Below are 144,179 nucleotides of genomic sequence, written 5' to 3'. Positions count from 1 at the left end.
GAAGAGTTCCCTTTAACAACCTAATTTGAAAATGGAATGGGCTGCCTTAAACAATGAGAACAAAAATGAGATATTTTCAGTAAGGACAAACTGGCTATTCATCATGCATTGTGAAGAAAAATATTTAATTAATTTCTGTTGTTTTCTTATTACAGGTCACAAAACCAACATTTTTGCAATACTGAAATATTATTGTCTGAAGATATAATGCCTTAGCACGTAAAAAAAAAATCTCACTGAGCCAAACACCTATTATAAATCACAAGACAGCAAGGAATATTTGAAACAACCCATCACACTGAGGTATTACTTAAACTATTGTTAAACCACGCAAATCAATTGGGGATGCCTTTAGCATATCAATATCAATAGTAGCTTGTGCAATAAAATATGCTTTTTTTACTTTTTAGCAAGCTGTTAGTTTAATTCCTTGAGGTCCCTTTTTTTTTCATCAAAAACATGTTATCAATAAAAAAAACCTCAACTCAAAACTTTTCTTTTCTTTTCTTTTCTTTTGTCATACAACAAAAACACAATTTTAATGTTCAAAATATAGTGTTACTAAACCCAGGACCCTGAATTCACTAAACCTGGTTTCCCACAGTACACACAACATGGAAATGCAATTATTTTAGTAAATATAAACTGCTAAATACCTTTTCTCACCAGCAGTTAGAGCAGTCAAGTGACTTCAGCAGAGTACTGGTTAAAGCTTGTAGGAGGAGTTTTCTTTCTGCTCTAGGAGGATGTGAAACCTCTGACCCTCTGTCTAAACAGTGCTGATTGGCCCTGTGCTGATCACATGCACCCTCCCAAGAAAAAAAAACACCTCTCTAGCAATACACACCAAACTGAGCATGTGCATTTGACCACGGGTTCAGTCTGTATTAGGTAGTCATTTCAACAAAAAGAGGGGCAGAGAAGAAGGGATCAAACAGCCTTTTTACATAATGTAGAGGATTAACCCCTTAGGTTCCACAGTGAGTATAACAAGCATGCTTTACTGCATATACACACTGATGTTACTGTTGTGGGTTTAGTAACACTTTAATGAAGCCTGTGCCAACACACAAATTAGCTTTCTTTTTGTATTCCAAAAATATGTATACCAACACAAGGACTTGCTTATAAAAATCAAATAAACCATGTATGCATTTTTTGTTTGTTGAGACTGTATTTTCAGATATGTATGTCAGCTTCCAAGCTCTATTACAGAAGCTGTCTGCTATGTCATGATCATTCAGGAAAAGTATAGAAGAAAATAACAATGGTATTGGTCATATATACTGAGAAACAGTGTACTGCACACTTGCTTGCTTATTACGCATTTGTAGCTAGTAAAACAAAGAAAACTGTTTTAAAGTAATTTTATAATGCAAACTCATAGATCTTTATAGTATCCATTTACCATCCTCTAGTGACCAAAAGTAATTTTATTATGTCCATGTTGCTTAAATAAATGCATGCCAAAAAACTTTTAATTTTTATAGCAACGCCAGTTTTATTTGTAGTTTTCCCTTGGCAGATGTTTATTTTTAAACATTTTATTTAGATAAAATATGCTTTCTCTCCTAATAGATATCAACAGCAGTTATATTGGCGGCATTTACATTTTGTAACTTAATTTAATATTATAAACTTGGAGCAAGAAATAACTGAGCAAATGCATTTTCAGCTTTAAAATGATGCCTGGAAATCAGACTCCCTTGAGACAGGCTGTATAAACAGGCCTTGTTGTTTAATAAGTATGTGTTTAATAAGTGTGATTTATCAGCAGCTATCATTGATGCTTTTATTGTAGACAATGCAGCGCAGTATTTTTTTCATTATTTTAATTGTTTGAGCTTGGAAATTTCCTTTAAATGTCTCGGCATACATAAATTATATATAATATATATACACATACATACACACACATATACAGTATATATATATATATATATATATATGCAGTATCTCATGGAAGTGTGTACACCCCTCACATTTTTGTAAATATTTAATTCTATCTTTTCATGTGAAAACACTGAAGAAATTATACTTTGCTACAATGTAATTTGCTGTCCCCTCAAAATAACTCAACACACAGCCATTAATGTCTAAACCGCTGACAACAACAGTGAGTACACCCCTAAGTGAAAATGTCCAAGTTGGGCCCAATTAGCCATTTTCCCTCCCCGGTGTCATGTGACTCATTTGTGTTACAAGGTCTCAGGTAAGAATGGGGAGCAGTTGTGTTAAATTTGGTGTTATCACTCTCACTCTGTCATACTGGTCACTGGAAGTTCAACATGGCACCTCATGGCAAAGAACTCTCTGAGGATCTGAAAAAAAGAATTGTTGCTCTACATAAAAATGGCCTAGGCTATAGGAAGATTGCCAAGACCCTGAAACTGAGCTGCAGTACGGTGGTCAAGACCATACAGCAGTGTAACAGGCAGGTTCCACTCAGAATAGGCCTCAACCAAAGAAGTTGCGTGCACGTGCTCACCGACATATCCAGAGGTTGTCTTTGGGAAAAAAATGTATGAGTGCTGCCAGCATTGTTGCAGAGGTTGAAGGGGTGGGGGGGTCAACCTGTCAGTACTCAGACCATACACCGCACACTGCATCAAATTGGTGTGCAAGGCTGTCGTCTCAGAAGGAAGCCTCTTCTAAAGATGATGCACAAGAAAGCCCACAAACAGTTTGCTAAAGACAAGCAGACTAAGGACATGGATTACTGGAACCATGTCCTGTGGTCTGATGAGACCAAGATAAACTTATTTGATTCAGATGGTGTCAAGCGTGGGTGGCGGCAACCAGGTGAGGAGTACAAAGACAAGTGTGTCTTGCCTACAGTCAAGCATGGTGGTGGGAGTGTCATGGTCTGCGGCTGCATGAGTGCTGCCGGCACTGGGGAGCTGCAGTTCATTGAGGGAACCATGAATGCCAACATGTACTGTGACATACTGAAGCAGAGCATGATCCCCTCCCTTCAGAGACTGGGGCACAGGGCAGTATTCCAACACGATAACGACCCCAAACACACCTCCAAGACGTCCACTGACTTGCTAAAGAAGCTGAGGGTACAGGTCATGGACTGGCTAAGCATGTCTCCAGACCTAAACCCTATTGAGCATCCTCAAACGGAAGGTGGAGGACCTCAAGGTCTCTAACATCTACCAGCTCCGTGATGTCGTCATGGAGGAATGGAAGAGGACTCCAGTGGCAACCTGTGAAGCTCCGGTGAACTCCATGCCCAAAAGGGTTAAGGCAGTGCTGGAAAATAATGGTGGCCACACAAAATATTGACACTTTGGGCCCAATTTGGACATTGTCACTTAGGGGTGTCCTCACTTTTGTTGCCAGCGGTTTAGACATTAATGGCTGTGTGTTGAGTTATTTTGAGTGGACAGCAAATCTACACTGTTATACAAGCTGTACACTCACTGCTTTACATTGTGGCAAAATGTAATTTCTTCAATGTTGTCACATGGAAATATTTACAAAAATGTGAGGGGTGTACTCACTTCTGTGAGATATATACTGTATATATATATATATATATATATATATATTATTTGTACAGTTTATATTTGCAGCTGTTCAGTGGACAGCAAAAATTAGGGGGAAAGAAACTAGTATAGCAAAATTGTTATCCTTACTGCTAAATCCAAGCTTGTAGCAGTTCTTGTAGGCAAGACTGCAACTTCTTGTCACATCTGGCTTAAAAAATCTTCCTCTCTCAGAAAAACAGGGACTGGTGCTGAAGCCTGGGAACACGTTTATCTGTATTTTCATAAGCTCAAATTTAGAACAAATAAATAGAATGTGGTATAGTGGCTGTGTACATATACAGTTGCAAGAAAAAGTATGTGAACCCCTTGGGATTACGTGGAGTTTTGCATGAATTGGGCATAAAATGTGCTCTGAACGTCATCTAAGTCACAACAATAGAAGAACACAGTCTGCTGAACATAATACTACACAAACATTAGATGTTGCCATGGTTTAATTGCACATGACATGTAAACATTCACAGTGCAGGGAGGAAAAAGTATGTGAGGCCCTAGCTTAATGACTTCTGCCAGAGCTAATTGGAGCCAGGAGTGAGCCAACCTTGACTCCAATCAGTGTGATGATATTGGATGTGTTGCTGACAGCTGTCCTGCCCTTAAAAAACACACATGTGTTTTGGGTTTACTGGTTTCAAGAAGCACTGTCTGATGTGAACCATGCCTCGCAGAAAAGAGGTCTCAGAAGACCTACGATCAAGAATTGTTGACTTGCATGAAGCTGGAAAGGGTTACAAAAGTATCTCCAAAAGCTTTGATGTTCATGTGTCCACGGTAAGACAGACTGTCTACAAATGGAGAAAGTTTAGCACTGTTGCTATTCTCCCTAGGCGTGGTCATCCTGTAAAAATGACTGCAAGAGCACAGCGCAGAATGCTGCATGAGGTAAAGAAGAATCCCAGAGTGTCAGCTAAAGACCTACAGAAATCTCTGGCACATGCTAACATTTTTGTTGACACATCTACAATAAGGAAAACATTAAACAAGAATGGAGTACATGGGAGGACACCACGGAGGAAGCCATTGCTGTCCAAAAAGAATATTGCAGCACGTTTGAAGTTTGCAAAAGAGCACCTGGATGTTCCACAGCACTACTGGCAAAATATACTGTGGACAGATGAAACCAAGATTGAGTTGTTTGGGAAGAACACACAACACTATGTGTGGAGAAAAAAAGGCACAGCACACCAACATCAAAACCTCATCCCCACTGTAAAACATGGCGGAGGGAGCATCATGGTTTGGGGCTGCTTTGCTGCCTCAGGGCCTGGACGGATTGTTGTCATTGATGGGAAAATGAATTCCAGAGTTTATCAAGACATTTTGCAGGAAAACGTACGACCACCCGTCCACCAACTGAAGCTCCTCAGAGGATGGGTGATGCAACAGGACAATGACCCAAAGCATACAAGTAATTCAACAAAACAATGGCTGCAACAGCACAGAATACGCCTTCTGGAGTGGCCCAGTCAGAGTCCTGACCTCAACCCAATTGAAATGCTGTGGCATGACCTTAAGACAGCGATTCACACCAGACATCCCAACAATATTGCTACACTGAAACAGTTTTGTGAAGAGGAGTGGTCCAAAATTACTCCAGATCGTTGTGCAGGTGTGATCTGCAACTACAGGAAACGTTTGGTTGAGGTTATTGCTGCCAAAGGAGGGTCAACCAGTTATTAAGTCCAAAGGTTCACATACTTTTTCCTCCCTGCACTGTGAATGTTTACATGTTATGTGCAATTAAACCATGGCAACATCTAATGTTTGTGTAGTATTATGTTCAGCAGACTGTGTTCTTCTATTGTTGTGACTTAGATGACGTTCAGAGCACATTTTATGCCCAATTCATGCAAAACTCCACGTAATCCCAAGGGGTTCACATACTTTTTCTTGCAACTGTATTTTGTACTCTCTACTCAAACAAAATAAAACTAAAAAAAGAAAAAAGGGAATAATATGTAGTCTCTTATTCAGCCAACAGGTGGAGCTCTGGACTCCTTTGCATGTTTTCATTTGTCCCTCCTAGAAAGCCTGCTGTTTACGGAAATCAAGGAGTTACTCTGTAGCTTTTTTTGCTATACAGTCTTTTTAGTGTACATCAGGCCATTTTCCAGTTATTACATATGAGGAAACAGTTGGTATATTTGGGTTACTTCTATATATATGCTTTCTCAGCACTGGCCTTGTTATCCAAAGATCCTCCAATCTGATTATCACCACTCTATGCACAGCACATAGCACCACTACAACAAAATGGTTCATATCACGTGACAGTATTTTCCATATATCTAGCCATAGTAGTATAATACATTACTAGGAGACACAAAAGGTTGTCCACACATTTTTTCAAATAACACTAGGACCTGCAGTATTCCCTCCTCTAACTTGGCCAGTGCCTAGATGCAGCACATATGCAGGGATGTCTAATTTTGTGTATTTAAAGGTTAAAATTAACATTATGTCATAGGGACTGATAATGAGTTAACTCCAAAAAACTCCAAAAAGAGTTTATCAGCTGATGCAGCCTGGCATGTCCATACACTACAATAACTGGGCAAAAAATCCAGAAGTGGTCTCTCTCTGTCCTTGATAAGCTCTTTTTTGGAGTTTTTTGGAGTTAAGTCATTATCAGTCCCCTTTTTTACCCACACCACCTTATCAGTATCGTGCAGACCAACACTCGGTTCGCTACTGGTATGGTTGGACGGGGCCCCTCCAGGAGACGTTTGAGCGGCAGCTATTATTTTCTAACTTTTCTTCTCTGCGTTTTCTGATCATCATTGCTGTTAGAGGCTTATGAAATCCTTGGCTGCATCCATGGAAAGTAATGTTTTTTAATTCCCTGGTGGTTCATTTCCATTTCCCCTGCCCCCACATGGGGCCATGTGTCATACCTTTTGAGCACCTCTGAGAAAGAGACGACGATTGGTCTCAAAACATGTCAGTGCAACACATGTATGATTGATCTTCGTATTATCAATATTGAGTCACCAGCTCTTGACAATAGTGCCACATTTTGTATTGCAACTTTTTATGTCTTTTTTAAGATTGTATAAAATAAAAATTGATTGTTATATTTTTTTTTTTAACTATTGACTTTTTATTGATCATTTGAAAGTTTACACCAATAACAATGTTGTTGTCATAGTATATTACAGATTTGTAAAATATACAGGTAATAAAGAATAAGTATGTTCAACATCTTACAAACAAGTGAAAATTGTTGATATTGTTTTGTTTTTCAATATTCGTTATTATTGTCAATACAGTTGTTTAATAGTTATGTATCATTTATTTGAATTTTTCAGAAGATCAGTAATTTAAAGAAGAAAGAAAGATTGTAGTAAATAGAGAGGTTTGAGGAGTAGAAGGAGTAGTATATACTAGTTTATTACGATAATAAAGTTATAGTAGAAAAAAATGCAAATTGGTGTCATTCGTGGTGTTTGAGTGGTACATCTTGAGGTGTTTTATATGACAGTACACTGACGATCCTTGAGCCATATGTTCCAATTTTTTGGGAATTTAGCAAGTGAATTGTGTATTTTGGCAAAGGTTTTTTCAAAGGCCATGTTCGTGTTTAGAATTTCAGTCATTGTATGAATCGATGGTGTCGTATGCTGTTTCCAAAGCCTGGCAATACTTCGCCTTGCGGTGATCAAAACGTGTATTAGTACAGTTCTGGATTGTGGGGAGCAGAAGTCTATTCCTATGCCCAGGAGTGCGAAGGTTGGGTCAGGAGTTTGAGATGATCCTGTAACGGTTGTTATGAAGTTGAAGATATCCAATCAAAAGAGGGTGATTTGTGGACATTCCCACCATATATGGTATAGAGATCCGAGTTGATTGCAGTTCCTCCAGCAGACTGATGAATAATTAATATTATTATTATTATTACTATTATACAGGATTTATATAGCGCCAACTGTTTGCTCAGCACTTTACATTATAGTTGGAGACAATACAGTAACAACACAGTTCAATACAAGAGAGATTTGAGGGCCCTGCTCCTTGGAGCTTACAATCTAGGAGGGAGGGGTGAATGTTACAATAGGTAATAACTGTGGGGGATGGAGTGGTTGGAAGAATAGAGGATTCCAGTATAGGCTTCCCTGAAGAGATAGGTTTTCAGTGATCGCCTAAAAGTAAGTAGAGTAGGCGATAGTCTGATAGATTGGGGTAGGGAGTTCCATAGGATGGGTGATGCCCTGGAGAAGTCTTGGAGATGAGCATGGGAGGAGGGGATAAGGGAGCTAGAGAGAAGGAGGTCTTGCGAGTAGCGGAGAGTACGGTTTGGGTGATATTTAGAGACAAGATCGGTTATGTAAATTGGGGCAGTGTTGTGGACGGCTTTATATGTCATTGTTAGTGTTTTGAATTTTATCCGTTGGGCAACTGGGAGCCAGTGGAGGTATTGGCAGAGAGGGGTGGCAGATACAGAACGGTTAGTAAGGTGGATGAGTCTGGCAGCAGCGTTCATGATAGACTGGAGTGGGGATAAACTGCGAAGAGGTAGGCCAATGAGGAGGGAGTTACAATAGTCGAGGCGTGATGACAAGGGAGTGAATACGTTGCTTAGTGGTTTCCGGGGTTAGGAACGGTCGTATCTTGGAGATGTTGCGGAGGTGACGTAAGCATGATTTTGTCAGCGATTGGATCTGGGGCTGGAAGGACAGATGGGAATCTAGGATTACACCTAGTACCCTGGCATGAGGGGATGGACTGATGATTGTGATATCGATATTTATGGTGAAGTCAGTGGAGGTGGCACAAGCTGGGGGGAATACTAAGAGCTCACTTTTGGAAAGGTTGAGTTTGAGGGAGTGGAGTGACATCCAAGCCGATATGTCACTTAGTAGGCTAGCGATGCGAGTGAAGACTGAAGGGGTGAGTTGAGGGGTAGACAGATAGATTTGCGTGTCATCAGCATAGAGATGGTAATTGAAGCCGTGGGAATTTATCAAGTGACCGACGGAGGAGGTGTAGATGGAGAAGAGAAGGGGTCCATGGACAGAACCTTGAGGGACCCCTACAGAGAGAGGGAGTGAAGAGGAGGTGGCAGCATTATAGGTAACACTGAAGGAGCGCTGTGATAGATAGGAGGAGAACCAGGAGAGAGCGGAGTCTCTGAGGCCAAGAGAGTGTAGTTTTTTGAGTGGGAGGGGGTGGTCAACCATGTCAAAAGCCGTGGAGAGGTCGAGCAGTAGGAGTATTGAATAGTGGCCATTGGTTTTAGCAGTTAGTAGATCATTAGAGACTTTTAGTAGGGCAGTTTCAGTGGAGTTAATTCAAAAAACCTGCTGCGCTCACATGGACTCCTACCCTAAAACCACAAGCTGCTGACACTAAACTTATACCCAAAATAAGTGAATGAACAGTAAAATAAAATAAAAAGTGCAGCGCTAATTAATAATCAAAATAAATATCTGATAAATACGTGATACAATAAAAACTCAATACACCCCTCCAAAAAATCCAAAGTACTCAATAAATATAAAGTGTCATGCGTGTATTCCCTCATGGGGAATATCTGGTGCCAAAAGTGACAAATATATCATATATAATAATAATAAAGTGGCAACACACATATAGTGCACAAAAAAGATGAACAAAAACTCAAATACGAGAAAAGTCCAAAATAAGTAATAATACTGATGATGCACTGCTTAATGATGAACTTAACACTCCACTCTTCATGCAAAAGTAATGTGCAGTGTGCGTGATTCACACGTGACAATCCTTAACGGCCAAAATTCCCCCTCACCTCCTTCCTTAGACCCCAAGGGGCCAGCACGCTTTCAGGATCACACGATCCTACCAGTATGGATCCCTCTCTAGGTATCGCCTTCCACCTCCAGCATCCACCAGTTTAGCAGCCAGCTCCTCCCAGGGTCATAGTGAGACACAAGCAGAGACCCTCCATAGTGCAACCAGTAATTTTATTCGGTAATAGGTATATAAAATAGATTTCCACTCACATAAAAAAAACGAATATTCCAGCCTCCTACCACATGCTATGGGTGTACTGCATGGGTAATTCACAGGGTGATCCAATATGGCCCCCAAGCCGGAAATGACGTCACCGCGTTTGCCGGAAGCTCCTCCCCACGTACCGACGTGTTGCGTCACGTCCAACACGTGACTTTATCAGGGTCTGATGAAGTCACGTGTTGGACGTGACGCAACACGTCGGTACGTGGGAAGGAGCTTCCGGCAAACGCGGTGACGTCGTTTCCGGCGTGGGGGCCATATTGGATCACCCTGTGTATTACCCATGCAGTACACCCATAGCATGTGGTAGAAGGCTGGAATATTCGTTTTTTATGTGAGTGGAAATCTATTTTATATACCTATTACCGAATAAAATTACTGGTTGCACTATGGAGGGTCTCTGCTTGTGTCTCACTATGACCCTGGGAGGAGCTGGCTGCTAAACTGGTGGATGCTGGAGGTGGAAGGCGATACCTAGAGAGGGATCCATACTGGTAGGATCGTGTGATCCTGAAAGCGTGCTGGCCCCTTGGGGTCTAAGGAAGGAGGTGAGGGGGAATTTTGGCCGTTAAGGATTGTCACGTGTGAATCACGCACACTGCACATTACTTTTGCATGAAGAGTGGAGTGTGAAGTTCATCATTAAGCATTGCATCATCAGTATTATTACTTATTTTGGACTTTTCTCGTATTTGAGTTTTTGTTCAACTTTTTTGTGCACTATATGTGTGTTGCCACTTTATTATTATTATATATGATATATTTGTCACTTTTGGCACCAGATATTCCCCATGAGGGAATACACGCATGACACTTTATATTTATTGAGTACTTTGGATTTTTTGGAGGGGTGTATTGAGTTTTTATTGTATCACGTATTTATCAGATATTTATTTTGATTATTAATTAGCTCTGCACTTTTTATTTTGTTTAAGTTTCAGTGGAGTGTAGAGGGCGAAAGCCAGACTGTAAAGGGTCAAGAAGGTTGTTGTCGGTGAGGTGGGAGCTCAGACGATTGTAGACTAAGCGTTCTAGGAGTTTAGAGGTAAATGGCAGCAGGGAGATGGGTCTTAAGTTGTTCATGTTGGTGGGGTCCAGGGAGGGTTTTTTAAGTATGGGAGTGATGTGCACGTGCTTTAGAGGGGAGGGGAAGGCACCTGTAGAGAGGGAAAGATTGAAGATGTGAGTGAGGGAGCATTTTTAGGTTTGGTGCTCCCATACCCAGATCAGATTGAGAAGAGTACAGTGCTAGTTTGTTGATATGTGCTCTTTTTTTATCCCAGATGTAGTTATTCAGCAATGATTGTAGTTTTTGTATAGATGAAGTTAGTAGGTGTATAGGGATAGCCCGGAAGAAGTATAAAATGTGTGGTAAAATGAACATTTTTACAATAGCAATCCCTCCTGCCCAGGAGATAGTAGCGCAGGAGAACTCTTTACATAGTTCTGTTATTTTAATGAGTAGATTGGAAAAGTTGATCTTGATTATGTTTGAATGAGGAGATGTTAACTTCATTCCTAGGTATGTAATTTGTGAAGATGTAGCCCATGAAAAGGGAGAAATCATTGATATTTGTTTAAGTAGGTTAGGTGAGATTGCTATAGGTAACATAAAGGATTTGGTCTCATTTACTTTGTATAAGGATAATGAGCTAAATTGCAAAATAATTTATTGCAATGCTGTTATCAATATGAGGGGAGTATAATCCTATTTTATGTGTAACATGTCCTATCTTGACACACCCTATGTCTGGTTGTATATGGATTGCTTCTGCAAGTGGTTCTATGCATAAGGCAAAAATCATGGGTGATAAGGGACATCCCTGTCTTGTGCCATTCGATATCTGAAAGGAGTCAGAGAGGATGACCATACTCTGGCACTGGGGCATGTATATAAAGCCATAATTGCTTTCCCAAAAGTTCCCAATATGCCAAATTTTTCCAAAATCAATTGCAAGTATGGTCAATAAATCCTGTCAAATGCCTTCTTGGCATCTAATGAGATGAGTAGAGATGGTGTTTGTGAGTGGTTTGCCCATTGAGCTAGATTTATAAATCTGCGGGTACCATCAGGTGCTTGACGCCCATTGATAAAACCAACTTGATCTGGATTAATTAATTTTGGCATTAGTGGCTGAAGTCGGTTGGCTAGCAATTTGGCATAGATCTTTGTGTTAGTATTGAGAAGCAATATAGGTCTAAAATTAGCTGGTGATGTGGGAGATTTACCAGGTTTTGGTAATGTGATAATGAGAGCTTCTAGTGTTTCTTTTGGAATATTTTCAGATGTAAGTTTATTAATAAATCTATATAGATATTGGGTAAGGGTTGGAGTTAATGTTTTATAGTACTCGTTGGTAGGGAGAAGGGAGGTTATAATTTACTTTATTAATTTCAGAGATGGTGAAGGGTTGCGATAGTGAATCTTTTTGTTCCGTTGGGATCCTAGGGAGTTGTAGTCCAGAAATGTATTGATTTGAGTGTTCGTAGGGGGAATAAATTCTTGGGAGTTTTTTATGTTATATAATGTTGCATAATATCTACTAAATGCATTAGCTATGTCTAGCGGATTTATAAGTATCCCCTTAGAGGGGTCGGTTAGGTATGCAATTTTAGATTTGGATTGATATAATTTAAATTGTTTTGCTAAGTATGGGCCTGTTCTGTTTGCCTGCGTGTAAGATATAAATTTCAGTTTTTTTATCATAAAATCATATTGTTCCATAAGTAGAAGCCTCAGTTTCTCTCGTAGGGAGTGTAGTTGTGATAATGTTGTTTGTTCTGGGTTTTGTTTGTGTTGTAATTCCATGAGTTTAATTTGTGATAATATATCTGTGATTCTTCTGGCCTTCCTTTTTTTTTCGTAGACACCTAGTTTGATGAGTAATATTATTATTATTATACAGGATTTATATAGCGCCAACAGTTTGCTCAGCACTTTACAATATAATGTGTATATAATGAGAGTATTCCTCTTATGTATGCTTTGTGTGCATTCCATAAGACAAAATCATCCGCTTCTTTATTATCATTGATTTGGAAGTAGGACAGTAGTTCTTTGTCTATTTGGGATTTATAATCTGGGTTTGTAAGTAAGGCTGAATTTAGTCTCCATACAGAAAGGTTATTGGAACATGGTATTGCGAAAATTTCTGAGGTCAGAGGGGCATGGTCTGACCATGTGATGGAGACAATTTCAATTCTGGATATTTGTTGCAGAGATCTTTTGTCTGTCACAAGTAGATCAATCCGTGAATATAAGTTTTGGGAACGAGAGAAGTATGTATAGTCTTTTTCTCTGCCATGGAGACATCTCCATGCATCATATAGATCTTCCAATTCAAGGAACGAAGATAGAGTTTGGGATTGTCTGTGTAATTTATTCGTGGAGTCCAGTTGTGTATCAATTATCTCATTAAAATCTCCACAAATGATTAAGGCACGTTGTCTGTGTAGTTTAATTTTGTTCGATGGGTTTTTAAAGAATGTTTTCTGCCCTTTATTTGGTGCATATACATTTACTAATGTCATTAAAATGTCGTCGATTTTTGAAACTAAGATAATATATCTACCTTGTGGGTCTGAAAAAATGGAATGAGTTTGTATGGCTACTGTGTCTTTTATTGCAATCATTACTCCTTTGTGTGTTTTTTTAGCATTTGCGAAAAAATATTGAGTGAACTTCCAGTGTTTGCATGTAGGTGGGTTGTCTTTATTAAAGTGTGTTTCCTGTACGAACAGGATATCATATCTAGTACTTAAGGATTTTCTCCATAGAAATGTACGTTTGTAAGGGCTATTGAGACCTTTAACATTAAAGGATGTTATGATAACCATTTTGGGTATTATATATTTGCTTTGAGGTGGCTAAGGATGTATCTATGTATTGTACATACCAAACACAGCACTGATCATCCCCCCCCCCACTTCCGAGAGGGCATCTGGTTCCTGAGATGTATCCATCAGTATAGGGATCAATTGCATATCAAGAGAAGGAAAATGTAATAAGCATGGTAGTAATTCGAAAGAATAACAAGTAAAACGACATCAGCAAGAAAGCAAAAACGCAGACTCATTAGTCGGTGGAGTGTGTATAATACCTGAGATGTAGGGGCCATCTCTTCCCTGCTACAGAAGGAGCAAGGCAGTAATAAAAAAGAAAAAACATTTAACAAAGGGACCAGTATTCAAGTAGGTGGAATTGTGTCCCATTCTGAGGAAATTTTGGTATGTTTTTCTTTACGTGTATGTTGTGTTTCTGCTGGTACAGAGATGTTCCATGATGTCAGGACTTTTAGCCCATCACTGGGAGTCAGAATTGGTATTAATTTTCCTTGATAATCGGCTAAGATTTTTGTGGGGTATCCCCATTGGTATCTTATTTTGTGGATTAGCAAGGCTGTTGTAAAGTGTTTAAATTCTATGCGTTTTTCTGCAGTATAGGCTGATATATCTGAAATATCGCAGATTTTTCATATGGAGCCGGAAAGGTTTTAAGTTTCCTCATAGCTATCATGAGCGCTTCCTTGGTGTGGAAAAAATTAATTCTGGCGATAACATCTCCTGGGATGGTATCTGGCAGATGTTTAGGTTTCAGCAGTCTGTGTGCTCTATCTATAATGAGCTCAGATTGTGACATAGTTGGTAGAAGTGCCTTCAGTAGTCTCTCTAATTATGTGGATAATTCAGGTGGGGTGACTGATTCAGGAATCCCCCTAAATTCTACATTATTTCTCCTTGCACGGTCTTCCATGTCAGCCATTTTTTCTTTAATTTTTATGATTTCTTGTGATTGTGACACATATGCATCTATTAAAGAATTGTGTGCTACTACACATTCCTGAATTTTCCTTTCTGTTGCATCAGTACATTCTGCAAGATGAGTAACCTGAGTTTGAATAAAGTATACAGAATTTTGAAGATCAGTTTGTATATGAAGGGATAGTAGCATCTGTTTCATTGTGATAGCTGTGATAAGGGTGTCTGAGGTTGGCGACTCCGCCATTAAATGTATTGGTTCAGTCAAGTCTGTTATCTCAGCAGAAATATGTGTTGCATTTTTTTTTACTTACTGGAGCCTTCGTGCAAGGTGAGAGTAAAGGTGAGGAAGCCGGTCTTTTACCCATTTCTTTCACTGGTGAAATAGGGTCAGCAATGTCTGTGTCAGAGGCTGATGGGGACAGTGATGTGTCCTCCTGCTGCAGCTCTGACGGCTCCTGTGCTACGGAGTCGGCGCCATCTTGGCTGTCTGATGGGAAGGGCTGAGAGAAAAACTCTGTGAGTTTTTTCGGTCCCTTGGGGATTTTTTTCCCCTTCGTCGTCACAGGAGAGGAACGGTACAGAGCCGGTATCAGTTGTGGTATGTGACACGGCTGTCACTGATGCCTGTGTCGCTGTGGGTTGCTGGATTAGCAGGGTGTGAGAGGAGCTCCCGTCTCAAGTGGTCATCTTCCCGTGCAGCTGGACATTATTGTTATTATTATTATACAGTATTTATAAAGCGCCAATAGTTCACTCAGCGCTGTACATTACAAATGGGGACAGAACATGTGACAGAACAATACCAATACAATGCAAAACATGAGGGGATTGAGGGCCCTGCTCTTTCGAGCTTACAATCTAGGAGGGAGGGGATGGTGGCACAGGAGGAGATAACTGTGGGGGATGGAGTGGTAGGAAGAGTGGAGGAGGTCGGCAAGTTAGGTGGGGGTGGGGTAGGCTTCCCTGAAGAGATGGGTTTTCAGGGTGCGCCTAAAGGAGAGGAGAGTAGGTGATAATCTGATGGGTTGGGGCAGGGAGTTCCAGAGGATGGGTGACACCCTGTAGAAGTCCTGGAGGCGTGCATGGGAGGAGGAGACCAGGGAACTAGAGAGAAGGAGGTCTTGTGAGGAGCGGAGTGTGCGTCCTGGGCGGTACTTGGATATTAGGTCAGTGATGTAGTTCGGGGCAGTATGGTGGACGGCTTTGTACGTCAGTGTTAGGATTTTGAATTTGATCCGTTGCGCAATCGGAAGCCAGTGGAGGGATTGGCAGAGGGGGGTGGCGGAGACAGAGCGGTTGGAAAGGTGAATGAGTCTGGCAGCCGTATTCAGGATCGACTGAAGCGGGGATAGCCAGCGGCGAGGCAGGCCAGTGAGGAGGGAGTTGCAGTAGTCGAGTCGTGATATGATGAGAGAGTGGATGAGCTGTTTAGTGGTTTCTGGGGTTAGGAACGTGCGGATTTTGGCGATGTTGCGGAGGTGGAGTCTGCACAAGTTTGTTAAAGATTGGACTTGGGGTTGAAAGGATAGGTTGGAGTCCAGAATTACACCAAGTACTCTGGCCTGCAGGGTGGGTTTGATGGTAGCGTTGTTGGATGTGACGGAGAAATCAATGGGGGGTGGTGTCCGGGCTGGGGGAAGACAAGAAACTCGGTTTTGGAGAGGTTCAATTTAAGGAAGTGGAGTGACATCCAGTCTGATATGTCGCTCAGTAGGTGTGTGATTCGGGCTGAGACCAAGGGGGTGAGGTGGGGGGTTGAGAGATAGATTTGTGTGTCTTCGGCATAGAGGCGGTAGTTGAAGCTGTGAGAGTGTATGAGTTGGCCAAGGGAGGAGGTATAGATGGAGAAGAGAAGGGGCCCGAGGACAGAGCCTTGAGGGACCCCAACAGAGAGGGGGAGTGAGGGGGAAGTGGTAGCATTATAGGTAACGCTGAAGGAGCGTTGTGACAGGTAGGATGAGAGCCAGGAGAGAGCAGAATCTCTGAGGCCGAGGGAGTGTAGTTTTTTGAGGAGGAGGGGGTGGTCGACTGTGTCGAAGGCCGCAGAGAGGTCAAGGAGTAGGAGCACTGAATAGTGGCCATTAGCTTTGGCGGTTAGCAGGTCGTTGGAGAGTTTGAGTAAGGCAGTTTCGGTGGAGTGTAGGGGACGGAAGCCGGACTGTAGGGGATCAAGGAGGTTGTTGTCGTTGAGGTGAGAGCATAGGCGGGTGTAGACTAGGCGCTCAAGGAGTTTAGATGTAAATGGGAGCAGGGAGATGGGTCTGAGGTTGTTCGGGTCATTGGGGTCCAGGGAGAGCTTTTTAAGTATGGGGGTGATGTGTGCATGTTTCAGAGGGGAGGGGAAAGTGCCGGAGGAGAGGGAGAGATTGAAGATGTGGGTGAGGGAGCGTAGGATGGAGGGGGAAGGAGGTCGTAGGAGTTGTGAGGGGATAGGGTCGAGGGGGCAGGTGGTGAGGCGGGCATCAGAGAGGATCTTGGAGACTTCCTCGATGGTAGTAAGGTGAAAGGTGCACAGTGTTGGGGGAGCTTCAGTATGAGGAATGTAGGGTGGGGTGGAAGAGGAGGTCAGAGCAGTGGTGGGGCCGTGGGAGAGGGGTGATGAGGGGGTAGCTGAGTGAGGGTGAAGGGGGTTGGAGAGAGTTTGAGCAGCGACGAAGTCCCTGCGGGTTATGTCGAGGGGGAGGGGGGATAAGGGGGTAGCTGTGTGAGAGGGGACGGGTTGAGAGGGTGTGTGGGTTGCGGCAATGTCCTTGCGAATTGTGTCAATCTTGTTTTTGAAGTGATTGGCAATCTCCAGGGCAGTGAGTGAGGTGCTGGGTGGAGGTGGGGGTGGAGAGAGTAGAGAGTTGAAGGCGGAGAAGAGTCGGCGAGGATTGGAGGAGAGGGCCTTGATGAGGGTCAGGAAGTAGGCTTGTTTGGCAGCATGGAGGGAGGAGGTGTAGGTGTGGAAGGCAGATTTGTAGCGGGTGAAGGCTTGTTGGGATTTTGTTTTGCGCCATAGTCGCTCCAGGGCACGACTGTGTCGTTTGAGGGTTTTGGTGTGATCAGTCTGCCAGGGCTGGGGTTGTCGGGGTCTGATGTTGCGTGTAGTTAAAGGCGCTAGTGAGTCAAGGGCTGTTGAGAGCGCGTTGTTGTAGGCAGTCATAGCCAAGTCAGAGCAGGACAGGGGGAGGATGCGGTCGTGGAGTTGATCAGCTGCAGAGTGGAGGGAGGCATGGTTAAGGTTGCGGAGGTTGTGGCTGGTAGTAGTGTGACATTTGGAGGGGTAGGCGTTGGAGGACGAGGAGATAGAGAAGGTGATCAGGTTGTGGTCAGAGAGAGGGAAGGAGTTGTTAGTGAGGTTGTGGGGAGTGCAGCGGTTGGAGAAGACAAGATCAAGGATATTACCGTCAGAGTGGGTGGTGGATTGTATGCACTGTGCAAGTGCAAAGGAGGAGGTTAAGTGGAGGAGACGGGCTGTGTCCGGGTTGTCGAGGTTGACAGGGATGTTGAAATCCCCAAGGATGATGGTGGGTAGCTCAGAGGAGAGGAAGAAGGGTAGCCAGGAGGAGAAGTCATCCAGGAAGCGGGGTATGGATCCAGGAGGCCGGTATATCACAGCAATCTTCAGGGGAGTTGGGGAGAATAGTCGGACGCAGTGGGCCTCGAAGGAGGAGAAGGATAGGGAGGGGGGGTTTGGGAGGACTCGGAAGGTGCTCTGCAGTGACAGGAGCAGACCAACCCCACCACCTTTACGACCGTTGGGCCTGGGTGAGTGGGTCCAGGTGAGACCTCCGTAGGAGAGTGCAGCAGGGGAGGTAGAGTCAGTGGCCTGGATCCAGGTTTCCGTGATCGCTAGGAGGTTGAGGGAGCGGGAAACAAAGAGGTCGTGGATGGCGGTAAGCTTGTTGCACACCGATTGGGCGTTCAGGAGTGCACATGAAAACGGGGGGGAGATTTTAGGGAGCAGGGGGACAGATACTAAGTTGCAGGGGTTGCGGCGGGACGTGGAGGCGGGAGGGTGTTGTGCGGTTGAGGGAGGTGGTGGAGGGCCAGGATTCGGGGAGATGCCCCCCGCGGTTATGAGGAGAAGGGTGAGAAAGGTGGCATGGGAGCGGGATGTGCAGGAGCGTGAGAAACTACTAGTGGAGGTGTTCGGGTCAGTGGGAGAGTGGAGTAATAGGAGGAGGTGGTGGGTGCCGTAGAGGGGCGAAGGAAGCAGTGAGGACACAATATACAATTGTTTGGGAGGAGCACAGGGATATAGTGAATGGATTTTGGGAACGGAGGAGAGGAAAATGAGAAGGAGGAGTGGAAGAGGCATTTTGGAGAGGTGAAGAGAGCAATAGTAGGGAGATGATAGCAATGAGGGGGAGATGTACAAGTTTTGGGGTGGAGCAGAGGGGTAAAGAACTGAGATTTGGGAGCAGAGGATAGTAATATGGAAAGGAGAAGAGGGGATGTATTATATAAAAGGTACACGGAGTGGGACTCAGGTATGTAAGAGATGTTTCCCAGGGTGTTTGCTTGCAGTCTGTCCAGCGTGCAGTAGAGTTTCTTGCTGTTGTTGTGTCTTCCTGCTGCTTAAGTTCTCCTGCTTTAGTTCAACTGCTGTGTTTAACTGCTTCGCACTCATTCTAAACCGCACTCAATCTGAAGCAGCACCCCCATCAGAGACTGTGCCCCCCATCAGAGATCTCCCCCCATGAGCTGATCTAAATTTATAGGGAGATGCTCAAATGAGCATTCAACTCCGCCCCAATTAGACATGCCCCCCTTGATTGTTATATTTTAACCGTTGACCTATTAGTTCCTTAGTTGATAAACCTGTGCCTTTAAAGTCCCACCAACAAGAGGACTTTTCTATTGTATACCCGCAATACAAAATACATTAAATCTGAGCTGAAAGAATAAGACCCTATCATATTTTTTTATAAGGGGTTGAACTGGGGATTGGGGGCAGAGATTCTGCCATGGTAAGAAAGAAACCGTGGTTAGTTAACGCAGCATTATTAAAAAAAAAAAAGTTGGAGTGTTAGTCAGGCAAGCACGTGCCCTATGAAATAAATATTTTAAAGCTGAAGTAGCTCTAGTTTACTTTAAAAAATTTTAAAATACAGACTATTATTTGTTTTGGTTAGCAAATTCATGACCATTTCTCATTAATTCTATATATTTTTGTGCATACAGCATTTTTGCCTGTACCCATACTGAAAAATATTATGTGTATAGAAAGACAGACAAATTTATAGTGTTAAAAGACAAGGTGAAAACTTGAGGTACTATAGTGTTATGAAACTATAATTTATCCTTGTGGGACTTGTGGTATAGCAAAAAAAGTGCAATTCAATTACTAATTAAGCCATTTTGGTGACAGTATGTCTCAATGATAAATTTTATATCCTTTTCTAAGTTTCCTTGGGCTGAGACTCTATTCCCATTCCTTACATTTTATGGATTACCAGTCAAATTTGATCACATTTAATTATTGGATTGTTCAACCATTTTCCAACCACTGCACAGCAATGTACCTTGATTCCAGGTTTAATTATTTATTTTAGTATAATGTTATATTGCAGTTAAATTTAAAAGACTACTTTACTTAAAGTGCATGTTTCACCAACATTTCATATTTCTGATATGTGTCTGTTATATCATGTATTTATATTAAAAGTATCCTATTCTCATTGCATTGTTTCCTTTGTGTAAAATACCAGGTGCTCCTGCCAGTCCCCCTGCTTTCCTATTTCAAACTGATTATGCCAAACATGGAAGCACATCCATCCCATGGTCAGTTGTCTTTTTTACATTCTACTTGGGAGCACAGCCTGATGGTACTCCAGTAGACAGACGACTTGTGACACACCACTCTGCACAGCTAATCACTGGGAAGAAGGGGAAGTACCACTTTCATTGCCCGTAGGTGCAAATAGCAGGACTATGTATACAAAGATCTAAAGAAGGTATTTAATAAATTTGCCTATTCTTTGTCCCCAGTAACTAACTCAAAATTACCTTTTAAAGGGCCTACATGGCATGGCAAATTTTGAGGTTTGTCCTACTCTCTCCCTGTCTTTCATTTTTACATAGTCTGTTATACGTGGTGTGTCTAAAAAGTTTGGTGAATGATCCAATATCTCAACGGCAACATGGGCCAGGTTCGTGTGTATGCACATGGCTATCCAAAGGCTCCTTTTTTCATTTCCCTCTTGTGGCCACCTCTGGACATTTGTGACTGAATATAGCAAGAACATTATAAATAGAAAGAAGTGCAGGGGATGGTGAGAAGAGTCAGAAGACTCACTACAGTTTCAAAAACATGAAACCCTCTCTCCTTTTTTTGTTTGGTAATGTATAGATAAAGTGTAGTTTTACATATAAAATAGACATGGAGTTTCTACAAAAAGGCATCATCATTCATGTTTATTTCAGGCAGCATGTTTAAAAGCGGCACTGATTAGAATGTCACTTGTCACCAAGAGGCTACCAAGAATTAGAATTAACCCTATTAATTGGGATTGCCGTCTGTTCAGTTTTGAACCAAACAATCAGGTTATTAAAACTAGGGAAGATGACGAAAGGTTTAGAGTTGTCATTGCCCCAAAGAAATATTGGTGAAAACTGACAGATTCTAGCAAAAGTTTGCCATTTTAGCAAATCAATATGGAAGGCAAAGTTAAGATGTTTTGAGGGTTGTCCACCTCTCTTGTATGGATGGGGAATCCATTTTTACATACAGTCTGGCACCCTAGAAGCATAGTCTTATCAATAAAAGGCTGTTAAACAAATGTGTAAACCTGTTAGGCAGGGAGCATCATTTGGTGAGGTGCAAAATGTAAACCAAGACATATGATGCCATTTGACAAATGTGCCAGCGCTTTGGTAATGTTTGTTTCCTCTGGGTACTCTGGTTTCCATCTCACACTCCAAAGACATGCTGGTAGGTTCATTGGATCCTTTCTAAATTGTCCATAGTATGTATATGTATGAATGCGAGTTAGGGAACTTAGATTGTAAGCTCTTTGAGGTCAGGGACTCATGTGAATGTACAATATATGTATAAATCACTGTAAATTGTTGGCACTGTATAAGTACCTGTAATAAATAAATAAACATGAATGCACCCTGGTATCATAGAAACATGACATTTATTTGAGCTTTCTGGCTAGGGAGGAACCAAACACACCTGGGTTCAGGTGGGTTCGACAAACTTTACTGAAACTGGGGTGGTGAATCCAATACCAACTGAGGTCAATGGGAGCTGAACATTGAAAAACAATAATGGCCATTTAAGCTTATAGGCAAGGGATTGTCAAACAAATGGCATGGGGGATGGGATCTATCCTAGGAAAATAGCAAAGCAAAGAAAAAAAATGTTTAACAAGAAACAGCAATTTTAAATAACAATAAGTGTTCTTGCAAGAACACTTAATAATACTTTAGGTGAAACATTAAAAATGCAAAATAGATGAGGTGGAAAGCAAACCACCCACTATCATCAGTGTACTAGAGTGTCCGAGATAAATAAAAGTAATAGTTTTACCTAACACAGCAGCATCCTCACATGGAAAACATTTAAGTTAATGTAAGTTTATATTATATTTTTACAAATTGTCAAAATATTATTTTTCCAGTGCTCAGCTTTAAATGTACCTGCTCCCCAGGCTTTTTTTTTGAGGGAATAGGTGCAGGAACTCTCCCTTTCTGAGTTACCCCGTGACTCCATCCCATACCGTCCCTGTGTTCCACCCCTTACCTACCTCCAAGTACTGCCCTTTTAGAGAATACAAAACCAAGTATCAATTTGTATGAAATTTGTAATAATTAACAGGAAAAGCAGTAAAATGATCCCCTTCAGCCAGCCACAATAGATCCCCCCAGCAACAATGGACCACCTGCAACAAAATACCCCCCCAGCAGCAATAGTCCCCTGGCAGTATCAACAGATCTCTACACAGCCAGCATCAATAGACCCTCCAGCAGCTAGCAACGATAGTCACCTCCCTCAACAGTAGATCCCTCCCAGCAACAATTGACCCCACAGCAAAATAAGACTCCCTAGCAACAGCCATAGACATTCCCAGCATCAATAGACACCCCCCTCAGAAAAAAATAGATCTTCTCCAGCAAAATAAATACGGAGTCATGTCAGAGCATACTGAGCTTCAAAGAGGGAAATTGTTGGTGCCAGCTTTGCTGGTGCCTCTGTGAATGAAGTTGCCAATTTATTTGCCGTACAGTATCAGAGATGATGATGGCATATCAGTTTATGGGAAAATGTTGTCTGATAAACATAAGCACAGTCGACATGGTCAACTGACTGAAAAAGACAAAAAGACATTGAGCAGGATTGTGACCCGGAATAAGAAAACAACTTTTGCAAGAGTGACTGTAGAGCTCAATCTCAGTCTTCAAGGGTCTGAGATTGAGCTCTGCAGTCACTTTTGCAGCAATTGTTTTCTTATTCCGGGTCACAATCCTGCGCAATGTCCTTTTATATCTTTCAGTCAGTTGGCCATGTTGACCGTGCTTATGCTTATCAGACTACATTTTTCCAGAAACTGTATATGCCGTCATAACCTTTGATACTGTACGTTGCTATGTGGTGAATAAATTGTCAACTTCAATAACAGAGGCACCAGCTAAGCGTGCACCAACAATTTGCCCTCTTTGAAGCTCAGTAAGCTCTCACATGACTCCGTATCCCTAGATGTTAGCTAGATGTCTCATCACACAGTGGAAACAAAAGAATGTTACATCACTTCCACTTTCAACCTGAAACATGCAGTAAGTTTAACACCTGCAAATCATGTAGTGTTACCTTTTTTTCTCTATGAATCTGTAGTTCTTCTTTTGTGATTGACCGGATCTAGAATGATGAAGACAAAAAACATGGAATCATAAAGTCAAATATATTCTCTTTTTATTTAATACCATAGTGCAAAGGGTTAAACTATGCAGTAACCTGTGTCTCTCATTTAGGAATAAAATTTAATTTGTTAACCCATGTACTAAAAACCTACTGCTTCACATTGATTTATGATTAATGCCTATTGTTCTACTGAACATAACTGTCCTTTAGTTTATTAACCACTTGCCTACTAGCCGCAGTGTATATACTGCGGCAGGGCGGCACCATTGTGCTAAACCACGTTATAAAATGTAATTTAGCAAAACAGGTAGGGGCCGCGCACCGCGCCGCCGATCGCGGTAGCGGGTGTCCATCACCGGATCCCAGCAGGTCATTACCCGCCGGCTCCCAGCGATTAGCGGCAATCACTGACAGAGAGCATGGCTGCAGTGTTTACATTGCACCTCTGCTCCCTGTCAGCTCCTAACACACTGTCCCGGAAAGCTAATCTCTGCTCTCCGTGACAGTGTGTTCCCGTGAAGTACACCCCCCCGCCCACTAGTAAAACACTCCCCTCACACAGTTAACCCTTTCATTGAATAAAAAAGTTAACCCCTTCCTCCCCAGTGCCATTAGTACAGTGTCAGTGTTTTTTTTTATCACTGTATTGGTGTCACTGGGGATGTCAGTGACCCCAAGTCAGTTCCCCCCCAGTGTCAAAATGTCCGCCGCAGTCCCGCCATAAGTTGCTAATCACTGTCATAAATCGCTGATCGCCGCCATAAGTCGCTGATTGCCGCAATTATTATTATTTAAAAAACAAATCCCAGTATCTTTCCTGCCATTTGTAAACACTGTAAATTTCACGTAACCCAATTAATTTACACGTATTGGGATTTTTTTAGCAAAGACATGTCGCAGAATATATTTTGGCCGAAATTTATGACAAAATTTGATTTTTACATTTTCTTACTGGACTTGTTTTATAGCAAAAAGTCCAAAATATTGTTTTTTTTTCTCAAAATTGTCAGCCTTTTTTTATAGCGCAAAAAATTAAAAATGCACAGGCGATCAAATACCACCAAAAGAAAGCTCAATTTGTGGGAAAAAAAGGACATAAATTTAATTTGGGTGCAGTGTTGCATGACCGTGCAATTGTCAGTTAAAGTAACGCAGCGACGTAACACAAACCACTTCTGTAACGGCTTCCTGACCGACCTATAGCAGAAATACTGCTACAGGGCGGCACAGTAAATCAGTCATCACATTTAGCCCCTTGATTGCCAGCAACACGCTCATACACAATAAACCTCCATTGCTAGTATAGTGTCTGAACGGATCAATATCTTTGATCAGGTCAGCACTATACCAGCGTTGACATTAGTATAGCGTCCTCAAAAATGCAGCCTTAGCGGGATCAGCCCGACACATGCCAGCACCTGCCTTTAGCCCCTACACTTACCCCCCCCCCCTTCTCCCCCAGCAAGTGCAGTGTCAGTATGTCCCTATCTGTCAGGGATCCCGGCCGCTCAGCGTCGCGCGCATGCGCAGATCGCCGACTCTTCCTGGCCGGCGAATACAGAGATCGCGGCGGCGGCCGCGCATGCGCAGTAGCGATCGCGGCCGCACCAATGGAAACTCAGGGCGCCCTATTTAAATCTGCCCTGTGCATTTCCAAAGTGCCGCAAGGTCTTGTTCCTGTTCCTGTGTTCCTGCTAGTACGTTTCCTTGTTGCCAAACTCTGCCTGTTCTGATTACGCTGACCCTCTCCTGCTCTGACCCCGGCTCGTTCCTGACCATCCCTCTGACTGACTCTCTGTACCACGCTGCCCGCTACCTGCTGAACCTGGCTTGTGACCCCGACCATCCTCCGCTTGCTCCCTCTGTACCACGCTGCCCGCACGATACCGACCCGGCTAGTCTGACCTCGTTCACTCCTAGCAGTCGTCCATCCATCCCGCTCGGATCGGGATCTGTCATCCCATTCATCCCGCTCGGATCAGGGTCTGTCATCCCCTTCACAGCAGACTCATCCCGGGCACATACCCTCAGCGGGACCCCTCTGCCACCGCCGGGGGTGCCCAGGGACGCGACCTGGTTCCAGTCTTGCACCAAGTCCATCCCCACCATCAGGGGCTCTGGTGAAAAGGCAGACTGGGACTTAGACTCCGCGTCCTGGGAAACCCCGTGCCGTGGACCACTAGAGATCCCGCTGGGCGGAGCCTGACAGTACCTTGCGGCTATGACTGAGTCTGGAAGGGGAACCTTCCCCCTGGACGATCTGTGCCAACACATTGCCACCCTCACAGAGGGGGTTAGGCTCCTCCAGGAGGGCTATACAGAATTAGGTGACCGTTTGCAGACCTTAGCCACCCCTACCGGGCAGGTTAATGAGCGCCCTGGGGAAACACTAGTTCTGACATCTGCACCGGAGCCCCGAGTTCCCTTACCGGAACATTTTTTCGGGGATCGAGGTAGATTCAGGAGGTTTCGTATTTCCTGCCAGTTATACTTCGACCTCCAGCCTCGAACGTTCTCATCAGAAACCATAAGGGTCGGGTTCATTATTTCTTTATTACAAGAGGAACCCCAAGCCTGGGCCCACCGACTACTAGAAAACCGAGACCCTCAGTTGGGTTCAGTAACAGCATTTTTTAAAGCGATGGCGCTCTTATATGACGACCCAGATACGGCCACGACGGCCGAAATGTCCCTACGTACCCTAAGGCAAGGTAATCGGGCAGTGGAGGAATACGCCGCCGAATTCAGGCGTTGGGGTGGTGACACCAAATGGAATGAGGCGGCCCTGTCTCACCAATTTCGCATGGGGTTAACCGAACCACTGAAGGACGAGCTGGCCCGAGTTGACATGCCTGAAACTCTTGAGGGCCTAATAACCTTATCTATCCAGATTGACCGCCGGTTGCGGGAACGTAGGAGGGAAAGGTCCAGCCAAGAGCAGAGATCAGCCAGGCGACTTCCAGTCCAGACCAAGTCTCCACGGGTCAACCGGAACCAGGAATTCACGAATACGTCAAATCTCAGGTCAGCAGGAGGGGTTCGGTCTCCACTAACGTCTGAGGAGCGCCAGAGGCGTCAGGTAAACCGGCTTTGTTTTTATTGTGGGGAGGCGGGCCATATAGTACATACCTGCCCTGCCAAGAGGAGGAGGTTTCCTGCGATATTTTCCACGGTTACTCCTAAGGTTAAGAACGACACCAGTTATCTAGCAGTATCTATCTCCTTGCAGCTGCCAGGGAGAACTGTGGTAACTACCGCAATTATAGACTCTGGAGCATGTAGTTGCTTCATAGATCTGGATTTCGCAGCTCAGCAGCAGATTCCTTTACAGTCAAAGGAGACAGGGTTAAATATCTTCTTAGCTGACGGGTCCCAAATTAGGTCAGGGGTAGTGGACCGTGAAACTCCACCTATTTTTACTACAGTGGCCAACCATCACCAGGAGCTTCTCCGCCTGGATGCCATCGCATCCCCCCTGTTTCCGGTGATCTTGGGCCTCCCTTGGTTACAAGCCCATGACCCGCAGATTAATTGGAAGTCTGGATCAGTTCACTTCACGTCATCCTATTGCCAGCAGCATTGCCTCCCTAGTGCGTCTCCGGCACCGCAGGCTTTGCTCTGTCTGGATATGGAGGCAGAATTGGCTCAAGCCATTCCTTTAGCCTACCATAGTTATTTAGATGTATTCAGTAAGCGGGGGGCAGAGGTCCTGCCCCCGCACCGAACATATGACTGCCCGATTGATTTGCTCCCAGGCTCGGAGATACCTTTTGGGCGAATATTTCCGTTAACTGAACGGGAATTAGGGGTTCTAAAGGAGTATATTGACGAAAGTCTCCGCAAGGGGTTTATTCGGCCCTCCACTTCACCAGCTGGGGCTGGTATCTTTTTTGTGGAAAAAAAAGACAAATCCCTACGACCCTGTGTAGACTACCGAGACCTGAACAAAGTAACTGTCAAGAATCGTTACCCGCTACCTCTAGTCCCTGAGCTCTTTCAGAGATTAAAGTCAGCTTCTATCTTTACTAAACTGGACCTGAAGGGAGCATACAATCTAGTCCGCATCAGAGAGGGGGATGAGTGGAAAACAGCATTCCGCACTAGATTCGGGCATTTTGAATACTTGGTCATGCCCTTCGGCCTATGCAACGCGCCCGCCACTTTCCAACACTTCATTAATGATGTATTTAGGGACTATCTGGACATCTTTGTTGTCGTATACCTAGACGACATCTTGATCTTTTCCCCATCCTTAGAGGTCCATAGGGGGCATGTGAGGTACGTTTTGGAACGACTCCGCCAACACGGTCTATATGCTAAGGCAGACAAGTGCTGCTTTGAGCAGCATAGCATTTCCTTTTTGGGTCTGACCATTTCCACTACAGGTATAGCCATGGATCCCCAAAAGGTGTCAGCTATCTTAGATTGGCCTATACCCACTGACAAGAAGGCGGTCCAACGGTTCATAGGCTTCGCAAACTTCTATAGAAAGTTCATTAAGAACTTTTCAGGTTTAGTTTCCCCGATTACTCAGTTAACCAGACAGGGGGTCTGTTTCCAGTGGACACCAGAAGCGCAGGAAGCGTTTACCACTTTAAAGAGGTTATTCACTGAGGCCCCTATCCTGAGCCATCCTGACTCATCTATGCCCTATATCCTGGAGGTGGATGCGTCTGAAAACGCAGTGGGGGCGATTTTGTCGCAGAGGAAGGGCGTTAAAGAGCTCATGCACCCAGTGGCCTTTTTCTCTAGAAAACTGACTTCCGCAGAAAGGAATTACGATATTGGGGACCGGGAGCTTCTAGCAATCAAGGTGGCACTAGAGGAATGGAGGTATTTATTAGAAGGGGCAGTACACCCAATATTGATATTCACAGATCACAAAAACCTGGAATATTTGAGGACAGCAAAGCGCTTGAGACCACGTCAGGCTAGGTGGGCACTTTTTTTTTCGCGATTTGCTTTTCACATTACCTATAGACCAGGATCAAAGAATACTAAGCCCAACGCGCTTTCCCGTATGTTCGGGGACCCTGAAGAGACGCCCCGACCCGACACAATCTTGTCCTCAGGGAACTTTTTGATCCTACAATCTGAGCTCCGCTCCAGACTGCAGACCGCTTCCATAGGCATGCCAGGCACACCCGGTATTTCCTTAGTGAATCGGGAGGGGCTTCTTTGGAAAGAAGGCCAGATTGTAGTTCCCGAGGAGACCCGTACCTTGGTACTTGGATACTGCCACGACCACCCGTTAGCGGGACATTTTGGAATACGCAAGACCCTGGAACTATTGCAACGCACCTTTTGGTGGCCCACTATGGCCAGGGATTGCGAGAAATATGTTAAGACTTGCACCGTGTGCCAGAGGAATAAAACTACCAGAAACAAGGCCTGGGGCCTATTACGCCCACTACCAATACCTGACAGACCTTGGAGCATGATCTCCGTTGACTTTATTGTAGAGCTTCCCCCCTCCCAGGAACACACAGCAATCTTTGTGATTGTAGACCGGTTGTCCAAGATGGCTCATTTTGTACCCTTAAAGGACACACCGACAGCCCATGAGACCGCACAGGTTTTTATCAGGGGGGTGGTAAGACTCCACGGAATCCCCAAGGATATTGTGTCAGATAGGGGGGTTCAGTTTACGTCTAGATTTTGGAAAGCTCTATGTGAGACGCTTGGGATTAAACTGTCATTGTCCTCTGCATATCACCCACAAACAAACGGCCAGACAGAACGAACGAATCAGACACTTGAACAGTACCTCAGATGCTACACTACCTTCCTCCAAGACGACTGGTTGACCCTCCTGCCGCTAGCGGAGTTCGCCTATAATAACGCGAGTCATTCTGCTACAGGCCAGGCTCCTTTTTTCGCAAATTATGGGTTCCACCCCACTTTTTTGCCGGATTTGATTCCGGAAGTCACGGTTCCGGCCACGCAGGACATGCTGAGCTTTTTATCCTCTAATAGCAAATTGCTCCAAGAGGCGATGGCAAAGGCCCAGGAGAGCAATAAGAGGGCTTTTGATAAAAAGAGAAGAGGGGAGTTGAGTTTGCGGCCGGAGGACCAGGTTTGGTTGTCCACCACAAATTTAAAGATGTCCTGCCCATCGAAGAAATTGGCTCCCAAATTCCTGAGTCCATTTCGGGTCAAACGCAGGATCAATGAGGTAGCATACGAGCTCGCTCTGCCTGAATCTATGAAGATTCATCCGGTCTTCCACGTATCCCTACTGAAACCAGCAACTCCAGACCCCTTCCCGGACCGAAGGTCTAAACCACCGGAGGCAGTAAACGTGGATGGGGAGGAGGAATTTGAAGTTGAGGCTATCCTGGATTGTAGGAAAAGGGGAGGCCAGACTCAGTTTCTGGTGAAATGGAAAGGGTATGGGGCGGAAGAAAATTCGTGGGAGCCGGCCCAAAATGTGCACGCCCCAAGACTTGTGCAGAGATTTTTTCGGAACCAGGCATTAGGGAGGGGTCGGTTGGGCATCCGGAGGCTGCCCGTAGGAGGGGGGCAATGTCAGGGATCCCGGCCGCTCAGCGTCGCGCGCATGCGCAGATCGCCGACTCTTCCTGGCCGGCGAATACAGAGATCGCGGCGGCGGCCGCGCATGCGCTGTAGCGATCGCGGCCGCACCAATGGAAACTCAGGGCGCCCTCTTTAAATCTGCCCTGTGCATTTCCAAAGTGCCGCAAGGTCTTGTTCCTGTTCCTTTGTTCCTGCTAGTACGTTTCCTTGTTGCCAAATTCTGCCTGTTCTGATTACGCTGACCCTCTCCTGCTCTGACCCCGGCTCGTTCCTGACCATCCCTCTGACTGACTCTCTGTACCACGCTGCCCGCTACCTGCTGAACCTGGCTTGTGACCCCGACCATCCTCCGCTTGCTCCCTCTGTACCACGCTGCCCGCACGATACCGACCCGGCTAGTCTGACCTCGTTCACTCCTAGCAGTCGTCCATCCATCCCGCTCGGATCGGGATCTGTCATCCCATCCATCCCGCTCGGATCAGGGTCTGTCATCCCCTTCACAGCAGACTCATCCCGGGCACATACCCTCAGCGGGACCCCTCTGCCACCGCCGGGGGTGCCCAGGGACGCGACCTGGTTCCAGTCTTGCACCAAGTCCATCCCCACCATCAGGGGCTCTGGTGAAAAGGCAGACTGGGACTTAGACTCCGCGTCCTGGGAAACCCCGTGCCGTGGACCACTAGAGATCCCGCTGGGCGGAGCCTGACACTATCACTTGATATATTACACACAAAACCGCAGTGTTCGCAGAATCAGGCCTGATCTCTGTTAGCACTTGCCGGTAAATTTTGATGACTCTCATATGCAGCCTCTTAGATTGTAAGCTCCCAGGATCAGGCCCTCCTAACCGTCTTGTATTGAACTGTATTGTTGCTGTATTGTCTCCCGTTATATTGTAGCGCTGAGCAAACTGTTGGCGCTACATAAATCCTGTATAATAATAATAATAATACCAGCACTTCAGAATGACTTGGTGATGTGGCGAGTCCTATAAGTGCAGTACAAGCTGGTGCGGTGGCGAGCATAAGTATTGTCCCACAGCCACTAAGAATTCGCACACAGGCCCATAGAGCCCCTAATATCCTTCCGGATATGCTTGCAAATCCCGATTGGCAGTCCACAAATTTTGCAGCACTTGTATTTCCCCCATTCACTGCTCAACCCAGAATTCAGGTGGAAATAGAAAATTTAACTACTCCCCTTGATTTTTGGAGTTGTTTTTCACGGAATATCTGTATGCGTTGATTGTGGATCAAAGCACTTTATATGCATAACAAGTTATCGCCGCCAACCCAAATTCAAACCTTGCCAGACCATTCGCATGGAAACCCATTTCGGTTTCTGAATTTACTTTTTTGGGGGGCCTAACCCTCAACATGGGCATTACTAAAAGAAATGAATTCCAGTTGTATTGGTCCGCAGATCTGATTCATCCTATACCATGTTCTCTGCTGCCATGGCCACGCATAGATATGAGAGTATAATGTGTTTTATGCATTTCAACGACAATACACTCTGTCATCCTCGGGGTGACCCTGAATTTGACCGGCTCCACAAAATTCAGCCCCTCGCAAATCACCTTAATCAAAAATTTGCAGATGTCTATACTCCCCAGCAAAAAAACTGCGTTGATGAGTCCCTAATTAATTTTTCTGGCCGCCTTGCATTCAAACAATTTCTCCCCAGCAAGCTTGCCAGATATGGGGTCAAGATGTAGAAGAAATGTGAGAGGGCAACAGGCTATACTTATACGTTTCGGTTTTACGAGGGAAAAGATAGTCATGTGGAGCCCCTTGGATGCCCAGACTACATGGGGAGCACTGGCAAGATAGTTTGGGATTTGGTGTCATCCTTTTTCCATATGGGGTACCACTTATACGTGGACAATTTTTATTCAAGCGTGCCACTATTTAGACATTTGTACAATCTTGGAACTGGCGCTTGTGGCAAAGTGTGTTCTAATGTGTGCCCACCATTAGAAGTGGGTGAATTCTAATGGTGGGCATACCACACACTTTTTTTTTTGGCAGAGATTTCTTCTCTTCTTTTCATTCAGTCCACAGGCTGCATAAAAAAAAAACCCAAAAGAACATAGCATCCCAACAAGGACCAGCGACGTACTGGTACATCATTGAACTTTGAGTGGTTATACCAGGATAGTGCCTACAGCTGCAGGATTGCTTTTACAAGCAGCGGGAGACAATACCCCCCCCCTCCCCCACTGCCTTCCACCGCCTTCTCGGGCAGTCCCGAGCCATAGGGGGAACCTGAGAATGCAGGCGGTGTTTCTGCCAGCTAACCATAGAGCTGATTGGAGACCAGAATGGTGCCAATCATCTCTATAGCCTAAGAATTTGGAAGCTAGGAGCATTTCATCACTTCAGTTTCGCAGGATATAAACAGCACCATTTGTAAATTGTGAAAGCATTTGATCACACCGATTTTGGTTTGATTAGATAATGTAAGGGCAGAGGAGATATCAAGAGTCTGATAGACCTCAGGTTTCTTAAAAAAGAATATATGACAATGCCCATTGAAGTTATAGGGGATATTTGCATTCCCTGTGATAGCATTAAAAGTGATAAAAAAAAAATTAAAAGGACAGTGTAAAAATAATTTAAAAAATCAAAATAACTTTAAAAAAAAGTACCCTCGCCCCCTCGCGCATGCGCGCACCTGCGTTTATGAGCGTTGACCCTGTGCCAGTATGGAAACAGCGGTTGCACCATGCATGTGAGGTGTCGCCACGAAGTTCAGATCAATGGCAATAATTCTAACACTAGACCTCCTCTGTAAATCTAAAATGGTAGCTTGTAAAGGCTTTTAAACATTGCCTATGGATATTAAAAACGTATGCAGTGTGTCGCCATTGCACGGGGCCATGCGCAGTTTTAAAGCATGTCATGTTTGGTATCTATTTACTTGGCATACCATCATCTTTTATATGTTACCAAATAATTGGCCAATATATTGTGTTTTTGTGCACTAAAAGTAAAAAAAATGTATATTTTAAAAAAAAATTGCGCTTGAAAAATTGCTGCGCAAGTACTATGTGCCATAAAAAAATTGTAGTACCCACCATTTTATTCACTAGGGTGTCTGCTTTAAAAAAATATATATAATGTTTGGGCTCTAAATTAATTTCCTAGCAAAAAAGACTGATTTTTTTCATGTGAACAAAAAGTGTCAGAAAAGGCTTGGTCTTCAGGTGGTTAGAAGAGTGAATGATGTGTGACATAAACTTGTAATGCTGGGCATAAAACACCCCCACCCCCCAAAACGACCCCTTTTTGGAAAGTAGACACCCCAAACTATTTGCTGAGAGGCATGTTGAATTAATAGAATAATTTATTTTTTTCACAAGTTTTTGGAAAATGAGAAACAAAAAATTTTTTTTTTTTTTTTTACACAAAATTGTCACTTAAATGATTTACTGTTCACACATGCCATGGGTATATGTGGAATTACTCCCCAAAAGGCATTCTGCTACTTCTCCCGAGTATGGGGGTACCACATGTGAGAGACTTTTTGGCAGTCTAGCCAAGTACAGGACCCCAAACTCCAATAAGCATCTTCAGGCTTTTAAAGGGCTTTATTTCCTCATTACACTTCCAGACTACCTATCACAGTTTTGGAGGCCCTGAAATGTCAGGATAGCACCAAACCCCCCGCCAAATGACCCCTTTTTGGAAAGTAGACACTCCAAGGAATTTGATAAGAAGCATGGTAAGTATTTTGCAGATCTCATTTGTTGCAACAAGTTTTTGGAATATGAAGAAAAAAAACAAAAACATTTTTTCTATTCTTATTTTATGTTTCAAAACCTTGTGAGAAAAAATGAGATCTGCAAAATACTCACCATGCCTCTTTTTAAATTCCTTGGGTTGTCTACTTTCCATAAAGGGGTCTTTGGGGGGATTTGGGGCTATCCTGGCATGTTTGGGTCTTCGAAACTGTGATAGGTATTGAGGAAGTGAAATGAGGAAGTTATGCACCTTCAGGCTTTCAAAGTGGTCATTGGATTTCAGGCTCCTGTATGTGGCTAGGCTCTCCAAAAAGTCTCACACGTGTGGTATCCTCATACTCGGTAGAAGTAGCAGAATGTATTTTGGGGTGTAATTCCACAGATACCCATGGCTTATGTGAGAAATAAATCATTTAAATGACAACTTTGTGTAAAAAAAATGTTTTTGTCATTTTCCAGAAACTTATGGAAAAAATAAATCTTCCATGGACACAATATGCCTTTCAGCAGATAGCTTAGGGTGTCTACTTTATGAAAAGGGGTCATTTGAGGGTGTTTGTACTATCCATGGGCAGTCAGAAAGTAAACGCTGTGTAAATTCCATTATCTATACCATAGCTTGTAGACGCTATAATTTTCACACAAAGCAATAAATGTACACTTACTGGGATTTTTTTAACCAATAACATGTAGCAGAATACATTTTGGCCTAAATTTATGATGAAATTTTAGTTTTTTGGATATTTTTTATGACCAAAATACGAAAATATTGTTTTTTTCAAAAAAAAAATTTTTTCTTCAAAAATGTTTTTGTTTATAGCGCCAAAAATAAAAAATGCACAGGTCATCAAATACCACCTAAAGAAAGCTCTATTTGTGTGAAAAAGGACGTAAATTTCATTTATGTACCGTATTGCATGACCACGCAATTGTCCATTAAACTAGCGCAGCGCTGTATAGCAAAAAAATGGCGTAAGTTGCAGTATCTATACCATAGTTTGTAGACGTTATAACTTTCACACAAAGCAATCAATATACACTTATTGGGATTTTTTTTACCAAAAACATGTAGCAGAATACATTTTAGCCTAAATTTATAACCAACTTTGAGTTTACTATATATTTTTTAAAGCTGAAAGTAAAAAATATCGTTTTTCTTCAAAATCTTTGGTCTTTTTTTGTTTATAGCATGAAAAATAAAAAGCGCACAGGTGATCAAATACCACTGAAAGAAAGCTCTATTTGTGTGAAAAAAAGGACATAAATTTCGTTTGGGTGCAGCATTGCATGACAGCACAATTGTCAGTTGAATTAGTGCAACGTCAAGTAGCAAAAAGAGGCCTGGTAAGAAAGGGGGGTAAATCCTCTGGATGGCAAGTGGTTAAATAAAGCCCATGATCAGGAAAACTAAGAAAACATTTGTGTGCAAATCAGTTGGAAAAAAATGATTCCTTTGCTCAGCAAAAGTGCTTTAAAGTTCTTCATGTTTTACTAGTATAGAAATGACCTTATTTATAACAACATCCTTTACATTTATTCCTTCTCTAAAAATACATTACCTGTACTAAGGTCTAAGGAATAGCATTCTATCTTTGTTTATAATGATTTCTTGGCAACATGTTAACTTGGAGCTTTACTCCCCCTGCTGGAAAAAGGTGTATGCTATAACAAAAAAAAAAAAAAAATGTTACAAATGTTGCATCTTAAAAACCATATACAAAATATAGCATAAGCAAATTTAATATTCAGAAAATAAGAGTGTATAAAAACTGACTATAAATGTAAATATATATTTTTTTCATAGTTCAAGGCACAAGATGCTATGCAGGGTTTTCCTTCATTGCGTATCACCAACAAATGCCCTAGAGCTACTGTTTAATGTGAATCGCAAAATTTATAGAATGACAGGTTATGTGCATTAGATGTGTTTTTAGATGTGTATTAGCTTGTATACTGTAAATCAAGGGTCTCCAAACTGCAGCCAAGGGGCCGGATGTGGCCCTTTGCTTGTCTTTATCTGGCCCTTGAGGCATTTTCACCTGCCACTAACATCAATGACGAGGCATAATTCCTGCCGCTGACATTAACCAAAGGGCACTATTATTCCCATTGACAAAAACAAAAGGTCATAATTCCTTCCACTGACACCAACAATCAGGCACTTTTCCAGCTACTGACCCCAGTAAGGAGGCAGTATTCCTCCAACTGACACCAACAATGTGCAACTATTCCTCCCCCTAATAAAAAAGATGGGACATTGTTCACTCCCACTGGACACATTATGGCCCCTTAAAGTCTGATGTGGCCCTTTGTTTAGAATGTTTGGAGACCCCTGTTGTAAATGAAAAGTTGATTGAAGAACAATGTTAAAAGATAATATTTTCAAAGTTTTCCACAAACGTCTTACAGCTTACCTGATCAGTGATGTTGTTAAACCGGACTTATTCTCCAGTTTGGGATAATTGTTTATATATAAACGGGACTTTTTTTGGTAGGAAAGGATTAGATCTCTCATGTTTTTATTGCTGTCTGTGTCCCCGCAAGGTAAATTGACTCTTTTGTTCTGGAGACCATTGTCATCAAAACATAAAGTGATGGGAAATACAATGTTTTACTGCTGTCCCCAGAGCAAGATGTGAGGTAAATCTTCCAGTGGGGAGATTTGTTCAGTTGACAACAGTCTAAGATCTGGTTCACACTTGTGCAGGTCATGTGGCCCACATTTGCATGAGCACGACAGCCCCATCATTTGAATGCATCTTTTAAAATTGCGGCCGCAGGGAAATCGCATGCTCTTTTTTGACCATACGATTTCTTTGCAGTTCAAGCACACGCAAAAGCACCGCAGGCTGAGATGTGCGATTTGGCTGCAGGTGGTTGCAGGTGCGGGAACAAATGCGATTCTCATACCCGCAACCAGACTGCACAGTGTGAACCAGTGCTAAGTGAAGATATCCCTTAATTTGTAGAGATCACTCACTTCCTGGTGCATTTCATGGACAGAAAGTAAAGAGAAATATACCTGATAGAACACAGACTGGAAAAACACTTATCTATTGTAAGTAACATTAAAAAATGGCTATGCATATATTTTTATGGGAATGCTGTCATTTTAAACAAGCTGTAAAGCAAGTAAATGTGTAGTACACATTTTTATTTTTAGCCACCACAAAGAAATTTTTTTTTTAAATGTTCTATTTTTGGTCAGGTAAGTATGAAAAATTGAATATTAAAGTGGAACTACAGGCAAAACTTTTTTTATTACTATTTTGGCTAGAGTAAGGGTAAGGTAATAACCCCTGGCAGTTTTTTCCTATCTGTGTCCCATTGGGGAGAACTACCCTCACTTACTGTCCCATATCCAAAAAAAGGAAGTGAGAGGAAATCCCTGCAAATTAAGGGAACCCCTTGGGGCCCCCCCAGGTCACCAGAATTAGTATTCCATTGGAAGATTTCCTCTCTACTACTTTTCTGGGGACAACCCAAAATTTGGGATTTTATTTTACTTTCTCATTCTGTGATAATGATAAGCAGGACAAACAAAGGATATCTCCAATCCAAACAAAACTTTAAAAAAAAGTGTTGCCTTTAGTTATACATTAATATTTTGGTTGCTCCTTTTTAATGCTTTACTTGTATACCATACCATACCATACCATACAACAAGGAGGTATGAACAAGGTTGGTATGTTATAAGGGACATATACAGTAACAACTGAAAGTGTACATAGATCTGCAGTACATTCATCGGAAATGGTTGAGGTGTGCTCAGCCTTATACAGCCCAGATTGGTATGTTATGTGTTATTACACTGTACAGTAGCTACAGGTTAATTCCCTTCTCAACCTGGTGTGGATGTAGTGTTCATATTTAAGAGAGAGAAGAAGATATGGAACACAACTGGAGTGGGTTGGTAGACAGATACCAAGAGAAGCTAGGTGCAAGGGTACGGGAGAAGGGGATATCACAGGGAATATCAAAGGGAATGGGGGTAGGTACAAAGTCAAGATCCAAAGATGGGGAGACTGCAATCAACCTGCTGGGGTGATGTGCTTGCAGATATAAGTAGGATTCTTACTAAATTAGTGTCTGTAAATAGAAAGAAAACTTGATGGATATGGGACCAAAGTTTACTGTATCTAGTTCAGGGCATTCCAGAAGATGTGTAGGATAATGCCTTTGGCTTTGCCTGTACCATCTAATCCAAAAATTGTGATTTAGTTCTTGATACTTATTACACACAGAGGCTTTGTAGGAAAGAGTATTATGTGTCCCATCCAGGGGCGGATGACCATTTGGAAACTCGGGCACTGCCCGAGGGCCCAGGGTCAGTAGGGGGCCCCATGAGATGCCCCTGGTACCTTTTTTGCATAGGCTTTATTGGGTTTGGGCAAGGACACAGGGGCCCCATGATCCCCTATTGCCCTTGGGCCCCATGAGTTGTCAGTCCGCCTCTGGTCCCATCTGTTAAGTGGAGAAGGATGTATTCAAATCCTTCTCCCACTTTTATATACAGTGGAGCAAAAAAGTATTTAGTCAGCCACCAATTGTGCAAGTTCTCCCACTTAAAAAGATGAGAGATGCCTGTAATTGGCATCATAGGTAGACCTCAGCTATGAGAGACAAAATGAGAAAAAAAATCCAGACAATCACATTGGCTGATTTGGAAAGAATTTATTTGCAAATTATGGTGGAAAATAAGTATTTGGTCACCTACAAACAAGCAAGATTTCTGGCTCTCACAGACCTGTACCTTCTTCTTTAAGAGGCTCTTCTGTCCTGCACTCATTACCTGTATCAATGACACCTGTTTGAACTTGTTATCAGTATAAAAGACACCTGTCCACAACCTCAAACAGTCACACTCCAGACTCCACTATGGTGAAGACCAAAGAGCTGTCGAAGGACACCAGAAACAAAATTGTAGATCTGCACCAGGCTGAGAAGACTGAATCTGCAATAGGCAAGCAGCTTGGTGTGAACAAATCAACCGTGGGAGCAATAATTAGAAAATGGAAGACATACAAGACCACTGATAATCTCCCTCGATCTGGGGCTCCACGCAAGATCTCACCCCGTGGGGTCAAAATGATCACAAGAACGGTGAGCAAAAATCCCAGGACCACATGGGGGGACCTAGTGAATGACCTGCAGAGAGCAGGGACCAACATAACAAAGGCTACCATCAGTAACACTCTACACCGCCAGGGACTCAGATCCTGCAGTGCCAGACGTGTCCCCCTGCTTAAGCCAGTACATGTCCAGGCCCATCTGAAGTTTGCTAGAGAGCATTTGGATGATCCAGAAGAGGATTGGGAGAATGTCATATGGTCAGATGAAACCAAAATAGAACGGTTTGGTAGAAACACAACTCGTCATGTTTGGAGGAGAGAGAATGCTGAGTTGCATCCAAAGAACACCATACCTACTGTGAAGCATTGGGGTGGCAACATCATGCTTTGGGGCTGTTTCTCTGCAAAGGGACCAGGACGACTGATCCATGTACAGGACAGAATGAATGGAGCCATGTATCGTGAGATTTTGAGTGCAAACCTCCTTCCATCAGCAAGGGCATTGAAGATGAAACGTGGCTGGGTCTTCCAACATGACAATGATCCCAAACATACCGCCCGGGCAACGAAGGAGTGGCTTCGTAAGAAGCATTTCAAGGTCCTGGAGTTGCCTAGCCAGTCTCCAGATCTCAACCCCATAGAGAATCTTTGGAGGGAGTTGAAAGTCTGTGTTGCCCAGCGACAGCCCCAAAACATCACTGCTCTAGAGGAGATCTGCATGGAGGAATGGGCCAACATACCAGCAACAGTGTGTGCCAACCTTGTGAAGACTTACAGGAAATGTTTGACCTCTGTCATTGCCAACAAAGGATATATAACAAAGTATTGAGATGAACTTTTAATATTGACCAAATACTTATTTTACACCATAATTTTCAAATAAACGTTTTCCAAAATCAGCCAATGTGATTGTCTGGATTTTTTTTCTTGATTTGTCTCTCATAGTTGAGGTCTACCTATGATGCCAATTACAGGCCTCTTTCATCTTTTTAAGTGGGAGAACTTGCACAATTGGTGGCTGACTAAATACTTTTTTGCCCCACTGTATATGGAATCATGGAGCATGTCAGGAATGGACTTGCCAATAGTGGTGGGACTCACCTGCCTTGTGGGCTGCAGTACCAGGGCTGGCCAGCGGGTGCTCTCAACAACCAGGGGTTCACTTCGGCAATTAGCCATCACCTGGGGCTGATTGCAGGTGTATTTAAGAGATGGCCAGACCTGCAGTCTGTGCCTTGGTGTGTGTTTTTACATGGGCCCCTGTATCTTGTAACCTGCATTCCTGTTCCTGTTTCTGCCTGACTTGTTGCCGACCCTGCCTGATCCTGACCTCTGTTGACTTCTCCTGTTTTGATCCCTGGCTTGTGACCCTGACCATTCTCTCCGCCTGCTCCTCCTGTACCTACCTGTCCGATAGTTATCGACCCGGCCTGCCTAACTACGTTGTGCTCTACATGTGTATGTACCTGGTTATCTGTATAAGTTTAGGTTTGGGTTTGTTTCACCTTGTTGTATGTATTTGTGTTAGCTTGGGGTTTGGTGCACTGCGTTTATGTTTGTACTGTTAGTCTTTAATAAAGCGTCTTATTTATACCATATCTGAAGCTTGCGTTTCCCTGTGTCAGTCCACACACTTCTGGTCACACCGGCATCTCTGACAGAGCACCTGGAGGTTAGATAAGTGCAGATGGTGTGTTTCTGATAGTGTGCCCTTTAGAGGTTTGTTGGGTGTAAATTTACTGGAAGCAGATATAAGTCTCTAAGATTCGTCAGAAAGCCTTGGAATTGTGAGAGTTGCATACATATCCAAAAGGCGAGGCAGAGAATCTCTGGGTCTAAGGGTCTGTTTTGGTTGCTTTCACCTTTTGGAACAGCAGGAGGAGCTTTAGACTCATTTTTGCTTGTTAATCTAGTTAACCCTTTAGTTAAACACATCAGCTGTTCACAAAAATAAATAGCTCAAGGTAAAATGTACAGTACAAACTAAATAACTCGCTGATAGGAATCAGCCTATGTCTGTAGCCCCTGTCCTCATTATTTTCACCCTCAGGCCTGGGAGAAATAAAGCTCCAGACATCGAAGTGTGCAAGCTAAATCTCTGAAAGTTTAATGCATACAAGAACGGTTATACAGAACTCAGTAGGCGTTGCTTAATCTTAGGATAACCAATGAAACATTCCATTCTTATCAATATAGTTACATGAAGAACAGAAACTGAGGGATACCATATAAAGTAGTTCCGTTTCATCAGAGGTCCTCTGGCATTTATTTCATACTGCGCATACGTAGTCATTGACACGCTGCATAGTGATGTCACTTCTGGCGTCATGACACGATATCAACTCGTGTCATGTCTGGTTTCACCAGGGTTCCCAGAAATCCTGGCGTGGCATAGAGAGATGTGCCACCAGCACAAACACACTGCACACCCGCTGCAATTAGCAGGCATAAGGAAGGGCGGACCAACCAGCCCACCCAAACCTCCAAGGGCAGCATTCGTCTCCCCATTGGTAAAAGCATCTGGTACCGGATGTGTGGGGCCATGGTGGCACCCTCACCCACCCCACCCCAAGGGGTTACAGGAGAGGACCACACATCAAAAAAATAAACCAAAAAAATAATTACATAATGAAAAAGAAATTTTAATAATAATGAAAAATAAAATATAAACAAAATACAAAATATTTTTAAACCCAAGCATTAAGATCAATTCCGTATATATTTTTCTGCAAATCCTTTACTCAGGAGGGGTTTTAGGCCATCAAGAAAAAAGGGGAAAAGAAAAGGAAAGGGAGGAAGGTCAAAATGCGTTTTGCTCCATTTTACCACATTTTTCAGCATTAGAGCATTTTTACAGCTAAGAAACTCCCCTATGTAAAATTGATTGCTGAACTGTATGTTATGGCATGATTATATATATAGATACGAATCTTAAATTAGATTATTATACAGGATTTATATAGCGCCAACGGTTTGCTCAGCACTTTACATTATAGTGGGAGACAATACAGTAACAATACAGATCAATAGAAGAGGGATTTGAGGGCCCTGCTCCTTGGAGCTTACAATCTAGGATAGATACATGTTATTTATACTGATATTGCAATGAGATAACACTGCAATTTTTGTTCTGTTTCTTAATATTATTTTCCTTTATTTTTTGGAAACACAAATAAAAATTTTGCACAAAAAAAACAAAAACTTATAAACTTATAAAACAACTCAAATAAAACTGAACCAAGACTATGAGGCTCAGTTCACACTACTGCAATAAGACTTTAATGTGATTTGCAGTGCAATTAGGTAGTGCTAACTTCATGTGACTTAGATGTGACTTTATATATTCTATAGGGCTAAATTGCGATGTAAATCACAGCAAAATAGTGCAGAAAACATTTAAAATTTGCTCAATGCTGATTCACATTGATTAGAATGGGTACCATTTAAAACACTATGATTTCCCTTGTCATACAATCCTATTTCAACTCAAGTCACATCAAAAGTCACACTAATATAAACCAGCACTTACAGTATAGATCCCCTTTCAGTGAACCTTCAAGAAGTTTCAGCTTTACTGGAATCTATTCTGATGTTTTTCCTGAAATCTCTTCAATTTCACTTTTGAAATTGCTTAGTGTATATAATATATATTAACATCTTAGATGCAAATAATGCTAGGTAGGCTCCCTCTTTAAAGGTACACAGACAAAATTAAAAAGACATTACCTAAAAATGCATCTAGGGACACAATCTATTTTTCATCGTCACACAGCTGTAATCCACCAGTCACATTGCTTTCTGAGTCTTCTAAGTGTGAAGATAGGATATTCCTGAATCTTAAAGCGGAAGGTATGTGTATATCTCACTTCTGATAACCCATATTATAGGACAGTGGGCATGCAATGCTAATCTTTCTTTTAAGCTCTTGGGCCAACTGCATAGTCAAAACATAGTTGATAGTTTTCAACACAGATACAGACAGAACAAACTATTCCAATCTGCAAACCAGGGGTAAACTGACCATTCGAGCACTTGGGCACTGCCCAAGGGCCCGGGGTCAGTAGGGGGCCACATGAAATGCCCCTGGTACCTTTTTTATAGGCTTTTTTGAGTGTGGGCAAGGACACAGGGGCCCCATGCTCCCCTATTGCCCGGGGGCCCCATGAGTTGTCAGTCCGTCCCTGCTGCAAACAGTTAAAGTCTTGTTGACCATCATTAGTGTAGTGTTTGGAAACCATGGCTTCTACTGATCAGAGCTCGGGAAGCAATGAAAAAAGGATAATGTATCTGGTTATACACACTTGTGATAGATTATTATAGATTATTATTATTATACAGGATTTATATAGTGCCAACAGTTTGTGCATTTTTTTTACAATATAAAAGAAGCCAGTGAAATTACAATACTGTTCAATACAGAGGGATTAGGAGGGCTTTGCTTGTGGAGCTTACAATCTAATAGGGAGGGGGAGGTGATACAAAAGGTAATAGCTGTGGGGGATGAGCTGATGGAGGTGGTCCATGGAGCCACAGTAGATAATGAAACTGCATGAAAAAAGCATGTCACAGTTCAGTGTTTCTCATGTTTCATTTCCAGTATTATTTATTAGCAGTTCATTGTTTGATTACACTTGCTGAATGTATGTTGGTGATACAGCCATGAAAAAATGTTCTTGTTGCTTTACCCATACTGTCAGTTTGTAGAAGATGGGTTGATATAAGATTCTTTAGATTTCTATGTAAACATTGTGTATCTTGTGTAGTCAATCTTGCAGTTCCTCGAGGGCAGTTTTAGTCACTGTCTGTTAATAGTGAATTTATGTCTCCTAGATTATTTGGTTCTATTTTTCTAACTTCAAGAGGAAAAAAATATGCACCTGAACTGGCACTTAAAATAACAACTGCAAGGCAAGGGAAATATAGCAAGTAAAACAGTTGCAGGCTATTTATTATTGTCAGAATTGCACTAAACAGTAAAATGTATCCTGGCATTTATTCTGTTACTATTGGTTACTGCACCTTGCACATGGTCATTTCACTATGCACAGTCTTATAAAAGTAATTCCTTTTGCCTGTTTATCCAGTAGGCAAGAAAATAAAGGCTTTCATTGTTATCTAAACAGAGAGAGCCTTTCTTATTATTTTCAGATTATTACCCAAATGTTTCTGGATGATTACTTGAAATAAAATTAATAACAGCTCATTTCCACCAGCTGCTCACAAGTAACATATGCATCTTTCCATGGATCTTGTCAGATTTTCTAGCAGTCTTAGAACACAGTACTACTAATTCTGCTTATAAACTGTGAGTTAGCCAAAGCAGCACTGCAATGCAGAACAGAGAACTTTAGGAATAATCCGCATTCAGACCTCACTAAATCTGTTTCTCTTGACTGATCACCCAGTTCTTGTCATCTATATCCTCTCATTTTCATGTCGCAGTGGTTTTGGCATGACTAGACTAGTGCTAACTTCATCACTTTCCTGCCTGTGGAGCATCTGTAAGTATTTCAGGAAATTGCTTAATCATTTCATAGCAGGAGCATTTTACTAGAAGGCAAAGGGAAAATGATCACGGGTAGAAGCTTATATAAAAAGAAAAAAAGCCAAATTCACTGGTAAAAATACAGCGGACATATGCAGTTCATGTTAAACTGCTGAAAATATATTTTAATGTACTCTTTACTGGCATTTCACTAGCAATGAAAACATTGTAATCATAATAAATTATGTGAAACATACATATTTTTGTTAAAGCCCAGATCCAGGGATTTAAAAAAAATACTGTTGTGGAGGGCCCCTTAAGCTGCAAGGGTTATACGATGTGTATCACTATCCCTGCAGGTAACTTTGGTTCTCTGTTCTGTGTCTCGGACCCCCAAGCATTGGTGCATTTAGGTTTTGTGCTGCCCTAGGCAACACAGAAACCAGACTTGACACCGACCAACACCAGACCCCCCCCCATGGAGAAAGCCTGACACTGACCAACACCAGACCCCTCCCCTACCGAGAGAGCCTGACAGTGACCAACAACACCCTTGCCCCCATCCGAGAAAGCCCTGGGAACGACAGTTGGGCTCTGCACACACAATCAAGCAGCCCCTCTCAGATCCTGGTCCCCATGCCGCATATGTTCCTTCTTCCGGGGGGCAGTCCTGCCCCCCTAAAAAAATACTGCCCTAGGCAAATGCCTTGTTTGCCTTGTGGTAAATACGCCCCTGCACCCAAGAACACCCTCAGCCCCTCTGATACTCACCTGGTTGAATGAAAGTTACTACAAGCTCTTATACTGTGAGAGTATAGATATATTTAATTCAGCTGTGAATTAGCACCAGGAAACAGACACAAGACTGTTTAGTGGTACGTGAACTCAATGTATTAGTATGGGTTAAAACAAATGGTGGTTTAAGCATAAATGAGCACAGAAAGTGGGTTCAGACACAGTCTGCTAGACAGTATAATCACTATGCCAAGGTAACTTGCAATAGAGTTACAGTATCTCACAGAAGTGAGTACACCCCTCACATTTTTGTAAATATTTGATTCTATCTTTTCATGTGACAACACTGAAGAAATGACACTTTGCTACAATGTAAAGCAGTGAATGTACAGCTTGTATAACAATGTAAATTTGCTGTCCCCTCAAAATAACTCAACACACAGCCATTAATGTCTAAACCGCTGGCAACAAAAGTGAGTACACCCCTAAGTGAAAATGTCCAAATTGGGCCCAAAGTATCAATATTTTGTGTGGCCACCATTATTTTCCAGCACTGCCTTAACCCTCTTGGGCATGGAGTTCACCAGAGCTTCACAGGTTGCCACTGGAGTTCTCTTCCACTCCTCCATGACGACATCATGGAGCTGGTAGATGTTAGAGACATTGAGCTGCTCCACCTTCCAGAACTGTAAATTGTAAATTGTAAGACCTCCTACTCTCTAGCTCTTTTGTCTCTTCCTCTCATGCTCATCTCCAGGACTTCTCCAGAGTCTCTCCCATCATCTAGAACTCTCTACCTCAATCTGTCCAGCTATCTCTGACTCTGGCTATCGTTAGGTAATCCCTGAAAACTCATCTCTTAAGGGAAGCCTATCCTTCCTCTACCTAACAACTGATATTTTAATTCTTCCATCAGCTCATCCCTCACAGTTATTACCTTTTGTACCACTTGCCCTATACTATTAGATTGTAAGCTCTTATGAAAAAGGCCCTCTTAACCCTCTTGTATTTTATTGTATTGTAACTGTACTGTCTCCCTATATATTATAAAACACTGCACAAACTGTTGGCGCTGCATAAATCCTAAATAATTATAAGAATAAAATACAAACAGCAGCAGCACACCAGTCCCATCAAATACTGCAGCACACCATCTGTAGTATCCACACGTTCACTCTCTGCTCTGCACCCAGGTGACTCTGGTTATCAGCACACCTGGACTCAGCACTCTGGACCCAATTCAAGCTGCCATTATGCAGCAGTAGTGGTGCAAACTGGACAGTGAAGTGCATTCTCTGGGGACCCTCATGGCAAGGGAATGCTGTGTCCTTCACAGACTGAGAAAATGTAGTTCTTTCCCCTCCTCCTAGTAATCTCCCTCAGGGAAATGCATTTCAAACGTTCTTCATTACAGTAGAGTCTCTCTCCTCTGGACTACATTTCCCACAGTGCAGTGCTGCCTGACTAACTCTATTGAACTCTTCCTGTCCCCTCCTTTTGCTGATATGGCTGTTAACCAGCTCAGCACTACAGAGATCAGCTGCAGCCAGTGTTTTTCTCACTCCCCATTCTTAGCCAAATACCTGTCTACAGCTCATGATGTTGTGAGATGGGGAAACAGCTCTCATTGTTTGAACACTGATTGTGTGGAAGTAAATTAATGTTTTGGCTGACATTCTGCAGTTTAGCCACAAGATATCACTGTTTTTCTAACACAGCCTCAGACTGCATAGATATTTGTATATGCATGAAGAGGTGGAGTTTTCACACAGAGTTGGAGTGAACAGGAAGAGGAGACTGCAGCCATGTTTTGAATGATGCTGAATGAAGGGGCCGTGTGAGCTGAGAATCCGATGACATTAAAGTGTGGGAGCTTCTCTCGGTAACCAGAGCTGAAGCTAAGTGAAGCTGATCGCGTGCAAGACCCTGATCCTGTTCAGAGAAAGGAAGATTGCTGCCAGGAATGCTAATGAGAGCAGAGGAACAACGCAGCATACACTGCAATATCGCAAGCTTGTTGGAGAGACATTTGTTCTGTTCAGAGTCACCAGCGGATGCAAAGCAGACCCGGGTCGGTAAGATCGTGCACGCACCTCATTTCAGTGTTGGCACCTTGAGACTGAGTCCAGGCCTATATTTAGTTAGTTAGGGTCTCTGTTTGTGTCAGGCCACAAGTGTTGTTACTGATTATTGGAAGGACTCCACAACTTAAAGTGACATTTCACATTGGGGAGCTGATAAAATCCTACAAACGCAAGCCAGACTGGCGTTTTGCTCAGAAGGAATACTCAGGCACGTGCTACAGGACCAGTTATGGGAGGGGGAATACTGTAGATTTGTGTAAGATTGTAAGCTGTTGTGCTGCACCGCAGGCTAGCCCATACCATACACCCATACACTGATTCCTCCTCTTTTAGGGTAATAACGGGTAAGGTGTGGCAGCTTAGTTGTGCCAGTAGGTAAATTACTACACTTTCTACCTTCATCACTCAGGAGGCACAAGGGTCTCAGCCTAAGATGCAGGAGAAATAGTGCCTTTATTGTCCATCAGAATCACACAGATTCACCATTAAGGTCAAAAGATAAATTGATAAAAAAAATGCTCAGGGTTAAGGCTGGATTCACACCTATGAGTTTTTCATTGAAACACTCTTGCTGTTAGGAAGCTTTTCAACTTCGTCTGTCAGCTGAGGGTCACTGAGTGTTTTCAAACTCTTAGCTACTCCTAACCACTGCAGAGTAAAAATTCTGGCCATATGCCCCCTATCTGGATTGGTTATGAGTCTCTGTGCTTGATATAGTGTTAGCTTCCTAGCTCCCTGTTCATTTCCCTTCCTAACCCTTGATGCCGACCTTTACCCTGTACAGTCCATATATTCCATTGGTACCAATGTTTTATATTGCAATTTTGATGCATAGTCCTAAGTGTTCAGATTATTTGTGTACATCCCCTACATGGTGGTGTTTCCAATGTGCCTGTGCTGTGTATACATAAGACCTTGTGTCGTTGTCTTTACAGCACAATCATATACATGGCCGGTCATGATGTCTTTCTTTTATAATTTTTTGTTTTAGGTTTATTCTTTTGGTATTGTCTCATCTTGTGGTGATGGCTAACTGTGGTATTTACCTAAATGTCTAATATGTGCAAAATGTGCAATAAAGCATAATTTTTTTTATACATTTTTGGGTATCGCTTTCTGTCCATAATGTAACCGCTTTTTCTTGTGAATTCCTTTTCACGTCCCCCTTTTTTGTTGTCTGTTTTTGGTTACTTGGCAGATAAAATACGTTCAGCGATAGTGATAAATATATATGGCCTCTTGCTCCTTTGTTATTATAGTGGATGCAGCCAATGCCTTATCTGCACACAGTTCCTTCCCATGCAGTGAGCCAGCACTGCTCTCTTTTCCATCCCTCCTCCCGGCAACTGAGTGACGTCATGCCGGGCCAGGACTAGAGAGCATCTTTCGGGCAGAGATTCCTCCACCTGACAAGGAGGAGAAAGTGTACCTTCTAGCGTGCGCGTGCACACAGCTCTGACTGCAAGTGTATACTGTAGTAGCAATGTGGCGGTAATCATACAGGTCCAGGCTGAACAGCACAGCAGAAGGCAGCACTGTGAGACAGAATCACTTGCACATCTCCCCCACCAGAAAGTTATTGTGCCCAGGGCTTCTATCCTTTCTGCCCCCCCCCCCCCCCTTGTTCGGACCCTGTTGCTGCAGGAGGGAATCCCACATCAACATTGACTATGTTGATGTGGAAAACGAGCGATTTTCCATGGGCTGAAGGAACGAAAATTGTATAATCTATGGCTTGCTTTAGATCCAATGCTTGCAAGCCAAACATCCCTACATTTACTACATAATCTGTTTACCATTTGTGTAAATAGTAGCATTTATATCATATTAGTGATTACATCTAATTCAATATTTTTTATGAATCCTAAAAGCCTTACTTTTAATTGCTGGTAGGTTAATTGGCTCCTGTCTATACTGGTCTTAGAATGTGTATACCTATGCATGTGAGGTATAGGGTCTGGGACAGGGGCGGACTGACCATTTGGAAACTTGGGCACTGCCTGAGGGCCCGGGATCAGTAGGGGGCCCCATGAGATGCCCCTGGTACCTTTTTCATAGGCTTTTTTGAGTTTGGGCAAGTACACAGGGGCCCCATGATCCCCTATTGCCCAGGGGCCCCATGAGTTGTCAGTGCGCCCCTGGTCTGAGATTAAAAATACTGTTTCAGACTTTGCAGATGACACCAAGCTGTGCAGTGGAATAACGTCCTTACAGGATGTCTACTGGGTACTTACAGTATACCCCCTTCCTACCCAGCCCAATTTTCAGCTTTCGGTGCTGTCGCACTTTGACAATTGCGCAGTCATGCAACATTGTACCCATGATTTTTATCATTTTTTTCACACAAATAGAGCTTTCTTTTGGTGGTATTCAATCGCCACTGGATGTTTTTTTTTTTTGCATTATAAAAAAGAGCAAAAAATGTTTCTGTTATAAAATTTTACAAACAGGTAATTTTTCTCCTTCACTGATGTGCGTTGATGAGGCAGCACTGATGGGCACTGATAGGCAGCACTAATGGGCACTGATGAGGTGGCACAGATAGGCACCACTGATGGGCACTGATGAGGTAACATGGATAGGCAGCACTGATGGACACTGATAGGCAGCACTGATAAGGCAGCACTGATGATGATGCTGCACTGATATGCAACAATGATGGGCACAGATAGGCTGGCACTGATGGGCACTGACAGGTGGCAATGATGGGCAGCACTGATAGGCGGCACTGCCCGGTGACACTGATGGGCAGCACTGAAGGGGGGCACTGGTGGGCACAGGTGTGTGGCACTGCTGGGCACTGATGGGAACAGGTGAGTGGCACTGCTGGGCACTGATGGGTGGCACTGCTGGGCACTGATCATCAGTGCTGATCTGATCAGTGCTGATCTGTTCTCTGACAATTGCTGGTTATCGGCAGTACTTTCCTCACTCTGTGAGGAAAGTGTAGAAGATAACCGGTAACTGTATTTACCCGGTGATCTGCTGTGTCATTGGACACAGCTGATCACATGGTAAAAGGCAGCTGTGATTGGCCTTTTACCACATCACATGATCAGCTGTTGTCATAGGACACAGCGATCAAGGAAATTGCTGGGTGCGCGCCACTGGGAGGATGTCATATGACGCCCTCCTAGAATTGGACAACCGCACTGTAGCTGTTATTCGGCTACAGCGCTGTTACCAAGTGGTTAATTAGGCAACTGTGTGGCAAATGAGGTTTAATGTTGATAAATGTAAAGTTTTGCACTTGGGGGCTAAGAATATGCATGCATAATACATACTAGGGGGGTACAACTGGGAGAATCAATGATGGAGAAGGATCTGGGAGTTCTGGTAAATCACAAGCTTAATAATGGCATGCAATGCCAAGCTGCGGTTTCTAAAGCGAGCAAAATACTCTCTTGTATTAAAAGAGGTATAGACTCCAGAGAGAGAGATATCATATTACCCCTGTACAAATCATTAGTATTACCTCATCTGGAATATGCAGTTCAATTTTGGGCACCAATTCACTAAAAGAACTTTGGGGAACTGGAGAAAGTACAGAGAAGGGCAACCAAACTGATAAGAGGCATGGGGGAGCTCAGCTATGAGGAAAGCTTAGAGGAACTGAATTTATTCTCCCTTGAGAAGAGATTAAGTGGGGATATGATAAACATGTATAAATACATCAGTGGTTCATATAGTGAACTCGATTATTCACCCTGAGGACATCGCAGAGGACAAGGGGGCACTCTTTACATCTGGAGGAAAGAGATTTAATCTTCAAATATGGAAAGGTTTCTTCACAGTAAGAAAGTTACATTGACAGCATCAGATGTCTTGAGCAGAGTTTTTAATTTCCTTTATAATTTCTTATGCTATTTCATCAATATCCGAGTTTTATTAGTATAACTTTTTATTTTGGATCTTGTATTAATGATTCTCCTTCCTGATCCGATAATTTCTTACATATTCATTATATATCATTATCTTTTTGCTAATACTAGTTCTCTTTTCATGTCTGCTGTCTGTTATTGTATGGGTAAAACCTATGGTATAATGGCGCCTGAGCGGGCGCGTGTACGTGCTGTGCTCTGGCAAAATGGCGGATTGGGTGTACGCGTGCGCCACCACGCCTACTCAGCGGTTGCGTTGTGCGCACATGCCGCCCAGACTATAAATGGAATGCAATGACGTCTCCTGCTCTATGTGCATACCCCTCATGAATATGTGCTCGTGCACGAAACGCGTAGAGGAGGAGCCATACGCGGTGACGTCATGCCCCCGCCAAGACCACGAGGAGGTCCGGCGGCCATCTTTATTGCTGTATATGGTCAGTGACAGTTCTTATGCTGTTTATATTGATTTGCTTCACTTACAATAAACGTTTTTGGCTGAAAAGTACTACACTATGGGCATTCTTTTTTCTGGCTCTTTATGAGCCAATAACACCATAGAGCCCATACCTGGAGGACGACAGCTGTGTAGCAGAGTACCAGGGAGGAAGGAGATCTCTTGGACCTGACCAGGCTGACTACCTTTTAAGGGGGACCTCCGGCCATATTTCATATACCATGCGTATTATGATCTGTCTTCTGGTGAGTGTGCATTTTTAACATCCCTTTGACACATCACCTGATTGATCGTCTGGAAACGCATGGATCACCCACTAAAGAATATCTCTGATCACATCAGTCATGTTCATCTATTTTGGACTGTTATATACAGGTGCAAGAAAAAGTATGTGAACCCCTTGGGATTACGTGGAGTTTTGCATGAATTGGGCATAAAATGTGCTCTGAACGTCATCTAAGTCACAACAATAGAAGAACACAGTCTGCTGAACATAATACTACACAAACATTAGATGTTGCCATGGTTTAATTGCACATAACATGTAAACATTCACAGTGCAGGGAGGAAAAAGTATGTGAACCTTTGGACTTAATAACTGGTTGACCCTCCTTTGGCAGCAATAACCTCAACCAAACGTTTCCTGTAGTTGCAGATCAGACCTGCACAACGATCTGGAGACATTTTGGACCACTCCTCTTCACAAAACTGTTTCAATGTAGCAATATTCTTGGGATGTCTGGTGTGAATCGCTCTCTTAAGGTCATGCCACAGCATTTCAATTGGGTTGAGGTCAGGACTCTGACTGGGCCACTCCAGAAGGCGTATTCTGTGCTGTTGCAGCCATTGTTTTGTTGAATGACTTGTATGCTTTGGGTCATTGTCCTGTTGCATCACCCATCCTCTGCAGAGCTTCAGTTGGCGGACAGATGGTCGTACGTTTTCCTGCAAAATGTCTTGATAAACTCTGGAATTCATTTTCCCATCAATGACAACAATCCGTCCAGGCCCTGAGGCAGCAGAGCAGCCCCAAACCATGATGCTCCCTCCGCCATGTTTCACAGTGGGGATGAGGTTTGATGTTGGTGTGCTTCGCCTTTTTTTCTCCACACATAGTGTTGTGTGTTCTTCCCAAACAACTCAATCTTGGTTTCATCTGTCCACAGTATATTTTGCCAGTAGTCCTGTGGAACATCCAGGTGCTCTTTTACAAACTTCAAACGTGCTGCAATATTCTTTTTGGACAGCAATGGCTTCCTCCGTGGTGTCCTCCCATGTACTCCATTCTTGTTTAATGTTTTCCTTATTGTAGATGTGTCAACAAAAATGTTAGCATGTGCCAGAGATTTCTGTAGGTCTTTAGCTGACACTCTGGGATTCTTCTTTACCTCATGCAGCATTCTGCGCTGTGCTCTTGCAGTCATTTTTACAGGACGACCACGCCTAGGGAGAGTAGCAACAGTGCTAAACTTTCTCCATTTGTAGGCAGTCTGTCTTACCGTGGACACATGAACATCAAGGCTCAAGGAGATACTTTTGTAACCCTTTCCAGCTTCATGCAAGTCAACAATTCTTGATCGTAGGTCTTCTGAGAGCTCTTTTCTGCGAGGCATGGTTCACATCAGACAGTGCTTCTTGAAACCAGTAAACCAAAAACAGGTGTGTGTTTTTTAAGGGCAGGACAGCTGTCAGCAACACATCCAATATCATCACACTGATTGGAGTCAAGGTTGGCTCACTCCTGGCTCCAATTAGCTCTGGGAGAAGTCATTAAGCTAGGGCCTCACATACTTTTTCCTCCCTGCACTGTGAATGTTTACATGTTATGTGCAATTAAACCATGGCAACATCTAATGTTTGTGTAGTATTATGTTCAGCAGACTGTGTTCTTCTATTGTTGTGACTTAGATGACGTTCAGAGCACATTTTATGCCCAATTCATGCAAAACTCCACGTAATCCCAAGGGGTTCACATACTTTTTCTTGCAACTGTACCCTCTACTTAGAGAAGCTTTGTGTGATATATTTATCAATTTTTATGTCACATGCATGGCACTTTAACGTATGTGTGTATTGCATTTTGTCGCTTTATTTTGTCACTTTTATCAGTTATCATAAGTTTACATATACATATATTTAGCGGTGCACCTTTTGTGTTGGATTTTATTGTATGAGGTTTTCTGGTTGCCTTTGGTGTATCAGCTGCTAGTTGGTCTTGGCGCTCGCTTCCTTCCTATTTATTAGACATTTCTTCACAGTAAGAGCTGTGAAAATGTGGAATGGACTCCCTCAAGAGTTGGTTCTGGCCAACTCAGTGGATTGCTTTAAAAAAAAGTCTGGATTATTTCTTAGATACACAAAATATAACTGGATACTAGATAAGAACAAGAAAGGCAAAGTGAGCGCTACAATGAAGCTGCGGAGACACCAAAAGGTACCAAAAACCTCCCAAGTCAATACTAATAATAAATGTGAGCACCGCTAAAATCAAAAAGTAAAGTGCTAATGTAAATGGCAAATACTGTATCATTCAAAATCAAATCAATATACAGTATAAATAATAAAGTGCCAATAGTGCTATTGCCTCTCGAGCGATCAGGAAGGAATTTTTTTCCCTTGCAGGAACAAATTGGATCATGCTTTGCTGGGGGGTTTTTTTTGCCTTCCTCTGGATCAACTGTTGGTATAGGATTATAGCTTTTTTTTTTTGGTTGAACTGGAAGGACTTTTGTCTTTTTTCAGCCATAGTTACTATGTACAGTAACTACGAGATAGGGGCCTTAGATTTTAAGCTCCTTAACAGCAGGGACTGATGTGAATGTACAGTATATATGTAAAGCAATGCTTATATTATTTGTGCTTTATAAATACCTGTAATAAATAAATAAATATATCTGATGTAAGCTCCTTTAAAACAATGCCTGTTTGACATCTTAGTGAGCTTACATGACTTTCCATCACTAGTGTGACATCCTGGTTTGCAGAGCAAAATTGGAACATGTTCAAACTAAGTCACCTTCAAATCCTGTGTTATCTCACTGAACTGACACAACCTGCTGGAATATTCTGCTGTCTCATATATATTGAATTCATAATATTTTAATCAATGTACTATTTACAAGCATTTGCCAGGGTATATTGAAATATTTTTCATATTACTCTTGTCATAAAATCCACCTCTTTTGGTATCTGAAGAAAATGTAACTGCTGTGTTAAGAATCCATTGTTTTAAAGCTTATCGATCATATATTAACATAATCTGACACAAGTGGGCTTTTCCGGTGAAATAGTGCAAGGATATGGCTCCAGCTAACTGAAATCTGATTAACTGCTATGTGTAATGGTACTTTGTACTTTGCCCTGTTTACTGAATGAGCCAGGATATGTGACCAAATTAAATACAATGGGCAATTGCACGGTACATCATACTGTAAGCAAGCTCATAAGGGTCAAAATGGTGTTGGTTTTCCAAGGAAACTAAAGCTGTATATTTTTCCACAATATTAGAAGATGTGTTTTGTGTATCACATATTTTTTACTATATAATTATAAACACAGTGCAATTTAGTTTGTATTTTTAAAAAGCCAGAGAAAGAATACAGATATATTTTTAAAGTTAGGAGCCAGCGTAGGTAGTCATACACAAGGTGGCTGTAATCCATAACCTGAACTTGCTGCTTGCAGGTAATATGTGGATTTAATAAGTTCTCCCATTCTACCTTTTAAACTCAGTGACAAAATCCTTAGAGAGTGATGTGCTGCAATTGCCTTTCTTTTTATTTCTTTCTCTCAAGTTCCAGCCATAAACTTTATATGTGATCTTTTCAGCAATGTTTGAAATGCCCCCAGTGAATACAAAGAGACATGATTGCATTATCATACAGCCAGCATATGGCACAAACATCAATGCACTCGTTTTGTGTCAAACATTACATTTTTTGTTTGTTTTGTTTATATTTTTAAACCCCAATAGTTGGGGTTTTTTCTGTCTGTGTCCACTTGGGGGGATTCCCCTTCACCTCCTCTCCAAACTGAATTCCCCTTTTAGAAAGTTGTCAGAGAAAGAGAGAGAAAACATTTGTTTCAGCCATAAAGCACAGCATAGCCTTTGAACTATCACCAGCAGATGTAGAAGGGCCAAAGGGGGCTTTTAGTTAATCCAGTCCCCTCATAATGGGGGGCGGAGTAGCTGTATTGTCAGTGAATTTGAAGTTGTTGTAGGGATAGCATAGGGGAAGCTGAAAAACTGCTATAATTACGGCTTTGGCTAAAATATGTTAGCATCTTGTTCTTCACACGGATAGCCAAGTACTTATAAGGATCATAAGCAGACTCCAGCTTTTGCACTGATATAAAGCTGACAACCTGCATAGGGAGCAGTTAGGGGAAAACATACTTTAATTCTGATTGCTAGTTCTCCAAGTTCTTCTCTCAGCTTATTTGCTGTCTTCTTTTTTTTGTTCTTATTAGGGGCTTTTTCTTTTTCATTTTATTTTGTGGTGGATTTGAGGTCAACAATAACTTTTAGCTGCTGTCTCACACAACTTCTTTTTAATGATCAGCAGAACTGGAAGGGCCAAAAAGGGACTTCCGTTTAGGTCAGTCCCTTCACTATAAAATGAGGGGCACAGAGCCCTCCAGTATACAGTATGGAAAGCTGACAAACTGTTTTTTTTTTTAAAGGCCTTCCTTTAAAAAAAAAAAAGCTTCATTTGAAAGAAAATAACTGCAAGAACAGTGTGCACCTTAACCATCCCAAATGATATCACTCATAATCACCCCCCTACCCTATCTCCTTAGATAAAACAAATGTTAGGCAAACACCTGGTCTGTTATCCCTGAATAAAATTGTCCTGATTTTGGTCTACAGAGCCCCCCAACATCAAAACATGCAGAGCCCCCCCACCATCAGAGGCCACAGAGCCTGCCCACCGTCAGAGTCTGCAGATCCCCCCACCATCAGAATCCATAAGGGACTGTAGGGGATATCTCTGTAGTCTCTGGAATGTAAAGGGGAACTCTGATTTAAGGGAAGATCTGACGTAAGGGGAAATGCTGTGGACTCTGCTGTAAAAGGGAACTCTGATGTAAGGAGGTCTCTGCTCACCAACGCCCCCCTTACATCAGAGTCCACAGAACTCTCTTTCACATTATTGTACTGGAAGGCAGGAGAGGGGAGGAAGGAGGAGAATTTACTCACAGGATGCATGGATTGGCTGTCAGCACTTGTACTCTTCCTGCTGCTGGGCTCCTCCTCTTCCCACCCTCTCCTCCTTTGTCTGCCCCACCCACTTTCCACCCACACATCTCCTTTTCCAAGACACTACCAGGGAGAGTGGACGGTAAGTGGGTGGGGCAGACACAGGAGCAAAGGGCGGGAGGAGGAGCCAGCTCTCAGTGCTCTCCCATCTGTGCAGTGGGGGGGGGGAGGAGAGGGAACGGTCAGCGCTGGCACTGGGCTATCTTTGAAAGAGAAACCTAAGAGCTAGGGCTGAGGAGACATAATCCAGGCTCCTGGGCCCTCACATAGTCGCAGAACTCCAGGGCCTGTTCACAAGTGTGACTTTTCCAACCCTGGTAGTTCCTCCACTGACTCCTCCTTCTCACCTGCAGCACTCCAATCCTCCCCCTTGTATTCTTCTTCTGCCTCCTACTGCCTCATGAGATTCCATATGCTGGAGAAGGGCAGGGATTTCCAATGTAAAGTAATGGCAGCTGGCGTATGGCCTTCTGCAAAACATATTGGCAGCTGAGTTCCTGGCACTGTGGTGGGATAGCAGCAAAAAATATGGTATGGTTGGATTAGCTCAAGAGGAGGAAGAGGAAAGTGCTTTGTATTTTATGAGTCGTGATTCATCATGCATGTAAAATTCTTGCAAAGAAGAAAAAAAAAATTTAAGTAAAAAAGTTTTCTTTGGTTTTGGATAGAGATGAGCGAAGTATTCAAAAATTCGATTCGGCTGATTCGGCGAATTCGCGGAATAAATTCGATTCGAGTCGAATATATTCGCTGCGAATTTAACTTATAAAAAGGGTGTTTCTACGCTTCAAAGAGCCTTTATATTAGTGCAGAACACTGTACCTTTAATTTAAATGCCCTTGGAGTCTGCTGGGGAAGAGAAATAATACTGTCAGTCAGTATGACATGCAGATGAGTGCCGTCGATCTTAGAATCACCGCACACTTCACTCATTTGGGCAGTCACGGGGCCAAAACCAGAGTGTGGAGCCACAGTGTGGCGGTGGAGGCAGCAGCAATGGGAGGCCATACAGCACCCTATGAAAAAATGGAACCCACCAGCAGTGTGAGGAGACCTGAAAGTGGCACATGGCAGAGTGTGGCGATGGAGACAACAGCAATGGGAGGCCGTACAGGGACATATGACACACTCTGGACCTGGCAGCAGCATGAGGAGGCGGTACAGGGGCCCATGACAGATTACGGGCCTGGCAGCAGCATGAGGAGTCGGTACGGGGGCCCATGGCAGATTACGGGCCTGGCAGCAGCAATGGGAGGCCGTACAGGGACCCATGACACACTCTGGACCTGGCAGCAGCATGAGGAGGTGGTACAGGGGCCCATGACAGATTACGGGCCTGGCAGCAGCAATGGGAGGCCGTACAGGGACCCATGACACACTCTGGACCTGGCAGCAGCATGAGGAGGCGGTACAGGGGCTCATGACAGATTACGGGCCTGGCAGCAGCATGAGGAGTCGGTACGGGGGCCCATGGCAGATTACGGGCCTGGCAGCAGCAATGGGAGGCCATACAGCACCCTATGACAAAATGGAACCCACCAGCAGTGTGAGGAGACCTGAAAGTGGCACATGGCAGAGTGTGGCGATGGAGACAGCAGCAATGGGAGGCCGTACAGGGACCCATGACACACTCTGGACCTGGCAGCAGCAAGAGGAGGCGGTAAAGGGGCCCATGGCAGAGCGGCGAAGCGTAAGCAGCTTAAATTGAAGGCCATACAGAGGCCTATGTTAAAAATAATAACATGTTTGGGGCATGATTCATGGCGGATTTAGTCAGTTGTGTCAGGAACTGGTGGTTTGAAATCCAGACTAATCCATGCCTGATTCATTTTCACAAACGTGAGTCTCTCCACACTTTGGGTGGACAGTCGTGTCCTCCGCGGAGTTACAATACCTCCTGCCGCACTAAACACGCGCTCCGATGCCACGCTACTGGCCGGGCATGACAGCCTTTCAAGGGCAAATTCAGCTAGTTGGGGCCAAAGGTCAAGTTTCGTTGCCCAGTAGTCAAGGGGATTGTCTACCTCGGTTGGCAGGGTGCTGTCCAAGTAGGCCCAAGCCTGTTGTTTGAGGTCCTGCTCCAGGTCCACCTGATGCTGCTGCTGCTGCGGCTGGTTAGTAGTTTCCTCACTGTGCTGGTGAAGAAAGCTACTCATCATCGACTGCAGACTGAGGCAGCCGCTGCTGGTGGAGCTGCCACTGCTCCTACCACCCCACCCCTCCCCTGCTGCCATGGCAGCGGAACGCGAGCGCACAGGGCCCACAGTGTCTGAGGATGGACGTTGGCGCAGAAAGGCAGAGACCAACTGACTACATAGGTGGTTTTTATAGTACTTTATTTTGGCCTCCCTCTCAGCAGGTGTGAAAAAGGCCACCATTTTTGAACGGTAGCGAGGGTCCAACAAGGTGGACAGCCAAAAGTCATCCCTCTGTCTGATGGTTATTATTCGGCTGTCGCTACGCAAGCAACCGAGCATGCTATGGGCCATTTGTGCCAAGGAATGCGAGGGACTCCCTGCCTCCATCTCCACAGCATACTGCCACGGTGCGTCTGGGTCCTCTGTCTCCTCCTCCTCCTCTACCAGATGCTCCTGCTCCTCCACTCCTGTCCGCTGAGTGGAAAAACCACCCATTTCACTCAATAATTCCTGAGCACCAATGTCCTCCTCTACCTCCTCTTCTTCTTCCTGTCCTGCCCCCACAGGGGTCATGTGGCGTTGAGATCTGTGCGCCACGTCTACCGCACCCTGACCAGCCATTGTTAACAGCATTTGTTCCAGGACGTGCAACAGAGGAATGACGTCGTTCATCCCATAGTCCTGCCGACTCACGAATAGCGTGGCCTCCTCAAAGGGCCTGAGCAGGTGTCACGCATGAGCTGCCAATGGCTGACATCTAAGTTACACAGGGGAGTACCTTTATCCGCTTGTAACATCAGGAAATCGGTGATGGCCTTTCGCTGTTCGTAAAGGCGGTTAACATATGTAGGGTTGAATTCCACCTTGCAACGTCACAGCATGAGGAGTCGGTACGGGGGCCCATGGCAGATTACGGGCCTGGCAGCAGCAATGGGAGGCCCGTAATCTTCCAGCACCCTATGACAAAATGGAACCCACCAGCAGTGTGAGGAGACCTGAAAGTGGCACATGGCAGAGTGTGGGATGGAGACAGCAGCAATGGGAGGCCATACAGGGACCCATGACACACTCTGGACCTGGCAGCAGCATGAGGAGGCGGTACAGGGGCCCATGACAGATTAAGGGCCTGGCAGCAGCATGAGGAGTCGGTACGGGGGCCCATGGCAGATTACGGGCCTGGTAGCAGCAATGGGAGGCCCGTAATAGGCCAGATCCCTATGACAAAATGGAACCTACCAGCAGTGTGAGGAGACCTGAAAGTGGCACATGGCAGAGTGTGGCGATGGAGACAGCAGCAATGGGAGGCCGTACAGAGACCCATGACAGATTACGGGCCTGGCAGCAGCATGAGGAGGCGGTACAGGGGCCCATGACAGATTACGGGCCTGGCAGCAGCAATGGGAGGCCCGTAATCTGCCAGCACCCTATGACAAAATGGAACCCACCAGCAGTGTGAGGAGACCTGAAAGTGGCACATGGCAGAGTGTGGCGATGGAGACAGCAGCAATGGGAGGCCGTACAGGGACCCATGACAGATTACGGGCCTGGCAGCAGCATGAGGAGGCGGTACAGGGGCCCATGACAGATTACGGGCCTGGCAGCAGCAATGGGAGGCCCGTAATCTGCCAGCACCCTATGACAAAATGGAACCCACCAGCAGTGTGAGGAGACCTGAAAGTGGCACATGGCAGAGTGTGGCGATGGAGACAGCAGCAATGGGAGGCCGTACAGGGACCCATGACACACTCTGGACCTGGCAGCAGCATGAGGAGGCGGTACAGGGGCCCATGGCAGATTACGGGCCTGGCAGCAGCAATGGGAGGCCCGTAATCTGCCAGCACCCTATGACAAAATGGAACCCACCAGCAGTGTGAGGAGACCTGAAAGTGGCACATGGCAGAGTGTGGCAATGGAGACAGCAGCAATGGGAGGCCGTACAGGGACCCATGACACACTCTGGACCTGGCAGCAGCATGAGGAGGCGGTACAGGGGCCCATGGCAGATTACGGGCCTGGCAGCAGCAATGGGAGGCCCGTAATCTGCCAGCACCCTATGACAAAATGGAACCCACCAGCAGTGTGAGGAGACCTGAAAGTGGCACATGGCAGAGTGTGGCGATGGAGACAGCAGCAATGGGAGGCCGTACAGGGACCCATGACAGATTACGGGCCTGGCAGTAGCATGAGGAGGCGGTACAGGGGCCCATGACAGATTACGGGCCTGGCAGCAGCAATGGGAGGCCCGTAATCTGCCAGCACCCTATGACAAAATGGAACCCACCAGCAGTGTGAGGAGACCTGAAAGTGGCACATGGCAGAGTGTGGCGATGGAGACAGCAGCAATGGGAGGCCGTACAGGGACCCATGACAGATTACGGGCCTGGCAGCAGCATGAGGAGGCGGTACAGGGGCCCATGACAGATTACGGGCCTGGCAGCAGCAATGGGAGGCCCGTAATCTGCCAGCACCCTATGACAAAATGGAACCCACCAGCAGTGTGAGGAGACCTGAAAGTGGCACATGGCAGAGTGTGGCGATGGAGACAGCAGCAATGGGAGGCCGTACAGGGACCCATGACACACTCTGGACCTGGCAGCAGCATGAGGAGGCGGTACAGGGGCCCATGGCAGATTACGGGCCTGGCAGCAGCAATGGGAGGCCCGTAATCTGCCAGCACCCTATGACAAAATGGAACCCACCAGCAGTGTGAGGAGACCTGAAAGTGGCACATGGCAGAGTGTGGCAATGGAGACAGCAGCAATGGGAGGCCGTACAGGGACCCATGACACACTCTGGACCTGGCAGCAGCATGAGGAGGCGGTACAGGGGCCCATGGCAGATTACGGGCCTGGCAGCAGCAATGGGAGGCCCGTAATCTGCCAGCACCCTATGACAAAATGGAACCCACCAGCAGTGTGAGGAGACCTGAAAGTGGCACATGGCAGAGTGTGGCGATGGAGACAGCAGCAATGGGAGGCCGTACAGGGACCCATGACACACTCTGGACCTGGCAGCAGCATGAGGAGGCGGTACAGGGGCCCATGGCAGATTACGGGCCTGGCAGCAGCAATGGGAGGCCCGTAATCTGCCAGCACCCTATGACAAAATGGAACCCACCAGCAGTGTGAGGAGACCTGAAAGTGGCACATGGCAGAGTGTGGCGATGGAGAGAGCAGCAATGGGAGGCCGTACAGGGACCCATGACAGATTACGGGCCTGGCAGCAGCATGAGGAGGCAGTACAGGGGCCCATGACAGATTACGGGCCTGGCAGCAGCAATGGGAGGCCCGTAATCTGCCAGCACCCTATGACAAAATGGAACCCACCAGCAGTGTGAGGAGACCTGAAAGTGGCACATGGCAGAGTGTGGCGATGGAGACATGGGCCCCCTGGCCACGCTTGACTTTCTGGCCACATAGTCGACATACGGCTACGTTTACTTCCTCGGGCGGCTTGACGAAAAATTGCCACACTGCCGAGTAGGAAACTTTGCCCCCGCTACTCCTCACTGGCTGACTGCTACTTCCTCCGTGCACACCGGCACCACTACTGGCCTTGGTGGTAGGCTGCAGTGGAGCTGGTGCTCTACTCCGTGGCCGTTTGCCTCCACTGACACTGCTGCGACCCTGCTGCCTCCTGGGCAACCCACCGACTGTTTTGCTCGCTGCCAAGCTGGCACCCTCTTCTCCTGATGATGCGGAAGCAATAGCCTGATGACGACGAGGCTGCCAAGTGCGATCAGCCTCATCATCATCAATTAGGGTCTCCGCCTCACTACTAGCCCCCTCGGCTGCGTGTGGGTCAGGAGACAGACCTGTCTCTAGACCTGCTACCGAGCCACTCTCCTCGCCAGTACTTCTTCGCCTGGCTGCTGAAGAGGCGGATGTCTCCCCCCGTTCCTGACCGCCCTCTGTTAGCTCTTCCTCACTGTACAGTGGGGCTGAGCCCACAGCATGCGATACTTCGCTTGGTGAGGGAACACCAAAGGACAGGGGCAGGTAGAGGACACGTGATTTCAGTGGGCTTGCTCCCGGGCCATGCCAACTAAAGTTTGTGTCTGATGTACCCACCGACCGTTGGCTGTAGGTGTCAGAGGTGACCTGGGAAGAGGAAGACGACCGAGCCAACCAATCGATGACGGCAGGGTTGTCGGTGGAGACACGACCACTGGATGACACCGGGAGCACTGGCCTCTGGCTGCGACTAGTGCTGCCTCGACCCCTTCCTCTGCTGCCATGGAGAATTGTAAGATGGCCGCAATTTATAGCTCCACCATTACACAGTGCTGGCTGGCTGGCTGCTGATTGGCTAATGTGATCACATGTCATGAATGAATGCATTATGGGTCAGCGCGCCTTGTCTGCGCGCCTTCCCAGAGATCCCCGCTCCGTCGCCACACATGTCGCCGCCATTTTTGGGAAAATTCGATTCGTGCATCCGAAGTTGGCTAATTTTCGGATTCGGCGCGAATCGAATATTTCCCAATATTCGAAACGAATTCCACTTCGCCAAGTTCGATTCGCTCATCTCTAGTTTTGGACAGAGTGAAGATGGATTTGAACACTTATTAGGTTTATAGTGTTGTCTGTGTCGCAGTCAGGGGGATTCACCCTCTCTATTTATCCTGCTTACAGTTATCATTGAATGTGAGAGTAAAAGAAAATCTCACATTTTGGGTTGTCCAAATAGGGACACTAGTTCTGGTTACCTAGGGAGCCCCAAAGGATTTCCTTAATTTGCAAGGATTTCCTCTCACTTCCTGTTTTGGCTATGAGACAGAAAGTGAAAATTAACCTCCCCAATGGGACATAGATGGCAAAAAAAAACTGACAGGGGTTATACCCCTCTATCCAAAATGAAAAAAAAAAAGTTTTGCCTATAGTTCTACTTTAACCTACAATTAACACCTATTGAAACAAAAGTCCAGCTATAAATCTGCAGGCCTTGCAACAAAAAAAAAAGTTTACCGTGGATAGGACAGCAGCTAAAATTGACCGCTGATCTTAAAGTGTTACTAAACCCAGGAACCTGCATTCACTATATCTGGTCTCCCACAGTACACAGAACATGGAAATTCAATTATTTAGTAAATATAAACTGGTAAATACCTTTTCTCATCAGCAGTTAGAGCAGTCTTGTGACTTCAGCAGAGCACTGGTTAAAGCTTGTAGGCGGAGTTTTCCTTCTGCTCTAGGAGGCTGCATAACCTCTGTCTGGACAGTGCTGATTGGCCCTGTGCTGATCACATGCACTCTCCCAAGAAAAAAAAAACTCTCTAGCAATACACACTAAATTGAGAATGTGCAGAAGGGCTACATGTTCAGTCTGTCTTATCAGCGTGGACATTTGAACAAGAGGAGGGGCAGAGAAGTCAGGATCAAACAGTCTTTTTACACAATGCAGAAGATTAACCCCTTAGGTTTCACGAGTATGACAAGCATGCTTTACTGCATATATACAGACTGAAATAAATAAAAAGGGGTGTGGTTTCCTGGAATCCCCCATATTTATCATAAAATGATGTACTATTTGTTGGTTCCTATAATTAATTAGTAAATATATATATTAACAATATTGATGGACGTAATGCACTGCAATATTAGCTATAATAACAAATACAATGCTCAAAAAAGCAAGGTATTATTTATTTACAAAGGAAGTAAAACACTAACTGAGAAATCTAAAACAATATTACAGAGTATATAGGAATAAAAGTAAAGATGATACGTTACGTAAGTTCATCTTCAAAGCTGAGTATCTTTTAGTTGGGTTCCAGGTAGACAAGGTGGAAAAAGAGGCCGAAGCATGACCAAAACTGTGTTTAAAAACCCTCTCAAGCACCACCCACACACACAATGACAGAATAGAACTTAAAAAAAAATTTCTCCAAAACGCATGTGAAACATGCGTTGAGGCTAAATAACTAATAAAGTTAGCAGGAAAAAAACGCAGTAAGAAGATATGACCGCTACAGGGTTAAAAAGGGGGGAGGGGGTTAATAGGGACCATTGGTGGTAGGAAAATAAAATAAAAACATACAAAATTATTTAAAAGCAGCCTTTTTATGAAAAGGCATACAAGAAATACCAAGAATTACAGAATTGTCCAACCATCTGTTCATCCATCCACCCTTCATTCATCCATAATCCACCTATCCCTTCATCCATCCATAATCCATCCATCCCTTCATCCACTCCTCTACCATTTATCTACTATTGCATTAATTGCTGCTATACGACAGACTCTTTGGGGTTGATTTACTAAATGAGAATAGACTGTGCACTTTACAAAGTGTAGTTGCTCCAGAGCTTAGTAAGTGAGCAGAAGCTCTGTTGATTTCCGTCATCCAATCATGTCCAAGCAAATATGCTTTTTTTTTCACTTTCCATGCACATGATTGGGTATTCTTTGGAAAGTGAATCTTTACCTCGTTTACTAAGCTCTGAAGCAACTGCTGTTACAGAGTGCAACTGTACTTTGCAAAGTGCACAGTCTTTTTGCCTTTATTAAATCGACCCCCATAGTGTGTTTATCCATGGACTAATTGTTGTTACACAGTATAGAGGAGCGTTGGATGTTCTGTGTAATTTTTACACATTTCTTTTATTTTTGTTTGACCTACCAGAGGAGTGAATAGAACTCAAGACAACACACAGTATAAATATTATAAACAATATTTGGGTTAACTGCTTGCAGGCCACTCTATAGTAGCAATACTGCTACAGGACAGCAGGGCTGTGCAAATCACGTATATATACGTGATTTCGCATTTCCGGGTTAGGGGGCACGCCATTGGTGGCTTCAACTGTCGATCACTGGGTCCCAGCCGGTGATTCCCGCCAGCACCCGGCGATCACCGAGTATCACTGACGGGAAGAGGTCTGTATGTAAACAATACAGATCTCTCCTGTGTCAGCTCTATTACACTGCTTTATATTGCTCTGCATAACAGAGCAATACAAAGCAATGTGCTTACACTGTAAAACACACACACAGCACACAGTAAAACAGCACACAGTTAACTCTTTGATCACCCCAGATGTTAACCCCTTCATGCCCAGTGTCATTAGTACAGTGTCAGTGCTTTTAATTAGCACTGATCACTGTATTAGTGTCACTGGGGATGTCAGTGACAGTTAGTCAGTTCCCCCCAGTGTCAGAATGCCCATCGCAGTCCCGCTATAAATCGCTGATTGCTGCCATTACTAGTATAAATTTAAAAAGCCCAGTATATATACCGCCGTTTGTAGACACTATAACTTTCACATAAACCAATTAATTTACACATATTGGGAATTTTTTTAGCAAAGACATGTAGCAGAATACATTTTGGCCTAAATTTATGACAAAATTAGATTTTTTTTTATTTTTTTACTGGACATGTCTAATAGCAAAAAGTCAAAAATATTGTTATTTTCTCAAAATTGTTCTTTTTCTGTTTATTGCACAAAAAATAAATAACGCAGAGGCAATCAAACACCACTGAAAGAAAGCTCTATTTCTGGGAAAAAAAGGACATAAATTTCATTTGGGTGCAGCGTTTCATGATCGCTTATTGTTAGTTAAAGTAACCCGGCGCCAAATCCCAAAAAATGACCTGGTCAGGAAGGGGGTGGGGGGGTAAATCCTCTGGAGGGTAAGTGGTTAAAGAATACGATTAGAGAACAGTCAATGTAGGTTTTCTAGTTCTAGATATTTAAAGTCAAATATTAATAACATTTTCTAATAGATGAATTACAAAGACTGCAAATATTATTGAAGCATTGCTAATCTAGCAATACAAGAAAACAATTTCATATTGTATTACAAGTATCAGTTTGCTTCAATATGAAATAGCTATTACAATTAAAAAAAGTACATCAGTATTTGTTACCTAGTTACAAACTACCTAAAAAATCTAGTGCTGTTTTAGATATTTTTTGGGGGGGATTGTTAGAAATGCCCAACCATGTAATAAATATTTTGTGTTTATGAAATCTTTATGAATCCTGAAATCCATAGTGTAGGTATAAAAATGCTTCAAGCAAGCAAGAAGTATGTGGAAATACTTCATTGCATTGTTATCTTGAGCAGTGCCATACCTAATGTATCACTATGCTTAGTGTGTGCACTAGTATCCACACTGTGACCCACTGAGCTTAAGATGACAGCATTGCATTATAATGAGGAAAATTGTTGTTATCCGGGGGATATTCAATGTGAACAAAATGTTGTTAGAGGCTTCTTTTTATTTGACAAGGGAAATGCAGTGAAAGAAAAAGTAACTTCCTTACACACTTGCCTCTGTTGGTGATGTCTTTTTAATGACCTAAAAGAATTTTACTCTGCAAGGAAGTTAACCTTCTCTGTTCTCCAGGTGCAAATTAATGAAGAGCTACAAGTAAGCATTACAATTATTTCATATGAAAAAAAGTTGTTATGAAACTTCTCTGACCTGCAAATATTTGTATGTACTGTGTGTATGTGTGTGTATATACACTGCTCAAAAAAATTAAAGGAACACTTTGAAAACACATCAGATCTCAATGGGGAAGAATCTCATGCTGGATGTCTGCATACTAATATGGACTGGGTAATGTGTTAGGAACGTAAGGATGCTACATCGTTAGATGGAAATGAAAATTATCAACCTACAGAGGACTGAATTCAAAGACACCCTGAAAATCAAAGTGAAAAAATGATGCAGCAGGCTAGTCCATTTTCTGAAACTTCATTGCAGCAACTCAAAATGGTACTCAGTAGTTTGTATGACCCCCACGTGCTTGTATGCATGCCTGAAAACATCGGAGCATGCTCCTAATGAGACAATGGATGGTGTCCTGGGGTATTTCCTCCCAGAACTAGACCAGGGTGTGAAGATCACGGCATCAGACCCCAGCCCTTCTCAACAAACTCATGACCGAAGGACTAGCCAATCTAAAACCGCGCTGTCACGTGCGTAACAATGCCACACCCAGCTGCACCCTGCACAAAGATTTTCCAGCTAATGGACCACAACCTGTGTGCCGGCAGCCTGGGAGCGATTGTTACTGTATCAGGTTAATTACGCAATTAACCCTTCACACTGCCACCACCTCCTTTTTGTACAGAGAAAGAGGAAACTCGGCAATATCAGCAATAACACTATGATGGTTGGATAATTGTCTGTATACCACTGTCACCGCAGGAGGGTTATACAGAGGGTTAAACACACACACAGTAGTGCTCTTCAGAGACAGGGGTGCTTTAGTTTGCATTAAAGAGCTGTAGGAACAGTTCAACACTTTCAGAAAGTAAGATTTATTACTAAAAGGTCAAAAGGGTGCAATAAAAATATTTACAGAAAAAAATGTAGCCAATATATATATAAATATACAGAAAACAATAGCACAGCAGAGAGATAACAGAAAGGAGTTTAGAGGGTTAAAGTACTTGCCAAATGTCCTGGTTTAAGCAGATCAGGTTTCATGAGCCAAAAGGATTTCTTATCTCCCAACCTTAGTTCCGATGTTAAAAAAGGGAGATTCTTCAACTTTTTACAACTCAGCTTAGCTTTTTCTAGCAACTCCACAAGGTGTCTCCCTGGAGCAGTAAACCAATCGCCTCATTTGGGGAAGGAGTTGTAGGTGGAGACCCAAGCTATGACCAAAAACTGCACAAATTATATTATGGTTCATAACTTACCCTGGATACATACAACATCCTATCTACAAGTAGATTATTACGCAGAATCTTCGGCTGAACGGTTAGATATGAAATATCCGCTTGAATAGTTAAGGAGATGTAATTTTCGGCTCTCCTGTATATGCCAGCTAGGGGGTGTAATATGCCAGGAGAATGGTCTTAACTTGAGCTGTCCGAATATGGGCTCCATGTTTAGGTAATTATGTCCTATTTGAAGATATGAACTTATATGAAAAAGTGAGTTTTTAAATGTAAGTCTGTTTTTACGACCCCTTGGAATGTCTTTTGAACTCAGTGAAGGACTTTGTTTATGGCTTTACGAGCCCAGATTGTGGAAGTTACAGCTGTACACATGGTCCAAATGTCAGCCGGTTCCTGCTGAACCAACTAATATTCAGGCTGTGTGTACCAAAGTACACCTTTGAACAGCAGCATTGCCAATCTGGGGAGAGGGAAGTACTAGATGCACTAGCAATTTTAGATGGATTTGATTAAGCAATTAAGGCCAAACTCTAGCTAACACTCTCTAAGCACTTACAGAAAACAGTATTTTTTTTTACTTTTGGGATAAAGGATTTAAATAAATGAATAAAAGCTGACCATTGTAAACAAACCATGTCAGTATTGTTAAAGTTAAAAGCAATCTGTATATACTGTGAACAATATATTAACTCCTTATACTGTGCACAGGGAGAGAAAACAAGCACGCAGAATAGTTGCAAGAAAGATTTCTTGCCTATTGAGAATGTTACAACTGCTTTAGTACAGCTTAGAGATAGGTATTAGATCACATGTCAGTTGGCTAGACAATACACTCAGTGGTGTATTTTGATTTTGTGCTGCCCTAGGCAAGACTAAAATTGGGCACCCCCCCCGCATCTAAATTTGCCCCACCCTTTCACCTACAAACTCCACCCCTTCCTCTTTAGGCTCCGCCTCTTCCTATTAGAGCCCCACCTACTTACAACGATGGGGCGCTATTCCTCCCACTGACACCAATGATGGGGCATGATTCCTCCCACTGACACTAATGATTGGGCACTATTCATCCCACTGACACCAATGATGGGGCACTATTCCTCTTACTAACACCAATGATGGGGCACTATTCCTCCCACTGACACCAATGATGGTGCCCCATCATTAGTGTTAATGTGTGAGACAGAGGGACAGGAGGAGCGCAAAAGGATAGGTGAGGGGCAGTGGGACAGGAGGAGTGCAGAGGGATAGGCGAGGGGCAGTGGGATAGGAGGAGCACAGAGGGACAGGTAGGGGGCAGCATGACAGGGGGCATGGGACAGGATCGGGGCAGTGGGACAGGAGAAGCGCAGTGGGAAAGGAGAAGCGCAGAAGGATAGGTGAGGGGCAGTGGGACAGGAGGAGCGCAAAGGGACAGATGGGGGGCAGTGTGACGGGGCATGGGACAGGATCGGGGCAGCAGGACAGGAGGAGCGCAAAGGGACAGGTGAGGGGCAGTGGGACAGGAGGAGCGCAGAGGGACAGGTGAGGGGCAGTGGGACAGGAGGAGCACAGAGGGACAGGTGAGGGGCAGTGGGACAGGAGGAGCACAGAAGGACAGGTGGGGGACAGATGGGGGTTAGTGGGAAAATGTGGGGGACAGGAGGGGGGAAGTGGAACAGGTGGGGGGCAGTGTATCAGGGGACAGTGAGACAGGGGTTTGGAAGCACCAGTCCTCCAAGCACTTACCTGTCCAGCAGTGGCTCCTCCAGATGGTGTCAGCATCACTCCAGGAAGGCTGCCTGTGTCCCATCTCCCCCAGGATCTCCGGAGGCAAAAGAGCGGGTGGGCTCCGCCACCCTGACCTCGTCTTCTTCTGCTTCCTCCTTCGCTGGCACCTTCCTGCACATCCCGGCACGCTGACATCCCAGCACTCTGCCATTCACGCGCTCCGAACGCTCACTGCTGATCTGCCCACCACTCCGCTCTCCTCTGCAGCCGGTCCCTTGGCTCAGGTGACCCTCCTTGCTGTACCCTCAGCCATGGCCCTTTCCCACGGAAGTCTTGTTTCCATGGGAAAGGGGGGGGCAGCACTGCCGCCGTGCAGCCCCCCTGAAAAGTGCCGCCCTAGGCAAATGCCTCTGAATACACTTCTATGTCTTAGTAGGCGCTCAAGGTCACAGCTGACTATGTGCGTAGGAATAATTTTATTTCAGTTGTTCTCATGAGAACGCAGCTGAAAAAAAGAATCTTTAACCTCCCTAGCGGTATTCCCGAGTGTAGCTCGGGGTAAAATGTCTATACCAAAAGCGGTAACAACGAGCTACACTCGGGCTTACCATGCAGCACTGCATAGGGAGTCCCTGCAGCACTTACCTTGTCCTTGGCTCCCGCGATGTGTCCCCTGCAGCGCCCCCGGCCATCTCCTCCGTCTGATGCCGGCATCCGGCTCCTGTGTTCCGGTCCCTGTGACGTCGGGACGTACGGGCGCCGGCGGGAAATTTGAAAATTTAAAAAAAATGTCATTTTTTTCAAAACGATTCTACATAGTAAAATATTGCTGTTTCAACCCATTTCACATACATTTTGTCCCTAGTGCTTTGTCCTGTCCCCTGTCTGCATTTTGATTGTTCTTTCTGCCTGGAAACGTAGAAAAGTCCATGGCGTCCAAAAAGTGTCCCTTTAGGTCAAAAGCGGGTTTAGATCAGCTAGAGAACAGCGATAGTAAATCAGAACCACTTGCAGAATTGAGTGATAATGATTCGTGGAGAAATTCGTCATCAGACACTGAAAACAATTTTGCGACTTTGCTCAGTGATGTGTGAACTTGGCGCTCTATTTCAAATTTCAGTGTTTTTGGTTTGATTATATTATTGAATTAAATGTATGATTTAGAATCTTGTTCAGACAGATTTCAGTGAGTTATTCCTAAAAATTACAGCCTACAATAAAAAAAACTACATATTTCCATGCAAAATAATGGTACCGCTTTCAGCACCAAAAATCGGAAAGAATCATACCGCCAGGGAGGTTAAGGAAGAACCCTGTGAGTATAGCAAATATAAAATAAGTCTCTAAAGCATAGCTCTGAGTAAGGCCAACTTGTTCAGTATTAAATGGTTTGTCTCAACCATCTAACTGCCACTTTTGTTGGACAGCATGGTCTGTTAAAGGAAGTTGAAAATGGCAGATTTTATAGTTTGATCACCAGGTGAAAATAAAGGGAAAAACTATTTTACAAAATCCATGGCTATGCCAAAATTGGTCCCTCGGCCCATATGCAACACTCTCCGTATCTCCTTTTCTTTCACATGGTCCCCAGAGGCCATCCCATATTTGGGTATATCCCTCACATCAGATGTCTCGAAGATGTTTCAATATAACTATTTACCCTTGGTATCCAAACTCTGTGCTAAGCTGAAAATGTGGTCCTCTTATAACATTTCATTTTTAGGCAGAGTGGTAGCTATTAAAACGACTGTTCTCCCAAAGATACTTTACCTTTTTTAGAGCACTTCCAATCACTGTTCACAAGATATTTTAGGATGCACTACATTCCAATATTAATACATTTATTTGGTCCAATAGAAGAGCAAGATACTTGGCAAATACCCTGTATCACCCACATGCAGCAGCGGTCTGGGCCTTCCTAACTTTTGGCTATACTACTTATCTGCCAGATTAGCCAAAAGAAATCAATGGAACATTCCAAATTCCAACGTTCCTTGGATCAAATTTGAAGCGGCCTCTATTCTCCCTTACTATCTCACTGGTCTATTGTGGTGTAAATCTATCCCATATAAGGATTTATCTCAACTGAACTCCATTGTCGCATAATCTTTTATACTGTGGACTACCTGTAAGGCTAAATATAACCTAATCTATCAATCCCCTCCAGCTACATTTTATTTTGGTGACCCCACTTTTATTGCTGCATTTCCCAACCATGATGGATTTCAGTGATGGATCTCTAATTCCCTTATCACTCTCAAGTCCCTTCATACAAACTCTTACCTTTACCTCTTTTTCGCAATTACAATACCAAGCCCAGGACAGGAATATTTCAGATACCATACATTTATTTACATCCACATTCCCAATGCCTTTTCCACATTCCACATTCCTCTGTCTTTTCTCCCACTGAATATGAGCGTATATGTAATAAGTCCCCTAGAGGTAAAGGTCTTATCTCCCAACTTTATAAACAACTCTTGGGTTCCTATACTTCTAAAAAAACTCCCTATTTCACTAAATGGGAAGAAGAATGCAATCAGCAACTGTCAGAACAGGACTGGAATGTTATCTTAACAAATCTCTGCAAGTGTACAAAATCTGTCTGTCAGAGAAACTGCCTTAAAACTTATCACTCGCTGGTAATACATTCCACTCTGCCTCCATTCTATGTTCCCCTCAGTACCTAACACTTGTTGTCGTGCTTGTTCTACACTGGGATCATTCGTTCACATCTTTTGGGACTGTAATGTAGTCATTCCACTTTGGCAATGTATTCGTGATAAGTCCTCTGAAATCACAGTTCACCATATACATTTGAATCTCTCCAATGGTCTGTTGTTTGCTCCTATTTTGGGAACCCCACCTACTATACAAAAGTTGACTCACACCTTTTCTGTAGCCTGTGTGTGGGCGATAGCTGCTAGCTGGAGATCTCCTGTAGTCCCATTTTCTCAAGTTCTGATGAGAATTGATTCCATCATGATAATGGAACGTGTTTTCCATACTTTGCATGACACTCTCCCAGCTTTTGACGCTAGGTGGGACCCCTGGAAGGTTATCCGTGACCAATTACCCTGAATTTATGGCCAATTTCCTATACTTTCTAATATACAGCACATATTTACTGAGACTTGTTGATATACAGTCATATTTTTTTTACATTCTTGTCATACAGTCATTGCATTATATGGCTTTGAATTCTTGTTTCTAATTTAAGTTCCTTGTTCTTCTACCTTATGTTTCTTTTTCTTGGCCATGTATTCATTCCTATGTCAACCAATCCTTTGCCACACAAAGAAAATGGAAAACATCTGTATAGGATATTGGATATTGGCCTGTATTTTGTATTCCTTTCAATAAACCATTTGTAAATGGAAATAAAGAGGAAAAAGCCTTAAAAAAAGAAATCTAATGCAGCCACCACATCAAAGAATTAGCAATCTCTGATATAATATTTCTTGGTTGTTTTGGGGGTTTAATTGCACTTTAATTGATGGCACTAGCCTTTGGAATAATTAAAATATAGCAAAGAAAAGTTTAATTTGTCACAGTGAAAGTATTTGAAAGTTCTGATTATGCACTATTTAGTAAAATCTGTTTCTTTCACGAAATACATTTGTAAAAATTGTTGACAAATTAATCACTATGTGTATGCTCAGTAATCCAGATTATGTATTTTGTATATATTTAATATTGCACAAAATGTATTATTGACATTATTGTATTATTGACAATTGTATGGAAACGGAGACAGATCCTGAATTACCAAACATTAGTGAAAAAATAGACAACAATCCTTACAAATGGTATGAATTGTCCGCTGCCCTTTTATTGCTTGTATTAACATATATAATAATAGATACTGCTTATATGTATCAAATAATATTAATTAATAAAAGAACAAAAACCAACTGTTTTTTAAACCTAAAGATTAGTTCAGCCATTACAGCTCGAACAAACAATAAATTGTCTAAAACTGTCCCCTTCCTTAGAAGGGACAAAACCACACAATATTAAACGACGACAGCAAGGCGGGAGGGAGGGGTAGTTCTTCTTCTCTGTCACTCCTGTTTCTCATGGCTAACGTCTTCTTCTTCACCTTATAGGCCCTGCTCTAGAATCTTGACCAATGGTTGCATTTCAAGACAGGTAAGTAACCAGTCAATTTAAAACTGTCTTTTTTTTATTCTCAACTGACACTCAGGGTCTGTCCCAGTCCTATAGGTAGGGGTCACTAATGCATTCCCCCTACTTTCATGGGACCAGAGACAGAACCTGAATTATCAACCATTAGTGAAAAAATAGACAACAATCCTTACAAATGGTATGAATTAGACGCGCCCTTTTATTGCTGGTATTAACATATATAATAATAAATACAGCTTATATGTATCAAATAATAGGTTTTTTAAACCTAAAGATTAGTTCAGCCATTACAGCTTGAACTAACAATATATTTTCCAAAACTGTCCCCACACAGCCAGGCTCAACCTAACTGAGCCTGGCACCCCACCCGAGCCAAGGCCAATTCAACACAAGATTGCAAATCAAGATTAAATAAATCCAGAGCAACATCAGAAAGATGAACATTGTCTGTACAATAAAAACCATGTAAGCCACCCTCTAAATCAACATGCGTGAAAGACAGACCCTTGATCGAGGGCATAAATTTATACACAGCTCTATTAATACGCTTATGTATCTTTTCCAAATAACGAAGCTCCGAGTTCAGCAACCAGCACAACCGCAGAATGATTTCAGAAAAGATGAGCACCAAACTAGGTAGAACCAAATGGAAATGGAAAAGGTCAAATTTGATCTGATAAATGAAATCTAATTTTTTGTGAAAACCAATGTCATTACCACCCAGATGTACAATAACAACATCAGGAGATGGCCAAGAAGAATGTAACAACGATAAAGCAGGACGCAAGTCAAACCAAGACATACCACAGTCTGGTCCCAAATTAGGTCCATATATGCGATGAGAGACATGTAACTTAGTCCAATAGACATAAGAATGTCCTATGATCCAGATGACCCACCTAGGACCTGTGAATCGTAAAAATACAAATTAGGTCATATATAGGACTTAGAACAATCTGATTTCCAACCACCCAAACCTTTAACACCTGTAGAAAACAAACCAAGCCTGGAAGTTTTGGTTGCCGCACCAATACGAAAAGAGTGAGAAGTAATATGCAAGTGACCAATGTTTGCAGAAAGAAAACATTTACCCAGAACCGCAGCAAATTGATAAATAGGAAGCAGCTGGCCATTACTATGCACAGACAGATGAGAAGCAGATAGAGGACGAGCCATAAGATATCTAGATACTAAAGTAAAAGCACAAATTGAAGACCTAGGGATATTATGAAGAAATATCCAACGGCCCTTACCCAACTGATCTGTCTTACTATATTGTAACAGAATCTTAAGATAACCATTCTCCACTAATAAATCAGAATACAGAAGCCCGTTAGGAGCAGAAGACAACCTAGACACCAATTCAGAAATTCTAAATGCTCAAAAAAACAGACTAAAAGAGACTTGACATTTTCAAGTTTCAAGTCTCATAAGCAGAAAAGCATCCTTAAGCTAGCCTAACCATATCCAGATCAAAAATGGTTGTTTCTTTCTTAATAAGTTGTAATGCCCTGCTCTCCTAGTTGTTGGAACATGGGAATATACAGAGCAAATAAGAAAATCTGTCAAGTATGAAATCAGATGCATACATACTTATATAGTTTGTGGGAATTTTCCATAGGATGAGATGAACATCTAGGCTAACAAAAAAAATACATCAACTTGGCCTATGTACCACCCAACTGTCATTTTATAGCAACAGGAAGGCACAAAGAGGCAAGGTTAGTTACTCAACAAACTGCCTCTTGACCTAAATAATTAATCCAATCACCCAGCTTGTTTTGCTGTTTGCAGGGCTTTCTGTGTAAAATATCTGGTTTACGTACAGCAAGGTGCTTAACCTAAAGAGCAAGGCGTAGTTATGTGAAAAAGAAGCTGTAATGCTTGATTTCAAGACTCAAAATTAGAATTTCTCCATTGGAATGGAACTAATTAAATGAATTTACAAAATGCAGAAAGCAATGAGCCAAAAATTGCTTGGCAGACTTAATGTATATTGGCAGATGAGTGCAGATGGATTGCTGTAACATGGCTAGTTGTAATTGCTTTGATCTTACAAACTATATTTTTAATTATGTTGTTTGTTCCTAGCTGAAAAACAGGATCCAAAATATGCATGAATTTATTATTTTTTTATAGTCCTGTGGGATTTAATGTCAGAGGAAAATGTTTATGTGACATTAGGATAAAAACAATAATAAATGATAAAATCAAAAAAAAGTTCAAGAAGTTTACGAGCATTACTTGATGGTATATGGTGGGGTGTTACCCTATACGTTATCATGTGATGATATCAAAACAATACAATTATTTTTGCATGTTTGTTACACAACAAACATCCTATAGGATCAAAGTGGAAATTCTTCTGACTTTCCCTTCATGTCCAAGCTGGAGTAGTTCTATTCTGAATATGAATCTATTTTACAATAGAAAAAAGTATATGTATTTCTTAACAATGAGGATCTCTTACTTGCTCCTTCACCGTTACAGTACAGTTAGTGAGTGTTATCACACTAGGAGAAGAAAGTGTGTTTTTGGCAGGATCAACAGGTCCGACAAAAAAGCTTAAAAAAAAAGAAAATGAATACAACTGCCACATCTAAGGATAGAAAAGATGCCACATAACACTTTGGTTTCTTGGGTTTAGATATACTTGAAGCCAAATGTTTGCTTGTGTGGGTTAGCTCTAACTGTTTCACGTGTTTAATTGGAAGCACTGCTAATCCAGCATTTAAAACTTTAGGGCATGGGTATAAATAATTAATTTGATAGTTTCTGCATATACATGAAGTAAAAAAACTCTATTGTAAAATAAAAACAACTTCGTGCATAAATGTTATCATCTGCTGAGTGTTTGCTGTTTCATTTGAAAGCATTCAAGTGTAATTATTTTATGATTATTTACAGGCCTTATTTATTGGACATCTTCATTGGTATCCACAAAAAGGATAAAGGGACAAGTGCTGTAAGTTTAACATTGCAAAACCGTGCAGGACCCCTTCGCCAGGCATGTGATAAGTGCATACAATTGTGAAAATGGTCTAACTACAGATCCATATAACGGAATCAAGGCCTTATTCCTGCTGCTGGTGACTCCTCTAGTGATGCAGTCTAGAATTCTATTTGCTGTTTCCACTGCCTGGCTTATTTTGTAATCATCTGAAACAAGCACTCCCAACTCTTTTTCCTTTGTGGTGCTGGCCAACAATGTACCCCCAATGTCAAGGGATTATCTTTCCCTAGGTACATTATTTTACATTTAGAAACATTGAACTGCAGTTTCCACTGCTTTGACCAATCTTCCAGCATAGCCAAATCATGTTCCTTGTTACACACACCTCTAAAGATATCAACCCTTTTGCACACCTTTGTGTCATCAACAAGGACATACCTTACCCACCAATCCTTTAGTTACATCACTTACATATAGATTAAATAGAACAGGACCTAGTACAGGGCCTTGTGGTACACCACTAGTAACTGGTCTGTGTTCCAAATGAACCCCTTAAGCCAGCTGCGTATCCACTGAACCACCCTAGGGTTAAGTCCTAGCTTGTATGCATGTACTACTTTTTTAATAGATCATTATGTGGAACTATATCACATGCCTTGCTGAAACTAAGATAGGTTAAGGATGCTCCTGATGACGTCATACGACAAAACATGTAGAGCGGGGCTTGATAGTGCTACACTTATCCTCTGAGAAGGAATTGCTTTTTGCTGGGATTTAAAGTGCCATACACATGGTTTTTATGGAAGTGCAATTTTAAATGTTTTTTACCTAATAAATACAATGTTATGCTATGAGAGTTTCCCTTTGATGTTTTTACAGTGGTGGAGGAGTACTGTGGAGGTTCTGGAGGAGTTTTGTCGCAAACGATTGATCTAGAAGTGATTCCACTATGTAGTCTGTCATCAGCGTATAGAAGTGTCAAGACCAAATAGATGGCCAACTTTCCTGCAGGAGAGCGCTGCAATATCTCATGCGATATTTGACCTACCATTCCAGGTGGTCAATTATCTGTGGTGAGTGGGGCTCTGGAGGGGGAGCACTAATTGGAGCACTACGCACAGGGAATTGCTATGGATAAGAAGATTTAGTACTGTATCATTTAATATTCACACCGGATGCAGATGGGGGTTTCTTTGGGATTTTTTTAGAACTTTCAATTGTTTTGGAACTTTTATATGTTTGCACATTATTTGGATATATATATATAGTTTTATACAATTTCACTGTATACACAGTTGATGGCATTATATATGTGCTATTTTTAGCACTATTGTCGTTTAAGCACCTTGTATTTACTTATTGGTTTATTTAGGATTTAGTCACTGGGGAGGAGGGATATAATTGCCAGCCCACGGGGCATTATAGCACATGCACATTGTGGGGACTCTTTGGGGAGTAGGGAGTTCATTCATTTATTTATTATTTAACCTCCTTGGCGGTATGATTCTTTCCGATTTTTGGTGCTGAAAGCGGTACCATTTTTTTGCATGGAAATATGTAGTTTTTTATTATAGGCCTGTAATTCTTAGGAATAACTCACTGAAATCTGTCCGAACAAGAGTCTAGTAAACATCCCGGGTAGGATAAAATTTGAAACACGTAATCATAAATTATAATTTAATAAATAATCATAAAAAATAATAATATAATAATAATACATTTAATTCAATAATATAATCAAACCAAAAACACTGAAATGTGAAATAGAGCGCCAAGTTAGCACATCGCTGAGCAAAGTCGCAAAATTGTTTTCAGTGTCTGATGACGAATTTCCCCACAAATCATTATCACTCAATTCTGCAAGTGGTTCTGATTTACTATCGCTGTTCTCCTAGCTGATCTAAACCGCTTTTGACCTAAAGGGACACTTTTTGGACGCCATGGCCATTTCTCAGTTTCCAGGCAGAAAGAACAGACAAAATGCAGTCAGGGCGCAGGACAAAGCACTAGGGACAAGATGTATGGGAAATTGGTTGAGACAGCAATGTTTTACTATGTAAAATGTAAAAAAAAAAAAAAAGACATTTTTTAAAATTTTTAAAATTTCCCGCCGCCAGCGGCGCCCGTATGTCCCGACGTCACAGGGACAGGACACAGAAGCCGGATGCCGGCATCGGCCGGAGGAGATGGCAGGGGATGCTGCAGGGGACACATCGCGGGAGCGCAGGGTAAGGTAAGTGAAGAACAAATGCCGCAGCAATGCCACATGGTATTCCCGAGTGTAGCTCGGGGTTACCGTTTGTGGTACTGAAATGTTACCCCGAGCTACACTCGGGAATACCGCCAAGGAGGTTAAAGTAGTTTTTGGGAGAGGCAGCACAGCAATTTGTATGTTATAGATAGGCTATGTCCACCGCACCACTATGGTCCAAAACATTAGTGATTTAGTAAAAAATTCAGCCAGATTAGTCTGACATGATTTATCCTCAGTAAAGCAATGCTGTTTTGGGTCCAACAAGTTGAGAGTTTTTAAGTGATAAATAATCCTTCTTCTCAGGAGTGATTCTATGAATTTGACTACAATAGATATTAAACTCACTGACCTTTAATTGCCAGCTTTTACTTTGCCCTTCTTGTGGATAGGTACAGTATTAGCTTTTTGCCAGTCATGGGGAACTTCTCCTTTTAGAAGAGATTAATTAAAAATATCAGTTAATGGTCCAACAGCTATACCGTGAAGTTCTCTTAGAAGTCTGGGATTAATACCATCAAAGCCATGGATAAGGGAGTACCACTAGTCATCCTGTACACGGCCCAGGCCAGCAGGGCCGCCCAAGCAGCTGTGTATATTGGATGTGGGCAGGGAGGGTGATTGGCACAGTGGGGGGAAATTATTGGAACCAATCCCTTGTATGGCTTTCTCTGCAGTAGCTTAAAGCAAGCTTCTTCTACACTCTCTGGCTCTGCCTCTCACTCTCTTTCAGTTGCTGCGAAGAGTGCCATACAGGGGATCAGTTCCAGTAATTGCCCCCCATGTCGCACCCATCACCCTTCCTGTGCACCACACATTTTGCCCTGATGCCCAGACCCCCATATGTGACCCCACCTCCACAGTACCACCAGCTTCCTTTCTTTCCTTCCCACCAGCAATCACATGATAGGATCCTTCAGGATGGAAAGTGGGGGATGGCTGCGGTAAATATGTCACTTTTAGCAGCCCCTTCCTTTTCTGAATGAACACTGTGTGCTGATTTACTAAAGCCAAATATACTGTGCACTGTAAGTGCAGGTGCTCTAGATCTGAGGAGAAGCTATGCAGAGGGGGCTGTGCTGATTTCTATAATCCAATCATGTGCAAGCAAAAATGCTCTTTTTATTTTCCTTGCATGCGATTGGGTATGCTGTGCAAAGTGAAGCTTACCTCATTTACTAAGATCTGAAGCAACTGCACTTGCAGTGCACCTGCAGTGCAAAGTATATTTGCCTTTAATAAATCAACCCCAATGAGTGATCAGTACCGATCACTCACTGTGTTCATTCATAACTGAAGCAGTGTAAACTGTGTTTTTTTTGGGGGGGGGGAACTAGAACCACCATTACTAGGGCTAATATGATCCCCCAACTTGTTTTGGTTAGTACAATTTATTTCTGAGAAGACTGAATGGAAGTAATTGTTGAAATGGTTTGCTACATCCAGGTCTCCTTCAAATAAGTGTTGTACTCAGTTTTCATTTTAGTGATCCCATTGTATTTTTTCCTTCCACTGCTATTGTACCTAAATAAGATTTTGCCTCCTTTCTTAATACATTTAGCCATTTCCTCTTCTTTCTGTTTTTTGGCAGAACTGATAATGTGTTTGGCCTGCATTTGTTTATTTTATACAGATCTCTATCAGTTATACCCTCTGTTTCCTTTAATCTCCTATATGCTAATTTTTTTCTCCTCCTACTTTCTTCTTTACTGAACCATATTGGTTTTTCTTCTGTTTTCTTTTACTAATTTGCCTGACATATAATCTAGTTAACTCCAGGATGGTAGACTTTACATTGCCCACTGATTTCTGACTCCTGTTATTTTATTCCCACCTTTTAGTTCATTTTTAGAAATTTCCACATTTCAGCAACATTTGTCCTTTTGAAACCTAAAACATCTGTTTTTGTATATGATTTTTCAGTTCTTGTTTTAATATCAAACCAAAAATAGAATCAAAATTTTCTCCCACCTCAACATCAGACAATTGATCCCCATTTGTCAGTACAAGGTCCAAAATATGATCACCCCGGTTTGGGCCTTTTAATAACTGTTTCAGAGAAGCCCCATTCATTGCTTCCATTACATCCCTGATCCTGCTTGTAATAGCAGTTAGAGAATTACAGTCAATGTCAGACATGTTGAAGTCACCCATAATTAAAAACTGTCCCTTCATTGCCATTTTATTTATCACATCAATCAATCAGTTATGATTAATCTTCAATCTGTACTGGAGGTCTGTATACTACACCAATTCTAAGGGAAGATGCTTCTCTGGTTGGAAGACAGACCCAGAGGGATTCAAGAACATTCCTAGGATGATGTCCTTTCTTTCAATCACCTCTGGTCTGATCAATGTGACTTCCGCCCCTGTGTCACGGAAACCAGTTACAGTCCAGTTGTCCATGGTGACTGGCCACAAGTTTGGGAGGTTACCCGAGTTTTCTTGTGTACAAACAGCATGGAAGAAGAGTTGCTGGCCAGCTGGCCAGGTGATATCAACTTCTTCTGCTCAGGGAACTGCGTCCTGCGATGTCCTGATTTCCCACAAGTGTAACATCTGCGGTTGTCATTCAGGGATGGCTTGACCCCAAGTACTGCAGGTGCCGGGTGATGGGAAACTTGACTCATCGACATAGGAGGGGTTGCTATGGGTGATTTCCCTCCTTTCCAGCCATTCGGAGAAGCCTTGTGGTGGTCAGATACCTGAGTGTTGATATAGGTATCTCCCAGTGCTGCTGCTGCTTTTGCAGATGCTGGTCCTCTCTCCAACACAAACTGTCTGACATCTGCCGGACAGAGGTGCAGCAGCTGATCTTGGATGAGATCCTCCAGGGACTCGAAGGACTCAGCTTTCAGGCCTCTGGTCTGCTGCCAGAATGTGTTGCTTAAGCGACTTACCACATCCATATAAGAGTCCCCAGGTCCTTTTTGCAAGGACTTAAATTGCTTCCGGTAAACTTCGAGGGTTAGCTGATACTTCAGGACAATTGCTTCCTTTAGAGCTTTGTAATAGTTGTCCTGCTCTGCTGGCAATTCGACATATGCGTCCAGGGCCTTGCTTTGTATCCCTGGTGTCAGGTACCAAGCCCATTGTGCTTGGGGCAGATGGTACTGATGGCAATTTTTTCAAACGACAGTAAATACATGCCAATGTCACTGTCCTTTTGCATTACCGGAAATTTGGCTGCTGGACCTATGGGAAGAGAGGTGTCCCTGTGCTCTAGGGACCCAAGGTTCTGAGCCTGTCACTGCTGCTGGAGCCTAGCCATCTCCAGTTCATGCCGGTGATCAGCCTCCCCATGCGCAGTTTCTCTGTCAGCCACTGCCTGGCGTTCCTCTCTCTCTGCCACTCCTGGGCGTTCAAGGAACTGCAGGTATGCCAGAGGATCCATCTCAATAATGAGTTTTAGGGCTTCCTGCATTTGTGGAGAGTCTATGCTGGTTACAGGTGGCTGTCGTGTACAGCTTCCATATCTCTATTTCGCATAATCGTTACAGTTGGTGTTTGGATGTCTTCTGTTTTACTATTAATCATTTCTTCATTTAAATATATATAGTCTGGACTCAGTTTCCTAAGTGTAGCTACACAGATCTGACCATCCCTGCTGCTGATTCCTGACAGACAATCTGCTACCATGGTGACTAACATATCCAAAACTTTCAGCTTTGCACCAATCCTTTAACCAAACATTGAACTCTACTATACAAGGTACTTTCCCTTATTGTGCTTTTTTTTTTTCCCTTGTTGTGCATGTTATATGTTGCAGTCTGCATTTATCCCTATTATCCAACCTGTAACTTCTCTAACATGAACTGCTGCTTATAGACTTAAATAAGCATCAGTGTCAAATCACACCTTATTTTGGTGTAGAGAATTACTTGATCCTATATGGGTACAGACTCATTTATGAAGTAGATGATGAAATGGTTAGATTTTGATTTATTGATTAATTTGATTCATAGCAAAAAAACATAGCAATCGGTACAATTGTTTTAAAGGTAGTACTGTGCTATTGTTTTTTGTTTTTTTTTTAGTTTAGTAAATAGTCCCTACGAGTGGACATCTAACCAAGATATATTGATATTGATTTTTCTATCATAGTGAGAGTGAGTCTTTTTGTCTTTCCAATCTCTATGGACAAGTGGGGAAGTACTGTAAATGGCATGATATTGTCCCAGGATAAAGAGATACAGTACAGCTTAGTAACAATTAGATCTCCCTCTGTAGCATGGTAATACAAGACACACCAATGAGTCACTACACCTAGCAAATGTACATGGGTCACAGGCGGAATGGACAATCTAAATAAGGTTGTTGTTTACAACCCATGTGAGATGTGATAAGTAAAAAAAAAAACAATGGCCAAGCCTTTGTAGTAGCAAGAGTCACAGTAGCAACAACTGGGATGCTGGGCGTTGAATAATATGTGGAGAAATACACAAAACATTTCTATAATAGCATTACTTTCTAAAGATGGGTTCCATATCTTTATGAATCTGATGATGTTCCCAGATAACACATGATTATTCTAATATAGATTCCTGCTATCCACATATTTGTCCTCCCCTGCAACCCCCACAACAGAGTGCCATCTTCATTTTTGCAGTGTAGTAAATGCATACTTCAAGCAAATTAAATGAGCAGTAAAAATGTAAAAGTCTGAACTATGAACGTTTTGTTTGATTTTATATGGATTTCTGTACCAATTAATGTGAATAATTGTCATATAGATTATCCCTATGTTTTCTTAGGAAGTAAATTGCTAAATGTGTCAAAATGTAGCCACCTTTTCAATTACTGCATAAACAAGCCTAGAATACCAAATGTTTTAACCTTAATGCATTCGCTGTATTAGGGTAAAAAAATTTTTACAGCTTTCTGTCCTACCCCACCTTCCTAAATACTACCTGAGTCTTCAATCGATCCAACACTGTGCGCAGATGCATCTCTTTTCTCCCCTCTCTTCCTCTTCACTCAGGGCCTTGGGCAGCAGCAGTAGCCATTGACTCCTGCTGCGGTCATTTAAATACTGTAAGCAGGAAGCGGGAGGCAGTGCCAGGCTGTGCGTGTCTATTGAGCATGGATCCATAGGCACACACAGCTTGTGAGTGAGCACACACTGTGTGCCTTGTTATGGAGGCACACGAAGTGGAGGAGAAGCCAGGATCACCAGCAGAGGACCCCAGAAAAGGAGGTTTGGACTTCTCTTTGCAAAACAATTGCACAGAGCAGCTGAGCATAACATGTTTATTATTTTAATTAAAAATATTTTTTGCTTTTAGTAACACTTTAAGCAATTCTCTGGACACAAAGGAGCTCTATTGTAATTATGAATGTATGTAAGCAGCATTTGATGTTACAGGTTGGCTAATATAAAAGCAGACCACAACATGCTTTTATTTTATTGATTGGATTTACAGTATAACATAGATTTTTTTCATGTTGATTCTTTTTATATGATAATAATAATAATGGTAATAATAGTAATAAACAGGATTTTTGTTTTAATAAAACTCCTTTAACCACTTCCCGTCCGGCCCATGTACATAAACGGCCGGACGGGAGCAGTGCAGGAGAGGGTTGCCGTTCATAAATGGCGCCCGCATTTTCAATGGCTCCCTGGGAGCGTGCGGCACTGATCGCTGTACGTGACCTCTGTATGAGGTCCAGATCATGCGATCACTGATTGGCCAATCAGTGATCACATGAATAGTAGTAAGCAAGATGTCACTTCTGACATCATTGCTTACTACTTGTGAACAGGGGCGGACTGACCATTTGGAAACTCGGGCACTGCCTGAGGGCCCGGGGTCAGTAGGGGGCCCCATGAGATGCCCCTGGTACCTTTTTCATAGGCTTTTTTGAGTTTGGGCAAGGACACAGGGGCCCCATCTTCCCCTATTGCCTGGGGGCCCCATGAGTTGTCAGTCCGCCCCTGCTTGTGAAATCTGTGAATGATCAACGAAGTCACATGGTACAAGGCTATTCACAACAGTCTTGTACCATGTGACAAGCTGTGACCAATCACAGCTCTCACAGTATTTCTCAATGGCTGCAAGAATGTAGCCAGAGAGAAGGAGAAATGATCACGTTTACAGCCTTTATGGGTGTAAAAGCAATCAGTGTAAAACAAAAAAAAAAAAATCTTCATCACCCCTACAAGTAGTACAGTGTCACTATGGTGACACTGTACTGCTAGGGTGACAGTATGTAAAAAAACAACAACAAAAAAACAAATAATAATATAAAAAAATGTTTTACTAAAAAAGATAGCTGAATACATTTTGGCAAAGATTTATGGAAAAAGATTATTTATTTTCAAAATTTTTGGACTTTTTCATTTATATAGCAAAAGAAATAAAAATCCCAGTGGTGAACAAATACCACCAAAATAATGTATTATCTGTCTCAAAAAATGCTACAAAAATTCATATGAGTACAGTGTTGCATGACCGCGCAATTGTCATTCAAAGTGTGACAGCGCTGAAAGCTGAAAATTGGCCTGGACAGGAAGGGGGTAAAAGTGTCCGGACTTGAAGTGGTTAATAGTCTTGTTTGGCATCTGAAATGTCCCACTGACTGAATAAAAAGTGAGGATGTTGTATCTCTGATCACCTATCAATCCACTGAATATAATAAATCTGATTGCTTCTTTAAAGAGTCTCAGTAGGTGATGTGCATCACCTATCAACTGTGAACCAAGCAGAAATGTAATCTTAATGGCAGCTGCACCAGTAGCACATACTTGCCATCCCTTTACTCCCCTGATGCTGGCTGGTTGCTAGGAGCAAAGAATAATATCTAGTACATCTGGGTATGAAAAACATGTGACTGACTCTTCCTCTCATGTTACAACTTTGGTGATTAGTGACTACCTGCTCAGGCACAGAGTACTGTCACATGGGGAATACACTTAGGGCCCACTAGGGGTACTAAGTACAGTCATGGCCGAAATTGTTGGCACCCTTGATATTTCTCCAGGAAATCATGTATTTCTCACGAAACGTATTGCATTAACACATGTTTTGCTATACACATGTTTATTCCCTTTGTGTGTATTGGGACAAAACAAAAAAAGGGAGGAAAGAAAGCAAATTCGACATAATGTCACACAAACCTCCAAAAATGGGCTGGACAAAAGTATTGGCACCCTTTCACAACTGCGGATAAATAAGAATGTTACAAGCATGTGATGCTCCTGTAAACTCACCTGGGGCAAGTAACAGGTGTGGGCAATATAGAAATCACACCTGAAAGCAGATAAAAAGGAGAGACGTTCACTTAACCTTTGCATTGTGTGTCTGTCTGTGCCACACTAAGCATGGACAACAGAAAGAGGAGACGAGAACTGTCTGAGGACCTGAGAACCAAAATTGTGGCAAAATATCAACAATCTCAAGGTTACAAGTCCATCTCCAGAGAACTAGATTTGCCTTTGTCCACAGTGCGCAACATTATCAAGAAGTTTGCAACCCATGGCACTGTAGCTAATCTCCCTGGTCGTGGACGGATGAGGAAAATTGATGAAAGATTGCAACGCAGAATAGTCCGGATGGTGGATAAGCAGCCCCAAACATGTTCCAAAGACATTCAAGCTGTCCTGCAGGCTCAGGGAGCATCAGTGTCAGCGCGAACTATCCGTCGACATTTAAATGAAATGAAACGCTATGGCAGGAGACCCAGGAGGACCCCACTGCTGACACAGAGACATAAAAAAGCAAGACTACAGTTTGCCAAAATGTACTTGAGTAAGCCAAAAGCCTTCTGGGAAAACGTCTTGTGGACAGATGAGACCAAGATAGAGCTTTTCGGTAAAGCACATCATTCTACTGTTTACCGAAAACGGAATGAGGCCTACAAAGAACAAAACACAGTACCTACGGTAAAATATGGTGGAGGTTCAATGATGTTTTGGGGTTGTTTTGCTGCCTCTGGCACTGGGTGCCTTGACTGTGTGCAAGGCATCATGAAATCTGAGGATTACCAAAGGATTTTGGGTCGCACTGTAGGGCCCAGTGTCAGAAAGCTGGGTTTGCGTCCAAGATCCTGGGTCTTCCAGCAGGACAATGACCCCAAACATACGTCAAAAAGCACTCAGAAATGGATGGCAAAGAAGCGCTGGAGAGTTCTGAAGTGGCCAGCAATGAGCCCAGATCTAAATCCCATTGAACACCTGTGGAGAGATCTTAAAATTGCTGTTGGGAAAAGGTGTCCTTCCAATAAGAGAGACCTGGAGCTGTTTGCAAAGGAAGAGTGGTCCAAAATTCCGGGTGAGAGGTGTCAGAAGCTTATTGATGGTTATAGGAAGCGACTGATTTCAGTTATGTTTTCCAAAGGGTGTGCAACCAAATATTAAGTTAAGGGTGCCAATACTTTTGTCCAGCCCATTTTTGGGGTTTTGTGTGACATTATGTCATATTTGCTTTTCTGCCTCTGTTTTATATTTGTTCCAATACATACAAAGGGAATAAACATGTGTATAGCAAAACATGTGTTAATGCAATACCTTTTTTGTGTGAAATACTTGATTTTCAGGAAAAATATCAAGGGTGCCAACAATTTCGGCCATGACTGTATAAGGGCTTCTCTGAGAAATCAGAACTTGCATTAGAATGCAGGGTCAAATTTTTATCCAGTGACTGTTTGAAGCTCCAAGCTGCATTATATTATGCAGACATCCAAAGGTGTAATTTTAATATGAAAATTTTGTTACCAGACACGCTAAAACAAATATATACACTGAATCTATAACTACAAATAAAAAAAAAGATGTTTGGTGGGAACTGAAAAAGATAATTACATAGTATTGTAATTTAAAATACATTTGATATGCAAGAAGAACTAAGTACACAAAGACAATTTACACTGCACAGCAAAAAGGTCTTTGATGAGACAAATATATTACATTATTCATTTTAATGTATTTAAATACTGCCTCTGTATTGTTTAATTCAATGATAGCATTTTCATTTTCCAATTAAGTTGTGAATAGAAGTTTACTTCACCAGTCCATTTCCCTAGACATAGCACTCAAGCAGTATGCTAAAATTCAATTAAAACCAACATAAAGTCATTAGAAAGTCTCCATTTTGTAGGATGTAGTCTCAGAATCGTTACCTTAACCCAATAATGATAGGTTCCGAAATTTTTTTACCTAGATGTCTAGAACATTCATGCATATTCCCCATGGCATTTATATAGTGGCTTAGAATAAATTCCCATTAATCAAGATGTTCACTATTCCAGGATCACCTGACAATGTTTCCTTAAAGTTGATCAATTCGAATGTGGAAGCATTAAAACTGTCTCCTAGAAAAATCTATATTAAATGTTTGTCTTAAACAGCACATAATATACTCTACATGAGTTGGCACTAAGGAACACAGTGGTTAACAGTTTTGTAGATTCAGAACTATTCATAAGATGTTGATGGTAACTGCAGGAATCTAGCTAAGAGAATAGCAAAATATATTGATGAATTCCCCAGATGGAAATTAAAGCTATTTGTTAAGTAAAAAAAAAATCTCTTTCTCTCTCTCTCTCCCCCTCTCCCTCTCTCTCTCCCCCCCCCCTCTTGTGCTGGTGGTCAGTGGAACTTTGCCCTTTTGTGCTGGTGGTCAGTGGAATTTTGCCCCTCTGTGCTGGTGGTCAGTGAAACATTGTCCTCTTGTGCTGGTGCTCAGTGGAACTTTGCCCCCTTGTGCTTGTGGTTAGTGGAACTTTGCCCCCTTATGCTGGTGGTCCATGGAACATTGCCCCTCTGTGCTGGTGGTCAGTGAAACATTGTCCTCTTGTGCTGGTGCTCAGTGGAACTTTGCCCCCTTGTGCTTGTGGTTAGTGGAACTTTGCCCCCTTATGCTGGTGGTCCATGGAACATTGCCCCTCTGTGCTGGTGGTCAGTGAAACATTGCCCTCTTGTGCTGGTGGTCAGTGGAACTTTGCCCCTTCCTTGTGCTGGTAGTCAGTGGAACTTTGCCTCCTTGTGCTGATGGTCAGTAGAACTTTGCCCCCTTGTGCTGATGGTCAGTAGAACTTTGCCCCCTTGTGCTGATGGTCAGTGGAACTTTGCCTCAGCACAGCCATCCAGAGCAGTGTGCTTACAGTGAAGCACTGTCAAGGTCCTACCTTTTCCCAGAGGTTATGCTGCTCCATGTGCTGGCATCCATCTTGGATTTCTGCAGAGCATGGTGGGAGTCTTTTATGCCTTCAGGCCTCTGCGGTCCATCCCCCAGAGGGGTGTGGTTGATCACATATAAGCCTGTTGTCCGCACATACCCTTTGCCTTTGTGTCTTGTATGTTCGTGTTGCAACAAGCTCTGTTTATACTCTCGTGGCTCTCCTTGAAACTGACTCGGCTTTTGACTAGACTATTCTCTGCGTTATCCCTTTATCTGACCTCCCGTTGCTGAACCCGGCTTGTGACCTGTTATTCTTGTCTACCGTTCTGTACTGTCTGTCCCGTTGTTATCGACCTGGCCTGCCCGACTACGCTATTGTCTTCTGGTTCCTACCAGCCATACGCCATTGGCGGAGGCCATTACCGCAGCTGGTGTGTTTCGGGGGCCGCGACCTGGTCCCTGGCTGCGTCAAGTCCATCCCCACCATCAGGGGCCCTGGTGAAGGGCAGCCTGGGACTTAGACTCCGCGCCCTGAGGGACTCCGGTCTGTGGGTGGTGGTTGTCATCAGTCGGTGCATGACCCTGCCATTAGGCCTGCCTGTCTGTTCCACAGCTCCGGTCCTGACATCATTGCTTACTATGTGTGAAATCTGTGAATGACCACAGAGGTCACATCATACAAGGCTATTCACAACAGCCTTGTACCATGTGACAAGCTGTGACCAATCACAGCTCACTCAGTAGATCTCAATGGCTGCAAGAATGCAGAGAGAGAAAGAGTAATGATTGCTTTTACACCCTTTATGGGTATATCTTGGTGTATTATGCCATTTGCAAAAATATACTTAATCCCAAGCACTGAGCCTTACAAGGCAGCAAAGAAGGCTGATCAAGCCAGTCACAATAATTACAGTATTACACTTTTACAAATAAATATTTATGTTGCATGACACATTAAAATGCATCTGTATCATACAGTTCTACTCTAACTTTATGTCACTTGACATTAGGACTCACATACCAATAAGTACATTAACAACAGACCTTACCTGGAAGCTGGTCGGTTCCTCTATATGGCACAATAACACATTTTTTTAATGCTTTGCCATTTAAACCATATTCAGAGATAAAGCACAGCAAAAGACTGTATGTTTAGACCTTAACCAATGATCAACTGCACCCATAAATGCAAAACATTTTGTCAGTCCCATGTTCAATTTGCCAGATTCACCCACAATTTTGTGAAACCGCTCAATTACTGCTTACATCAGCAACTGTTCCTTACAAGAACATAGAGAATATCAGCTGACCTTGTTAGAAATGCTTTCATGCTGTTCAAAACGTAATTTATAGCGATTCTTGGAGGAATGGAAGAGCTTCAGAAGAGATAGTTATCACATAAAACCACAATAAAAAGATTATCCCATGGACATAAGCAGGGAGTTTCATTTATCACTGTCTATAGACTGTACTAGATTAATGTCAGTGAATCATATGAAATCTCCTCTTTATTGTTCCCTCTTTTGAACATGTGATACTGTGCTCATGTAATTTTCAAAATTGCATGTACACTGAAGACATTAGTGAATTACCACCCTGAGTATCAAGAAAAAAGGACGCATGTAAGTGACAACAGCAAGAATAAAGCAAATAGACATTAAAGCGAAATAGCTCTACAAATTGTCAGGCTACCATTTATCTAGATAAAAAAAAATTACAAAAGCAGACTATACTGACAAAAACATAAGTCTCTGCATTCAATTCAGCAAGGATGTACACAGTTATTACCAAACAGCAAAGGCATGGTATTTGCTAAGTACTTACTTAGATCTGTCTTAAAAGACCATGAAACCTAGTGTGTGTGTGTGTGTGTGTGTGTGTGTGTGTGTGTGTGTGTGTGTGTATGTGTGTGAGGAAAGAACAAACAGAGGGCGCACAGGCCTAGTGCATTACCATAAAAAATGTTTAATAAGAAATAAATTAGGTGTTGTACTCACAAACGACAATATAGTCAAGGCGCATCATAAAAGACCAGCTGGGTCAACACCGCGCTGAGTAACAGTCCGCAATAGGGAGTGTAGACATCCAATGGGATGACGCGTTTCGAGGACTTGCCTCTTCCTCAGAGCCATTATGGTAATGAACTAGGCTTGTGCGCCCTCTGTTTGTTCTTTCTTCATTCAGTATAATTGGATTCCCCCGGTCTATTTGAGGGCAGCAAGGTGTGCATGTTCCATTCTTAATGTGGTTGTAGCCTGCATGGAGTCTATCCCCAAGCACAGGAGCATTTGTGTTTGCTGTGTCTGTGTGTGTCTTTGTGTGTCTGTGTGTGTGTAATATGTATACAGTATATCAAAAATTGCAGCAGGTAAATCCTGTTGTGTTGCAAATCTTATCTGTTGGGGATCTCAATAACGATGGGCTCCCATAATTCTCCATCCATATAAAACATACAAAAACAAATGAGAACGAGATCTCCAAGTTGCAAAAATTCTTTTTTTTTACTTCAAGTGTATCTTCATACAAAAATTAGCATGACTGCGCAGTTTCGAACATAACACTGTTCTTCAGCAAGCTACAATTGTCCTGAAAATGTCTTGGAAAAAAAACAAGCCCTAGGATTATTGTGCTGAAAGTTATTGTATTTGGAGAACCCCTTCGGTTGTCTTCCAGGGGGTGCAGACCCGGATGAATGCTATGCTGATCAATAAACAGATGTCTAGCGTTCTTCAAGATTCTTATCCGAGATTCCTTAAGGTTTGGGAACCTTGGATACGTTATTCCCTGCCATCCCTGCCTCCTACTAGTTATGGCCTCTTATAGTCATTGCCTGTGCTAGCCCTGGATCCGTGACTCTTCTAGTCTTGTTTTCGCTCTGATTCTTTCATTCTTCCTTATTTCTTTCTTTCTATGTTTTTATATGTTCTTTTTCCTTTTTTCTATCAGTTTTTTTTTTCCAGTAATATGATGGATTGCTGCTGCTACTATTTGGTTCGGCTTTTTGCTGTCCCTCCTTGATGTCATTGGACATTCCGTTATTTTGCTAATACATCCTGCTGACTTGTATCTGCTTATGTATGTTATTGTTCTGCTCTGCCCCTGCGTGGGCGTATCACGAGTTTGTTGTATTATTAAAACAGAAACTTCCTTAATAAAAATATTGAAATAGAAAGTTAATGTATATGCAGCTATATTAATGCATAATTTTCAGCCTGTATGTGTGGTAAAGACATGTAGGTATCTCACTGATACATAAATTTGCTTTGCTGTGCGTAGATCACTGTAGCTTTAGACACAGATTGATACCACTGCATAAAATAGCATATTTAAATATGTCTGTGTATCATATGGACTAACAGGGCACCCTTGGCAGTAAACAGGCTAGTTAAGATTTTCCATCTGAATTTATGAAATAATTAGCGATAGCTCAGTGATGCACATTACAGGCAGTAAAGGCAGGCAGTAAAGAGGACATCACTTAATTAGAACCTAAACTGTGAAATTTGTACCAAAAGGCAACAAGATAGCAAAGGACTAGCACACAGAATTTCTTGTGATGTTTCTGTAGCTGATGTTTTCCTAATTCATGACTTGCTGTGCCTTGTTCTGCACTGTCTTTGTGGTGAGGCTGCCATCCTGGTACAGATATGAGTTTACTTCCTCATGACAGAGCATCCCCATAAGTTGTGTTCTGATAAATGGTGATACCATAGAATTAATAAAACAGAAGCAGGAAGATGCATGCAGTGCAGATTCCTCTCTAGCAAGCAGCATAGTGATAAAGGATAAGTTCACCTTTTGTAACATGTTACATGTTACACCCATATTCAGAGTGTAAAATGTTCCAATCTGACTGGTCCCCGCACCTCCCACGTTTTCCACTTTGACAGCTGACAGGGGATTTCAAGTGTCAAGTGCAACAAACGGGTCAGAAACGGCCATCTATGTAAGCTGACATATCTTTGTTACACTTGATGCTAATTCTATGAATTTTTAATAAATGCTACACTATTGGAAGTTTATTTTCTCCTGGCAAGCTTTATTTCACTACAGCCTGACCAGTCAATATGACACCTATTGACACCGTCATTTGCCAGCCACATGCACCTTTGAAATTTCTGTTTAAACACAGAGGCGTTTAAGTTGTTGTAGTGGCAGCCATCATTTCTGGTGAGTTTTCATTTCACAGGGAGACGGTGATGGCATTTGTAAATCATTTTGCTGCAAGCAAGAGCACTTTATGGTGGTGGATGGACATTTTAAAGTTTTTTGCTTCACTGAACTTTTTATTTTATGGATGTTTTATACATTTTGGTTTTTGTTATATGTTTTATGTTTTCTTAGTGACACTATTTCATGATTGGCACTACAATTTTATTTTATTTTATGCACATTGATTTAGGTTGAGTATACTACCTATTGGTGTCAACTGCCTCACACTTTCAAAACCAGTGTGTGTATTGCTTCTTTTATTTTTCTTATCCTTTAACTAGGTTACAGGTATGTGAATACAATTCAATCACTTGGAGAGAACTTACATAAACACACCAAGATATGAGTATTCTTGAACAAAAAAAGTAGTTCAATCTGTAATATGCATTTATTGGTAGAGTTACATTATACTTATAAATGACACCAAACAATATTTATAACACAACATATAGTACAACTATGCTGAGTTACATGATATTAAAAATAAATACATAAGAAACATATTTACAATACAATGTAGAGTATAAGTATGAGGTCAGTTACCACTCTCCTTTATGACTGGTCATACTCTTCCACTATCACAATACACTGATTAGCATCTACAGCCGCCTGATTGAGAAAAGTTTTCCAACATTCCCATTCCATACATGGATAGAAATTTGGCTGGTCCCTGCTAAACTGGCCTAATTGTGATCCATCTATGAACAGTGTTAAGATAAAGAGCCCATACAGCTTGGTAATTCATTAAACATCTCCTCTCGTTTCTGTACAGTTACTAATGTACACCAAAAGGTCACTACACCTAGCATATACTGTATATGGTGCAGCCTGATTGGAGGATCCTGTTTACAACTGTTGTGGAATTCAGTCAAAGCCACTCATCCTCAAGGAACAAAAAGATGTTTATTCAAACTCATGTGTAGGGAGCCTCTCTCTAGCAGGAGGTCCCCCTCCCCACTGTCATTTCACAGGTCTATTATATACTGTATTAGACACACATCTGATTGGATGACTATGCTTACAACTATTAGCAGTTTTGTCAGCATGACTGATTTGGGATAGATTGCCAAGTATGGTATGTCATAGCAAACATGGTACAAGATAACCTTCAACTGGTGACCAGATGGCCATGCCATAAAACATTCTTAGCTTGCTTGTCTCAGCTAACTAAAGGTCCTAGGGAGGCCACGACAGGTTTGAACCATAATGTTTAAGGCAGTAGTTATATTATAATTCTGCATTTTTACTTGATAATCAGATTCATGTCTTTATCATACTCTTCCTTTTTGTTGCATTTAGCAACATCTAATACTCATTTATACAACAATCATGGCTTTCCTGAGTTTGTCAACCATGGGCCTCAGTTACCTCAAAGAGTTCTCCTGGTCTACAATTTACAAAGGTTCTGGTTCTGGCAACTTCCTTCTATGGGAGGAAATACCTTCTTACCTACCATAGTCCTGCTAAAACAGTGGCGCAGTCTTAGAAGAAATTCATTTATCACAAAAGATACATTTTCAGTGAGTTTTTCTACTCAACCCAAAGGATTTTAACAATAAAACACCAGTAAAAACAGCTTACCTAACCCTTCATTAAGTGTTCTTGCATGGCAAGACCACTTACTGTTATCTCACATATATTCTTATTATTATGGCCAAATTTACCACCCTAACTCCTCCCACAGTTTTTACACTACATAGACAGTAATATACCGAAACGTGCAGATTGTTCCTGATTGGTGTGCTGTTACTTTGTGGAACGTTTCGCCGAATGGTTCACGAAATATGGGTGTTTTTGTGGTGAAATTGGTCTCATAGAAATGAATGGCGGAATGTTCAAAACTAGAGTGGGAGCTGACAAAACATTTTCACAGTTACTCCAGCCACTCCAACCACACAACAGTTACTCAAGCCACTCCACCCAGTTACTCTGCCCACTACAGTTGTAGACTACTGGTGGAGGCAAGAACACTTCACACAATTTCCCCAGAAATTGTAGCTTTTCTAGTTAATGCAATCATCTAACTGAGCGTTCAGTAAAAAATACAGGATTGGGATAAGGCTAGTTTCTCCAGGAATGTGAAGTGTTTCTACCAAACAAAACATCCCAAGTGAGAAATTCCACCCACTTAGACTCTATATAAAAATGAATCATGTTTGATGGAAGTCCACTTGCTCAGTTGCAGAAATATGGCTACACACCTAACCGAAAGTCCAAGTTCACATGTTTAATTGCACTAAAGCATTGTGTTCCACCAAGCTTGAGCAGCAGCTGGCCACAGTAGCAACGTAATAAGGACATCCACTCTTTGCCTGATGGAATGCTCGCTTAAGACAGGGCAGCATGAAACATAAGCAGCCAGCAGGGCTTAAGCAACTTTGTCAGACTAAAAAGCAATACATAAGCAGCAGCAGCAACAACAACAACTTTCTTGTTGAAAGGTTCTATTTAGCTCAGGGAGCAGTTTGTTTTACCGATCAATGACATTTCCTTTTTTGGCAGGTGACCCAATCGCAGAAACCGACCTGTAGCACTGTCATCTCAGAGTGGGTAAAACTTTTCTGCAATGGGAGTTGTGAATCCAGGTGGGCTTACTCTCACCCTTGGTACATCAGTAATCAGCAGAACCTGGTGAAGTTTCTCCCAAATGAGGTTGCAGAGGCTCAGGATATGGCAAAACACTTGGGAATGCAGCTCAGTTAGTGCATGACACAAATGCATTACAAGTCCACTCAAAACTGCAAAAGATGTCACTTATGAGAAGTTCAGTAAAACTGCAGAGGCTTCCTAGGTGTGTGCCTGATGGACATAAGTGCTAAACTTGGCACATCTGTCCTTTTTCATTCCTACAACTCATAAATTTAGCAAACTGGTTGTTTCAAAAGTAGCAATATATCTGTCAACTTTCTCACTATTTTGGAGGGGACAACACATTTGTGAAAAACTGTTAACCTCTTCCCAACCGCCGTATAGCAGATATATTGCTACAGGGTGGCACGGGTGCACAAAATTACGTATATATGTGATTTTGCACTTCCGGGTAGGGGGCACACACTTGAGGCGTGTGCCCTACCCGCGCCAGCATTTGTAGCTGCAGCTGTCAATCACCGGGTCTCGGCTGGTGATTACTCACCGGCGCCCAATGATTGCTGACCATCTCCAATGGGGAGGAGAACTGTTTGTAAACAAAACAGTTCTCCTGCCTGTCAGCTCGGGCACACTGCTTTGGATGGCTGTGCTGTGCAAAGCAGTGTGATTACAGCAAAGCAGACGGACACAGCTTATAGTGAAACAGCACACAGTTAATCCTTTGATTGTCCCTTCCTGGCCAGTGCCATTAGTACAGTGTCAGTGCTTTTTTTTAGCACTGATCACTGTATTGGTGTCACTGAGGATGTCAGTGACACCAAGTCAGTTTCCCCCAGTGTCAGAATGCCTGCCACAGTCCTGCAGTCCCGCTAGAAGTCGCTGATCACCGCCATTACTAGTAAAAATAAAAACTGAAAAAAATTCCAGTGTATATACCACCATTTGTAGACACTCTAACTTTCACGTAAACCAAATTAATTTACATAGAATACATTTTGGCCTAAATTTATGACGAAATTTCATTTTTTTAAATTTTTTTACTGGACATGTTTAATAGCAAAAAGTCAAAAATATTTTTTTTTTCTCAAAATTGCTGGTCTTTTTTTTTTTATAGCTCACAAATTAAAAAATGCATAGGAGATCAAATACCACCGAAAGAAAGCTCAATTCGTGGTAAAAAAAAGGGCGTAAATTTCGTTTGGGTGCAGCAATGGATTTACCTCCCTTCCTGACCAGGCCATATTTTGCTATACAGCACTACGTTACTTTAATTGACAATGGCGTGGTAATTTATGACATTTTTTTTTCCACAAATAGAGCTTTCTTTTGGTGGTATTTGATCACCTCTAGATTTTTCATTTGTTGCGCTATAAACAAAAAAAGACCAACAATTTGGGATGCTATAGAACGTATCTAATATAAAAATGTAAAAAATCACATTTCTTCATAAATGTAGGCCAAAATGTATTCTGCTACATGTCTTTGCTAGAAAAAAAAATCCCAATACATGTAAATGAATTGGTTTGCATGAAAGCTATAGCATCTACAAATGGCGGTATATATACTGGATTTTTATTTTTTTAATTTGACTAGTGCCACCTTCTTAACAGCCAGACCACAAACAAGGGTCCCCCAATTATCAGGATATCACCAGCACTAAGTTAAAACAAACCTCTTTCTATTCATGTTCAGCCAAAGGAGTTAGCAAGCCCCACAGCAGTAAGATCTGTAGCAGAGAGAGGGTTAAGGAAGTATTCCGCATTTATGGTCACAATCGTGTCAGGCCTTTCATAAATGCAGAGCATGGCGTCACTGAGGGATCTCAGGCAAATTTTTCCCCACTTGGGGAACACACGTACTGTATGTGTGCTGCATATTTGTCATAAGGCCACTCTGTATACACTCCGCTGCCAGATCCACACCGGGCATAACAGCCTTTTTGCATTCAATTCCGAAACACACTCTCTTCAGCAATCTTGCCAGACGAGACAGACGTTGAGAAAATACATTCACAACAGCAGGTAAAGCTACATCACAACAGTCCCACAACGCACTTCCGAGAGATGCCACCCAGATACAGGGGCGGACTAACAACTCATGGGGATCCTGGGCAATAGGGGACCATGGGGCAACTGGGTCCTTGCCCACACTCAAACCACACCCAAAAAAGCCTATGAAAGGTACCAGGGGCATCTCATGGGGCCCCCTACTGATCCTAGGCCCTCGGGCAGTGCTGAGTTCCCGAATGGTAAGTCCACCCCTGCCCAGATATAATTCCAACCAGGGGCAGCTGTGTGCCCTTATAGAATTTCCCAATCAAGCACTATATATATTGAAAAATTAATAATCATGACCAGGGGCGGACTGACCATTTGGAAACTCAGGCACTGCCCGAGAGCCCGGGGTCAGTAGGGGGCCCCATGAGATGCCTCTGGTACCTTTTTCATAGGCTTTTTTGAGTTTGGGAAAGGACACAGGGGCCCCTATTGCCCGGGGGCCACATGAGTTGTCAGTCCGCCCCTGATCATGACCAACTGTGACCCCCTTGTTTCCAGCTATAACTGTTTGCAGCTGAATTCACAGTTTTTTGCATTCAAGCCTTGAGATAAGACTTGATCTTTCACAGTCTATACCCTGACTACCATACACATACTATCAGCAATCATACAATCAGCAAATGTGACTGACTGAGACCCCCTTTCTTTTCAGCTAAAAGATATACAGCTATAATGATATAGGTACAGGTGTGCCTAGGCACCTTTGCATACCAAGAACTGCATTGTAATTTTTCAAAAGAAATTCAAGGCAAATGGTTGATTTTTCTGGGTACTGCTTAGGTACAAGGAGACCATTCAATTCTAAAAATCTTGTTTAGTCAGAAAAAATGTGATCCCTACTTGTGCTGCCAACTTTTTACACGGCAAATGCCGATACAGGATGCAGAATGTTCTTTCATTTACCAAACCATTCATAAAAAAACAAGGTAATTAGTTAAATAGATATTCAGAGTGTATTGTTAGTGATTATTTGGACCAGAAAACAGGACACAAATCCTGACAATTATAAGATATATATATATATATATATATATATATACCAAACCACTACACATTCTATATACATTCATGAATCTTCCATTTTCATGCATCATAAATATTAAATTAGCGAAAGAAGTGTATGATTCTAATGGTGCTCATATTTCAGTTTTTTTAGTGCCATTGTGGTCAAAGGGATCATTCAGAGTCTCCAAACAGGAGAAAACATTATAAGTAAACATACATAAAGATGATGTGTTCATGAAGCAAGGTACATAATGTTCCCCCTTAATGTCACAATTCTGTTCTTTCTTGGTGTGCACATTCCAGTTTATTCCTGAATGGGTGAAGGCACATTACTGGGTCAAACTATTCTGTGTGTAGCAAATTGTTAAGAACATTGAGAGGCAGAAAGTAATCTCTGACAGACTTTTTCAATAGCTCTGGAATTTTGTGGAAAAATACATTCATTTTATTTTTTTTTAAAAAGCACATTTTAGTAAATAGTTATTTACCTAGCTTATCTATTACTGACTATTGAGTTGTTGCTGAAGCTTTCTTTTAACCACTTTCCCACCGCCCTATAGCAGATATATTGCTACAGGGCGGCAGGGGTGCGCAAAATCATGTATCACATGATTTTGCATTTGCGGGTAGGGGGCACTACCCGCGCCACTATTCACAGTCTCAGCTATCAATCACCTGGTCCCGGCTGATGATTACGCGCCGGCACTCGGTGATTGAGGAGCATTACTGATGGAGGGAGAGAACTGTAAGTACACAATACAGATCTCTCCCCTGTCAGCTTCCGCACACTTCTATGCATGGCAGAGCCATGCAAAGCAGTGTGCTTACAGTGAAGCACACACACACAGCACACAGTAAAACAGCACACAGTTAACCCTTTGATCATCCAACATGTTAACCCCTTCCTGCCCAGTGCTATTAGTACAGTGTCAGTGCTTTTTATTAGCACTGATCACTGTATTGGTGTCTCTGGGGATGTCAATGACACTAAGTCAATTCCTCCCAGTGTCAAAAGTCCCACAGTCCTGCTGTAAGTCACTGATCGCCGCCATAGTAAAGATTTTTAAAAAAATCACAGTGTATATACTGTATATATATATATATATAATATATATCGGCATTTGTAAACGCTATAACCTTCACATAACCATTAATTAAACCATTAAGTAAACAATTAATTTACACGTATTGGGATTTTTTTTTAGCAAAGACATGTAGCAGAATACATTTTGGACTAATCAATAAAAGAGTGCAGCGCTGGATAAGCTTATAATAAACAATTGTCACCAATAAATAATATCGCCAGTACAATAAATAATATTATATAACTTAGAACTTTAAGTGAATGTGGCTCATCATCAAGTGCCAAATAGGAACGTGATAAAATCAAAAGTATGTAATTCAGATAAGTGTTCAAAAATAGTGCAGGCTTGACGTGGTCAGGTCAGCAAATTAGTGTTTCATTCACATATAATCAATTGTGACTTCTGGTGAAAATCCATGCGATTCAATCCGTGTGATATTTGTATAAAATGCGCACTCACCAGATGCACATAAAATATGCGCATTAAGCAGAATGTGACTGTAGGGAGCCCCTTTAGGTAGATCTGTCAGCCAGTCTGGAACAAGGATCCCTCCTCTGGACACAAGCCTCCTCTGCAGCCACGCTTCCTCTGGGGGTCTCTATGGTCTTTTTGTTGCTTTTCTTAACAAAACCTTTTCATCACGTCCTGTTCTCTGGCAGGGCAAGGTTTGGTTCATTAACCACCTGGTGACTTTAGGGCTAAATTTATGATGAAATTTGATTTTTAAAATTTTTTCACTGGCCATGTTTAATAGCAAAAAGTCAAAATTTTTTATCAAAATTGTCAGTCTTTTTTTTATAGCCCAAAAAATAAAAACCACAAAGGCAATCAAATACCACCAAAAGAAAGCTCTATACATGGGGAAAAAAGGACATAAATCATTCATTTGGGTGCAGCGTTGCATGACCGCGCAATTGTCAGTTAAAGTAATGCAGTGCTGTAACACAAAAAATGGCCTGGCAGGAAGGGTGGTAAATCCTTTGGAGGGCAAGTTGTTAATGCCTCTCTATCAAATAAAATAAAGAAACAACAAACCATGTATGTTGCCTAATTTATGAAGATAAATACATTTTCATTTTGGGTTACAATCCTTATTATAAATAACTGAACAGAATTCCCAACAAATAAGCTGACAAAGGTGCTTTGACCACAATTTACCTGTTGTTTTCTGGTTGGGTATGATTCCATATTTTAGTACAAGCAGTGACAAGAAAGCAAGCTGATGAAATGTACATAGTTTGCTTATCAGTTTAGTTATGTAATCCTTAGCAGCTAAATTAATAAAAAAAGTTTCTAGGTTGCTGTCCTGAGAGACCTGTACAGTTCTATACACCGTGTAAGCTGAAATCACTGGTCTCTGAAAACATAGTTTAATATACAACAGGGTGGAGCAGAGGTGATAAGTTTGCACATATTTTTCCCAACCTTGATGATTCTGAAGATAGATTTGACAGGTTGTTTAAATTGCATTTCAGTGACAAGCTGGATATTGAGGAGGAAAATGCAAGTCAATAATTTAAACATGATTTTCATGGCTCGTTGACTGCTCTGATGAGCACGACTTTCATCCTGGTGTGTTATTTCAAAGACTGTATTATTCAGAATCAATAATTACCGGAGATCTCTGCTCATTGCAAAGACCTCTAGTTAAAAAATAACAGAAGAGGGTTTTGTTTTCTGTGTTTTCCTTCCACTGTCTATATTACAGACACATCACATGCCTATAATCCTGCAAGTAAAGAAGCCAGCAGGTTCCTACCTCTTAACTAACAGGGGTTACTAGGGTCAACAGGAACAGAAAATGACAAGCAAAGAAGGATCATCCACACCACTACTTATTATTGCTGCATTGATTTTTGCAGGACAAAGATCACTTTACTTTATTTTTTACGTGATACGCGACACAGCACTAGTACAGAGGGCTTATGATTATATACACACACATTTAAAACAGCAGATATATTCTCACATATCGGCATAGCACCACATTATTCTCTTTCATCTCATTGAATCAATATCTTACAGGTTGTTAACCAAGACTGGAAGTTAATGCGTCAGCCTTTACAGTTCAAATTCTCTGTAGCTCCTGACAAATAGAGTAGGGATCTTCTGGGGCAAATTCATGTTCATGCAAATTGGTTGTTTAAACCTAGCTATTCAATTATGTGCATAGATGTTTTAAAAATCGAATCCCTCCTTGACCCATGATGATAGTGAAATTCTTCACAATACATGCATCACAATACACTTTGTAATTATATGCTTTGTTACCATAGTTCATTCATTTTAAATGTGTTCTAATGCAGGAGAAATAGTTCAGTTTTCTTTCTTTTTTTTTCTTTTATTTTGCAATGCACATGGTACGTTGTGGCTTTCTGCAGTGTACTCTGTGGAAGTGTGGTGGTAACAAAATGTACTTATGTGTTCAAAACAAATGGAAGTGCAATACTTTACATAATATGGTGTCCGTTTATGACACAGAGAATAGATGCAATTCAGAGGATCGCAGCTAATCTCTGGTCATTCACAGTTTATGACACTCAGGAGATCAGTGGAGAACAGTAGAGATCTGTGTTCTCCCTCCAGATTCTCCAGCCCAGAGCTGGAGAATTGGAGGGACCGCAAACTAAGCAGCGATAATTTACCTCTGCTTAGTAAACTGATCTTTTACTGTAATCTCACGAGTTTATAGTAAAATCAACCGTTTTCCAGCATTTGGAGACCGTTTTCCAGCGTTTGGAGACCGTTCTCCCTTCGTTTGGAGAACTGCTTCATAAAAGGCATTCACAGGAGAACTGTGTTCTCTGAGAATGCCGGAGAACTGAGCAGCGAGCTATTACTGCTGGTTCATAAACGGACACCTATGTTTGGTGTGCTACAGGGAGTGAACAGGGCATCAAATACAATAGTAGCGTGTTGATTACGTGCAACTCAAGTCAGCTGGAACAATTTCACATTAATACTTAAAGTGCCAGCCTAGTTAGACTGAAGTATTGTACAATTTCTGGAGGAGGATTTTCTCAGTTTCTTCTACCAGTATATCAATTCAGGGATTCATGGTTCATGACCTGTGGGATTTTAAGCAGATGGGGTACATCCCTATACATATATTTATGTAGCACTACCCCTTAGAAGTCGCTAGAGGATTTGGGCCCCCCTATAGTCCTGCACAGGGGCAGACTGACCATTTGAAAACTCAGGCACTGCCCGAGGGCCCGGGGTCAGTAGGGGGCCCCATGAGATGCCCCTGGTACCTTTTTCATAGGCTTTTTGAGTTTGGGCAAGGACACAGGGGCCCCATGATCCCCTATTGCCTGGAGGCCCCATGAGTTGTCAGTCCACCCCTGGTCCTGCACAGCCAGGCAACACACATCTTCACACAAGCTTGCATCCAGAGTCAGAAATCAATCCTTAAGCTTTGGTTTTGTTGTTTTTTTTAGATGATTTGAACTGGGATAGGGTTAGGGGTGTACAGGATGCCCAAGGAAACTGATAAACTGAGGACAATTTCTTGGAACTATTTACAAACCTTCTCTGCAGCACAGTCTCTGTTGGAGAGCTAGCCAGCATCTCCTTAGTGTACTACTCCAGACTCTAGACGAACTTCTCTTCTTCACCCAGCAATCTGGAGGTATCCCTAAACAGGGGATCATGTGTCTGATACTTTAAAAGTGGACAGACCCAAATGGGTAGTGAATCTGGTTTTCCACCAGAGTGCTCCTTCCCCTATCCACCCAGATGGTACATGGGTACTCACTCATATTTTCTCCTGTACCACTGATGGGTTGGTGGCTGCTTCCAATCCTATCCAGCTGGGCCGCTCCTTCTCTGCCATACAGGTGGTCCTCGCTCTGGGGGCCAGTGAGTCTCTGAGTTTATCCCTTTCCAGCTCCAGGCCTGCAGGTAGGTCCCATCACATTGGGCCTCCTCGCAGCCTCTTGTCTTCAGCTTCACATCTTCCTCACTGTCTTCCACCCAAACTCTTCTGCAGCTGAGCAGGCTCCAACATGTTTAAGGGTGCCCCAACCCCTTTACAATATACTGTTGGGGATTGGCTAGGATCCCTCAAGAGTGCAAGCCAGCCACTCCTCAGATCCACCCACTGCCTCCAGGGCCTTCCTCCAAAGCCCCAGAGCAATGGGAAACTCCAGAGGGGCTGGCCTGCAGAGCTTCTCAGTTACTGTCCACAATTTGAACCTTCTGGCTATTACACCCAGGCTGCTACTCAGCCTTCCTTACTGACAATCAAGACTCTAGCTCCCCCTAGCAAAACTAGGAGGGTGCAACCCTTAGGAGAATAAAAAACAATTTCAGTGCATACATGCAAGACACCTTCAAGGTAGGGTCATCAGCTTAGCTTGTTTCTGCAGCCCTAAAGGAGATCTAGGTGGTATATAAAGAGGTGGCAATGTAAATATCCCCAAATTAGGTGTTTGCTTTGACTTCATCCCAGTTTCTGACAGCTCCTGTTTGGAAACATTTTATATATGAGCTATTAAATATTTATTTAGATACAGTATATGTTTAATCTTTGCATTGTAGAAGTAAAGAGTGACCTCGTTTGATAGCTACAGCAAGAAACTAATGAGCTCTACAGAACATGGTCCCAAATTGTCATATATGCTAATGGATATGGTCAGTGTATATTCCAAGCCAAGGTGTAGGAAGAATAGAAAGAGAAAACTGCAGAACAATTCAACAGAGCGTTATTTCTGGGTATAATCAGTTCACTAATTAAAATATTGCTGTTGCCTCTCTAGTTCTAATGTATCACAACAACAATTTCACAAGCTTGTCTATTACCTCTGTCCAGATGATTTGCGTTTTTTAATTAAATCTCTCCAGTGGTTATTACAGCTTTATTTTCATTCTAGGGTGTTGCATTTTTACTGCAATGATAAATTCAATTTAGAACTTTACTTGCTGCAAAAATCTGTTGCTAGTAAAATCCAATTACTTTCAAATTTAAAAATACACTGAGATGAAGAAGAAATATATACAGGCCCTAATAAGTATGTCACAGAGGATGGTGTAAAACAAGCATGAAATATCCATTAAATTATGGTCAATTTACAGCTTACAGCCAACTGTCACTTCTTTGCTATTTGATGCTGTGAATGCAACAAATGCGGCAGTAAAAATGCAAGCTTCAGTTCCTCATCTTTTAGGGAAAATTAAAGCAGTGTGCCACAGTGATACAAACGAGATTGGAAAAGTTTTCCATTTAGCAATGAATACAGATTTTACAAAAATAAATGACACCTCAGAAGATCACTTTTCATTGACTTGCAAATCCTGGGAGCTTTGTAATGCTGATGTGTATTAGAAGATCCAAGCATTCTTTTCTCTTTCTTATCTGATGGCATTGTATAGACAGCCACATCACAGTACCTGTAGATACTGCTGGAACTATCAAATGGATCAGCAGTTACATAATGCATCAAAGATTTTTTTTAGTAGTTTCAACATGTTTAGAACAAGGTCAGACAGGCACTTTTTGCATCAGGTATCCTATTTTCATGTTGTTAAAAATAAGTTACATTGAGCTACAATGCTGCCATTGTTGGTGAATCATTTTTTTCTTAAAGGAGAAGTATAGTCAAAGCTTTTATGGCTATACTTTTCCTATGGATCATATGAGTTCAGTTCATTCTGCACTCCTTTGACCAATTTTCAGCCAACAGGGGGCTAAAGTCCACTATCGGCTGATGTCACTGAGCCAGTCCATTTGGTCGAGATCCACCCAGCAGTCTAGACTGGCACCTAGCTCAGCCTCTTAATGAACCACTGAGAGCCTGAGCCAGCCTGTCCTGCCCCCTGCACAGCCCAACTCTCCAGTGAGTGCTGGAGGGGCAGAACAGAGAGCTGGAGACTGATAGTCATGGCTCTCTGCTCAGAGTAGATGGGGATAACTGAGCGATTAGTGGTCTTTCTCAACACTAATTTTTGCAAATTATTCCAAGAAGGGCCCATAAAAAAATACTGAAAACATAAAAGGTCATTAGGGTGTCCCCACCTTGTATATTCTTGAACTACTGCTCGTTTAGTCTAGAGGGGTGTGATGCAGAAGAATACTTACCTTCTTCCCCTCCGGTACCAGGATAGCCAACCTGACCCACAAAGTCTGTCTTATACCTATGTGAGCAGCCAAGATGATAAAGGCAACCTCTTACACAATTCCCTTATTAGCACAACTGGAAGCTAAGACAGGGCCAGCAAAGGTGATGGAAGTGCTTAGGTGCAGGAACTGGTGACTGGAACATGGGAGCCCTATATTCAGATATGCAGAGTACAACTGGCAATTAACCAAGGATGACTGAGGACCGCATTAGTTCAGTTACAGGCTGAATCAGTTCATAGGCTTGGGGTCAGCAACAGATTAGCAGAGAAGCATCAAATCCTAAGCAGAATCAATGTTGTGTACAAAGTTGGGGGTGTGTGGCTAGGATGTGAGCCGAGAAGAGTGTGCAGGCTTAGAGCTCTGGGATCATCTGTGTCATTTATCCTGCTGTGAGGGTTCCAGCATTGTCTCTCTGCCATTACCTGAATCCCCTGCTTGTCAGGACAACCTGGAACTACTTCCCATGGCATCCAAAGGTAGGGGACGGGCGCCCAGAGATCCAAAGCCGTAGTGGCAGCTACAGGGACGGAACATGTGTTTGGCCAGTGCCATCTTGCCACCTGCCTCCTGCAAGGCTTCACAGGGATCACCACGGATGAAGAGTGCGGCTTCCTCTCCGCAGTCCTCTGACCCTCTCTCACATCACCAGCTCCCACCTCACCAGAGGTGATGGACCATGGGTCAGAAGCGATTACCAAACTGATCCTTGACACCATAAAGGGTAGTGCTCAGAATAGAACACCTAGCAACTGAGTGCCCGCTGATCCCCCATGATCTTGACAAGATCAGGGGGAGACTTACTGAGGCAGAGGATTAAATTGTCTCGGCGGAGGACACACAACACACACATGCTGCTCAACTTTTCTCTTTGCAATCCCAGCCTACTTCCCTGACTAGCAAGGAGGAAGATGCTGAAAACTTCCCTACATTTGGGATGTACCTACATTACTTGCACTTTGCCTGGTTGGAATCCTGCTCTGAGGGAAAGATGTTCACAAGAAGAAGGGGGTATTCCTTTTTTCTTCCTTGCCCCTGGATACCCGTCTATGCAACATATCCTGAGGCTGGAGCTCAGGCTGACTGTCACACGGAGTGGGACTACGTGAACTTACCTTGGTGAAGCCACACCAATTGTTTCTCAGGTTTTTGGGTATAAGCTGTGTGGACTCATTGTCTAGGGGCCAGTTGTTTGTTCCACAGAAGCAGGGAGTTGTTGGTTTTTTTTTTCTGCACTTTTACTGTACAGGTACAGTTTTTTTTTGTTTTTTTGCAATGCCATATGTATATTTTATCACATGTTGCTCTGCTCTTATTTGTATTTCTAGATGGTGCCTCACACATACAGTTGCAAGAAAAAGTATGTGAACCCCTTGGGATTACGTGGAGTTTTGCATGAATTGGGCATAAAATGTGCTCTGAACGTCATCTAAGTCACAACAATAGAAGAACACAGTTTGCTGAACATAATACTACACAAACATTAGATGTTGCCATGGTTTAATTGCACATAACATGTAAACATTCACAGTGCAGGGAGGAATAAGTATGTGAGGCCCTAGCTTAATGACTTCTCCCAGAGCTAATTGGAGCCAGGAGTGAGCCAACCTTGACTTCAATCAGTGTGATGATATTGGATGTGTTGCTGACAGCTGTCCTGCCCTTAAAAAACACACACCTGTTTTGGGTTTACTGGTTTCAAGAAGCACTGTCTGATGTGAGCCATGCCTCGCAGAAAAGAGCTCTCAGAAGACCTACGATCAAGAATTGTTGACTTGCATGAAGCTGGAAAGGGTTACAAAAGTATCTCCAAAAGCCTTGATGTTCATGTGTCCATGGTAAGACAGACTGTCTACAAATGGAGAAAGTTTAGCACTGTTGCTACTCTCCCTTGGCACGGTCGTCCTGTAAAAATGACTGCAAGAGCACAGCGCAGAATGCTGCATGAGGTAAAGAAGAATCCCAGAGAGTCAGCTAAAGACCTACAGAAATCTCTGGCACATGCTAACATTTTTGTTGACACATCTACAATAAGGAAAACATTAAACAAGAATGGAGTACATGGAAGGACACCACGGAGGAAGCCATTGCTGTCCAAAAAAGAATATTGCAGCACGTTTGAAGTTTGCAAAAGAGCACCTGGATGTTCCACAGCACTACTGGCAAAATATACTGTGGACAGATGAAACCAAGATTGAGTTGTTTGGGAAGAACACACAACACTATGTGTGGAGAAAAAAAGGCACAGCACATCAACATCAAAACCTCATCCCCACTGTAAAACATGGTGGAGGGAGCATCATGGTTTGGGGCTGCTTTGCTGCCTCAGGGCCTGGACGGATTGTTGTCATTGATGGGAAAATGAATTCCAGAGTTTATCAAGACATTTTGCAGGAAAACGTACGACCATCTGTCCGCCAACTGAAGCTCCACAGAGGATGGGTGATGCAACAGGACAATGACCCAAAGCATACAAGTAATTCAACAAAACAATGGCTGAAACAGCACCGAATACGCCTTCTGGAGTGGTCCAATCAGAGTCCTGACCTCAACCCGATTGAAATGCTGTGGCATGACCTTAAGAGAGCGATTCACACCAGACATCCCAAGAATATTGCTACACTGAAACAGTTTTGTGAAGAGGAGTGGTCCATAATTACTCCAGATCGTTGTGCAGGTCTGATCTGCAACTACAGGAAACATTTGATTGAGGTTATTGCTGCCAAAGGAGGGTCAACCAGTTATTAAGTCCAAAGGTTCACATACTTTTTCCTCCCTGCACTGTGAATGTTTACATGTTATGTGCAATTAAATCATGGCAACATCTAATGTTTGTGTAGTATTATGTTCAGCAGACTGTGTTCTTCTATTGTTGTGACTTAGATGACGTTCAGAGCACATTTTATGCCCAATTCATGCAAAACTCCACGTAATCCCAAGGGGTTCACATACTTTTTCTTGCAACTGTATGCCTTATCCGTTACATATACTTCAGTACTTTAGTTAATGTGTTTGAGTTGGATAATTGTGGCCTGTAGCTTCCGGTAAATCACAGAAGACACAGGATGACATATTGTTAATACAGAACATATCGCCAAAATATGCACGTTCCTAACCCCAGAAAACACTAAACAGCTCCACTCTTCCTACCACTCCATCCCCCACAGCTATCTCCTCCTGTACCACTATCCCCTCCCTCCTAGATTGTAAGCTCGAAAGAGCAGGGCCCTCAATCCCCTCATGTTTTGCATTGTATTGTTATTGTTCTGTCACATGTTCTGTCCCCCTTTGTAATGTAGAGCGCTGAGCGAATTATTGGCGCTTTATAAATACTGTATAATAATAATAATAATATCGATAACATCTCTGAAATTAGTCTCTTGGAATGTCCCAGGTCTGAATGATAAGTTCCAGAGAGCCTTGGTGTTCCAATATATGAAACCTCAGACCACATGTAGTGTTTTTTCAGGAGACACACTTGAATGGTAGCAGGATACTTGCATTGCGGCACCCATGGGTGCACAGGGTGTTCCACGGCACTTACTCTACTTACTCTAGAGGAGTGTCTATTCTAATTAGCAAGTCTGTGCCCTGTACTATCCATTAAGTGATTTCTGACCCGGGAGGCATATATATATAAAGTGGTTTTTGCTGATCTTTTCACCTTTAAAATTGGTTTTGGTAAATGTATATGTACCTCCTCCATTTAATGTGCAGGTCCTATATGACCTCATGGGTAGATTGGCTCCGTTCATGCATCTCCAGCTTATCCTTGCTGGGGATTTCAATGGTATCTTGGATGCCCTATAGGATACATCCAACCCACTGAGAACTCCTTCACAGGACCTGACTGTGTCAGCTACCACTTTATCCCTTACAAAACTGTGGCGATGGAAACACCCAGAATTGATAAGTTTTTCATATTTCTCTAAAACACATAAATGCTTCTCTAGAATTGACCTGGCTTTTGCTAATGCATCCTTACTTCAGATAGTTAAATCTACTGAGTATTTTTCTGGGGGCATATCTGATCATACTCTGCTTTCAGTGGTTTTGAGCTTTCCCTCGTGGGTTCAGGAGGTGCATGGAGGTTGAGCCCGGGGTGGTTGGATGTGGAGATGGTGTCCTCCCAAGTGGCTTGGTGCTTGATAACTACTGTGGTGTGGGATGCTTTTAAAACTTGTGTTTGGTGGCAGTTTATCTCAGCCATCAAGACTGCTACACAGGATTATAATTAGACCCTGTGGTGGTTACAGGAGGATGAACGAGTGTGCAAACTTGCCCATGCTTCAGATCCTTCCCCAGTCAAATTTGAGAAATTACTGGAGGCCAGACGTTTATTAGCTCTTCATTTGATTGAACTTACTCAAATATCCTGGTCTAGGAAAGCAAAAGCACTTTTCGAGCAGAGTGATAAAAAAAGCAAGCTTTTGGCCATGTTGGTGGCTGTCAGGGCTCTGTCCACTGCAGGTACTCGGAGACCTGGCATTCCTGCCAGTACCTTGCATGGCTGCAGAAATGCATGCTAGAAAAAAACTTTGCGCATTGGCGCACAGACGCAAGCCAGAGCGCGCATGCGCACTGGCGCATAGTTATGCACGCATTAGCCTAGTTTGGCGCCAGATGGCCTTTATCAGGAAGCCCATCACTCCCTCAAATTGCTGGTTGATCTCTGGCTCTCCAGTACCTTTGTCTGTGTTCCATTGCTACTGTGATCTGCTGGTACCGATTTGGCTTGTTCCTGGACCCGTCTTCTCTGCCTGACTCCTTATCTGACCCTGGCTTGCCTAACAGATATTCTCACCTGGTCTCCTGATCTGACCCCGGCTTGGCTAATAGATATTCACACCTGTTCTCCTGATCTGACCCTGGCTTGGCTAATAGATATTCTCACTTGCTCTCCTGTGTATGACCCCGGGTATGCTATTCACTGCATCTGCTCCAATCTCCATCTGGCATCTGACCTTGGCTTTGAATTGACTACTCTGTGGTCCTCTGCTACCCTGAAGGCCTGCATACCTCTCACAGGCTCCACCTGTCTGTAGACACCATTCCAGTGCATCAGTTGCGCTCCTGGGTATACCTCTAACAAGCACTCCTGCAGGTGACCCGTGCTACTTTGGGCCTGACTCCTTCTGTCCCATATCAAGTGGAGTCTGGAACTTATCTGAAAGGGAAGCCCTCTCCCCATTGGCCTCTAACACCAGGTATGTGATAGTGGTGGAGCCTGGCCCAGACGGGTTTCCAGCCGAATGGTACAGGCATTATTTCTGGCGTTTAGAACCTAGGCTACACTCTTTGTACCATTACTGTCTGGATAACTCTGTTTTGCCCGCCTCCATGTCTGAAGCTTATGTTGTTCTATTACCAAAACTGGGTAGGAACCCTATGGAATGCTCCTCTTACAGGCCGATTGCACTACTTAACCTGGATCCTAAAATATTGACCAAAATATTAGCCACAAGGTTTTCCCAGGTCATCACTTATTTAGCTGATAAAGATCAAACAGAGTTTATTACTACTAAATCCACGGATACTAATCTGAGAAGGTTATTCACAAATTTGCAGATTGAGCATGTTCATCATGGTACACGGGTGGTAGTGTCATTAGACATGGAGAAAGCCTTCGACTCTGTGGATTGGCACTGTGGGTTTTGGGCCTAAATTTCTGACATGGATTTCTCTGTTATACAGTCACCCCATGGCAGCACTTAGGATTGCTAATGGGATCTCACTGTTTTTTCCTCTGAGTGGGGTACTAGACAGGGATATCCGCTACCCCCATCCCTTTTTGCACTGATGATGGAGCCAATAGTTATTGCCTAACGGACATCTCCAGAGGTTGATCTGGTCTTAAAGTCAATTAGGTAAAGTCCAGTGTACTACCCTTAGATGATGCTGCTCAAGTTGGGATGGACCATCAAATTCCTATTCCTTGGGTGTCTAAAATAATCTTTCTGAGAATACTTGTTTCTTCAAAGGTGACTGATTTTTTTTTTAACTTAACCTGCTGCCTTTATTTGCAACAGTAAAGAGGAAGCTAGAGGATTGGAAACACCTGCCCCTTTTGTTGATTGTCAGGGTAAATCTGCTTAAAATTCTTACTGTTTTCCTTTATTTTTTACGTAACGCTCCAGTTTGGGTCCCTCGCTCCTACTTTAGGAAAATTGAAGGTCTTTTTAGTACATTTACTGTTTATGGTCTTCCTCTCATCCAGGGTTGGGGATCCGAGTACTTCAGGAGCCACTGGGGCAGGGTGGTCTTGCATTACCTGATTTATATAAGTATTGCATTACCTGATTTATATAAGTATTTCCTGGCAAGTCAGATGGTCTTCTCCAGCCGTTGGCTTGTGAGAGATAAGAAAGATGCAGCTACTGTTCTTGAGGCTGCATTAATGGGCTCATATGAGGGGCTACACAATTTGCTCTTCAGAGGTTCCCAGGTTTCAGCTCCCATAACAGGGAAAGTCTATGAAAGTCACCTTGCATGTGTAGGATAGGGTTAATCATCTTATTCAACCAGATGGGATAGGATACTCCACTGCCTCCCCGCTATGGTTCAATCCCCGCCTGCAGCATTTGAACACTATTCCTGACCCTACAGTCTGGGCTACTAAAGGGATTAAGCAACTGAGGGATATACTGGAGACTGATAGGTTTCTTACCTTTGAAGAACTTAAACTCAGGTTTCAGCTAACTGGTGTTTTTTTAGATACCTCCAGCTCCATCATACTTTTGTAGTGCAGTTTGGTGGTACAACCCTAGTTTCCAGGTCCTCAGAGCTGGAGTAGTTGCCTAGCTCTACTACTCTTAAGAAAACCGTATCTGAGGTATATAAAGAGCTTTTTGTTACCAGACCTAAGTCTTAAGAGAAATTCCGGACGCAATGGATCTTCGTGGTCCCAGATCTGCAGGGGGATGACTGGGATGATATATGGGGCTATCCTTTCCACAACCTGGTATCAGCCAGCGATCGACTCATCCATTTTAAACTGGTGCATAGACTATATTACACGCCTGCTAGGCTGGCACGTATATATTCGGCAGAATGCTGGTGCTGTACATCTTATTCAGTGGACTTTGATCATATTTTTTGGTTCTGGCCAAAGATTGAAGACATTTGGCGTGAGGTGGTCCAGTCTCTGGTCGATGTCACAACATTGTAAATTCTGCAAACTGTATCGGTGTGCCTTCTTGGACTGGTGGAGGAGTTGGTACCTCTGCATGCACAGTGAACCCTCCTTTCAGTGACCCTGTTCTATGCTCGTAAGGCTATCTTGCTCCATTGGAATATAATTCTTATATTTTCATCGAAATGTTCAAATGTCATGTGTACAGAAGAAGAGGATATCATGGAGTATCAAAGGAAAGCACCATTTCTCAAATTAATATGTTTTATGTGCAATACATACAGTATATATCTTTTAGATAAATTGCTTCCATATTGGCTTCCTGACTTATGATTTGTCTCCTCTTCTCATATTGCTCAAAACTATTTACTCCAGTTTGATTAACACTGTGAGACCCACTGAAGAGTACAGTATCTGTCCATTTTATATGTAACTGAATGAAAGATTTGTATACACAAAATGGGATGAAGTCTATTTTAAAGGATACGTTCACCTTTTGGACAAAAATATTAAATGCACATTTTTTTGCAGGTAAAAAAATGTGCATTTATTATTTTTGTCCAAAGAAGCCTGGAAAGCACTGCACCAGTATTCAGTAGATCGCTGATGCCATACGGGTCTCCTGCAGACCTGTCAGAATATCTGCTTTCCGTACGGGATGTACGGTCAAGAAGATATTCTAACAGGAAGCTTGATTGAAAATTACAAGCCAAAAGCTTTAAGGCTCATGGGACTTGTAGGCACTCATTCACAGAACTCTGTGAATGAGTGACACAGCCGTGTGGGCAGAGCCCTGCATCGCCACGCTGTTTTCAAATCTGACAGATAGTACAGGGAGACTTCTCCCCCTACTATCTATCAGAGGGAGGGGGGCTGTGGGCGCAGCTGCGGCTATGGGAACATGTTACATGTTCCATGCTGAAAACGGGTGGAACATGTAACATGTTCCCTAAGGTGAATTTATCCTTTAATGTTTAGACAAAGCCTATTGGGAGGATAGAGTAGCTAAAAGAAGAAGCATGTGTAAAAAGAAACAGTAATGAAGACTAAAATGTAAATTAATCACATAAAATAAAAATATCCCTGTGTAACATCATTATTACATCTGTTGTTTTTCAGGAGTAAACAACATCAGTTTTTCTTGTAGGAACATCTCTCAAACAAATGCTATTGGAACAATGTTTGCACATGACTAGTTTCACTATATTCTAATATAATGGGGAAGTGGATACTATTGTGGTATACTGGGCAACATAAATGACGGGCCAAGCAGTGTACACATTTTAGCTAATTCCATCGTTTTGGAGGAGTTTCTGTCAAACACTGGACCCAAGCTATGTCAATAACAATAGACCATATCTTGAGCTTTGGACATATTGTATACATGGGATGTATGATACTATAGCGCCATCTATGGTTTAGAGTTAGAAAAAGCTTTTCTTCAAAGAAACTGATGTAAGAAGACAATGGAAGTAGAAAGGGGGGGTGGAATAGCAAACATTCTAAATAAAAAAGCCATCAGCAACAACTGGAAGTGGGACTTCAACTGGGGATTACACTAAATACTACAAGAGAACCAGCTCAACATACTATTTCCCTTTGAAAGCTTAATGCCTAAAAGTGCTGTTAAAGGAGGGCCAGCTATAACAGAAGTGATTTTTAGTGTACCCTTACTGCATCCATACTATTAGTAATGTTCATTTGATATAATAGGGTAGTTATTGTGTGTGTGTGTGTGTGTGTGTGTGTGTGTGTTGGTGGTACTCTGTATGCCTTGTACTGTTTTCCTACAACTGCAACAGCATTGCATATACAACATTTTTGTTTAGTAAAGGCACATTAAAGGATAAGGTCACCTTTCGAACCTTGTTACATGTTCTCCCCACATCCGCTGTCACAATTTAAAAACAGCGCGGTTGTGTGGGACTCCGCCTACATGGCCGCATCTTTCATTCACAGTTCCCTGTGAATGAATATACTACAACTACCATCAGCTACCGTGGCTGATGGTTTGTAGTTCTGAATGAACTGTGAGGGTGCTGATGAGCTCCCTTGTAGTTCATTCACAATTTTACTGTTCTGTATTAAAGGGTATCCATTTATGCTGATTTACTGGAGTGCTGGATTTTCCATGTCCTAGTTTATTCACAAGCCCTGCAGCTTTGTAACTGAAAGCACGCACATAGGTATGGACTGAAAGCTGCAAGGCTTGTCTGCAGAATCTTGACATTGTACCCCTGATCCACTGATCACTGGTGTAATGCCTTCCAGGCCCCTGCAGGAAAAACATAATAAATGCACACTTTTTTCCCTGCAAAAATATGTGCATTTATTTATTTTTTTCTTAAAAGGTGAACTTACCCTTTAATATACTACTCTGTTTTTGTTCCCTTGCTTCACTGCAAAATAGCTGAAAAGATACAAGCAAAGCAATCCCGTCACAATATAATAGTTAAGCTGTGTAAAATAAAATAACTTTAAAAAGAAAAATCTAAATGTCCAATTTGAATCTGTTGAAAATTAAATTATACTTTGTCAGTGAAAATAAATGCATGTTGTATATTTGTAGTTAGAGAAAAAAAATTTGGACACATTTGTAAGTATTAATGTAAATTATGTTTTTTTCCTTTATTTTACTCTTCTGGGAGAGCTTAATATTTATGTTTTCTGAATTTAGAGTTAAATACATAATTTTAGAGGAACTGTCAAACATTGTCGAACAAAAAAGCGTGTTGCTAAAAGCTGCAAAATTCCTCAAATTTTTCTTTTTTTTAATTCAAGTTAAAAGATTCATGTTAGATTGTAAGCTCTATGAGCAGGACCCTCCTATTCCTTCTATATTGAGCCGTATTGTAATTGTACTGTCCCCCTATATATTGTAAAGTGCTGCGTAAACTGTTGGCGCTATATAAATCCTGTATAATAATAATAATCTGAATGGTCGTTTTTAAATGGGCAAGTAAAAGTTTTGTTTACAGATGAAATCATTATTCTCTTTGCAAATAAGAAGAAAGGAGAGTCTGGGTGATTTAAAAAGGACTCTTCTCCTCACCTACTAAATTTAAGAAAGAGCCAACCTCATTAAACTGGTTAATACATATAAGAGAAAGAAAGACTGTGTACCAGGCACACTGCCATATACACAGTATCAAAAACCTTTAATGATGACAAATAATTAGCAAGACATTAAAGCTATCTCTCTAATTTCTCTGCTTTCACCACAATAAAAATTCTGCCAACAATTGCTGCATACACTGAATAGCATATATGAGACATTTATCTACATAACAGCATGTTTTAAGCATAAATGTAAAATAGAAATGTAAACAATAGGGTTGCTATCTTTAAATGCAAAATTAGAAAAAAAAACATTCTATATCGACAGTTATGCAGTTTATTATTTCCGGAAGCATATTCGTCTATTTTTATTTATCATTAGTAAAGTCTCTTTGAAGAAGCATGCCACCCTCTTCTGAAAATGCCACTTTGCTGGCTGTCATGCTGATCTAATACCATCTATACTTTCAATGTCACTGAACCAAGGCAAGTATGCAGATCAGATGAGTTCTGAGTTCTGACTTTACGATGATCTTACTGATCTGGAGACAAACACAGTGGGCTACCAACAGGTCAGACACTTTTCTTTACTGCTGAAATCACAAAGTTTGTATTTCAGCAAAGGATTCTTCGGCTAACACTCTATCATAGATGATTGCACCACACTACTATTTGTGAACTCAGAAGATCCAATAGAGATATATAACATCCAAATGTTGACTCCAGGATGTACAATATATTTCCAATTCCTATTCTGTTTTTCTATCTGATCCCCATTTTGCACCTTTTTTTTTTCTTTAAAATATAGTGTTTTGTACTCTTTTTATTCTTTGTTCAGGACAAAGAAAATTGTAGAAAAGTTTTTCTTCAGGTACAGTAAATTCTCCTGTCTACCCAACAAACCAAGATCGCTACTTCTTTTTCAGATCATCAAAATGAAAATGCTTTAATACTGTATTTCAGCTGTTCTGAAAGAGGCAGTTTTTTTCCTTATAGAACTCACATTCTTCAGAGCAATGGCAATGGTCTATCCCTCATCAGAAGTATGAATTTGAGGCTTTTATCAGAAAACAGTAGGTGCAAAGCAAGCTGCTCTGTTTTCCTTTTTGCTTAAATATATCACTGTGCTCTTGGAATCCTTCATCATAAAATTGTATTTATTTGTAAAACAAATGTAGTATATAGATTTAGGCATATAGGTAATTCTACACAGGAATAGGCTTGCTGCTTTTTCAACTTTCTCTTGCATCCTTTTGCAGGATGTGATGGGGTCAACCACACAAAGTCCTTTTCCCTGGTAATGTGTAAATGTAGCTCTTGCAGCACTATGAGGTGTATTTATTTAAGTAGAACCTAAGTAGTAAAAAGCTGCTCTATTTGAATAAGCCATATGTTTATGTCTGATCAAGGGACAAATAGCCTTGTGTGGACCTGATTACTCTCCAAACGTCTCCCTGATTCAGCTGCCCAACCTTGCTATGAGTAAGTTGACAGAAAGAACTGGTTGCTGGTAATCTGAAAGCGCAGCACCTGCATTATTACTGGCCTTATTGTTTTAAACTAAGTAAGAGATTGTACTGTACAGTAACTCAGGAGCCTGGCAGATTTCACTTTTAATGAGTGAGTTAATGAAATTTTCTTTCTGATTGACTGCTAAGGAATACACAACTTTGGACATTGCTGCCTTGAACCTAAGGCCAGCCGTGCTCATACCTAAGATGTGCTCATGCTCATACTCATGAGCATAGATGTATAACTAGCCTTGCAAGGAGAACACACATGCTGAAGTGCAATTATGTACCACAGTGCACACATGCATGAATGGGTGCACCCAGAGATTCTGGTGACCAGCGGCCTATTTATATTAGAGGCCTGCCTTGTATCAATGCTGGATGGTCTTCAGCTTTACCTTGTGACTTGTGTTCCTAAAAGACTGCTTGATCTTGTTACTACCTGGTCTACATCTGACTACTCATTGGATTCTCTTTGCCTGCACTGTCTGCTACTGATTCATGTCACCAAACCTGGCCTGGACTTTTGGCTAAGGTTCTGCCTACCTATTTTATACCATGCTGTCAAAATGTTTCCAGCCATTGCCTGTCTCTGACCTGGACTTTGATCATGATTCTGCACTTATCTGTCAGTTTGTTTCCAAACAGTCCCCCATGAATAGGCCTGCCAGAAAGCACTGGGTTAATAGGAGAATTACTTTGCAGACAGCAAATAACAACTACAGTTATTATGGTTATTATTATATTTAAAAATATGTTGTTTGTGTGTCACATTCTGTATGCGCAGTCTATATGATAGAGTTTGTATTTTTTGTGTCTATTCAATTCGCAATTAGGACTGCTGCAACATAGGGTATTAGTATACACAGTATATTCCATAAGTGCTTTTCTATTTCACAACAGTTAATATCTTGAAAATGCTATACAAGGGAATGCAGTTGACTATGGGGCCTAACTACTACCCTTATACCCTCAGTATACACTGGCCAGTGGAATAATGTCCATAGAGTCTGTTGGTGGTAGGGCCTGACAGACTCTATGGACACTGCAAAAAAGTGTTTTGATGATGCACCCAACATTTGAAGTGATACTGCACATTTTAAACATCTTAATAGTATTCAGACCAAAATTATTAATCATAATCGCTAGTTAGAGTTTCCAATTAACCATGTAGCCAGGTGCTTGGCTAAGAATGGAGAGTGAGAGAAACACTTGTTGCAGCTGCTCTGTGGCTGCTGCCCTGCACTGATTAACTTTTTAGTAGCTATATCAGCAAGAGGGAGCTGTTGAGAAGGAAGAGCTCGATAATTCAAGTCAGGCAGCATTGCACAGTGGGAACTGTAGTCCAGAGGAAAGTGACTCTACTGTAATCAAGAGCTTTTGAACTGAATTTCCAAGAGAGAGAGATTTCCAATAAGAGGGGAAAGAGCTGCATTTTCTCAGGCTGTACAGGATACAGCTTTATTTTGCCATGAGGGATCCCAGAGAGTGCACATTGCTATTCAGTGTGCATCACCACTGCTACATAATGGTGGCCTGAACAGAATCCTAAGTGTTGAGTCTAGGTGTGCGGACAGCCAGAGCAGAGAGTGGACTATTTGCTGTGGGACCAGATGGTGAGCTGCAATATCGCTGGGACTGGTGAGCTGCTGCTGTGGAGATTTACTATCTGCTGCTAGAGAGACTGAGCACTTAAGGAACTCACCAAAGAGCTATCTAGTAGTCTCATTGCTGCCCTCAGGCTTGACTGGGACTATTCTCATGTGCAACAACAGTATAATTGGGTCCCCAATGCTAGCCAGCTAAAGATTTGAGACTAAAGACTGCCCCTTTACATCTGCTACATAGGGACATTCACCTATTGCTTACACTAAGAGGAACTATATGCCAGCCATTCTCCTATAGTGCATTCTAGATTAGCTATAGTATTATTATTCACATTGCAGTTAATGCTTATATGCCCTCTTTATTGTGGACTTTGCTGAATCATGAGTTAATCCAAGTTTAGTGGTACAGAGCTATATTATAAATTACCTTGGCATAGTTATTATACAGTCTAGCGGACTGTGTCTGAACCTCCTTTCTGTGTGCCCATTTATGCTCAAACCATCATTTATACTAACCTGTACCAATACATTGGGTTTGTTTACCAGTAAATGCTCTTGTGTCTAATTCCCAGTGCTATTTCACAGCAGAATTAAAAGGTATCTTTACTTGTGCTCTTATAAGCTTTTGCAGTAACTTTTATTCAACCAGGTGTGTCAAAGGGGCTGAGAGTGATCTTGGAGTCAAGGAGCAGAACAGAGAACCCAAATGACTTAGCTGCTTCCTATTGCTACACACATGCACAAACTTTTTCAATAAGGTCACTTATCTAGTACAATTTTTTTCTATTTATTTTGGTTCAAATTAGAACTGTAGAAGAATTTGTTATATACAGTACAAATACCTATTCAATATTGCATGCTATTTTCCACTTAGCATAATTGATTTCTTCTCAATACCACTGGTAAATTAACTAGCACAATTATTTTCATTTGATCATTATATACACTTTACAGCATATTTTCTGCTTAAAAGGGCCAGAAAACTATGAAGTGTTAATTGTTTGCAAGGTATGTCAAACATGAATAATTTCTTAGACTGTCAACAGTATAAACTTAGCACACAGATAGGAGGATCTGATTTTTGGCTAAGTGGAACTTTTTTTTTTTTTTTGATCGAGTGAGAATAAGTTAGAGGTTAGTCAGATGTTTACTGCCATCTTTGAAACGGGTTTATAAAGCTTTAAAAAGGGTGAATAGTTTACAGCGTATTTGTCATTTTTCCAGTCACATAAGACACAATAAATCTGAACTTGGTGAATGTGACAGCTTGTGAATACTGTACAATGAACTTTGTTTACACAGGAAGTTACAAAAGTGATTTACCTGAAATACTATGGAAAAAAAGGACCCCCGCACTCATGTTCCAAAATTTTTTTGTCTAAGGTACCCCAGTCATCAAACTCCTGCAAACTGGGACCTAAGAAAATGAATGGATAGCAACTGAACTTAGGCATTAGCTTACTGGCCCTTTAAGGTTAGAATATATGTCAGATGCTAAAAGGTGATGTGTAGGGAGGAAAACATTTAGGGCTTTCACTTCACCAAAATTTTGATAGAAAATTGCAACATTTTAGCAAAGTATTGCCATTTTGGCGAAATTCATTGGCAAAAGGCAAAATGAATTTAAGGTGGTTTATAAAAGGTGAAAATTTCTTTATATGGCTCATGTAGGTTAGGGAAGTGCCTTCCAATGAGGCTTGACCTGCCAAAAAAGGCCCCCATTATCCAGTAACATGACGCTAATTATTGAGCAACTTTCATACACTTTCTATAATATATATATAATCTTTCATACATTGTAAGCATATCCAAATCATTCATGGAAAGATTGATGTTATTACAAGAAAAGTTTATAAGCATTCCAAACAAAACAGATAAGTAAATAAAGACATAGCTTTCCTACAATCAATGTGCAGCATTTAGACCTCCCTTGCTAAATGCCCAGCTATTTGTTGGACGTGAAGCTGGGCATTTCATGTGGTGCCTATTCCAGAACTTCCCCTGGTTCTAATAATTATCAAATTTCTTGATAATTTTAGCCATTAAATAATGTCAGAAGCACTTAAACAGGTGGCAGGTACTATCAACTGCCTGCTCTGCCACATCAGGGGTATATTACTGACTGCTGCATGCCTCTGACAAAAACAGTGAGGTTGTGGTCTGCCATGTCCAGAGTTTTATGTGGATCAATACGCCTGGTGCTACCTACATTTCTTGGTATCCTTAAACTTTTTTTGTTTTATATACATTTGGTTTTCTAGGAGCTCATTTCCAGTTGAGAGATTTGCCTCCCTCACCAGTCCTCCTCATTCCTGTAGAGAAAGACATTTAAAACATTTTTTGTGTACATATGTAAATTCAAGGTATCTTCTGGCTGGTTCTGTGATGAGTGGAATACTTCATCCTCCAGCTTAATCAGAGCTCACATTTTGAGCACCAGTCTCCTGTCAGCCATGGCTACATAATGATATGTGGTGGCAGTGTTGGAGGACATGAACGACGCACTGGAGCATGGAGAGAATGAGTAGTCATATTTTAAACTTTTTTTCCCCATATTTTAAACTTTTTTTATAGGTTTTTCACCTAAAGATCTTTGCATAAAGAAATAATTGGCATTTATTCACAAAATGTCAGCTAGGACAAATTAAGTAATTGTATTTATTATTTCACCACTATCACTTCATTCATGAACTAGCAGCATATGGCCTATGGCTCCTTGTAGCTCATTGGATCAATTGTTCTGATTTGTTGTGTCAATTTTGCATGTCTTTAGAATCTCTGTTATTGGACTATGCAGATTCTATCATGTATTATTATTATTTGTAAAATCGCCTAAATGCAGTTCCCTTTTTTGTCACAAGATGGAGCTTCTATGGACTTTGAGTTTTCAAGCATGGAACACTGAATGCTGCCAGATATAGTTTGGACTTTGAGCACAACCATCACCATTGCAGTCAAGGAATCAACAAGATCCAGTGTGCCTGGAGACAGGAGGAACCTAGGATGAGCCATATAAATAGAAAAGCTGGGCGATCAATTGCGGTGAGCATAGAAGGGAAGGACCTGCTAGAGAACAGTGAAAATGTGGAACAGGCTCCCTCAAGAGCTGGTTCTGGCCAGTTCAGTAGATTGTTTTTAAAAAAGCCTGGATTCTTTCCTAAATGCACATATTATAACTGGATACTAATATTTATGAGTAAAGGTAATCCAGGGAATATCCATTTGCTTCTTCGGGGGGATCAGGAAGGAAATTTATCCCCTGCTGGAGCAAATTTAATCATGCTTTATTGGGGTTTTATGCCTTCCTCTGGATCAACTGTGGGTATAGGATTGTGTATATAGGATTGCATGTATATGTGTGTGTGTGTGTGTATATATATATATATATATATATATATATATATATATATATACACACACACACACACATATATATAAAATCCCCCCCCCCTTTTAGTGGTTGAACTAGATGGACGTGTCTTTTTTTTTAATCAGACTAACTATGAAATAAAGAACTTCGGTGGCCAGTTAGTTACTTATGCTGTGTCGGCAGCAGGGACTGAATGTTCTGGAGAGCCGTTCGCTTAGCTGCAGATCTCTGGACTGAGACAGAGGCCTGTCATTCATGTTGCCAGGGACTTGGAGCATAGAATCCAGATTAGCTGCTTAATACTGCTGCCACACAGGACCGGACTCAACATACTGAAAGACCGCAGTTGTACCTCAGGATTCACCATTCATCCAATCGCAACAGGAAGACAGCTGGAATCAACTCCATGTTAAAGGGGGGACCACTCCATCAGAAGAAGCCTTCTGCAACAGATCAATATGAGCTAGTGAGTGGGTCATGGACCCATTAGTAACCTCTTTGTTGATTTTGTGCATTCCCCTTGAGAAGATTTATCATCCTTTGCCTTTACAGTTACTTCACAATTATGAAGGATAATTAAGTGAGCGCTATCTTAGAGGAAAACAGCCGCTGAAACACCAAAAAGGCAACCAAACCAACGTTCCAAAGAGTATAATATAGAGGTGCAGTGCTAAAACAAAATGTGCAACATGATAATTAATAAATAACATAAAATGCGTATAATTAAAGTGAAAAATGAGATGTCACCAGGTGGTGAACTAAGTGAGTAAATGTCCCAAATAAAACTGCCCACGTGAGGATCCTGTATGATCCCAATAAGCATGCATGGAAAAACTGATCCGGGGTGGCAGATGATAAATCCGATTTGAGTAAATAGCGCACTCACCAGAAGTGCGTAAAAACACGCATTTGTGATATAGCCTGTCTCATCAGGTATTACTCAGGTCATCCGCATCCCAGGTCAGGTCAGGATCCTATACACCTTCTGGTCACATCTGCATGGGGTGCTCAGGGGTCCTTGATGCGTATCACCATCTAGGGTCACCTTTAAAGTAGACTCTGCGAATGACCCTGTTCACAAGTCTGTTGTATATAGTTACTTCACAATTGTCCACTTGTGAGCACGGAGAGCCCTGTTTGGTCAGAGTCTATACCACAGGATGTTATATCCCTTTACTGACCCCTCCCAATTCAGTGTTCCACGGAATCCATTGTTTCCTGAAATTATTTCACTGAGTGCAGAAATACCCCACTTCACATTTTTCATTAATTGTGCTAACGTCTCCAAGGGCCCCAATGTAGCCGGCAGAAGACTAAATTTCAGGAGTGTACATAGCTCACTAACTGTTGAGCATTGTTCTCAGTATATCTCCAACCCTCTTTAACAAAGGCCTAGGCTTAGCTCTCGCATTCCAAGAGCCTATATGCAACTTAGCCCCTAGCTGTGTTGGTACCTAATTTGGTTGCCTATTTCATCTCACATAATGAGGAGGGCTACAGTTTATGTTGGTCTGGTTTGAGTTTGCTTTGGTGTTTTAAAGTGAATCCTCAGTGTATTATTCATTCTGCTACTTTTCCACTGTTATACTGTACCTTGTTTATCTAATAATTACTTGACAATATACTCTGTTATTTGCTACATAGTCTCAAGTCTCCTTTCAGTGTGACCATAAAGTATTAACAATTACTAATTTATCTCTACTAAAGTCTATACCCAAGGTGTCAGTGGTGCTGAGGCACTTGCCAAGGACAAGGTAAGAACAGGAGGGCCCAACATAATCAGCTGCTCAGGGGTGGACTGACCATTTGGAAATTCGGGCACTGCCTGAGGCCCCGGGGTCAGTAGGGGGCCCCATGAGATGCCCCTGGTACCTTTTTCATAGGCTTTTTTGAGTTTGGGCAAGGACACAGGGGCCCCATGATCCCCTATTGCCCGGGGGCCCCATGAGTTGTCACTCCGCTACTGCAGCTGCTTCTACGTGGATGGCGCTACACAATTTTTCTTTTATTTTAGCCTGCTGCACTGGTCTATTTAGTAGGTGCCTGACAGAGCATGAATACAATGACTGTCTTTTATCTGAGATCTTAGTCTTTTTGCATGCACATAAATTCCTACTAGTACTGTTAGGGAACAGATGCACTATGCATGTAATTTTGTGCTATTGCCCCTGCACCCCACCAACATTAGTCAGAGTTATCAGATATTTATTTTGTACTGGACTAAGGGTGTTTGGTAACTTTTGTTTCTTGTCTCTGGGCCCCAACTATGTCAAAGTGTCTTCTCTTTTCTGTATTTTGTATGTATGCACATAAAATCCAATAAAACTCCTTGTAAAAGAATCTATTGTTTTTGGAAAGTATTTGCTCCTCAAATTTGTAACTTGTATGACTCCAGTCCACATATAAACTGTATTCTAGGATAATGTCATGAATGATAAACTGTCACATTTGATTGTGCTTTCAACCAAGCTGTCAAGCCACCAAATGGCTGGTGTCATAACTAATCACATGTGCAGCACCATGGCAACTGATAAGATAAGAGCCAAGAGGCACCTTCCTTGGCTATCAAGCAGAGGAGGGTTTAGTTCTACTTTAACCTGTTTCAGAAGGAAATTGGAAACAGTTCTACCTGTATACCTGAAGGCCCCTTTCACTTGGACGTTCCGATCTGTTTTTCAGGTGAACTCGATCGGAAACTCTATACTCCTCTATGGATACGTATCCGTTTACACCCGTCGACATCCAATCCAATCCGCCAAAAAGACAGATGAGGATCCATTCCCCTTTCATCCATCGGTTCGGATGGCACGGCTGTCAAATGGAAACAGACAATCAGTCCGTTTCTATCCAACCTCCCATAGAGGATAGCGTGTCTTTGTCCAGGTCGGAAGCAGCAGATCGGCCACTGATCTGTCATCCACTTACTCAGTGAAGATCAGCGGAGAGATCCCCCGCTGAGCAAGTGAATCCGCTGACAGGTCTGCCCTGTGTGAAAGGGGCCTAATACAAAGGGAATTCACAAACAAATGAACACAAATGAAATTAAATGAAATAATTAATATTAGCGTTTCATAAGGAATGAAGAATGAAGGTTTAGTGAATGTGATTATATGACCTGATCACAAATATAAAGCTCAATCCTATTATTAAAATTTGATAACACATAAAAAATAGGACTTTATGCAATATTTTCTACAGTTCTGAATTCTCCATAAAACCTGCTGTGTCGTTTTTAAATATATTCTTCAGATTTTTTTTAACATATAAAAAATCATTTAAACATATATTTTTACATATATTTGTAAATGCATTCCAAAAATGTAGATTTGTATTTTTAAAGACATACAGTATATTTGAAACGTATTTTTAATATATTTAAATATAGGGCAATATATTTGGGAAGAATATTTTTAAAATATATTTCAAATATATTTTTCTTCCATATGGGCAGTGACACCAATACAGTGATCAGTGGTAATAAAAAACACTGACACTGTACTAATGGTACTGGGCAGGAAAGGGTTAACATGTGGGATGATCAAAGGGTTAACTGTGTGCTGTTGCACAGTATGCTGTGTGAGTGGTTTGCACTGCAAGCACACTGCTTTGTATGGCTTTGCTATGCAGAGCCATACAAAGCAGTCTGCAAGAGCTGACAGGGGAGAAATCTGTGTTGTTCATACACAGGTCTCTTCCCCATCAGAAATATTTGGTGATCACCGGGTACCAACGAGTAATCAGCAGCCTGGATCCAGTGATTGACAGCTGATGCCGCGAATGGAGGCACGGGTAGATTATGAGCACCTGTGTGGCCCTGTAGTAGTATTTCTGCTATAGGGAGGCGCAAAAGCGGTTAATACAAATTATATGGAATTATAATGAATGATAATAAAGATTATGTTGTTAATAATAATACAGAGAAATATGGAATAATTTTTAAGGTATAACAGTCAGTCTACTATTGTGGTGTATATAAAATATGAAAGTCATGGATAAGTGAAAGGGAAAAGAGAAAAGAGGGAAAGGGCCAGAGAGGAAGTCAAGAAAGAGGACAAAGAGATCTATATGAGCAAGTAATTAGATCATAATTCTAACAAGGATTTATCAAAGTCTCGCAGGGGGTATGACTCAATCCATGAAGACAGGATTTTCTCAACTTGTTGCTTTTATATATACTGTATATAGATAGATAGATAGATAGATAGATAGATAGATAGATAGATAGATAGATAGATATAGTTTTTTTTATCCAATACATTCTACATTTATTTTACATTTATTATCTACAAGGGAATACAATTGGAAGCATTTACCAAAGCTTTAGAATTGCCATAGTACAGACTGGCAAAACAGTAAATTACAAGTCTTTTATTCTTCCCAAGTCCCTAACTAGACACTTTACTGTTACTATACCAATTAGTCTACAACTAAAATGATGATGGAAACTAATGCTAGCTTGCAGATCTCAACTCATTCTCTTCTGTACTTTGTCCAAATATTTTAAATCGAGGCAGAAGGAGAGAATTACTCTTTAAAGCGGACTAAACTCAGAAAGTAAAGATTTTCTGTCTTATAAAGAACATTTAGGTTAATTGTGGGTAAGCAGTATATTGAAAAATCTACTTTTTGCCTTGAATTCCCACAAAATATAGTAGTGCTTAACCTGGCATACGCCCAGGCATTCCTGTACCTGTAGCTTCATAGTTATCTGCTGTTGAGATCATCTAAGACATTTTCTGTCCACTCCAATGAATGCTATTCTCATGAAATTTGGATGCATACCTGGTAATGTCATCAAAGGGCTGCTCATCATTCTTCTTGGGGCCAACTGGAAAGAAGATTGCATCTACTGCTTTTTTATTATTCTCTTAGTGCCCGTTCAAATATATGCAGATTAGATGCGGTTTGAACGGCATCCAATCCGCATGACATGTGAAATAACATCGCTTCCTATGGTGCCTGTTCGCACACATGTCCTGTCCTGAACCTAATGTAAACCTGACCTTAACCATTGAACAACTACTGTGTCAATTTTCTGTGTGTATCAGCTCTCAAAAAGTCCTGCTCCTCTACCAATATGGCTGCCATCACAAAGAGACACATTGTGGAAAATCTATTCTTAAAATAACTTGTAATTTTAAAGAAACTATAGGCAAAGTCAAAAATTACATATAAAGGATATAATCTGACCCTGGTGACACAGTGGGATTCCCTCACTTTGGAGGGATTTCCTCTCACTTCCTGTTTTAGCTATAGGACAGGAAGTGAAGGGAAATGTCCCCAATGGGAAACAGGTGGCATAAAAAAAACCTGACTGGGTTATAACCATCTCTTACTCCATCCAAAATGAAAAAAAATTCTGCCTTGAGTTACACTTTAAATTTTAACCTAACACCTAAGACTACGCCTAACTCTAACCTAACCAATAATCATTCTCAACCTGGTGAGATCCAAAAAACTACACTAACACCTGAAGTTTGGGCCAAAAATAACATACGTTTATAGTAAACATTGGCACTTTATAGTTTTTATAGTACCACTCTGAGTTTTAAAAGACTTGCCCTAATATGTGATGAAATTGCAATGACTAAAATTAATCATCAGGGAACAGTGTCAAATGTCAGTCATTCAGCTCCCGAGCCACTTGAACAGTATTTTTCCTAATATCAATGCTCCTTTCAGCAATACTGCATGAAATAAACAAGCAGATTGTAAGTGAAAAGGTTGTCTGCTTTGTTTTTTTTCATTCTTAAAGCGGAGCTCCACCCAAAAAGGGAAGTTCCAGTTTAAGCCTTTGTCCCCCGCTCCCCATTAAGGATTGGCACCTTTGGGGAGCAGGAGGGGGCGGGTACCCAGATTTGGACAGGTACCTGCTCCCACTTCCACTTCAATCGCCTAGGTGATTGGAAGTGGAAGTTGTCCTCCCTCCTCCCTCCCCATAGTCTTCTGGGACAAGACAGGTCCCAGAAGACTACGGGGCCATTCACACGCATGTGCAGTGGGCACCCGGCTGTGAAACCATAACCTGTCACAGCCGGGTGCCCACAAAAAACTCCTTCCTGATCCCCTGAGAGGCAATCGGATATTCCCTGGATTAACTTTACCTATAAATAGTAACCAGTTATATTCTGCGTATCCAAGAAATAATCCAGTCCTTTTTTAAAGCAATCCACTGAGCTGACCAGAACTAACTCTTGACGGAGTCTATTGCACATTTTCACTGCTCTTACTGTGAAGAAACCATTCTGTGTTTGGAGATTACATTTCTTTTCCTCCAGACATAAAGAGTGCCCCCTTGTCCTCTGTGATGACCTCAGGGTGAATAGCTCTACACCGAGTTCACTATATGAACCACTGATGTATTTATACATGTTTATCATATCCCCCCTTAATCTCCTCTTCTCAAGAGAGAATAAATTCAGTTCCTCTAATCTTTCCTCATAGCTGAGCTCCTCCATGCCTCTTATCAGTTTGGTTGCCCTTCTCTGTACTTTCTCCAATTCTCCAATGTTCTTTTTGTGAATTTGTGACCAAAACTGAACTGCATATTCCAGATGAGGTGTTACTAATGATTTGTACACGGGTAATATGATATCTCTCTCTCTGGAGTCTATACCTCTTTTAATACAAGAGAGGATTTTGCTCACATTAGAAACTACAGCTTGGCATTGCATGCCATTATTAAACTTGTGATCTACCAGAACTCCCAGATCCTTCTCCACCATTGATTCCCCCAGTTGTACCCCCCTAGTATGTATGATGCATGCATATTCTTAACCCCCAAGTGCATAACCTTACATTTATCTGCATTAAACCTCATTTGCCCAATTAAACAGTGCATTGAGGTCGGCTTGTAAATTATTTGTGATCAGTTTGTTAAGCTAAAAATTGCCAAGGGTTTAACACTATTTTAAGTGGAGATGAAATGCTTATTTTGTTGAAAAATATAATTGATTTATATATAAAATATATAAAGAACAAATATTTTGTCAGGGTACATTCTCCCCTGTACTGCAACGCAGTGCATAAACACGCCACATTACAATACAGTTCCAATCACACAATAAATGACATTCACTCAGCCATATGACACCTAATGTGCTGTGAGGAACAAAGTTCTCCAAACCATCACATCATGCATAATGACACTTTACCCTGTAAGCATTAGGTGGCCTCTAAAATGCCACCGAAATACCTAGAGGGGGAAGTGCCTGAGCTGGACCCCTGCCTGGACATCCTGCATGACACCCCAACAAAACCAGTCTATACACAACACTTTAATAGGCTTCAGGTGTGAAATGCATTATGTTAATAAATCAAAGGGAAGTTTGATATTCAACTAAATATTTTACAAATTGGGGTCTGTGCCTGTCCTCTGCAAGTCCCATTGTGGTGATGAACATTGTGCCTGTTATACATTGTTTTCAAACATACAGTACTGCCAAGTATGAGCAAGTGAATCTTCTTTTACTAAAGATGCTGATAATCTGTTACTGAAATGTATTTGCTTTTTAAATGGAACACATTATATTTACTTACATACTTGGTAAAATGCATTGCTGCGGACCTTTAACATTTTGCATGTAATCAGCACTTATTTTCAACCCAGTCTAGTCAGACAGTAATATATTAGTACTTTGCCCAAACTGTAGTTACTGTGCTCTCTATTGTGTTTAAGTGAAAAGCTATACTATATCATTTATAACAAAACTTGGCACCGTAATAGGATTCTCTTTCAATTATACCCGGTACATGCTGGCACCATGCATAAATCTTCTAAACAAGAATGTTCATAATAATTTATGAGTTATGATTCTTTGGAAAAAACTGCAGATGAGAAGCCAAGTATTTACTGAGCCTTGCAAAAACACCAAAATCCTGTTTTTGCATAAAAAAATTATCAAAATGCAAACTACAAATATAGTTCAGTTAAATTCCATTAACGTTTTTGCAGGATACCGGCAGACATTAGGCGGACACTTAGAAAGAATTGATACAAGTACTGAATGTCTTTGTTTTATTTTATTTGTTTCTTTTTTGTTTTGGTGTTTTTTTTTGTTGTTTTTTGTTTTTTTACATAAAGCAAATATAGATACTGAACACGTCTGTGCTCTGCACCATTGTGCTTTTTTTTCCCCCTGATAGACACTGATAGGATGTTTGATAAAAAATTTTCAGTCAAAATAATGATCTTATCCTCTGACAGGATGGGTGGGATATCATAAAATTTAATTGTCCGAACAACTCAGACAGCTTATCTGTCATCAGAATCTGCCACAACCCAGAGATTGAGAATTATACGTTTTGTAAAAGTTTTACAGACAGAACTATAATAAACCTAGGATATACTCCCAATACATATTGTCCTCTCTGTTTCTACAGAAAACACAAGAACCGGATCAATCATTATTTCCTGATTAATTTGTGTATGTGCAACACATCCATATCATACTGCTCAGTTCAGTAAACAAGCTGGTAATGCCATTAAGGGCCTTGTTTTGCCACTTCTTGAGTGACAACTCTTTGTATCTTCTTCTCAATTGCTCTCCTGAATTCTTACCTTGTTTCATGTGCTTTTGATAGAAACTATAAACAGAAATACTGATGCTCACTGCTTTCATGGAAATCTGCCCTGAGCAATAACATGAAGCCGATTGAAAGCATACATATAGACATGAAGTAGCTTCAAGAGGTTGGAGGAGATAAGGATCACTGAGATGCAACAAAAGATTAAAAGAGGTGAAAACTATTTTCTACAAGTGAAAAAAAATGGCAATATTTATGATACATGGTGCTAAAGCAAACTAAAGTCATCCAGTAAGGGATTAAGTATCAGCTAAATATCAGTCAAAATATATTTTAGGAAAATGCTTTTGAAAAAGTTATATATAAAAGTTAAATTAAAGTTGTAATAAAGTCATAGTACATTACCTATTAAAGAATATGTCAATCCAACATTTCATATCACTGATATGTGTCTGCTGTACCATGCACTTGCATAAAAAAGTATGGTCACATACCTAGTTAGGGATCTTGATGTGCAGAAGAAAGCATCTTGTACAGTTCCAGCTCAGGGGCCACTGATAGTGGAACAGTAACCACGGGAGCACGGCGAGGTAAGAGTGCCTGATCATTCCAGTGGTCTGTGGGGGAGCAGCTGACACCTTGCTGGAAAGATGACAGGAGTAGAGCAGCTGGCTACAGGCAGATGTCACAGCGGGGCAAGCTGGCAGCAGGCAGGTGGCACAACAGGACAGGCTTGTAGCAAATAGGCTGGCAGTAGGCAGATGGCACAGCAGGGCAGGCTGGTAGCACAAGACAGGCTGGTAGCAGACAGGCTGGCAGCAGGCAGATGGCACAGCAGGGCAGGCTGGCAGCAGGCAGGTGGCACAACAGTACAGGCTGGTAGCAGACAGGCTGGCAACAGGCAGATGTCACAGCAGGGCAGGTTTGCAGCAGGCAGGTGGCACAACAACACAGGCTGGTAGCAGACAGGCTGGCAGCAGGCAGGTGGAACAACAGAACAGGCTGGTAGCAGACAGGCTGGCAGCAGGCAGGTGGAACAACAGAACAGGCTGGTAGCAGACAGGCTGGCAGCAGGCACATGTCAGCAGGGCAAGTTAGCAGCAGGTAGGTGGCACAACAGGACAGGCTGGTAGCAGACAGGCTGGCAGCAGGCAGATGGCACAGCAGGGCAGGCTGGCAGCACAACAAGACAGGCTGGTAGCAGACTGGCTGGCAGCAGGCAGATGGCACAACAGCGCAGGCTGGTAGCAGACAGGCTGGCAGCAGGCACATGTCACTGCAGGGCAAGCTGGTAGCAGGCAGGTGGCACAACAGGACAGGCTGGTAGCAGAAAGGTTGGCTACAGGCAGGTGGCACAACAGGGCAGGCTGATAGCAGATAGGCTGGCAGCAAGCAGATGGCACAGCAGGGCAGGCTAGCAGCAGGCACAACAGGACAGGCTGGTAGACAGGCTGGCAGTAGGCAGATGGCACAGCAGGGCAGGCTGGCAGCAGGCAAGTGGTACAACAGGACAGGCTGGTAGCAGATAGGCTGGCAACAGGCAGGTGGCACAACAGGACAGGCTGGCAGCAGGCAGATGGCACAACAGGGCAGGCTGGCAGCAGGGCAGGTGGCACTACAGCACAGGCTGGTAGCAGACAGGCTGGCAGCAGGCAGATGTCAAAGCAGGGCAAGCTGGCAGAAGGCAGGTGGCACAACAGGAAAGAAAACAAGCCAAGGTTAGTGCAGGTAGCTTTCAAGCGTGGTTAGGACAAGCCGAGTCAGTTACAAATATCAAGTACAGGAACAGGCACAGGGATACAGGGAGAGCTGCAGATCAGACAGTAATCTACTAGTGCAGTTGCTGCACTTATATAGGCCAATTGGTGCCAGTATTAGTAGGGAATGCATACACGCTTGTGCATGCGCATATGCGTTCGCATGTGCGCGGACCTGTGCACTGCAGCTCAGGCATCCACAGGGCCATGCCTGCGCATCGGTATGTGCCTTGGAGCTCCAGTTGTGCTATGGCTAGTGTGTCCCTGACATGCATCCTGTTCTCTTTGCATTGTTTCCTTTCTGTTAAAATCCCTGGTGCTTCTGCCAGTCCCTCTGCTTTCCTATTAAAAATTGATCACACTAAGCAGAAGAACACACCGTGGGCAGTTCTCTAGCTTTGCTGGGAACTCAACCTGCTCTTCTCCAATGATCAGATTTCTGCTCACAGCCCACCCCCCCCCCCTTGCACAGCAATTCACTGAGAAGATCAGTGCACTGCTGTTTCTCCACCCCCAGCTCTCTAGGCAGCTGAGAACAAAGAGTATGTGATCAGGTATAAAAAAAGGGAAAACAAGGTATTTATAAGGTTTTTTATGTATACATAATTATTTGACCTTTAATTTCTACTATTTTTAAAAGGTGAGAGTTTACATATACTTTTAGAGCAGTAACCATTGATTCAAATCGCTATATTACTACTATTAAATAATTGTTTTACGCTGAAAAAGTGTAGATATCTACATTCCACCACTGTAGTAGCAGCTGTTATATTAGTAGCAGCAAGGGGAAATGATATATCTGTTTCCTGCTGATTGTAAAATGACAATTCCCGCGGTTCCTTGCAGTGCTCCCAGTCATTGTACTCTTGTTCGATCTAAAGTGAAAGAAAACATCACTTTAGATGAGCATGTTTCAGGGGGGAGTTGCCCTCTGAATAGTGTAGACTTTAGTTAACTGCTTCCATACCGGGCACTTTTACCCCCTTCCTGCCCAGGGCAATTTTCAGGTTTCAGCGTTCTCACACTTTGAATGACAATTGCGCGGTCATACAACATTGTACCCAAACTAAAATTTTATAATTTTCTTCACACAACTAGAGCTTTCTTTTGCCGGTATTTAACCACTGCTGGGGTTTTTATTTTTTGCTAAATTAACAAAAAAAGACCGAAAAAAAAAGTTTTTCTTCATTTCTGTTATAAAAGTTTGCAAATAAATAATTGTTCTTCATAAATGTAGGCCAAGATGTATTCTGCTACATGTCTTTGGTGAAAATAACCCAAATTAGGATGTATTTTTTAGTTTGCAGGAAAGTTATAGAGTTCGCAAACTATGGGATAGATCTGAAAATTGATCAATCCTGAAGTACTGACGGCCAATCTAATATCTTGAGGTCCCAGAATGTCAGAACAGTACAGATATCCCCAAATGACCCCTTTTTGCAGAGTAGACAGTCTGACGTACTTCATAACAGGTATGGCGAGTTTTTTGAAGTTGTATTTTGTCATAATTTTTCGGAAAATGAACAAATTAAAAAAATGATTTTCACTATTTTTTTTACATACTGTCACCAGTGCAGTACAGCGTCATCATATAACTGGCATGGCGGTGATCAGGGACACTGACTGGTGACAGTATGAAAAAAAAAATTATTATTTTTAATTTTTTATTACATTTTTTTTCTTTTTTTTAAAGATGTTTTTTTCATATTTCAGTATGACCAAAGTAGTACAATCTTACCATAGTAACATTGTACTACTTTGGGGAAGTGATCAGTATTTTTTTTTTTACACAATTTGCTTATAACAAAGAATTACTTTGCTATAAACAAGCATTTACCTGAATGACATTGATTCATTCAGGGGTTTTTTTTTTTGTTTTTTGTTTTTTTGTGCTTAGCTGTGATTTGGCCACAGCTAATCACATGACACAGCTGGGCTGTGATTGGCCCAGCTTGTGCATGTGATCGCTGTGACCATTCACAGCTAGACACACTAGTATACAATGGATGGCATGAATGAAGCCATCCATTGTATACAACTGTCATTTGACCTGCTGTGAAAGGTCACATGGTACCGGCAACGGGGCCGGTACTCAGATCTGTCATCGGCCATGTCCGAGGTACACGGCTGGTGACAGATCGCACCGCTGCGCAGCTCTGCAGGCGCGCAAACTGCGCATGGCCGAAAGGACGCCATATGGCGTTCACCCGGAAAGGTGAGGGATTTTGCCGGCCACCATTCGACCATAGGCCGGGCGGGAAGAGGTTAAGCAGTCTCACCATCAGTTGCTTGATTATGTTCTGTAAGACCTGCTTCTGGAATCAAGCAACCGATCAGTACAGTCAGGGCTTTTTTTCAGGGGGAATGCAGTTCCGGTACCTCCGGCACTGAATTATGTAATGGCAAGGGGTGCTGGGGCGTACTGAAGCATCTATTGATGCTGGCTGCTGGAGAATCTATTGTTTATGGGGGGTATTTTTGAAAGGTCTATTGTTGCTGGTGGGGGATCTATTGTTGCTGGGGTGGGTCTTATGTTGTTGGGGGTTCGTTGTTACTGAGAGAGATCTACTGTTGAGTGAGGGGTCTGTTGTTCCTGGCTGCTGGAGGGTCTATTGCTGCTGGTTGAAAGGAGATCTGTTGTTGCTTCCAGGGGTCTATTGTTGCAGGGAGGTATTTTGTTGAAAGTGATCCATTGTGGCTGGGGGGATCTATTTTCACTGGGGGGGTTATTGTAGCTAGTTGCAGGTGATCTATTTTACTGCTTTTCTTGTCATCAATAACAATTTCCACACAAATTACTTAGCACCACGAATTGACACATAGTTCTGTACACTCTAAAAGGGTGGTACTAGGAGGTGGGTAGAAGATGGAACAAAGGAATGGTGCCCAGAGGTGGGTACAAGGCAGAGAAAAGGGGTGACTCGGAGAGGACAAGTTCCAGCACCTGTTCTCTGAGAAATTAAATCATTTTACCTTCCTTAGTTAAAGTGTTAATAATCCCAGGACCCTGCATTCACTATGTCTGGTCTCCCACAGTACACACAACATGGAAATGCAATTATTTTAGTAAATATAAACTGCTAAATACCTTTTCTCATCAGCAGTTAGAGCAGTCTTGTGACTTCAGCAGAGCACTGGTTAAAGCTTGTAGGAGGAGTTTTCTTTCTGCTCTAGGAGGATGTAAAACCCCTGACCTCTGTCTGACCAGTGCTGATTGGCCCTGTGCTGATCACATGCACTCTCCCTTAAGAAAAAGAACCTCTCTAACAATACACACTAAACTGATCATGTGCAAAAGGGCTACAGGTTCAGTCTGTGTTATCAGCGTGGACATTTGAACAAGAGGAGGGGCAGAGAAGTCAGGATCAAACAGACTTTTTACACAATGCAGAGATTTAGCCCCTTAGGTTCCACAGTGTGTATAACCAGCATGCTCTACTGCATATACAGACTGATTTTACTGTTGTGGGTTTAGTAACACTTTAAAGAAATATTTTTGCTATCACTTACAATTATTATTTTTTTGTCCATTGGTTGAGTGATGCACTGGTGATGTCACCCTGGCCTTACATAAGGGGAGATATCCTCCTGCGCTTAATATGGGTAGGTCCCTATCTACTAGCTGCAATCACTCAAACTCAACCAACAAGTCAAAAAATACCGTGCATTAAAATAGTGAAGCGCTCCCAAATTATCTAAAAAATTATTCAATAAGTGAAGAATTACATAAACACTTCAAATAAATACCCATATACCCATTTTTTTTGATATTTTTTTTTGATATTCAGTTGTGTCACAAGTATCACGATTTGTCACATTTTTATGAATCAGCAGTATTATGTCAATTGGTTTTATCACTGTTATTTGGGTATATTTTATGAATTGTATATTTTGGTATTTTTATCACAGATCTATTATGAGTTAATAGTATATGGGTATTTACCCTGGCCTTACAGCTGCATCCTGAGAGGTTCCTGTCACATGTTCCAGTAGGCAGACCCAGAGGTCTAGGCAGGAGGTAAATGGAGATGGACGCATCTGCCCTTAGTAACAATGGCTACCATGAGAAGAATCGGGGTTGAAATAAACATAAGATATGCAAATAATAAAAAACCTGCAACTATCTATAAGTATCGATCTGTAGATTATCATTACTAAACTTTTTTAAAAGGTGCCTTTGTTGTCATTTTTATGATATAGGTGAAATTTCTCTTCAACTGTTGGACACACCTACCTTCTACCTGTATCGTTATATAAACTCATAAATCTTCTTATCAAATGTTCACCTTTAGTTTTTCCTGGTAATTTACTTTTTTTGTCTTGTGAAACTCTTCCATAGTGGGTCTTCTTCTTGTTTACTGTTCTGCCTTATGGTCCACGTTGTAGCATAATTTTCATCAACACTCAGCACGGAACATCTTCTTATTCAAGAGTCCATTGTAATGTTCTGTCTACCTGTTTAACATACCACTTAGACCAGTTACCAGATTCCCCTCGAGCAATGACTTTCTGATTATCATTCAAAGGATAAATACTACCTCTCTTTTGTGGGGATTCCTTATTCCTTAAATGCTGCATGTTTCCCTCCTCAGAAATGCAGGACACCTTCTTCTAGTCTGAATGCTCTGCTTGAAACATTCAAGGCTCCATTCACGAAGCACTATCTATCGCTTTGAGATATGCAGTAAACTACATCTTGGCATTTTTCAAAATTTTTTTTGCAATTCACAAACAAATTCTTGTAAAATAAAGCATGCATTTTTTTCATCAAAATTTGCACTATTTATCTCATGAAACCAATCAGTATTTTATCGTATGACATCAGATCCACTGGGATGGATACAGCAGAGAGGGATTAGAGCACCTGTCAGTTTTTATTGTTGTCTGTGCCCCGTTATAGAGATTCTACTGTTTCTCCTTATCATTGGAGGTGAAAGGGAAAGAAAATCTGACATTCTTGGTTGCATCAGAACTCTAACAGAGGGGAAATTACCCCAGTAGACAACAGATGGCAAAAAATCCATTACTCTATCCAAAATGAAGAAAACGTTTTGCATTTAGTTACACTTTAAAGTCATTTTTGCTGTGATATTTGGCGAATTCATTGTTATATCTTTGGACAAGTCTGTTATGTCTTGCTAGAGCAGTGGTCTCCAAACTGTGGCCCAATGCGACCTTTTGCTAGCCTTTATCTGGCCCTTTTGACACTATTCCTAAACCTGACACCATAATTCCCCCAACCGGCACCAGCAATGGGCCACTATTCTTCCCACTAATAGCAATGATGGGGCACTATTCCATCCACTAACATCAATGATGAGCCAATATTCCTTCCAGTGGTAGCAATGATGGAGCACCTACTGACCACAAGTGCTATGAAACACCACACCTGAGACCTTGTTTACTCTTACTGCTGTTGGGCCTGAGACTTTTTCTACCCCAAAATCCGCCCCACCCCTCTAAAGACTGAAGGACAGTAAACTGGCCTTTTGTTTGGAAAGTTTGGAGACCCCTGTGCTAGAGAATAGCCTTTGGGGGAGATTTACTAAAACTGGAGCTCAGAGATTCTGGTGCAGCTGTTCATATAGTAACCAATCAGTTTTTAAATTTAGCTTATTCAATGAAACTTTGACAGTTACACTTAGTAGCTGATTGAATACTAGGCACAGCTGAGCCAGATTGTCTGTACAGTCTTGTCATTCTCTTATGTTCTTGAAAGTGTCTCTGGTATCCTTCTGTCAAATCTTCAAACTGATGGTACCCCTCTCCTAACAGCTCAAGTTTCATACCTTTGTAAGAATACTTGTCTATTCCTAATCTCATTCTGTCTTGTGAAATATTTCACCAAGATATCTCCAAAGATAATTGTGAAAAAATTAAAATATTCCCATTACATATGACCTATGTTTTAACAAAGGATTAGACCATTGTGATATGCATGTACACTAAGTTATGTTTGGAGTGACTGGGAGGTTTATACAGCACACAATGTACCCTGCTCAAAAAAATTAAAGGAACACCTTTTAATCAGAGTATAGCATCAAGTCAGTTAAACTCCTGGGATATTGATCTGGTCAGTTAGGTAGCAGAGGGGGTTGTTAATCAGTTTCAGCTGCTTTATTGTTAATGAAATTAACAATATGTACACTAGATGGGCAACAATGAGACAAACTCCTTAACTAGTTGCTGACCGCAGATAGCCGAATGACGGATGCACTGCGACCGGCCAGTTCTGGGTGGACGTCATATCAGGGGGCGCGCACCCGGCGATCTCTGTGATCGCTGTGTCCTACGGACACAGCTGATCACGTGATGTGGTAAAAGGCCAATCACAGCAGCCTTTTACCACCTGATCAGCGGTGTCCAATGACACGCTGATCACAGGGAAATGCAATTGCCGGTTCTCGGCTGCACTTTCCTCACGCTGTCAGATTGTGAGGAAAGTACTGCCGAGAACCAGCAGTTGTCAGAGCGAGGATCGGCACCGATCATCAGGGCACTGATGATCAGTGCCCTGATGATCTGTGCCCAGCAGTGCCACCCACAAGTTCCGCCCACCTGTGCCCAGCGGTGCGCCCACTAGCTCCGCCCACCTGTGCCCAGCAAATCACCCACCTGTGCCCAGCAATGCACCCACCTGTGCCACTCTGCAGTGTCACACACCTGTGCACAGAAGTGCCACCTACCTGTGCCCAGCAGTGCCACCCACCTGTGCCCACCTGTGTCCACCAGTGCCACCCACCTGTGCCCACCCACCAGTGCTGCCCACCAGTGCAGCCCAGCAGTGCTGACAGTCAGTGCCACCAGTCAGTGCCCAGCGGTTGTGCCAGTCAGTGCCGCCAGTCAGTGCCCAGCAGTGATGCCAGTCAGTGCCGTCTATCAGTATCCATCATCAGTGTCACCTATCAGTGCCGCCTATCAGTGCTGCATATTAGTGCCGCCTATCCGTGACACCTCATTAGTGCTGTCTATCAGTGCCGCCTATCCGTGCCACCTCATTAGTACTGCCTATCAGTGCCCATAAGTGCCGCCTATCAGTGCCCATCAGTGCTGCCTCATCAACGCACATCAGTGAAGGAGAAAAATTACCTGTTTGAAAAATTTTATAATAGAAACAAAGAAACTTTTTTTTTTTCAAATTTTTTGCACTTTTTTTGTTTATAGTGCAAAAAGTAAAGTGCCCAGTGGCGATTAAATACCACCAAAAGAAAGCTCTATTTGTGAGGAAAAAATGATCAAAATTTCATATGGGTACAATGTTGCATGACCGTGCAATTGTCAATCAAAGTGCGGCAGCGCTGAAAGCTGAAAATTGGCCTGGTAAATAAGGGGGTATAAGTGCCTGGTAGGCAAGTGGTTAAAACAGGAATGGTTTTACAGGTGGTGGCCATTGACATTTTTTCCCTACTCATTTTTCTGACTGTTTTTCACTAGTTTTGCATAATAATATAACACATTTATGAGATTTACAGTACATCAAGCTAAAATTAAAAAAAAAAGTATAATATGCAAAGAATTGCAATGACCATACACTTCCTTTGACTGAGTGGTGCTGTGTACCGACTTGTAGGCTTGAGTTGGTACACTCTTTTTGGCTAAGTTAGAAACCACTTGGCGTGAGGATCTTATAGCAAGCTCCCCTTTCGAAAGTTTAAATCCTAAAGAGCAATACCAATATACCTTCAATTTTATATAACCTCTGCCCTCCTGAGGATTTACCCCCCTTCCTCACCAGGCCTTTTTTTGCTGTTTGGTGCTGCACTATTTCAACTGATAATTGCACAGTCATGCAATGCTGCACCCAAACAAAATGTACGTCCTTTTTTTCACACAAATAGAGCTTTCTTTTGGTGGTATTTAATCACCTGTGTGCTTATTTTTTGTGCTATAAACAAAAAAAGACTGAAAATTTTGAAAAAAAACAATATTTTCTACTTTCGCCTATAAAAAATATATAGTAAACATAAAGTTAGTCATAAATTTAGCCCAAAATGCATTCTGCTACATGTTTTTGGTAAAAAAAAAATCCCAATAAGTGTATATTGATTGCTTTGTGTGGAGAAAGTTATAGCGTCTACAAACTATGGTATAGACACTGCAATTTACGCCATTATTTGCTATACAGCGCTGCGCTAGTTTAACTGACAATTGCGCGGTCATGCAATTCTGTACATAAATGAAATGTATGTCCTTTCTTTCACATAAATAGAGCTTTCTTTTGGTTGTATTTGATCACCTGTGCGCTTTTTATTTTTTGCACCATAAACAAAAAAATTCTAAAAATTTTGGAAAAAATATTTTTTACTTTCGGCTATAAAAAATATATAGTAAACTTAAAGTTAGTCATAAATTTAGTCCAAAATGTATTCTGCTACATGTTTTTGGTAAAAAAAAAATCCCAATAAGTGTATATTGATTGCTTTGTGTGAAAGTTATAGCGTCTACAAACTATGGTATAGATAATGGAATTTATGCTATTTGTTGCTATATAGCGCAGCACTAGTTTAACTGACAATTGCGCGGTCATGCAAAGCTGTACCGAAACAAAATTTATGTCCTTTCTTTCACAGAAATAGAGCTTTCTTTTGGTGGTATTTGATCACCTGTGCGCTTTTTATTTTTTGCGCTATAAACAAAAAACTCTAAAAAATTTTGAAAAAAAAACAATATTTTCTAATTTCTGTCATAAAAAATATCCAAAAAACTCAAATTTCATCATAAATTTAGGCCAAAATGTATTCTGCTACATGTTTTTGGCAAAAGAAATCCCAATAAGTGTATATTGATTGCTTTGTGTGAAAGTTATAGCATCTACAAACTATGGTATAGATAATTTGAAATTTACACAGCTTTTACTTTCTGACTCCCTATCACATTTTTTGAGGTGCTAAAATACCAGGAAAGTACAAACACCCCCAAATGACCCCTTTCAGAAAGTATACACCCTAAGCTATCTGCTGAGAGGCATATTGAGTCCATGGAAGATTTTTTTTTTCCACAAGTTTTTGGAAAATGACAAAAACTGTTTTTTTTTACACAAAGTTGTCACTTAAATGATATATTGCTCACAAAATCCATGGGTATATGTCGAATTACACCCCAAAATACATTCTGCTACTTTTACTGAGTATGGGGATACCACATGTGTGAGACTTTTCGAGAGCCTAGCCACATACAGGAGCCTGAAATCCAATGACCACTTTGAATGCCTGAATTCGTAACTTCCTCATTACACTTCCTCACTACCTATCACAGTTTAGGAGGCCCTGAAATGCCAGGATAGCACCAAACCCCCAAATGACCCCTTTTTGGAAAGTAGACACCCCAAGGTATTTAAAAAGAAGCATTCCAAAAATGGGTAATTTGGGGGGTTTGGTGCTATCCTGGCATTTCAGGGCCTCCGAACTGTCATCGGTAGTCAGGAAGTGTAATGAGGAAATAAAGCCCTTTAAAAGCCTGAAGGTGCTTATTGGATTTTGGGGTCCTGTACTTGGCTAGACTGCCAAAAAAAGTCACTCACATGTGGTACCTCCATACTCGGGAAAAGTAGCAGAATGTATTTTGGGGAGTAATTTAACATATACCTATGGCATGTGTGAGCAATAAATTATTTAAATGACAATTTTGTGTAATTTTTTTTTTCTCATTTTCTAAAAACTTCTAAAAAATAAAAAATTCTTCTATTGACTCAAAATGCCTCTCAGCAAATAGTTTGGGGTGTCTACTTTCCAAAAAGTCATTTTGGGGCTTGGGGGTATTTTATGCACATCATTAGAAAAGGCTTGGTCTTCAGGTGGTTAGAAGAGTGAATGATATATGGCCAGGGGTGGACTGACCATTTGGAAACTCGGGCACTGCCTGAGGAGCCGGGGTCAGTAGGGGGCCCCATGAGATGCCCCTGGTACCTTTTTCATAGGATTTTTTGAGTTTTGGCAAAGACACAAGGGCCCATGATCCCCTATTGCCCGGGGGCCCCATGAGTTGTCAGTCCACCCCTGTGTATGGCATAAACTTCTGACACTTTTTGTTCACATGAAAAAAATCAGTATTTTTGCTAGGAAAATAATTTGAACCCCCAAACATTATATATTTTTTAAACCAGATACCCTAGTGAATAAAATGGTGGGTGCTGCAAATGTTTATGTCACATAGTACTCACGCAGCAAATTTTCAAATGCAATTTTTTTTTAAAAAATACACTTTTTTATATTTTAATGCACAAAAACACAATATGTTGGCCAATTATTTGGTAAGATATAAAAGATGATGCTATGCTGAGTAAATAGATACCAAACATGACATGCTTTAAAACTGCAAATGCCCTATGCAATGGAGACAAACTGCATACATTTTTAATATCTATAGGCAACGCCTTTACAAGCTACCCTTTTAGATGGAGGTCTAGTGCTAGAATTACTGCCCTTGATCTGACGTTTGTGGCGATACCTCACATGCATGGTGCATAGTGCAACCACTGTTTCCATACTGGCACAGGGTCAACGCTCACGCACGCAGGTGCACGCGTGAGCGGGGAGGCGAGGGTACTTTTTTTTTAAGTTTTTTTGATTTATTTAATTATTTTTACACTGTCCCTTTAGTTGTTTATTTTTTTAATCACTTTTAATGCTATCAGAGGGAATTCAAATATCCCCTATAACTTCAATGGGCATTGTCATATATTCTTTTTTGAGAAATCTGGGGTCTGTCATACTCTAGATATCTCCTTTGCCCTTTCCCAATTTACAAATGAAGCTGTTTATATCCTGCAAAACT

This window comes from Staurois parvus, unplaced genomic scaffold (assembly GCF_062004578.1).
Source record: "Staurois parvus isolate SC_StPar_1 unplaced genomic scaffold, SC_StPar_1.0 ptg000634l, whole genome shotgun sequence".
NCBI classification, from domain to species: Eukaryota; Metazoa; Chordata; class Amphibia; order Anura; family Ranidae; genus Staurois; species Staurois parvus.
This window is presented reverse-complemented; position numbering follows the sequence as displayed.